Source organism: Panthera tigris, chromosome A3 (genome assembly GCF_018350195.1).
Source record: "Panthera tigris isolate Pti1 chromosome A3, P.tigris_Pti1_mat1.1, whole genome shotgun sequence".
NCBI lineage: Eukaryota > Metazoa > Chordata > Mammalia > Carnivora > Felidae > Panthera > Panthera tigris.
The window spans coordinates 47,780,325-47,923,537 of NC_056662.1; the positions used below are offsets into that span (position 1 = coordinate 47,780,325).

At 43.4% G+C, this 143,213-nt stretch overlaps 5 protein-coding genes and 1 long non-coding RNA gene across 15 annotated transcripts; 4 read left to right on the forward strand and 2 right to left on the reverse strand.

The window, feature by feature from the left end:
• The first annotated feature begins 22,098 nt into the window (after positions 1-22,098).
• On the forward strand, positions 22,099-25,430 carry NXT1 (nuclear transport factor 2 like export factor 1). Its single transcript, XM_042979748.1, has 2 exons — positions 22,099-22,494; positions 24,682-25,430. The coding sequence occupies exon 2, from the start codon at positions 24,741-24,743 to the stop codon at positions 25,161-25,163; it is 423 nt and encodes a 140-aa protein (XP_042835682.1). The 5' UTR covers positions 22,099-22,494; positions 24,682-24,740; the 3' UTR covers positions 25,164-25,430.
• A 20,951-nt stretch (positions 25,431-46,381) lies between these two features.
• On the forward strand, positions 46,382-57,083 carry GZF1 (GDNF inducible zinc finger protein 1). 3 transcript variants are annotated; one of them, XM_042981000.1, is made up of 6 exons: positions 46,382-46,441; positions 48,817-50,215; positions 51,617-51,711; positions 53,295-53,462; positions 54,216-54,373; positions 54,929-57,083. In XM_042981000.1, exons 2-6 carry the CDS (start codon positions 48,840-48,842, stop codon positions 55,277-55,279), a joined length of 2,148 nt encoding a protein of 715 aa, XP_042836934.1. In that variant the 5' UTR covers positions 46,382-46,441; positions 48,817-48,839; the 3' UTR covers positions 55,280-57,083. The 3 variants fall into 3 exon arrangements, with proteins under 3 accessions (XP_042836934.1, XP_042836933.1, XP_007096632.2); XM_042980999.1 differs by lacking the exon at positions 46,382-46,441 and adding an exon at positions 46,897-47,066; XM_007096570.3 differs by lacking the exon at positions 46,382-46,441 and adding an exon at positions 46,897-47,066 and having other exon boundaries at positions 54,975-55,194.
• A 1,798-nt stretch (positions 57,084-58,881) lies between these two features.
• Positions 58,882-99,733, reverse strand: NAPB (NSF attachment protein beta). 4 transcript variants are annotated; one of them, XM_007096571.3, is made up of 11 exons: positions 99,548-99,733; positions 83,868-83,947; positions 81,089-81,205; positions 79,211-79,257; positions 78,985-79,062; positions 71,885-71,940; positions 71,628-71,712; positions 64,347-64,451; positions 63,300-63,368; positions 62,879-62,929; positions 58,882-61,883 (listed from the first exon to the last, which is right to left on the reverse strand). In XM_007096571.3, exons 1-11 carry the CDS (start codon positions 99,643-99,645, stop codon positions 61,773-61,775), a joined length of 897 nt encoding a protein of 298 aa, XP_007096633.1. In that variant the 5' UTR covers positions 99,646-99,733; the 3' UTR covers positions 58,882-61,772. The 4 variants fall into 4 exon arrangements, with proteins under 4 accessions (XP_007096633.1, XP_042836935.1, XP_042836937.1 ...); XM_042981001.1 differs by lacking the exon at positions 99,548-99,733 and adding an exon at positions 88,295-88,446; XM_042981003.1 differs by lacking the exon at positions 99,548-99,733 and adding an exon at positions 87,144-87,274.
• An 8,026-nt stretch (positions 99,734-107,759) lies between these two features.
• On the forward strand, positions 107,760-109,009 carry LOC122237275. The gene is made up of 3 exons (XR_006215624.1): positions 107,760-108,163; positions 108,254-108,368; positions 108,690-109,009. It is a non-coding gene; the product is annotated as an uncharacterized LOC122237275 (long non-coding RNA).
• A 5,602-nt stretch (positions 109,010-114,611) lies between these two features.
• CSTL1 (cystatin like 1) lies at positions 114,612-127,964 on the forward strand. Of its 5 annotated transcripts, XR_006215623.1 has the most exons (7): positions 114,612-114,709; positions 115,356-115,772; positions 118,828-118,941; positions 119,664-119,749; positions 120,450-120,554; positions 126,467-126,548; positions 126,775-127,964. XR_006215623.1 is itself a non-coding variant. In XM_007096572.2 (4 exons), exons 2-4 carry the CDS (start codon positions 115,554-115,556, stop codon positions 119,745-119,747), a joined length of 417 nt encoding a protein of 138 aa, XP_007096634.1. In that variant the 5' UTR covers positions 114,612-114,709; positions 115,356-115,553; the 3' UTR covers positions 119,748-119,781. The 5 variants fall into 5 exon arrangements, 3 of the variants coding, with proteins under 3 accessions (XP_007096634.1, XP_042836938.1, XP_042836939.1); XR_006215622.1 differs by having other exon boundaries at positions 126,467-127,964; XM_007096572.2 differs by lacking the exons at positions 120,450-120,554; positions 126,467-126,548; positions 126,775-127,964 and having other exon boundaries at positions 119,664-119,781.
• Positions 127,465-130,026, reverse strand: CST11 (cystatin 11). Its single transcript, XM_007096614.2, has 3 exons — positions 129,793-130,026; positions 129,062-129,166; positions 127,465-127,548 (listed from the first exon to the last, which is right to left on the reverse strand). Exons 1-3 carry the CDS (start codon positions 130,018-130,020, stop codon positions 127,465-127,467), a joined length of 417 nt encoding a protein of 138 aa, XP_007096676.1. The 5' UTR covers positions 130,021-130,026.
• Between the last annotated feature and the right edge of the window lie 13,187 nt (positions 130,027-143,213).

Sequence of the window (143,213 nt, forward strand, 5' to 3'; positions counted from 1 at the left end):
AAAAAGTGGGGGAGGCTTAGAACTTGGGAGCTGCTGTCAGTCATGACTCCTGACAGTGCATGATGATAAGTTTGCAATCATTTTATACAGCTCTTTAAAATGAAATACCATCTTATCTGATTTCCAAATTACAGGGTTCATTCCTAAGCAACAAGCACAGGCTTTAAGAAATACTGACAAGAATAGAGAGCTTTGCAAATGGGGGGAGGAGGGGTCTCAAATATGTCAGTAGGTGCCATGTTTGGTGAGGATAAGCTGGAGCTGGGTGTGTCTGCCTCCTTCAGCATTGTGTCTGCTCCCCAAGGGATACCTTCTCCTCTTCTTCAGGAAGGCAGACCCCCAGCTCTGATGGCCCCAACAGGAAAGTCATCCCATATCCCCAGTCACCTATGTACTTGGGGCCACTCTGAATGCCTGCCCCAGGCCCAGTGTGGCCCTCGAGATCCTAGCCATTGTTCCTGTTCCCAAACCACCAAGGTTTCAAACACCACACTTTTATTCTGGGCCAGAAATGTAGGCTCTGTAGCACCACCTCAGGATGGTTGGCCCCGGGTTTGCTGAGGCCTGGGTTCTGCACACTCATGGAGTGAGCTGCCCTCCCCCCATCCCTGCCCACTGGTCTCTTCCAGCAACAGACTTTTGTGCACTAAGACCCACAACCCCTCCCAAATTGAGCTTCCCTACAAGGCCTCCTGACTGTCGTGCATTACAGTCCCACCAAGGTACCCCCACCTTACCAATCACTACCTTAGGATCTCACCCCTTTACTGGGCCATGTGGGTGCCCCAGCAGGTTCCCACCCAGTCCTCACCCATGCCTTCTAAGTGAACAGAAATGAACAACGCTCACATCTTTTTTCTGTTTCTCAGCTGCTCCATAAAGCCATATCTGACCAGCTAAGACCCCTTTCCAGGGACACAATCAGAGCATCAAGTCACCCTTTTTGCCCAAAAGCCTCATCAAAAGCCATCATGGTAGGATTCTGATGAGTCCCTTGTTTCTTCCCATTATAAATCCTGAAGTACATAAGACTCAACCTGTTCATTTCCACACAGAAATTTCCAGATCTCCTATCTCACCTTCTTTGGATAAAGGTGATCTATTGGTTGACATTTACACAAACCATTGCTTAGCAGAAAATGTCTAAATAATTCCTAGAGAATCATTCAAATAAAATGCCAGACACTGGAAGAATCATTTCACCAGAGGTGGATCTCCTATTTTTCTACTAACATCAATAATGTCTCCCTCAACCACCCATGCACACACCGCCAGGCATCCCCTCTTCTGGTTCAGAACTGGTCAGGTGTGCAATATGGAAGCAGAAGGCCAGGTGTGGGCTCTGATCTGTCTCACTGGTGGAGCCATGATGGGCACAACATGGCATAACTGCTTGTAGAACTGGTTTCCACCCAGGTAATACATGATGTTTCACAGAATTAGGCTCTCCCTGGGAATTCCTCTTCTGGGTTGCCCATTTATAAAACATTATCCTCCTGTTTCAGTTGGTTTCCATTTGTCTGCAGGTGATGGTCAAAAAGAAGAGTATCAGGGATCCTGGGTGACTCAGTCTGTTAAGTGTCTGACTTCGGCTAAGGTCATGATCTCAAGGGTCAAGCCCCACATTAGGCTCTCTGCTGTCCACACAGAGCCTACTTCAGATCCTCTGTCCCCCTCTTTCTCTGCCCCTCCCCTGCTCTCTCTCTCTCTGTCTCTCTGAACAATAAACATTAAAAAAAAGAAGGGCATCAACTCTATCATCTAACTCATCCTTGAGGGTTTTCATTAACATTATTAATTACTACCCAATACTGTAAAATAACATCACCACTTCCTGAATAAATACTGCTTTTAGGACCCTTGGTTTCCATTTTATATTTTTTATTGTAAGTTCTTCAAGCCCTTCTTACATGGATTCAACTTGTAAGAGCTATAATCGATGAAGAGCAACCAAAACATATGAATAAAGAAAAACAAATCATTCAGAACACAGATGTCACTGCCTTTGCCTGTCTGATGCTTAGTCCCGTTTTTCTTGTTTTCATTCCTCTGCTAACTACGCTTCCTCAGCCTGTTGGAGTAGGTAAATAAAAACAGATAATCCAAGCCTCCCCAATCTTACTTCTCCTCCAGGGTGCCTTTGTATTCCATCCTAGATAAGTAATATTACCACCTTTTAAACACTGCTTCTTTACATTCTGCCCAGGGGGACAGGCTGCTGTACTCATCCCTTTGCCAAGGTGTTGGGGTCCCAGAAGTGACCATTTCCCTTTTCATTCATGCTTTCTTTATCTGTTACTTAATGAAAACTTTGGCTGAGAGGCCTGCACAGAAATGCTTTAGAAAAAGTGCTCGATGGATATCTATAAAGTGACTTGTAAGTCTCCAGGGTTGGGGGTTAAGGAGCTGCTCCCAGCCAGGGAAGCCCAGGCTGCCTGACCAGGCTCTTCTGGCCCCCACTCAGACCTGAGGCTGGACCTGTCACATGGGATCCGCACTCATTTTGTCTCTCCAGTGGCTTCAGGCTGCTTCCCTTTCCCAGAACTGCATTGAAGCCCCACCCCCTTAAATCCTTCCAAAGTTCCCCTAACTCTCCCCAGTGATTTTCCTCCATGAATCACCCATTTGCTTTGTTCTTCCAGGTAATTAAATCCCTGAAGCTTCCCCAGGTGATTGTCTAAGCTGATTCATTACACCCCTGCAATCTTTTCTGAGCTCACTTTACTCTGAAAGCAGCTCTATTTTCCTATCTGGTTTGCCATTTCCACTTTTCTCTCCCACTAGAAGTATAATAAATTCTAATATTCAATAGATAAAAAAGCACCTGTGTGTACAAAGGGTAAAATACAGCTAATTTGTTGGCTGATGCAATCAATACAAGAGACCTTTAGAAAAACATACAATGTTATATGATAATGATGACTGGCATTTACTGAGAGCCTCCTCTATGCCAGGAACACCGAAACTTGAGCTCCTTTCCTTCTCATTGTACACTCTGAACCAAGGTCAACCAGGTCAGCCGTGCCTATGCTTTGTCTTCCACTTGTCTTCAGTCACAAATCCACACCTTGAGCAGGAATCTCACCCGCAACTTACCCCAATGCAAGATGACCTCCCCACTGGGACACCCATACCCCCCTCAACACAGTATTCAAAAATTGCATTATTCTTCCCTACTTTATCCCCCATTTCATCTGGTGGCATCTCTACGCACGAAGTGTTCCAAGTAAGGACTCTGCACTCATTCTTCCCTCTCCCTACCACCTGCAATCAGCGTCCACGTCTTACAGATTTTCTCTCAGATTGTACTTCATCATATTTCATCATTCCCCACCCCCATTCAATGGAGCCCTTGCACTTGCCTCCAGCTTGTCCCCCAGCCTCCATACAGCACCCCCAAAGCTATCCTCCTGGTGTCAGGGCTAATCAGATCATGGAACTTCTACAAGGCTGTCCTTTCCAAAGATGGCCACTCAGTCTGTGTCCCATCCCACATGCAGCATGCAGAAGGGACAATGTCTGACCACCAATGCCAGGTCATAAAAAGGCCAACAGTATCCACCATCCATCCTTCACCTGCTCTCTCTTTCGCTTCCTCCTTTCTTTACCCTCTCTGCCCCCTCTATAGGTATAAATCTATATTGGGTTGGGGAATCCATCTGTAGGTCTGGGAGTCCATACTTACTTACTTAGATTTGTGCATCCAGTTCCTGGGTCAGGGGGCCTATTCTTAGGTCGGCGATGCATTGTTTGGTGGAGGCTTCTGTTCTTGGGTGGGGAGGCCCAACCTAGCAATGCAGTACCTGGCTGGAACATCAAGGTGGCCACTCAATAGCTGAGTGGTCTAGATCAGGTCAAGTTCTCTCCTAACCCTGATTATTCTCTCTACAGTGGAGATGCATGAGCGTCCCACAGTGTATACAGAGAGCTGAATGAATCAAGGTTCCTAGCTTGCTTAGCAGGGGCCTGACTGTTGTAGCCCTCTGTACTCAGTAGCTAAAGAAGTCCACGTCTTCACCCACCTTGCCTCTGGGTACACAGGGCGGGGGTCTGCCCTCTCTGAGTACCAGCACTTGTCCAGCACCCAGTGGAGGCCCACTAAATGTCTGGGTCACAAATCCTCCTTTCAAGAGGGCTAAGCTGGAAGCAGGCTGAAGTGCACTGAGAAAGCATCATGGGGAATCAGAACCTTAACTGGACCCCACAAGATAAATAAGACTTGGCCAGTGACCAATGAGAGAGCCTGACAACAAATGCTGGGGACCAACTCCCCAGGTGTTGGGGGAGGTCATTGAGAGGACATGATAGCCAGTTCCCCTGTGAGATGGACTCCAGCCATCAGATGCTCTCCATACCCTCCCCTGTCCTTGGAATATGCATCTGCTTGTCTTATGGGCTCCCATGGGCTGCCCAAGGACACAACCTTCAGATAGTGATGTGGTGCTGAGACCATCTGGATGGTTTATGTGACTGGACCCAGTTAAGGCCTTAATAAAAAACTTTTTACATTCTGTCAGGTGGGTGCAGAGGGTGTACAAGAGAGAATGGAGGTAAGCTGGGACTTAGCATTAAAGTGAACACAGGATTACTGCTCACAGGCCAAGAATGCTGGGCTACTTGGAACTCCCCACAACCATGGTATGCACCTACCTTCCCACGTGCCTGCCTCCTGTGGACCCAGATGGACCAGCCACTTATAGTGGCAACTCAATTAGGCTTTCACTGTGACCACATTTGTCACAGAGGGAAACTGGGAAGTGGTCAGGACCTCTGGGGCCATGTGACAATTCCACCCCAGGTGGGTTTATCCCCTTGGGCAAATCTCTTGCTTCTCAGAAACTGCTTCTTCAGCAGTCAGCAAGGGATCCCGAGAGGACCCATGTGTAGGGGGCGCTGAGCTGGGCTACCCTACCCCTTCTCCAGGACCAAGACACTCATTCCCCCACCTGAAGGGAACCACCTGGCCCAAAGGCCTGCATCCTCCCTGGTCTAATGACCCCTGTGGCAGGGGCACAGTCACCCTTGCCTTAATTTTAGATGTCTCTGCATATGTGCAAAGCTCCAGTAACCACCAGGGGCAGCAGAGGCCTCTGTTGCACTTGTATCAGGGCCCAGCTGCTCCCCCTGTCCCAGGTGTGGCTCCCAAGAGCACCCCCAGGGCCCCTACATACAAATCTCTACCTCAAAGCATGCTTCCAGGGAGCCCAACCTAAGACATAGCTCATAGCACTGTCATGATGATCAAAGATGGAATAACTGTAGCCAGCGAAGCCCTGAGAAATGCTCAAACATTCCTATCTTTGTCAGCATCTTCACTATCACCCTCGAAGTCTTATGCCCTGGACTCTAGCCCATATGCCTTAGCTCCCTCACTGCCTTCTGCAGTCCTCACTCCTCCATGCTCCTGATGGAGAAAATGGTCCCCAGTGGCCCAAACGCTGAATATAGGGATTTCAGTGTGGCTGGGGATTTCAGCTTGGCTCTGCAGCCACTTCTCTTTAACTCCCTGGGACAGACTCCTCCTGACTTTACATTTGTCTGATCTTTCTGTGCTGATGGCTCAGGACAAAATTCCCTCAGTAGTTGACCACAGAATAGCTGCTGGCCACCAGTGTGGCACAGGCCAGCAGAAGCCTATCCAGAGGGCTGTTGGTGACAGATGTTGAACTGGATGCTCCCCATCCATCAGTCTAGCCCAAGGCCAGGCAGGGTGTGGGCCACACTGCAAGGGCTCTTGGTTTCAGTGACCTCTGAACTGCAGAAAAAACTTTCCAATGCAAATGGAAGGGCTTTTCCAAGGGTAGCTCTGGCAGCATTTCTTGGAGACTTTTGTTCTCTGGGATCAATCTGCTGGTGAGCAGCCTCACACAGGAGTGCTCCAGACCATCAGATACTTCGCAGCTGCCTCAACACCCTCAGTCCTGCCACTGCCAAGGATGCCGGGGAGCTTCAAGGCAGGGTCCTTGTTGGACCCATGCTCTGCCTGCACCCCAGAGGGCAGTGGCCTGCATGGCAGCCTCTCCCCGGGAAGGCTTCTCAACTAGTTCTTATCACCCACACAAGGCTGCCTGCATGGCTGCCCCATAAAGCCACTGGCTGTGTGTTCCCTCCAAAGCCTCTGTTCTCCTGGGGAAGGAGACCCATGCAGGGAGGGGCACCAAGGGACCACATGACAAAGTGACACACCCTCAGGGTCTTTGCTTTGCCTCGCTTGGTGGTTCTTCCAGCATATTTTTGTTCTCAGTGCCACCCAATCAAATTACTCTGTGCTTTGTCACAGCTAAGAGTCTGTGAAACTTCCTCTGACTGTGTAACAAATCAGCCCTAAACTTAGTGGCATGGAACAACCATTTACTACACTCAGGATTTCTGTAAATCAGGAATTTCAATAGGGTACAATGGGATGGCTGGTTCCTGTTTCATGCTATCTGGGACCTCAGCTGGAAAACTCAGAGGCACAAGGTTTATTCACTACATGTCTGACTGTCAGTGTTGTCTGTCACCTGGTCCTGGGCTCCTCCTCACAAGGGCCTCCTCCAAGTCCTTTTTCAGGCTGGCCCCATTCAGGCTTTCTCACAGCATGGTAGCTGAGTTCAAGGACAAGTGTCCTGAGAGAGAGAGACAAGAAGAGAGGAGGTGGGGCCAGGTGGAAACCATCTCACATTTTATGATGAGGCTGTGAACTTACTTCCGCCCAGATCCCAGTGGGGAGGAGAACACAGATGTCACCTCTCTCCGGAAGAGCATATGCTATGTAAAAGCAGGTGGTATGGGAGATCTACAACACTTCATGGCCACCTAAGACAACGCAATCTGCACAGCACTTGTCAGAGACTCGACAGGTGGCAATAATGAAAGGTGTCCTATTGCCTTCCCCCATGTTACAGTTGATGAACTTGAGGCACTGGGGGGTTAGTTAACTTTTCTAAGACCATGAAGCTCTAAGCAGAACCAGAATTCGAACACAGGCTGCCCAGATGTTTCCATGGACTTAACCATAGTCTCAGGAAATCTGAGAAGCTATTGTAAGCAATGCATTAAAAACAAAGAAGAAGGAGGAGGAGGAAGAGTGGGGGGGGGGGAGAAAAAGAAAACAAAAAGTAGGATACAACAGAATGTTAGGAAAAAAGGCCAGAGAATATGAGTTCATGAAAAAAAGCTTAGAAAATAAAGATGTAATTGGCAAAATAAGACAAATAATAAACCAATAGAAAGGATAAAAGATTAAGTTTTTTTTTTAATTCATAGATTTATTAATCAGGGATATCCAGAGAACCAGGCCTAAGAGGATATATAGAGACACAGAAAGAACAAGGGATGGGGAGAGAGAGAGAGAAGAGAGATATTTATACTAGCAATTGGCTCATGTAATTATGGAGAGCAAGAAGTTCCGTGATCTGCAGTCTGCAACCTGGAGAACCAGCAAAACAATGATACATCATTGCTGGGAACAAAGACCACTGATACCTGAGGGCAGAAGAAGATGAGTGAGTGTCTCAGCTCAAGGAAGAAGAACAAAACTTCCCTTCCTGTCTTTTTGTTCTATTCAGGCCTTCCATGGATTGGCTCAAGCACACTTGCATTGGTGAGGGCAATCTGCTTTTCTCCTACAGTTCACCAATTCAAATGCTAGTCTCTTTCAGAAACACCCTCACAGACATACCCAGAAATAGTATTTTACCAGGTATCTGGGCATCCCTTAGCCCAGTCAAGGTAAAATTAATCATCATATCAGGTCATAGGCAAGAGGGAGAGAGGGGGAGAGAGAGATGCCCAAATTACGAGACAAAAGAAAAGGTAGAGAAAGTAGAGAGGAGAAATTCATGCAGGAAAAAAATGGGATAACATTTCACAAGTTGAAGAAAACCCATCTGAATTGGAAAGATTCAAAGGTCCATAAGGAATGGCTTTACTAGTAAAGGGTATTTAGTCAACAAACTATATTCTTGAAAGGCTGGTAGACTGTAGAGGGTGATTAAGGCACATTATTATTTTGTCAACAACAAAGACAACAAAGATAAAAACAATTAGAAATTCTAAGAAAAAGGGGCGCCTGGCTGGCTCAGTCAGAAGAGCATGCAACTCTTGATCTCAGGGTCATGACTTCAAGCTCCATGTTGGGTGTAGAGATTACTAAAAATAAATAACTCCCCCCCCAAAAAAAAAAAAAAAGAAATTCCAAGGAAAACAAAATGCTGCACCATAAAGACATGATCCAAATAGGAAACAAAGGAAAGTGAACATGATTTAAGACGTGTAGGACAAGAGAACAAATGGAAGTTTTGATCCGAGAACATCATCCTTGGGGTGGTACAGATGTTGGGAGAGAGAGAAAAGAGCAAATCCTCACATACTGTGTGGATCTGTAGTGATCCATAGTTACACAAACATAGTAATGTAAACTCTGTTTATTCATTTTCAATATTTAAATTCCACTAGACAAAGAATAAGAGATATAATCATTGTTTTAGAATGGGAGGTGAATATACTCAAGCTTGACACTGTAAATGCAAAGATATTCTCAATTAAATTAGTTAGGATTAGATTTTATAGCATCTAACAAATGAGCCCCAAATAATGTAAACAAAATAGATTTGTATTTCTCAGTCACTTACAAGAAGCTTGCACATAAGCAGTCCAGAGCTCTTATGGCAGCTTCATGAAATTACAAGGGAGCCAAGTCCTTCCATCTCCACACTACCATCCCTAGGATATAGCCCACATCTGCCTGGCCTAAAAGGGCAGCCAGAGCATGAGCCATCACATCTGAATTTCAGGTAGTAGAATGGAGAAAAGAGGGAAATGGCCCAAGGCCCAACCTCCTTACTTTTGGGGAGTCCCACACAATACTTCAAGTTATGTCTCATTAACCAGAAGAGTCATATGTCACAGCTAACTGTGAGAAACTAAGAAGCACAGTCTTAAAAATGAACTATTGGGACCTCATCAAGATAAAAAGCTTCTGCATAGCAAAGGAAACAATCAACAAAACTAAAAGGCAGCCAACAGAATGGGAGAAGATTTGCAAATGACATATCAGATAAAGCGTTAGTATGCAAAATCTATAAAGAACTTACTAAACTCAACACCCAAAAAAACAAATAATCCAGTGAAGAAGTGGGCAGAAGACACGAATAGACACTTTTCCAAAGAAGACATCCAAATGGCTAACAGACACATGAAAAGATGCTCTAGGGAAATACAAATCAAAACCACAATGAGATACCACCTCACACCTGTCAGAATGGCTTAAATTATCAACTCAGGAAACAATAGATGTTGGTGAGGATGCAGAGAAAGAGAATCTCTTTTGCACTGCTTGTGGGAATGCAAACTGGTGCAGCCCATCTGGAAACAGTATGGCGGTTCCTCAAAAAATTAAAAATACAACTACCCTACAACCCAGCAATTGCACTAGTAGGTATTTATCTAAAGGATACAAAAATGTTGATTCGAAATGGTACATGCACCCCAATATTTATAGCAGCACTGTCAACAATAGCCAAATTATGGAAAGAGCCCAAATATCCATCAACTGATGAATAGATAAAAAAAAAATATGTGAAATATATATAATGGAATAATACTTGGTGATGTTAAAGAATGGAATCTTGCCATTTGCAACAATGTGGATGGAACCAAAGGGTATTACACTAAGCAAAATAAGTCAGTCAAAGAAAGACATCATATGATTTCATTCATATGTGGAATTTGAGAAACACAACAGATGAACATAGGGGAAAGGAAGGAAAATTAAGATAAAAACAGAGAGGGAGAAAAACTACAAGAGACTCTTAAATACAGAGAACAAACTGAGGGTTGCTGGAAGGGGGGTAGGGGTGGGTTAAATGGATGATGGGCATTAAGGAGGGCCCTTGTTGGGATGAGCACTTGTTGGGTATCATATGTAAGAGATGAATCACTGGGTTCTACTCCTGAAACCAAGACTTCACTGTATGTTAACTAACTTGACTTGAAATTAAAAAAAAAAAAATGGGGCGGGGGGGGAAGCAGCACAGTCTTTAAGCTGGATAGCCATGTGTGACAGCAACTCACTGACTATGTACAAAGGTGGGACTTCAGAAGAGATGGTTGAGAAAACCACTAATTTCCTCTGAGAGCACAGAGAGCCAATATTCTCTACCATAGGTGGAGTAAGAAGCATAGAGGTGGTCATTTATTTAAAGCTACAAAAGTTAACAAAAGGCCCCGAATAGCCAAAGTAATTTTGAAGAAGAAGACCAAAGCAGGAGGCATCACAATCCCAGACTTTAGCCTCTACTACAAAGCTGTCATCATCAAGACAGTATGGTATTGGCACAAAAACAGACACATAGACCAATGGAATAGAATAGAAACCCCAGAACTAAGCCCACAAACGTATGGCCAACTAACCTTTGACAAAGCAGGAAAGAACATCCAATGGAAAAAAGACAGTCTCTTTAACAAATGGTGCTGGGAGAACTGGACAGCAACATGCAGAAGGTTGAAACTAGACCCCTTTCTCACACCATTCACAAAAAGAAACTCAAAATGGATAAAGGACCTGAATGTGAGACAGGAAACCATCAAAACCCTAGAGGAGAAAGCAGGAAAAAACCTCTCTGACCTCAGCCGTAGCAATCTCTTACTCGACACATCCCCAAAGGCAAGGGAACTAAAAGCAAAAATGAATTACTGGGACCTTATGAAGATAAAAAGCTTCTGCACAGCAAAGGAAACAACCAACAAAACTAAAAGGCAGCCAACGGAATGGGAAAAGATATTTGCAAATGACATATCAGACAAAGGGCTAGTATCCAAAATCTATAAAGAGCTCACCAAACTCCACACCCAAAAAACAAATAACCCAGTGAAGAAATGGGCAGAAACATGAATAGACACTTCTCTAAAGAAGACATCCGGATGGCCAACAGGCACATGAAAAGATGCTCAACTTCGCTCCTCATCAGGGAAATACAAATCAAAACCACACTCAGATATCACCTCACGCCAGTCAGAGGCCAAAATGAACAAATCAGGAGACTATAGATGCTGGAGAGGATGTGGAGAAACGGGAACCCTCTTGCACTGTTGGTGGGAATGCAAATTGGTGCAGCCACTCTGGAAAACAGTGTGGAGGTTCCTCAGAAAATTAAAAATAGACCTACCCTATGACCCAGCAATAGCACTGCTAGGAATTTACCCAAGGGATACAGGAGTACTGATGCATAGGGGCACTTGTACCCCAATGGCAATGAGAAAGAACGAAATATGGCCCTTTGTAGCAACATGGATGGAACTGGAGAGTGTTATGCTAAGTGAAATAAGCCATACAGAGAAAGACAGATACCATATGTTTTCACTCTTATGTGGATCCTGAGAAACTTAACAGAAACCCATGGGTAGGGGAAGAAAAAAAAAAAAAAGAGGTTAGAGTGGGAGAGAGCCAAAGCATAAGAGACTCTTAAAAACTGAGAACAAACTGAGGGTTGATGGGGGGTGGGAAGGAGGGGAGGGTGGGTGATGGGTATTGAGGAGGGCACCTTTTGGGATGAGCACTGGGTGTTGTATGGAACCCAATTTGACAATAAATTTCATATATTGAAAAAAAAATAAAGCTACAAAGGTTACCACAGCAAGAACTAAACATGATGAAATTTGCTAAGAATCTACCTTGTAACTAAGCTATTATTGTAATGGGATCATTGGAGATTATCTAAACTTGATAAATCAAGCAATTGAATTACAAGCTTATTGTTTCAATTTATAGAGATAACAAAGAGACAAAAAACTAGAAACAGTTGCAAGTGTTTGCCCCAGGGATGTGGATTGGGAGGAAAAGAGGGCAGTACAAGAGACACTAACTATGCTTTATAAACTCTTCCGTATGCTTTGATAATTCTATTATGTGCCAGAGGTTTGACTTCAGTTTTTAAATTAAATTCAAGGCAGCCTCTGCTTCCACTCAGGATGGAGGATCAGCACTTACTAGAAAGTGGATAGAGCCATGTGGCCATTTGCTGGCAGCTGCCCTCTGCACCCCAGGAAGCCAGGACATCCAAGGACTGTGGAGGGCATGGCTGGGAGGCTTGAGGCATGGGCAGTTCTCCTGCTCAGGGCCCCCCAGGGCTCCCCAGCAGAGACAGGATCCCTCACTGCCCTGAGCACCTCTAGGCACCACAGAGTAGGAGGACCACATTGCAAGTGTTGGCCTGTGTTGACCATCTGATGATCCCCTGGGGAGAAGCCAAGGAGCCTATATGGGGGCCAGGGTCATAGCACTGCCTCCCCAATGTGGTTGGGACCTGGTGGACAAGAGTTGGCTGACTGAGGGACCTGAGCTGATTCTTCCACCCACTCACCCTTTTAGTCATTTTGTCCCATTGTACACTGTTCATTCATTGCCTTGAAACCACCGCAGGATAGAAGTTCAAAATGCCAAACATTTGACTAAAAACACTAACAAAGAGGCATTCTGAGACAGCACCTCAGAGACCCTAAATGACAGCACCAGATAATGCAAGGTCTTCTGCTTTGGGAAGGTAAAGGGACATCCACTCTTCCAAAAGACTTCTAAAACTTCCTCTTGGGGAAAGAAAAAACAAGACAAAACAAAACAAAAAAGTCCCTCTGCACAGCTACCTGTCAAGTCAAATGAGGTGTCCTGGGACTTTGCAACATTTTTAAATGTTTGATCCAGGAATGGAGAGATTTTGTTCATGATAAGAACAGCCTCACAGTCCCTGAGCCATCCATCCACTTGGGAGGCTGGCTCAGAATCCAAGAACAGCTCTCTCCAAAGTGTAGACTGCACTCCTGTGGCCGCTGCTGTGAATAGCAACCCAGAATGAAGGGCTGGAGGAGTCCAGACAGCTTCCAAGGTAGGAAAAGTATTCTCCACAGGCAGGTCTGAACTAATTGTCAGGAGAGTGGAAAATATGCTTGAATTTTTAATATTTTAACATTATTAAAGACATTAAATTATAATTCCAGGCATGAATGGGGGGTGGTCATTTTTATCAGCAGAAACTAGAAAATTTCTGCCTCAGTGAGCATTTCCCACCAGCCCTGACCCTGGAGCACCTCTGAGCCCTGGTCCTCATGTGCTTTGTCCTCTATCTGAGAGCAGAGATTCTCAAAGTGTGGTCTAGCAGTTCCAGCGTGCCCTGGAAATTGCAAATCTTGTCCTCACTCTGTCCTGTGGCAGAAACTCCAAGGTTAGGCTCAAGCATCTGTAAGCTAAAACACCCTCCAGAGGGTTCTGATGCTCCCTCAAGTTTAGGAACCTCTGCTTACAGTTTGTTAACATTAGATGTGGTTGGGCTTATTACTGCTTATCACAGAAACAGACCTGATAACTGAAATACTGACCCTTCAGGGGACCAGGGGAACCCCTTTGGAGATTCCCTAGGAGTTTTAATGATGAGAGAGAGTCTTGTCTTATCATTCAAGGCATTGACTGGTTTCCCTCAGCATTGAACCCTGAGACCAATCACTCAAGTGCAAACAGCATATTAGGGAGGTGGTCACAGAATGCATCTGTTGGGTTGTAGGAAGAAGCCAGTATAGGGTGTGTCTCTGGGGAGGCTCGCACTGTCAGTGACTGGGGCTAGTCCCTGGGGAGCTCTTAGGGACAGTATAAGGCATATCTCACACAGGGGTCACGGAAGCAGGGATACTTCTCTTCCATCACCTTTCTGTCATTGTTGAGGGAGGCTCTTGGGTATAGCCCCCAACCCTGGGGGCTTCCTGCCCTGCCCTGGGGGAGGCCCAGGTCTGTGGCCAGAGGACCCTCATCCAGGAAGGAGGAAACAGAAGGCACCCCATCACCTGCTCCAGGCAGCTTTCTTAGGCTGATGGCAAAAAGGAAAATTCTTGTAACTCATGTCTGAGCTCCGAGCCTCTGGTTCCTTATTAGAATCTTCCTCACCATCAAGGCACAAAGTCCATGAAGTCCAAAATAATTTTCTTTTTCTTTTTCTTCTTCTTCCCCTTCTCCTACTCCTTCCTCTTTCTCTTCTTCCTCTCCTCCTCTGTCTTCATTGCAGACACCCAAATCTCTTTCACTGAGGGGTATGGGGCCCTGGAAGGTGGGCCTGAGTCCCCCTCACTGCATTGCTTCCTGAGTCTTGTGACTACATCACATTGTGCAGCTCAGGCAGGTTGCTGTCTTCCCCAGACACCTCCATATCTCCTGGTTGAGAGCTGCCTCCCGGAAAACTAGGATCAGCCTGAGATCAATTCACCATTCAAACATCTCTGCTCACTCTGGGCAAAGCAGGGTCAAGACAGCCTGCTGTGCCCAATCCTCAGGTGGGAGAGAGCCTTTCCACAGATGACTGAGATAGATCAGACAGCAAAGAACAAGAGCTGTAAATGGGGCACAGGAACTGTTCAGACAGGGGATAGACAGTTCAGGAAAGAGGAGAAGGTTGGGAGGAGAGGGGTACCTGGACCTGACCTTGAAACTGGAGGGAACCTGTGCAGATGTGGGGAATTCCAGGAGCACAGGTGTGGGGGGGGGGAGTAGCCTGAGGCCTGGGGAAGCCATGAAGGACCCACTGTGGCTGGAGCTTGGTATGGGGGAGAGGAAGAGCAGGAGCCCATGTTGCATGATGAGAGCCCTGCCCTGGGCAAATCTTTTTGAAGAGCATGCTTGGGTTCCTGATCAGAAAAGCCAATATCCCTGTAAGGAAAGGAAGGGAAGATGGGAACAGATGTTGGGGTGCTGTCATGACAATCTGTGCCCCTGTGAGTCAGGCATCGCCTGTCTATCCACGTGTCAGCATTAGAGTTTGGTGCCCCAATTTTACAGGTGAGGAAACTGAGCCCCCAAAGGGTTTGGTCATTCAGGTCTATCTGGCCCCAGGTTCCCATGATCTTTCTGCTCTATCCACCTGCATTGTTTTAATGGCTCCTGAGAAAGACAGTGGAGCCTGAACTCCAGGATCCACATAGGAGCTGCAGGGGCATGAGTGATGGTGAGACCAGAGTAAAGTGCTGGAGGAAGGTGCCAGTGTTTTAGTCCAGAGGGACAGGCTAACTGACACACAGGGAGACAGAGCCTCATGAAGCAAGAGGAGCTTAATGCTCTGTAGACATCACAAGTCACTCCAAAGTGAAACCCCTCACCCATAGGCCATTTCTCTCCCTTCCTCCCTGCCTGCTGGCACACACCAATCTGTATTCTCTCTCTGGATTTATCTAGTCTAGATATTTCATATAAATGGACTCAAACAACATGTGACCTTTTGTGTCTAGCTTCTTTCACTCAGCATAATATTTTGAGGGTTCATCCACATTGTAGCATGTGTCAGTATTTCACTTATTTTGATGACTGCGTAATATTTTGTTGTATGGCTAACCCACAATTTGTTTATCCACTCATCCATAGATGGCTGTTTCCACCTTTTGGCTATTCATGTCCATACACTTGTTTGAGTACCTGTCATTAATTCTTTTGAGTGTATGCTTGAAAGTAAAACTGTGGGGTCACATGGAAACTCCATGTTTAGCTTTTTGAGAAACAACCAGACTGTTTCCACGGTTGCTGCACCATTTTACATTCCCTCCAGCAATGTATGAGGATTCTGATTTCTCTACATCCTTGCCAACCTTGTTATTTTCTGCTTTTTGATTATAGCCATTGTAGAGGATACAAAGGGGAACCTCACTGAGGTTTTGATTTGCATTTCCATTTGCATTTTATTCGACATTTTACAGGGTCATCAACCATTCCCCAAAGCTCCCATGTTGCTCGTTTTCATCCCCTCAGCTCACTGAAGGCAGGGATCTGGAAACATTTTATTCTTCCCCATATGGCCAGCTCGGAGAACCATGGTACACAGAGATGCTGGTGCCCCACCCCCAGATCTGCAGTCAGTCCACATGGTTGAGTGTCTGGGGGTGATAACGCTGGCACCAGCCATCTCACAGGCCACACCCACTAGTGATGTCTATGAAGGACACTGAGTATGCCAAGTCATTCGGGTGTTCTGTGCACTACCACTTACAATGTCTGCTGCAGTGAATACATTGTGCCCACCATGGGCCTGGTACCTCCCATTTCAGTGGTGTCAAATAACAAAAAATCAACTGAGTAAATTTGAAGATCTAATTGGCTTTATTCAACAATTCATGAATTGGCAGCATCCCATCTAGCAAGTAGAAAGGAGCTCCCCTGAGGTGTAGAAAAGGAAAGGTTTTTAAAGGCAGAAAGGGGGCAGAAAAGGAAATTATTAGCAAAGAATGCATTGTTTTAGGTCAAGTTGCCTTCCTAAGGGGAATGGAAGGGTCTTTAGGGTGCATTATTTCACTAGTTTTAACTAGGTCATTCCATGGTGACTGGTTAAAAGGTTACATGCTGGAGGGTGGGAGGGGGGCACTGAAACTTCAGTTAGGTTAGGTATTAAGTTTTGTTTGCTGGTGGGAGGTTTAGCACAAGTGATCTCATTTTGGGCCTGCTGTATCCTTTTTAACAGTGGGCTAGGGCTGATTTCCAAATGCCTAAGGGCTTTCTCCAGATGTGGAAGGGAAACCTCTGGGCCCCTCTTGCCAGCAAGGCCAGAAGTGCCAGGGAAATGACACCCTCCCAGGCAGCCCTCAACTCTCAGGAGTTGGCGTGTGAATACCATAGCTCCCTCCTCTTCCAGCCCTTCAGGTGGGCTCATTCTGAAGCCTGTGTTCTGTGCTACTCTATGCTGAGTTCTGCATCATGGTTAGGCTCCATTGGCCATGGTGGGAACTGACTAAGTAATCTACTAATATTCTGATTGGGACCACCAATTCCAATGTGTGGGTTTTGTCCCCTGCAAGAAACAATTCTCCAACATCAGTTGGATGTCCTACAATTCACTCCATGCTGACACTATCTACCTGGAGAGAACATCAGATCCCACAGATAAAGGACTAAGTCCTACAAGATTGCCCCACACACACTTCTAATGTCATTTGCAAGTCCAGGTTGTTACCTGTGTTTCTGATTTACTGGCTAGGACCCCCTCCTTGGGTTTAATTCATTTTCTAGAATGAGTCACAGAACTGGGAGAAACATTTTACTTACTAGATGACTGGTTTGTTATAAAAGGATATAACTCAGGGACAGTCAAGGTATAGCACAAGGTGTGGAGAAAGGATGCAGAGCTACCCTGCCCTCTCCAGGCATGCCACTCTCCCCAAATCTCCCTGTTATCACCAACCCCCAAGTTCTCTGCTCCCTGGCCTTTTGGGTTGCTAGGGCTTTATTTCATAAGCACAATTGATTACATTATTGGTAGTGGTAATTAAAATTCAATCTTCAGACCCTCTGCCCTCCGCAGTGGTTCACTGTGGGACTGAAAGTTCCAACACTCTAATCACAGGGTTGGTTCCCATGGCAACCAGGCAAGGTCCTCAGAGATCTAAGGGCTTTCCCCCAAATTACCTCATTAACATAACAAAAGCCTTTAATTAACACATTTATGGCTCTCAACACTTAGGAAATTTTGAGAGCTTTAGGAGCTCTGTGCTAGGAACAGATGATCAAATATATATTTCCCATCATAAATCGCAATATCACATCTACGCTATCCCTCAATTCTCCACTCCCCTACTGGTGCTTCTGCACCTCCCAAAATCTGTGACTTCCACCTCTTGGACAATTAGTGCAAACCAAGACATCTACACACCAGCCACTTCATATACATTAATTCACGAAACATGCTTAGAAACAGAAAACAAAGACCATCCCCTGAGGGTTAAAAGTGAGGGGGGTGGACATTGACTGGAGCAGACAGATGCAATGTCATATTTAAGAGAAAGGAGGCTTCCAGCCCCTAAGGCTATGATGTCAGTGAACAGATTGAGGTATTTGCCAGCAAAGTACAGAAACTCACAAGAAAAGGGGTAAACGTGGGTGGTGCTGGTAGGAAGGAGCTCTGCTCACTGAACTCGGTATCTGGTCCCCCCTTCTATCTGAGCACTTCCCTTCCTTGGAACACAAGTCCTTCAGCCCTCTCAACTCTATAGCCCTTTGGCTGCAGGGATCACACATATCATCGCCTCTCCTTGTTCTGACATGTGCTCACCAGGCCTTCTGCCCATGCTGCTGAGGCTCCCCCTCCCCTGCTCACAGAGAATATGCTTGTCTCCCAAAGAAGCATGTGCGAAGCTGGGAAACTGGTTCTGGCTGTAGATGAACAGCTGACACCTTCTCCAGAGTGCAATCTGGACTAATGCTCAGTGATCAGGAGGGAGCCAGCCTCAGGACCTTGGTGAGTTCTTTGAGGTGCTATCACCTTGCAAGGCCTCTTGGAACGCCATTTCAAGGTTCCTTTGGCAGCAGGTGGCAAACCTGATTCATACAGATGTAAATTTAAAAGAGAGGTATTGTCACTTGAGACTTTCTCTTGATACCTCAGGGCAGGGCTTCAGCAAGACTCTGGGATGATGGTGAGGAAGAGTCCTGACTGTCCCTGTGTAGCAGACCAACATGAACCCTACTGGCTTAATTGGACAATAATCATTTATTTTGCTCACAAATCTGCAATTTGGCTAGGCTAGGAGGCCTCGTTTCTGCTCTATGCCACACCAGCCCTGGGAAGCCCACCCATGACTAGAGGGTTCATTTCCAAAGCTGTCTACTCAAGGACTGCTGGCTTCCAGGGTGGCCTGGGCTACTGACAGCACACAAGAACCGAAAAAGCCTGGCAGAGGCTGTATCTCACAAGTTATACGTTCACATAGGTCTGCCTAAGCTCATCAAGGGGGCCTAAGGCCATCTCCTAATGGGGTGAGGGGAGTGTGGCAAGATTCTGGACAGGCACATGGGACTGAAATATTTTTGTGGTCATTTTTGGAAAATATAATCTGTCACAATAAGGATGAAAAACTACTAGGAATCAAGGTAGCCACGCTCCATAGCTTGTGAGTGTGTATGTGTAAGTGTGAGGTGTGTGTGTGTATATGTGTGTATAATCTAGCTCACCCTCTTTCCCTGCTTCTGGTGGCATAGCTCTTCACCTCTTCTTCATTCACTCTCTGTGCTTCTCAAGACCACACTCAGCTTGTAGGCCTCAATTTTTCCTGCCTTCCCCAAAAATCAAGTCCTCAAGGGACAAAGAAATGTAGCCCCAGTTCACTCTGGTCCAGCAGCAACTCATTTGACTCTGCTAAGACAGGGGGGAAAAAACAAAAAAACAATACACATTTGGTTTTGGTGACAATGCATTGGGGGCACACCTGCCCAGCCACTGCTGTAGATTGCCTACCTCCAAGTGATGCAGCCTCTCGTGGCAAGCAAACGTGTTAGATCCTGCACCAGAGAACTACATTGACAATGGGGGAGAACTCAACCCTGTGTTTACAGACTGAAACATTCTTAAGTCAGGACTGTCTTCAGAGCTGCTGGAGGCACAGCATATGTGACCAGAAGTGCCCTTCCTCCATGAATGGACTCCATACAGCAAATGGGGCCACTGGCTCCACTGCTGCTTAAACCAGGCTCATCTTCCAGAAGGCCCACATGTGATTGGTGACAAATCCTACCAATCTGTCACTACACTTGTTCCAAGTTTAAAAGCCAGTTGTTGGAGGAATTGTTGGTGAATAAGCAAGTTGCTATTAATGCAAAATGTCAAAGCGTACTAATGTTTTCTGGATCCTTACTTTGTGCTTGGCCTGTGTTAAGCACTTACCATCCATTATTTCATTTGCTCCTCACATCAACCTAAGGAGATGGATATCATTACTGTTCCCCTTCTACTGATGAGGCAGCTGAGCCTCTGGGAGGTTAACTCACTGGCCTCCATCACTCTGCTAGTGCACCAAGCCACACTATTAAGTTATAAATACCTTGATGCTGACACCCAACTTTAAACAGTATTAAAAAATAAAGCAAATTCACTGGAAGTCCAAACTTCAGGTCTGATTTGGTTCCCAACACAGTCACTAAAGGCCTGAATTCTTCCCCTGTTCCCTGTCTCTCTGTCCAGGGGCTCCCCCTATGGGTGGCAAGATGGCTGTAGCTGCACCATCCATGTTCCACATGTTTGGGAGGAGAAAGAAAAAGCATGTTTCCCCCAGTCCTCTAGCAAATACTTTCTCCAAGCTCAGTGACCTTAATTGGGCCACCCCAGAACTGTGTTCAGTGCAACTGTCATTTCTCTTAAGGCCAAAAGTATCTCTAACCTCCCAAATTTAAGGACTGCAGGGAGGGAGTAAAAAACAGGCTTGTTTCCAAGAGTAGCAGAGTGGCTGTTAGAGAGGAGTCATCACAACTAGAATGTTGTGGAGCAGTGACTTGAACCCAGGCCTGCTTATTCAAACAGTACTGACTGAGCCTTTGCCATGGGTCAGGCACAATTGTAGATGCTGAGACACAAACCTGAAAAGTTCTTGCTCTCCTAGCATCCTGTTGCTGGCTCTGCTGCCTCCTATGGATAAAGCCCTGTGCTCTTACAAGGATGTGAAGCTGGACTTATGTTCTCCTAACCAGCTTTTCTAGTTTTGAAGCAGTTTTGCAACACTTAATTTCTGCCTCTCAGCCTCCTCATCTCTAAAATCAAGAATAACAATAACTCCCCCAAAGTTACAAGAATGAAATGGAGAAGGCTTACATGGGAAACATGATGAAACTTAAAGCAGGACGACATCCAACCTAACCGGCACACAGTAAGTCAACCCTCATTCCATTGATGCTGTGATTTGGATTTTTGTACATGTTCCTAATTTCACTGCCCTGGACTTTATAAAGACAACGTCTGTATGAATACTGCTCCACAGATGCTATTTCACCCTCTCTACTCAGCCCCACCTTATTTCTTATAATCCAAATTCTTCACCTACTTGATAAGTGGAGGAGAGGGTTTGCCTGTATTAAATAGCCCATCCAGTTTCTAAATTTATCATGAAGCCTGACAGGAAGGGTTCTCTCAGGAATGCAACCAAAGGTACACCAAAGCCAAGAAGGTATGGGTTAAATGCACCACACTCTAAAGACATGACAACATCAGTAAACTTCACAGTGCCCAGAGGGTTCCCAGTTTTGCAACGAATTAATTCAGTCTCTCAGACCAGTAGATGGAGTTGAGGACCTGGTGTCTAAAGAAACCTTTTTTGTTTGTTTGGTTTTTTTCCTGTAAACTATGTTTCTCAAGTCCCACATGAACTGTTTCCATCCGGGTGAGACTGTTGTTTTAAACAAAAGTTCAGTAAAAATTCAGCCCAACTTCCAGATTGGCTGAAATGAGCTAGTTCCAGGGCTGGAGAACAGGAACATAATACCAACCGGGCTATAGGCCATAGCTGGAATCAGGCAGTTTTCCTTGGAGCTTCTCAATTACCAGGACATGAGAGGAAATTGCCTTCGTTTCCCTTTCTGGCACACTTTTGTTACTTCCCAGACTAAGACTTTCTTTCCACTCTCCGCTTAAATCTTCACACGCGTTTAGTTGAATTTCCCACTTAACTAAAGTGGCTTTCCCTGTGTCATTAGGACTCCTAGAGCCCTTAGGTGCTTAAACTATAAAGGAGAGTAACCAGCTGACACACTTCATCAGGCAGAGTTCAACAGGGGCTTTGCGGGCTTCACTAGCTCAGTAGAATTAATATTTCTGTGTCACCCCAGGACATCCTGGTGCCGCACTTGCTATGCCTGTTTTAAAGCCTTAGTTGGGTCACAGTCGGCTGCTGGTGGTGATTTCCCGCGATTGCATCAAGTCGTCTTTTAACTAGAATTTTGACTAGAATTACCCCAACTGCAGGTGAATGGAAGTCGTAGGGCAAGGAACTAAGCGCGCCTCACACATTTTCCCCGTCTCTTGTCATGCGGCCTCCAAGCTGCGGAGAGAGACCTTAACCACCTCTAGCTCCGGAGGCGGGACCTGGGACATTTTATCCAATCAACAATCCCACCTAACCAGTTGGACCGGTTTCTGTGACTAGTTGGACCAATGAAAACTCGAGCGCGGATTTTCTGCGGGAGTCTAGAAAAAACGAGCTTCTCCCGGAAGCCAACACCTTCTTTGAGCCACACCAAGGCGGAGCTAGTCTTCCTGCCTTAAGTACCATTGGCTGACATAGCTGCCCGTCACGGGGAGGCGGGAGCGGGCGGACCCGTGGGAGCTGGAGTCTGCGCAGCACACCGCGGGCCGCGCGCGGGAACCCGTGGTCGGCGGCGAAGAGTCCTCGGGTTTCGGGAACCCGGCGACCTAGGCGGATCCAGGAGGAAGGGTGGGAGAAGAGCGGCTCTTCCGGCTCTTCCTGAGGCGAGCGGCGGAGGAGTGCAGAGCAGCGACAGCCCTGCCCTGCGACCTTCAGGGGTCGGCCCTCAGTGGAACTGGGGGCCGAACGGGTGCGCCCGATTGGGGCGCCGCCGCCCACGCTGAGTGGGGGACGCCCGCGCTGGCCGAGGTCCCCGCCCCGCTGACCAGGGACGCCCGCGTAGATTCGGGCCGCTCACTTGACCGAGGTCGCCAACCCCGGCCTACCGGGGACACCGCTCTCCGCCGACCCCGGACGTCACCAGCTACGCAAGTAGGTGTCCCTCACGGTTCCCCGCGCTTGGCAATCTGAAGACCCCAAGGCTCCCAGGGTCTCCCGAGATCTCTGCCACGTGCATTCCCCACGCCCTCCCCCCCCCCCCCATTGTCAGGAAGCAGCCAGGTTTTGTTCTTTCCCTGGTAGTGTAGCTGCTGTGCTGCTTCAGGTGTTTGCCGGTGCGAAGTGCTGGGCAGTGAATCCGCTTTGCGGTGACCAGTCCGTGCACTGGAGCAGGTCTCCGGCCAGAGATGGTTAGCGTGGGCGGGCCTTATGTGTTTGATGAAAAGCGACTCACCGCCAGGAATAAGGCCTGTTGCATCCTCTCTGGTCCAGCGCCAAAGAACTTGACGGTGTGGCCTCCGAGAGAAGGCGGCATCTTCACAGCCTCTTATCTGACTTTTCAAGATTCTTTTCCCTGATATGAGAGAAAAGGGCAAGGCGCCAGCTCTGTAGGTAGCAGAATCATGAGAAAGGGAGGTGGTTATCCTACTGGTATGGGGTCGGGACAGGTTGCTAAGCTGTGTTTGGAAAGTGGCTTTGGCAGAACTGAGCAAGGGTGGAGGAGGGGACGTCTTTGAGAATTGAGAATGAGTTGAAATGGTGGAGGGTCTGGAGCACGTCAGGGTGAGGAGTACTACGGATGTCAGGGGGTTGGGAATTCCAGCAAGATAGAAAGTGAAGACTGTGAAAGGACGGTTTCAAACCAGCAGGCCTGGAATTGTGCTTTTAGAGCCTTGATTTCCTAAGCAGAGGACTTACAGAATAAGCAAGTAAAAGGACAGCATAGCTTTGACAACATTTTCAGAGGCCACACGCGTTCTTATAAATGATAAATCAGAGTGTACTTACTGTCAGGACCTTAATCCATCCCCTGGGTTTCTCCCTTCTCATTTGTGAGATTCTTTCATCGTTTCATGGTGAGCAGTAAATGAGATGATGCATGTAAATAAAGTGCACAGCAGATTCCCAGCTGGGGTCTGTCTGTTGAGGCTTGACTTTAAGCTGGTGGAGGGAGTGGGAAGAGCTCTAACTGTGCCTGGTCCTGTCCTTGCTGGTCTCCAGGACCAAGCTCCTTGACTGCTTTTCACAGTTCTTGACACAGAGGCCTCCACCTTTCTCAGCCCTAAAAGTAAGGGACTCTTTCCCAACTCTATGTGAAATCTTGTATCTTTTTTTCATAACCTGATATTTTTAAAAAAGATTTTTGAAATAAAAAAATGTTTTAAGTTTGTATATCCAAACATATCCATTATTTTAGTAATGTTCTCTCATTAATTTTTTCTAGTGAAATCTTTTAATGACACAAAAAGGAACAGGGAACTGTGACAGTTGTACCATACTCTGAGACAAGCAAATAATATTTCTTTATGCTTTTGCATTTTTTTTTTAAGAACTGTGACATTTCAGCTACAGTTGAGATTCTTTTTTGATGCCACCATCCCCCACCCTCCATCCCATAGAACTTGCTTGATTCTAACCTGTCTTTCCATTGTGGCTCACAGGACTTGCCTGGTAGGTATTAGTGTTCACAGAAGCCAGGTGTCTTCCCTTCTCATTCCCATTCAGCTACTGGTTTGCTTGTCATGAGCGTCGTGACCACCATTTTGGTACTGTCCTAGTGACATTTGTTCTCTTATTCTCTTAAGAAAATTGCCTTCTTTTTACTCTCCCAGTATCTGTTGGGTGAGTTCATGATAGGCGTTCTCAGACTGTCCCCAGCTGAGGAGCATATGCCATCTGATTGATCTTTATTGGGCCACTGTTTCCTTCCACTATCTTTATCCAGGATCTGCTGCTTCTCCACTGCCCTACGGGCAGTCACACCTGGTCCACACTTCCAGGAAAAAGTGACCTTCCATAGTCAAATGTACTACCTTTTATAAAATGAGATTTTTAAAATTCACAGTAATAGCTACGATGTTTTGATCATGTAATGTCAGGCTTTTTAAGCACTCGGTATACAACATCTTATTTGATTCTCATGTTACAACTTTCATTTTAAAATGAGCAAACTGAGGTTTAGTAAAATTAGATGTTGGCAAAATTTGAGCCTGGAGTCGTTTCTCTATGGTATGTAATTGAAAAGGAAGAATTGTAATAAAAAAGGAGAATTGTTCCATTGTTGGGGCAAAATGAACTTGGGCATTCACATGGGTTCTCTTCAACCTTCCTGCCCCACAGCCCCGGCTCCCTCGGGCGCAGGAGCACCTGGGCAGAGGCTTCCTTCAGCAGGGCCGGAGATGGCATCGGTGGACTTCAAGACCTACGTGGATCAGGCGTGCAGAGCTGCTGAAGAGTTCGTCAACGTGTACTATACCACCATGGATAAGCGGCGGCGCTTGTTGTCCCGCCTGTACATGGGCACAGCCACCCTGGTGTGGAATGGAAATGCTGTTTCAGGACAAGAGTCCTTGAGTGAGTTTTTTGAAATGTTACCTTCTAGTGAGTTCCAAATCAACGTGGTAGACTGCCAGCCTGTCCACGATGAAGCCACCCCGAGCCAGACTACAGTCCTCGTTGTGATCTGTGGGACAGTGAAGTTTGAGGGCAACAAGCAACGGGACTTTAACCAGAACTTCATCCTGACCGCCCAGGCCTCACCCAGCAACACAGTGTGGAAAATAGCAAGTGACTGCTTCCGGTTCCAGGACTGGGCCAGCTAGTGGAGGCAAGAAAGGTCTCTGTTTCAGTCCCAGCTCTGTAGGGAAACATAGATCTCAAAATGTGGAGACACAAGTTCCTTTCTGTTACTCCAGGCCACACCACCCCATCTTAACTTTGCATTTTCTGGAGTCCCATGAGCCCCTTTCTGAGCATATTCTTGTTTGTCATAGATGCCTTTTCAAAGTAGTAAACTTTTCTATTTTTCTACTTGTTCAGTAGATATCCTGGTTCTGGAAATTCTGACAAATAAAACAATACAAATGTTGCCTCTTTTCCCTTGCTCAATGTGTTTGTCCAGATTTTGAGGCAGGAGGAATCAAAGGAGGATTAGAGGCAGGAAGCTTAGTACAAAGTACCTGCAAAGGTGTGAGGTCCAGGACAGAGCACTTACCTGGCTCAGGTGTGCTGGAGTTGGGGCTCTACCCAGATCTCAGGATAGGCTGGGAATGGTGTTTTATTCCCAAGTACCTGGGTGTTTTAACCTGTAGTTCACTTTTAGAGTACATCAGAATTGCCTAACAGATGGCTGGGTCCTACCTCAGAACCTGAGCTGAGTTGAATGAATACCAACAGGTGAAATACTAAGGAGTTAGTTAATAACTACTTATAAATGAAGCAGCTGTACTAACTACTCTTATAAAGAGGGGTGAACTGCTTTTAAGAGGGAGACATACTGAGGTGGGGGGAATAGGCATCAGTATTAGAAGCTAGTTTTATTGACCCTGAAGGTCAACTCTAATTGCATTTTCCCAATGTAAAAAAAGAATAGAGAACTAGAAGGTTCCATCATCCTGTGACTAATAAAGGAGATCTCATGGCCATGTAGCTTCCCAGTTAAATTTTCTTTGACAAGAGTGTGCTAGTTTTGGGAGAGGTTTGTGGGCTAGAATATTGGAATGGGAACTTTTGAGAAGGAGAATACTGATGTGTGTGGTGGCACAGATGGCAGTTTCCTCCCCACACCCTTCCCCTTCTGTAGTTTCTGAAGCCTGACAATGAGAAGGACAAAGTAACCACCAAAAAGAGGGTTTGATGTATCACTTAAGTTCTGGCTAGTGATGGGAAAGCAGAGGGGGCTTGTGGGAGGAGTTTGCCTTCATAGACCCTTCCTTCCTCCTCGCATTTCCTGGAACGCAGTTAAGGTGGCCTGACCACTGGCTCTGGCTCATTCTGAGCCATGGAGACAGCTTTACCCTAGAGATAGGATTGTGTTAAACTGGAAGGAGCCTGAATCCTTGATGATATGTGGGACCATTCAAATGGCCCTAATTTACCTACACTAATTCTTCTTTTTAAATGAGAAATTTTATCTAGAAGACCTTATTGGTTTGGGGTGGGTTTCAGCTACCACAGCAAAACCTAATCTCAAAGGAGAGCGCAGAATCCTAACCACTAGACCACCAGGGAAACCTAATCCCAAATGAGGACAAAGATTTGCAACAGGGGCAGACAGTGTGTTATATGGGAATGGCTCTGCTGTGGTACCCTGGGGAACCAAAGTAGACCCAGGTGCCCTCAGGAATTCACAGTCTAATCAGGAGGCAAGACATCAAAATAGTAAAAAAAAAAAAAAAAAAAAAAAGTCAGTTTCAAAACCACATATAACGAGTGGTCAAATCAGTCCTATAGCTGCATGGCATAGCAAGCCATGCAGAAAACAGTTCAGCTGAGACGGGGTAAAATACACGTGAGGTTGGAAGTAAGGTCCCAAACCACGAGGTTCCAGTGTGGGGTTTTTGGACTCAAGCTCTGTTCCATAGGGAGGAGAGTAGAATGGGCTAGGAGGATTAGTGCAGAGACTGATGTGGAGATGGGCTTCAAATCTGAAAGCCCTTGTCCTTAAGGGGTGAGGTAGGATGCCACCTGCTTCACCTCAGCCCTGGATAGAGGGTGTGAGTCCCATCAGGCCATCAGAGAGCTTGATGTGAAATCTCTGGAGTCTGAGAATCATGTTGGCCGGAAAAGCTTCGAGACAGCAGCTGTGGGTGTTCCTGTGGGACAACAGGTTTGGGAAATTAAAAGTAAAGATGGCATTCTGAAGGGCACTAGGACAGACCTCTTAGTGGCCTCCGAATATCCATTTTCCCTTCTTTCAGGAACAATAGAAAGTGGATTCAGTTGAGGAAGGCACTCAAATGAAAGACCAGCCTTCCCTAGACCTCATAGTGTGCCCTGAGACCCGATGGGGTCAGTGAGAGATATGAGGAAGACACATCAGAGAAATCTCCTTGAAAGATTGGGGCAGCCAATCTTTCTTTTCTCCCACCAAACCTTCCTTTACCCTGCCATTTGGAAAGCAGGTGTAAGAATTGATATTCTAAAAACTATTGGGCCATGAGGCTTATTTGGCCACATGCAAGGGGTGGAGGAATGGAAAGCAGGCCCTGGGGTGCCTGTCAATCTTATGAAGCCCCTCATCAGCCTTGGATGACCACCTTTGGTTTCTCAGGGGAAACAAGAAATACACTTCCATCTTCTTGAAGCCACTGTTGTTTGGGGGCCATTTTACATGCAGTCAAACGTATTCATCAGTAACAAACTAGAGAAAAGTATGTACAACAAAGGAAAGGCATAGTATTTCCTTATTATCTAAAGAACCCTTAAATCAGTAAGGAAAAAAAAAATAAGAGAAAAAATAGCACAAGAAAGAACAGGCAAATCACAAAAGTATATATGGAAGGGTGGAAGAGAGGGAGGGAGAAAGGAAGGAAGAGATGGAGGGATGAAGGAAGATGAATAAACTAACAATTTCCATCCCCTCCCCATTGTATATCAACCACCTAAGTGATGGCAGGAGCTACCACCTCCCATCCAATCAGACTGGCAACAGCCAGGAGACCTCAGGCCCCCATGTCTGCCAAATGGGGCCATCAGGGTGCGAGTGTTGATTGCTTCATAAGTTAGGAGAGAGAGGGTGAAGAGAGTGGGAGAGCTGAATGTTTTGGGGGAGAGATTTCCTGAGAGAAAGCTGCCCCCCACAGCTCCAAGGCCCCTCAACAGGGAAGTGTGGTGAGGTGCCACCTCCCTTACCCCTAGCCCAGAGAAAAGGAGCTTCAACGGGGTCTGCCTAGCTTGACATAGATGGTCTGGGGTCTACAAGTCCCCACTGAATGCAGCCTGAAAGGACCTAGAGTCCAGGCTGTGGCCCCGATCTGGGATACCTGGGTTAGGGAGGACACTGCTGCCATGTTAGGAATGGTCTCCCTTCCCTCTGACATGGAGCAAAGGGGTCTGAACCATGGGAACTAGATGGACAGCCAGTGAGACTGAGGGGACAGGGTAGGAGGATGGGCAGTGACTGCTGCACTGAGGTGAGCCTGTACTCAGAAGGAAGTCCGAGTCAGTTTCCCAGGCTGACACGGGACTGAGCAGGGAGCCCAGCCTGGAGGGCATCTCCAGAGCTGGGTGATTGGAAGGGCCAACAGGAATGTGGAGATGGTCCTCAGGGTTCCTGAGTTCCTAGGGGAGCAAGAGCCCCCCAGAAAAAGAGGTCTGTTCTCCAAGGGCAGAACACCTCAGCGATGTGAAAGCCCTCAAAACCCACTCACAGGAGAGGAAAAAATCACTAGTTCAGAGAAAGCAAACTCCCCCTACAAGAACATTCACCTCCAAAAGCTCAGGGTTGAGAAACTCAGAGGTGACAGTGGTGGGTTCAGGAGGTCAGAGGGGCGCCTCTGCCTCCTCCAAGATGGTGGTTGACCCGGCTGAGGGAAGGGGCAATGCACAGAGCCTTCTACTCATGCTTGAGGCTTTGGGGAGGGAAGTAGAATTAAGGTGAATGCAGGACTGTTTCATCTAGAAGTGAGCATAAGGTGTCATTAGGGTGCTGGTGAAAGTGTCTCCACTGAAGGAACCATGTGTGGCAGCATGAGCTGCCCTCTGGCCCCATCCCAGGAACATCCCCATCAGACATTATTTGCTCTGTGGGTCTCAGTCTGGTAGACTGACCATCCCAGTTTGCCCAGGACCGAGGGGGTTCCTGGATGTGGGCTTTCAGTGCTACAATAAATAAAATCCTGCAAACACTAGTTGGTTACCCTGCTCTCAGCCCAATTTATGCTGCAGTTCAGTAAACCCCACTGCTTTGTGGTCTCTGGAAATGGGGGAGGAGGGGAGTGGTAGGGGCTGTGGCCCGCAGTGCTGAGAACAGGAGGGCATCAGTCTTTGCAGAGGAGCCCTTGTAGGCAGACATGTCCCACCAGCCACCTGCAACTCCTGAGCACTTTATACTCATACTCATACTCATGTGGCTGAGGAGCTGCATTTCCATTTCACTTTAATTACTTTAAATCTGAATAGCCACATGCGGTTGGTTCCTGCTGTGTTGGATGGCATAGGGAAAGCAGAATGGCTGGTCTCAAGACATTCCCAGATAGCTGGGAAACCCAGAGATGAGGAAACAGTGTTACCACCACTGTGGCCTGAGTCTCCAGAGGGGATAGGGAGCTCCTTAGCTGGCATATGTCTCAGAACCCCACAGGTTTCTACAGTCCTCGTAGGGCAGAGGACAGAAAATGCAGAAACCCTCCATGTCCTAAGGAGGGAATTTCTCCTGCCCATCAAGGCTCCATTGAGGCAAAGCTGGAAAGACCTTGTTCCTTGACTTCTCAAGAACATCGGGAAACTTAATCTGCTTCCTCCTTAAAATGAGGCTTCCTCCTTAAATGGGCTTGAAACTGTTCTGGGGAAAACCAATAAATGGAAAGGTAGATGTGACCTAAAGTCAATGCAGACAGGAAGACGTCCCCTGGCTGAGCCACCCTCAGGTAAAGTGAAGGCCCCGCTCCCTGCCTGTGCTCTGCAGGCACTGTTTAGTTGTCACCTGCTAGGTGGGAGAGGGAGGTGAGTCAGGTGGCCAGTTGGCTTATTTTCACTGACTAGCACAATTCCCAGAATATTCTTTCTCCTGCCAGGGTCACGTGGGAGTGGAAAGGCAAAGGTATTTGCCTGAATCTTCTGCTCTAGCCTGAAGATGAGCTTTTTCACTAAGGAATGCTGTGCACATGTGTGCATGTGTGTGCATGTGTCTGAACTGTGTGTGGGGCCTGGCCAAGGCCACGGGGCCCCTCCCATTTTGCCATAGGTGTCTTACTTCCCCCCAAGCACTCCTCCAACCCACCCTCTCCAATGCCAACCACACAAAATTGGCAACATTTCCATTGCATCTTTATTTTTCAGGATTTCAGGACTAGGTCCTTTTATAGGGCAAGGGGAAAAATAGCTTGTTAAAAGGGAATCCTAGCAAACTGCAAATTACTCAGCAGATAGGCAGCTAATACTCAAGGTCTGAACTTCAGACACCACAGAGCTGCAGCAGCCCTGTCCACCACCAGGAAAGTGGGGCCTCCACTTTAGAGACCATGTGGAGGGTGTTCTCAAGTCCCTCTCCACCTGGAGCAACGGCTGTGAGACCTATCTGCATGTGGTGGCCAGGGGAGTGCTTTTGAGATGAAGGTCTGGTGGGAGTTGCATTGTGGGCAGCCCTCAAACTTCATTATCCCATAGGTCACAACAAGGATGCTCATCTGGCCATCCATTTCTAGGTGCTTCCTGGGCTGGTGGTGGACTGTGCTGACACAGAATAGGCAGGAGAGCAGAGAGCTGAGTAACTCGCCCAGGGCCTTCTGCCTAGAGATGGGACTTCCATCACACATCAGTGTGGCATTCTCCACATACAGCAGGGACAGCTGGTCCCTCTTTTCATCCACACTGGTGTAGGAAACATTGACAAGCTTGGTGGTGGCTGTTCATGCTAGCTTATGGCATTTTTTGAAATACAAAGAAGAGATCATAATCTTAGACGCTGGACAAGTGTTTCCATTTCGGGACATCAGGAGCTGTAAGCCTGGGAAGCAGCATGAGAATGACAGTATTCAAAGACTGATCCCTATTTCCACATGCATTCTAGAACACTTCAAGAGCAGTAGTTCTCTGGACCATCACCTGGGCACTTGCTAAGGGTATAGATTCTCAGGCCCCACCAGAGACCAAACAAGCTGTCCATGACAATTCCGATATTCACTAAGGCTGGAAGACCACTGGCTTAGTGTAATATCTCACCTTTTCTCTTGCTGGGAGACTATGATCTGTCAGAGGAATATGAAGTTCAAAAAATGGGCATTGCAGACCCATGAACTGGACTCACATTTGGGCTGCTGCTCAGCATCTCCAAGCCTCAGTTTCTTCGTTTGTATGATGGGGTAAGTGTGTGAAGTCTTCTTAGGTCAGAGCCTGCTACATGGATCATGAACAACAAGAGTAAACGGGACTGGTGTGTACCTATTGCTCTGAGCACATTCAGAAGCTTCTTGATTTCCTGACATTCACTGAATATCCAATCTGAGTTACCATGGTTCCTCAGGACTCCCTCAGCTTTGCTCACTGACCATTTCACACGCATACTATTTCTCTTCTGCCAGAATGTTCCAAGTCACTCTCCCTTCACCTCCTCCTCCTGCCCCCACCCCTGCTCCTGTCCCTCTGCCTGTCAGGGCCCCACTACTTCTCCCTCAGACCAATGGACCACTTCCTTATTCTGGTATAGTGCCCTTCCACCAGCCTATTTCTGGTACCATCTCTGCTTTGTGAAGAGCAAACAGAAAATTACAGAAGGTTCCTTTGTCCTTTAGACAGGGCTGGGTCTGGGTAAGTGAGGTGCCTAGGGGACAAAATTTAAGGAGGTACCACTCTCAGAGCCTAAAGGATGCCGGTGAATCGGGGTAAATATTTGCTACACAGGACAATGGTATTTTATTAACAATTTAAAGTTAATTTCTTGGGGCACCTGGGCCCCACTGGCTCAGTAGGTTAAGCGACTGACTTCGGCTCAGGTATTGATCTCAAGGTTCATGGGTTTGAGCCCCCCATCAGGCTCTCTGCTGTCAGCATGGAGCCCTCTTGGGATCTCTGTCCCTGTCTCTGCCCTTCCCCTGCTTGTACTTTCTCTCTCTGTTTCTCTCAAAACTAAATAAACTTAAAAAAAATGAAAACAATTTCTTACCATTTACCAATTCCTTTACCATGATTCCTACAAATCAGTAAAAGGCATGATTTCTACAAATCAGTAAAAGGCTTAGCAAATGCAAAACTTGGAAAAAGATTAATGCATGCATATCATAGAAATACAGATGGCCTCTTAAGATCAGACAAAACACTCACTGCACCCTCATTTTTAAAATGCATGTTGCAGAGGACTGTAGTGGATGTTGTGGCCATGTCCCTGGAATCCCCTTTGTAACAGATTTTCAAGGGATTGACCTCTGCTCATCTCTGGGTTAACTTCCTAATTGGTCTCAGGCAGTCAGAATAATCCTGCTTCCATTTCCAGAAGTAACAGGTTCATGGACCTGGGCCCAGCAAACATTTGAAGAGCAGAGGAAAAAAGAAATTGGGTGCATCAGAGCTTTGATGCACTATGGAACTAATCCAACCACAAAACCCATGTGCACCAGCTCCAGGTCTTTTGGGAGTCAATTAATCTTTTTTAACATGCAAGACAGCTTGATGGGCCTTTCAGCAACTTTCAATAAAGTTGTCCAATCAACATGAATCACTATTACTTTTCATTCATCATAGTGATAATGGACCAAAACATTTTGTTGTACTCCATGTTGGCCAGAGTCCAGGGAAAAGAGCATTCCTGCTCAGTTGTTTGGGGTGTTGATTAGTCCAGTCTCTTCTGAGGTCAAGTGACATTTAAAATCCACCTCTCTTATCTTTGTAGTTCCATTTCTATGTACAGGTGACCCTTGAACAACATGAGTTTGAACTACATGGGCCCACTTATATGTGGATTTTTTACATTACAGTAAATGCATTCTTTTTTAATTTTTTTTTAACGTTTATTTATTTTTGAGACAGAGGGAGACAGAGCATGAATGGGGGAGGGTCAGAGAGAGGGAGACACAGAATCTGAAGCAGGCTCCAGGCTCCGAGCTGTCAGCACAGAGACCGACGCGGGGCTGAACTCACGGACTGCGTGAGATTATGACCTGAGCCGAAGTCGGCCGCTCAACCGACTGAGCCACCCAGGCGCCCCATTAAGCATATAGTATATAACACATGTAACATAAAAATATGTATTAATTGACTGTTTATATTATCTGGTCAGCAGTAGGCTACTAGTAGTTAGGTTTTGGGGGAGTCAAAAGTTGCATGTGGAGTTTTAACTGCACAGGAGTCACTGCCGCTAACCCCTGTGTTGTTCAAGGATCAACTGTATGCATGTTTTGCAGATCCGATTGGCCATATACACACACATCTTCATACAAGATAATTCATCATGGCAGTCTTTGTGTTAACAGTAAAACATCTCAAATATGAAAACACGAAGAGATTAAGGAAATTATAATATTCCCACAGAATGGATTATTGTGCAGCCTTGAAAACAAGTGGCAGACCTGTACATGATATGAATGGCATGAAATAATCTTTGAGATTCATAATAGAGAAGTTCAAACTCTTTGTAGAACATTAACAATAGTAATCACAGTCAGTGAAATCAGTATCCCAAGAAGTTTTCAAGGTGTTTTGCATTATTTCCAACTTCATTTTATAGATGAGAAAATTGATTCGTGTTTTTTAAACAAATGGGATTCCATATAGGCTTACTCTGTAAGCATGGACCTTCTTGAAGGATTGGCAAAAACTTCACGATGGCTGTCCTTAGGGCTTGGATTCTAGGGTTTTAATGTGGGGACAAGGCATTTGCTGTTAAATGTTCTTAGACTCTCCATTGTTTACAGTGTGAGTGTCTTGCTTTTCAGTTCAAATTTCATTTAAGAATGAGGAATACGTTTTCGCAGGCAGAAGTAAAGGACATTCAAGTTGCAGGCATCCACAAGGAGAGGCCTCACTTCTCCCCACAGAACAGCCAACCTGAGCCTCACCTGGAGCAATGAAGTCTCCAGGTAGATGTTTCACTGAGATACATTGGGATCTCGCCAAAAAAATCCACATTTAAAAATCACCAATTAACCTTGTGAGAACTAATTTGAAGTTCTAACCTGCCCAAATTTAAGGCGGGTGTTAAAACTCAAACTCTTGATTGACCCCCAAGTTGTGTAAATATGTTTAATTTGCTCTCCTGGAACCTAACCTACTACTTTGTAGCATTTTGGAGCCCGGGCACCCAACCATTAGGAAAATCATCCACTAGGCGGCGCCGTTGGTACTCCAAGAGAGCCCAGACCCCGAAGGGCTGGGGCCCAGACCACAGGTCGCAGCGGCCTCCGGCCCTGAGGGGCCTGCTCTCCCCTCGCAGGTGCGCGTAGGCCGCCCGCAAACCCGATGCCCCGCCGAAGCTCTGGGCTTTTCCGTTCAGCTGACTGACCGTAGTGCTTCACGAGAGAGAGGGAATATAAGGCGATTGAGGGCAGCTATGCAGGGGAGAGGTGGAGACCACAAGCCCAGGCCTCGCTAGCCAGCAGCGAATGTCCAGACGCCTAAGCTTCTTTCGCCCATGCTTTAGCGGGACTTCCCGGGTCTCACGGATGGTGGCTAACGTCATCATCTGGCGACCACCCAGAGCGAATTGTAACACTGCCTGACCGCAGAGACTCACAACGGCGCGTCCCACGTGACCCAGCGCCCCAGCTTCGCTTCAAGCCCTCGGAGGAGCCCTGAAAAGGAGAGAACCTGGTCCCGGCGGGGTGGGGCGGGGCCGGCGTCCCAATAGCCAATGGGCGGTGAGTACCGCGGGTTTGAACCGCCCCTCCCCGGCGCTCCCCGAGAGCCGGTTGAGAGCTCCGGGAGAGCGGATCTGGCGGCACAAGTTGAATGGCTGGGCCCGGGGCGGTAGGCGGGGCTGGCGCCAGGTGGGCGGGGCGGGAAGTCAGGGGCGTGTCTCCGCTCCTCTCACTATGGTGTAGAGCTGGGGGTGTAATTCTTTATAGTTCTTTACAGTCTAGTTTTATAGATTTGTGCTGTTTTTTAATGTTTGTTTTTTATATTTAGAGAGATATAGCAGGAGAAGGGGAGGGGCAGAGAGAGAGAAGGAGGGAGAAAATCCCAAGCAGGTTCTGCACTGTTAGCAGAGCCCCACATGGATCTTGACCTCACCAACTGTGAGATTATGACCTGAGCCAAAATCAAGAGCGGGTGGCTTAACCCACTGAGCCTCCCAGGAGCCCCTTTAGATTTGGTTTTAAATCAGATAATTTATGAGAATAGTGTAATCTTCTTTACTCATTATGATATAGGGAGCATTTCTCCAAGCCATTACAAGTTTTTCGGTTTTATTGAAAATAAATGACAAAACTGTATTTAAAGTGTACACTGTGATTTGATAAATGCATACATTGTAAAATGATTACCACTAGTTCCAGTAAATAATTGTAAACGTTACTTTAATGACCACATAATAAGCCAATGCATGGCTATATTGCAAATTATTCAGTCATCTTACGGGTGAGTAGGTTTTTTATAAAGTTTTAGTAATATAAGTGCACTCCAGTGAACGCCTTTACGTGAAAATTGTTCACTCCCTTTTACTTCTTCAGGATGGCTAAAGGGTGAGGACAGTTCCATGGATAAACATACAGATAGTACATAGATAGATTTTTTTTTTTCCCTAACTGCTCCTGAGATTGCATTTCCCATGCATACTTGTGCTGAGTCAGAGGCTATGTTTAACTGTAGATCAATTTGTCCAGACATTGGTTTGTCATTGTTTTTATAGTATTCCATTTGTCAGTGAAATCTCTGCCATTTGTACTCCTGTGTGTGAATTGCCTATTTGTGTTCTTTGCTAATTCTGTATTAGGTTGTTGGTGGGTTTTTTTCCTTATTGATTTTCAAAGTTCTTTTAAAAAGCTTGATGTAATTTCCATCTGGGAACCTGATTATGTAGCATTTCTAAAGGGAATTGAATATAAAGTTTATGATAATCATGTCTGGTTTCTTCACTTGGTCAGGCACTAATGCTGTTATGACACCCATCTGTGCTTCAGCGGTGAACCAGTGAATGCTAACTAACTGGGGCAGAACAGGGATCCTAGCTGCTCTTGTCCACATATGTTGTTTTGTGTCTACTTAGAATTCTGAAACATTCTGAATACTTCATGTACTGTTTTAAACACTTACATGGGATTCTTCATAGTGATAAAGTAAGATTGCAGTAGTATTACAAGGTTTTATTTTAAATTGTTCTGTAAAAAGTGGTGCAATGCCCATTTTGACATTCTGTGTTTAAGCAAAGTTGATTTAAAAGCCGGATTAAATTTATCTAAATGTAATGGCTGGATTAAATTTATCTGACTGTGTTGTGCCTGATGAGAGGAGATATGCATTTTTAACTCTTCCTGGAATCTGAGCTCTTTTCAAAATCAAGTGCCATTTGTTACTGTGTTTCTCCTCTCCCATCATGAGTTATCATTTAGACTTTTCCTGGAGACATTTATATTTGGGGTCAATCCTGAGCCCTATCCTGACAACTATTGTTTTTAACTATGGAGAGTATTGAGAGCTTTGATAAAACTATTGAGAACACCATGCTGAAAAGATTATATATGTGTAAAAATCCCTTGCTTAAAAATGCTTCAATCCATTGGTGAGAATAGAAAAATTAGAAACATAGAATTACCACATGATCCAGCAATTCTGCTTCTAAATATATACCTGAAAGAACTGAAAGCAGGGACTCAGAACTTGCACACCAATATTTATAGCAGCATTATTCACAAAAGCAAAAAGATGGAAACAACCCAAATATCTATCAACAGATAAATAAACAAGAGTGGTATATACATACCATGGAATATTATTCATACTTAAAAGATAATGAGGTTTTGACACGTTTTGACATGGATCAACTTATGCTAAATGAAATAAGCCAGACCCAAAGGCCACAGTTTGTATACTTCCATGTACATGAGGTCTCTAGAGGAGTCAAATTCATACAGACAGAAAGTAGAGTGGTTGTCGCCAGTGCCTGGCGAAAGGACAGAATGGGAAGTTATTGTTAATGGATACAGAGTTTCTGTTTGGAATGATGAAAAAGTTCTGGAGATGCACAGTGGTGATGGTTGTAGTATTGTTAATGTACTTAATGCCACCCAAGTATACACTTAAAAATGGTTCGACTGGTGAATTTTACATTACATATATTTCATCACAATTAAAAAAAAAAAAAAAAAAGGATTCAATCCAGAACCACGGTGAAATGATTTACAAATTCTCGAAGGAGCAGTGCCTGCAATTTAAAAACACTTCTTAAAAAGCAAATGACCTTTTTCCAGCTCCTTCACCTTTACTGTTTAGACTGTTGCCAATTTTTCTTAATACCTATAGTGACCTGGAAGTCATGCCGCTGTTGCTGCTAAAACTGAGACTATGTGGCCGATACCTTGCCATTTCTGGCAGGCATGGCAGAATCTCATGATCCTGTGCCACGTGAGCTTAGGCCAATTGAAACCAACAACCTCCATTGCTCTGTTTCCAGTCAAAGCCATCAAGCACATCAAACCAAAAACTTTCAACAAACCACATCTCAGAGATCTTTATGAAGCCTTGTGCAGAAACCATGTCCCTCTGTCAGCTCAGCTTTGCCACCAGCTAGTGTGTTCTGACAGAATATGTCAGTTGTCCCCACCCCGGAGTCCAGCAGAGATGAGGTCTGGTGTGAATGAACATTGGTGCAAGCTGGGAGGATGCAAGGACGTTTGGAAGTGAGCAGAGGTTAACCTTAAGGAAAAGTGAAACTTTGGCCTAGACATATAATTTTCTTAATGTTTAAACACTTAAAAAATAAGTCACAAATTAATATCTGCTGATATGAGATAGCCTGAGGCCCTGGTCATTCTTTCCCTTTAACAGATGGGCCTGTGGAGGCCTGTGAATACTTTGAAATGATGTGCAGATTTACCTCTGGTTGTATGGTTGCTTTTTTTTTTTAATGTCTATTTTTGAAAGAAAGAGAATGCACATGCGCACAAACCAGGGAGGGGCAGAGAGGGGTCAGGAGAGAGAATCCAAAGCAGGCTCCAGGCTCCTGAATTCAGACAGGAGAAGCAACAAATAGTCATTTGAAATCGTGTAGTTGTCTCCAGTTTGGCTTCTTCAGGGCATATGACAATGCCCATATCCCAAATCACCATGTCCAGGACAGCACAGAGAGTCAAAAGTCTGTCAACCAGACATACTAACCATCAAGCAAAAGAGTGAGGAGGCTACAGAAAACAGGAAAGGCTAGGAAGCTGCATGACACCCGCTATGAAATTTCCAGGGAGCTGATTACACCAGAGGCAGTTGACAGCATAGCAGCCTGGCAGACCCTGTGCAAGAGATAATGAGTGGCCATTCCTTGATTTATTCACTCTCATTCCTTTATTTAGGAAGGACTTATGTGAGCTAGCTGCTGGATTCACCATTCTGTGCTCATAAACCTCACAGTCTAGTGGGGGGGGGGGAGAAAGATTTTTAAGCCAACAGTCACCAAATAAGTATAAAATCATGCTTGTCATTTGTGTGATTATTGAGTGGTACCTGGTATTCTGTGAGCTTATGGGACGGGGCTCTGTCACAGTCAGGGCACTGGGGTTGGCTTTCCTGTAGAGGAGACAACTGAATTGAAGCTGAAGCGATATGTAGGAACTAAATGGGGGAAGAGGGAAGATCAGACCAGGATGCGCAAATGGCCTGTGCTGAGGGGATGTGTGGCCATTTCCAGACTTGAACCCTGGCCTGGGTGGCCAGGAGTATAGACGTGCAATGGCAGCGATGTGGTCAGGCAGAGAAGGGCCAGATCCCTGACCTCTTGCATGAACTTCTGAGTGTTCACTTTTGGAATCATGCAAACCAAAGATGTGGGACATTTAGGATGTTATTTAATCACACCCTCTCCAGTCCCCTTTTGATTTTTACCTGAGCTGGGAGGCTTTATGGTCTGGTCAGAGCTCGCACTCTAGAGCTTCAAATCCTGGCTCTTTGTTGGCTCTCTGTGTGATCTTGGGTAAGTTCCTTACCCTCTCTGTTCCTTTGTACTTTTGTGAGAAGAAATGAGTAATGCCAGCAACGTGCTTGGCATGGTGGCTCACTCACTGTAAGCATGGAACACATTTTGTTCTTATTTTCTTATAACCCGAAACGGGACCAGTTTGGGGGAGGTTGTGTTTGCAGGAGGAAGGCCACGCAGCTTCTAGGCTCACTGACTCCATGCCCTTCCACCACGTCACATTGTTTTCACAAAGGGCGAGTCCTTTTCATGCTGTAATTCTGTCCCTGAGCAAAAAAAAATTAAATGATGGTCCTTAAAATTATATTCAATTGATCCGGTTCTGCTTATTCCTTTTTTCCTCCTTCCCTGACCAAATGGAGAAGAAGAAACAGCTCTTGAGGCATGAAGTTGCTGCCTGGAGCCTCTGAATATCTTGCACGCCCCTACAGGCTGGGCCCATAGTGGGTGGCGATGCAGCACCTGGCTCCTTGGGGACCCTGGAAGCCCTTCTGGTCCACAAAGCATCTTAGCTGCTTCAAGGTCTATCTCAGACATCAGGAGAGAGATTGCTTTGATGACACAGAGGAATGTGCCTCATTTCTAGAATTTGTTTACAGTGCACAAACTGTACCAGAAAATTTGCACCATATAAGAGAGGTATCCGAGAGACCTGAGTGCTGGATATTTGTGAAGAAATGAGGGCAAACGGAAGGCTTGGAGGAACATTTCAGAGCACTGGCTGTGTGAGTGGCCGGGGATGGGAAAAGTAGACTAGGGTGTCTCCCTGACTGTGGCGTCTCCTGCCAGGAGAAAACTGTAGCATGTGTGTGCACAGAGCCTCGCCAGCAGGTGGGCAGCTAGAGTGCCCTGATGCAAAGGGCCAGGTGGGGCAAGACTGGAAACTAGAAATGCCTTGGATAGATGGAAGGGAGCGGAGCAGGTGGGGGCCACTACCGAGACAGTGAGGAAGCTGCCAGCCTTGCTGGGGAGGCCCATTTAGGCATGGCTACATTCTTCTTGGACCCCAGAGCCTGGAGAACCACAGGCAGTCCAGAATGATGGAATCCTTGCAGGTGGGATCGATGACCTCCAACTGCTCTACTGCTCGAAGAACAGCACCCCTCCCAGTGCCCTCTGACAACAGGATAGAGTGGCTTGTCCTCTGGGGGTATGAAAGGAGGAGAAGCTCCAGGCTTGTCCCATCTGTCACCAAGTGCAGTGTACCAGGCACACGGGAACCCACACTACCAAGAAGGCCCTTAAATGTGGATGCTGCGGGGAGCCACCTGAAACACACACATTAGGGACTCGTGTGTGTGTTGGGGGGGAATATGTGTGCACAATAAATTATGGCAGGTTTTGTCGGTGTTTTGTCAGAGTTTACACTTCTAATCACTTGGAGTGACTGTTGGAATTGCTTAGTGAAGAACTGGCAAAAGAGATAAGACATTCAAATGGCAGAAATACTTGTTTAATCGCCAGAGAGCTAAGATTTATAATTTGATTTTAGAGTCTGTGTGCTGGACTCTTTCGTTTTGAACATTACAGTAGGCCAGGGAATCATCATCTAATGTCATATTTATTTCTACGAAGTTGAACTTTGCACCAGACATTCCCTTGAAAATAATAGTAAAATATAAAATCCAATTTTAATAAAAACTCTATCAGAATTTTTACATTGTAGTGGTGTAGATTCATTAAAAAGGGACCCTCTTTCAAGTATAAGGAAATTTGAATGCAGCATAATGGACTCATATGAGAAAATTTGACACATATTTCAAGAAATATTGGTTTGAGGACTTTGGAGAAGAATTAATTGAGGCCATGATTTAATAGGTTTTCTGTCCTGAGGGTATATCCTTATGCCAAGGATTTTCAGATAGGATCAGAAAGTGACAGAGTTAAAGTGAGGGGCGGGCAGGGGGGAATAGCTCAAGGTCAAGGTGACTACAGGATATGGAATGATAGACTTTGTCCTGGTGTATTAGTCCAGGATTTTCAGAGAAACAGAAGTAGGATAGAGAGATAAATAAGAGGAGATTCATGATAGGAACTGGGTCATGTGGCTCTGGAGGCCAAGAAGCCCCACAGTCTACTGGCTGAAGATGGGAACCAGGCATGCCAGTGGTATCCTTCAGTCTGAAGTCAGAGGCCATTGGTGTACATGGCCAGAGTCCCAAACTTCAAGCTCCAAGAGCAGGAGAAGATGGATGTCCTGGCTCAAGAAGAGAGAGAATTTGCCCCCTCTTTGCCTTTTTGTTCCAGGTGGGCCCCCAATGGATTGGATGCTGCTGCCCACATTGGTGAGGGTGGATCTTCTTTACTCAGTCTACTCAATCAAATGCTAATGTCTCCCATAAACAACCCCACAGACACACGCAGAAATACTGCTTCACCAGCTGTCAGGGTCTCCCTTGGGCCAGTGAAGTTGGAACAAAATTAACAGTCACACCTGGGATAAGACCTGAGGCTTGAAAAATCGAGGGGAAGAAAAATCTCAGTTCTTGAATGGGGAATTTTGTTCTTCTGTGCATTTCATCCTTTATTCTCTCCATAAGGAAGGCTGCCACTTGGTCAGCAGCATTTCTGCTGCTGAATTTATGGGTGCCTGTCTCCTTCCCTTGACCTGGAGGCCCTCCACACAAATCTTGTGTACAGATCACATGCTTCCTTTTATGCTGTTGGAGAATTTTAATCAGTTCTGTCTGGTCTGTCTCTGGATATTTGTAAGATCTCTTTGGTTCTGTTGTTCTGCAGTTTCATTACATTGTATCTAGGTATGAATTTATTTTTATCCATCCTTCCCAAACGTGAGAGTTTCTGTATTTAGTTCTGGAAAATTATCAGTCAATATAGATGCTGGCAAGGATGTGGAAAAATGGGAACCCTCTTGCACTGTTGGTGGGAATGCAAACTGGTGCAGCCGCTCTGGAAAACAGTGTGGAGGTTCCTCAAAAAATTAAAAATAGATCTACCCTATGACCCAGCAATAGCACTGCTAGGAATTTACCCAAGGGATACAGGAATGCTGATGCATAGGGGCACGTGTACCCCAATGTTTATAGCAGCACTTTCAACAATAGCCAAATTATGGAAAGAGCCTAAATGTCCATCAACTGATGAATGATAAAGAAGATGTGGTTTATATATACAATGGAATACTACTTGGCAATGAGAAAGAATGAAATATGGCCTTTTGTAGCAACGTGGATGGAACTGGAGAGTGTTATGCTAAGTGAAATAAGTCATACAGAGAAAGACAGATACCACATGTTTTCACTCTTATGTGGAGCCTGAGAAACTTACCAGAAGACCATGGGGGAGGGGAAGAGGAAAAAAAAAAGTCACAGAGAGGGAGGGAGGCAAACCATAAGAGACCCTTAAATACTGAGAACAAACTGAGGGTTGAAGGGGGTGTGCGAGGGGGGAAAGTGGGTGATGGACATTGAGGAGGGCACTTGTTGTGAGCACTCGGTGTTGTATGGAAACCAATTTGACAATAAATCATATTTAAAAATTATCAGTCAATATCTTCAAATATTGCCTCTCAGTCTCTATTTTGTTTTTTCTTCTTGAAGTCCTATTATGAGTATATTAGACTTTAGTATTCTCTCCTCCCCTTCTCTCTCTTTCTCTTTGAAACATAAATAGACATTTAAAAAAATTAAGAGACATATGTCTCTGAAGGAACACAGGGGCAGCATCAGACCCTGGATCCTCAGTGGGAGCCAATCACAGGTAATTTGCTGGCTGTGAAAGAGGAGGCAGCAAATTCATCTAATGCGAACTTGAAGAAGAGGAAAAAGATGAAAATCATGATGGAGAAGAGCACAGAGGTCAGTTCATCTTAAGAATGCTCTTTAGGACATATATTGCCTACAATGTATATAAAACTTCCTCTGAGCAAACTAAATTTGCTTTGTAGACAAAGATTTACAGGTCTTTTTCTCTTTGGCCATCAGGAATCTCAGAGCCAAATCTGAAGTCTGTTCTGGACACTCAAGGCATCATCTCTGCACCTCCTTTCTTCCTATTCTCTCTGCTTTATATTTAGAAGTGTTTCCTGAGCTTACAATCAGCAGAAGAAACCCAAAAGCCAGGACTGGCTGATCAGCAAAAAATTTAAAACCTCTCCATGAAAAGGAAAAACATACACAATAATGGAGATAGTTTGGTACTGACATTAGGATAGTCCCGAGGATCAACTGACAAAGTCCAGAAGTAAATGGTGGCCTTTACAGTCAAATGATTTTTGACAAGGAGATCAGGCAGTTTAATGGGGAAAGGAATAGTCTTTCTAACAAATGTTGGGACAACTGGATAATCACGTGCAAAAGAATTAAGTAGGACCCCTATCTCATACTGTATACAAAAATTAACTCAAAATGGATCAAAGACTTAAATGTAAGAGCTGAAACTACAAAACTTTTAGAAGAAAACAGGTATGAATCATCATGACCTTGGATTAGGCGACAGGTTCCAAAAGCAACAAAAGAAAAAAATAGATTGGAGTCTTTCAAAATTTAAAAGTCCCATGCTTCAAAAGACACCATCCAGAAAGTGAAAAGACAACCCACAAGATGGGAGAAATATCTGCAAATTGTATTATCTGATGAGGGACTTTTATTTAAATATAAAAAGAACTCTTATAACTCAATAATAAAATGACTAATAACTAAAAAAATAGACAAAGGATTAGAATACAAATTTCTCCAAAGGAGATACAGAAATGGCCAGTAAGCACTGAAGATTTAAGTGAGGAAGCAATCACCTTTTCGTAATGCAAAACAAAATCATAAATTAAAAAATCATTCTGGACTGGGGCACTGGGTGGCTCAGCTGGTTAAGCGTCTGACTTCGGCTCAGGTCATGATCTCATGGTTCATGGGTTCGAGCCCCGCATCGGACTCTGTGCTGACTGTGCAGAGCTTACAGCCTGCTTTGGATTCTGTGTCTCCCTCTCTCTCTGTCTCTCTCTCAAAAAAAATAAACATTAATAAAAAAATTTTTTTTAAATCATTCTGGACCTTCTGGGGTCCAAGTGAAAACTTTGGTCATTCCAGTTTCCTGGAAGCATGGAGTGCAAATATAGTGTGCTTAAGCAAAGCCACCTCTCACTAATTCTTCAAATACTGAGTACCTGCTCTACTATGTGTGGTAAGCTGGCTCCTGTTAAAATTAAAAAGAAAATCTTCTCCCAACCCAGAAATCTTCTCCATAAAGGTAGTACACACTTTTATTATCAAATAAGCATTAAACAAGAGTGTGATGTGCATCACAGGCAATTGACAGACAGAAACCTCACCCCTTCATGTTAGCTGTTACATACATATTTTCTGGTGTGATCTGTTTCATATATATTCTCAACATAAACAGTAATAACTAGTCCCCCAGTAAAAGGACTAGACAGTGTAAGGGTTAAATTGTAGTGTAGGGCTAATGCTTAGCTTGAAAAATAACAGCTTTGTGTTGACACTGAAGGTTAAGAGATAACAGCCTTGCTTTGCTCTGGTAAACTACGCCTCATACCCTTGTAAATTAGGCTTCACCAATTAAGGAAACAAAAGTTCAAAGAAAAGAGCATCAGAGGCAGGGTCAAGGAGATCCACTGGTTGCAACTTAGAGGCAGAAAGTCTAAAGTAAACACCTCATTAGGCAACTGTTAACTCATCTGGAACCTGTTTCTTTGTTTTGTTCCCAGGTGATGATAAAACGATGTGATTGGTTATAAAAACTCTGTCCCCCGGCTGTTCGGGGCGCACTCTTATCAAGAGTGTTGGTCCCAATCGGTCGGCCTTGCCTCTCATTGTAATAAACTTTGTTGTGACTGTCACTGGTGCCCGTAGCATTCTGTTTCAGGAGTCGTGTGGATGCAACAACAGCACTACTGATCACATGTAGTTCACCCTCTCTACCTGGTAACTGGGATGACCATCTAGGTTGGCTATTTAGTTTATCCAGAGGAAAAAACACGCTACTCATGATAGGAGTTAGTTGTGCAACTTGGAGCAAGGCGCTCACTAAAGTTAGTGTCCTAGGAAACTGGGAGACTGGGTGCTCTCTCTCTGGATGTTTACACTGCAAACAGCTGGCTCCAGGGCCCTGGAGCAAGACTCTTCTAGGTTCTAGGTCTTAAAGCTGACCCAAGGCCTAGGTAGTCTTCAAAAGGACTTAGGTACATTTCAAAGAATACTTACAATGATCCCTTTTCTAAACTAAATGTTGAAAGAAAAAGGAGAGATAAATATTTTCAAAAGGAAGAATTAAGCATCTTATTTTTTAAATGTCTGCTTTACAGTCCCACACATCACCAACACATCCTGTAGGTAAGACGACGCCCAGTGCATGGTTGGCCACAGAAAGCGGGAACAGGACCTCAAAAATCTTTAGCGGTGACTCGAAGAGGGAAGCCAGGGTCTGGATTGAGAATTTTAAGTTTAGTTTAAGACAAGTCTTCCAAAGCAGGATTTTGATTAAGACTGCACAAGGATGCGTGGCAGCAGCAAGGTTTTGGGCTTAAGTGTTCGAAGACGGAGCATGAATTCTTTCCACCCAAGGGCGGCAGGGTCTTGGGAAGCTCTGTAATGACCACGTGCGAGGCTGCAGACTTCAGGGATACTACACTGCACGCTGTAGTAAGGTGTGTGGTGTGCTCTCGGCTCTCGTGAGCTAGGGGGAACCCTGGGCAGGGGCCGTGAGGAAAGAATGCCTGCCGATCACCCCGCCCCCTCGCCAACCCCGTCCAGTCGCACGTGGAAGTCCTTTGTCCGCCGCCCACCAGTCCCAGGACGCGCGCGGGACGCCTGCCCCTTCCCGGTGCCGGGCAGGCGTTGCAGACAGTCCCCTACTCCGCATGGCTGACCCCACCCGGGACTGTGCGCAGCACAAGGGTAGTTGGCGCCGCGGGCTAGCGACCCGAGACGAACCTGAACGTGACCACGCCCCCGCCCCCACGCTCACGTGACCTTCTGGGGCTGGCCCAGCCCCGCCCCCGCCGCGCCGTGAACACCCTCTGAGACGCCTTCGCGGTCTTCTACGCAGGCGCAGATTTTGGCTCGCGGCGGGTGACGCAATCCCGCGCGGACAGAGAGACTCAGGCCCTAAGCGTACGTCGAATCACGTAACTTTCCCTGAACGGCCTCCGCAGTCGGACGTGCGCGCGCAGCCCCTCCCCCAGCCGCGGGAGGGGGCGGGGATGTCTGGGGTGGGGCGGGGCCTGCGGCGACCAATCGGCAGCGTCCGCGCTGGTGCCGCGCCCCGCCCAGCCGGCCGTCGGTCCCCCGGGGCCTGGTCCGGCCGACGCGCGGTGGCTGCAGCGGCGGCGGCGGCGGCGCCGGCTGGGAGGTGAGTGTGCGGCCCGCAGGCCCTGCGGGCTCCTCGCCCCAGCTGCTGCCTCCCGACTTGTCCGCATGCGGGGAGCGGGCCGGCCGCGCGTGCCCTCCGGGAGGAGCCGCGGGCCTCGGGAGCGCAGGAGCCAGGGACTGCCGGGAGTCGGAGGTCCAGGCCCGGTCACGCGGGCGCCGTGGACGCCCGCGGCCCAGCAACCACCGAGTCCATTTGCAGCGGGGGCGTGTGTCCCTCCCTCGGAAGTGTGCTGGTCTGAGGGGCGGAGGAGGCGGGGGCGTCCTCCGTTGGAGCGCGACGCCCACCCGGACGCGGCTGGGCGGGAGCGCCGCACCCTCCCCAGTGCGGAGGGGCCTCGGAGAGCCGCCGGCTGGAGCGCGATGCTCGAGACGGAGGTGCGACCGGGTGCCATCCAATTACAGTGGGAGATGCAGCTGTCACCCAGGCCGGAGGATTCCTGTCGCCATGATCACTGCCTTTCCTTCCTGTGCTCAGACAGGATGGGAAATCTTGCTCAGAAATCATTTTGTTGATAGACTCAGAAATTACTATCAGGCCGCCTCTATATTCACACGTCTGCCCGAGGTGCCGTTTGGCAGAGGTTTGGGAAAGTGGAGGGCTGCTGGTGAGTATGGGCATCATGCTGAGCAAGCCCTCTGCAGCCATTTCTCCCAGGCTGGGGCTGGAATGCATGACAGTCCTTGGCCTATTGTTCCCCCCCCCCTTCCCCCCAACACCATAACTCTTTACCTAGGCTTATCGGTGTTTTCAGGTGAGTGCTCAGGCTTCATGGATGTTCTTGTTACAGTTGAACTCTCAGAGGGCAGTCTTTTTTCATGTTTGTGGGGGGCTGGTGTTTGTAGGGAGCAAATTGTAGTGCCAGGTACTGGAAACAGTATCACTGGTGGGAATAGAGAAGTGGAAAGAGGTCAGGCTGGTTTTCCAGGGAAAATGAAGACAAGTTCTGCTCTAGACATGCTGAGTCTGAGATGACATCTAAGATCTGGCTGAAGGAGGACAGGTACTTTGGATGGGTGCTGGAGATTTAGGAACTAAAACATACTGGGAAGAGGAAGGGAGATTCAGGAGCATAAGCTTTCTATGAGAAGAAAGCACATAGTCAGAGAGTGTGAGGCGAGAGTAGTGCCAGTCAAGCAGAAGTGACCCATGATGGTGTGGGGTGCCATGGAAACCAAGGAGAGAAGACCTCTGGGTGGGGGTGAAATCTGCAGCATCCACAGCTGTGGAAAAACCTAGGGAGGAAAAGCAGCTCTTTGCATTTGGCATGGCTGAAGTGAGGGGCCTGCTGAGCAGTTTCAGTGCAAGTCAGTTCCACCAGGCCAAGCCTCAAACCTCAGTCTCAAGGTTTACCTTGTTCCTCTTCTGTGAAATGGGGATAACAGTAACACCCAGGCCTAGGAAGCCAGTAGCAAGTAGCTTACAAGTCTCAGGTACGCTTGTAAGCACTTGACATGCTTGTACTCACTGAAGCCTCGCATGGCCTGGCAATCTTGTACAAAAGAGCAGACTGTATGTAGTTTAGAGAAATTAAGTTACTTGGTCACTAGCACAGCTCCTGAAAGTATTCTCATAAAGTGATAGGAATTCAAATTATGAGGTGTTTAGGGGTGCTGGAAATGGCCATGGATTATGGACTGCTTTTCCATGAAGTTTTCCTCATGGAAAGTAGTTATTTAGTTGGTTGTTTTCAAAGGCAGACATGATTCTCTAAGATTTGTTCTCAGTGGCAGCCATGTGCTTTGTTTTAATTATTTGGTTTCCTAGTCAAAGAGCTAGACATTATTGTTGCAGTAAATTCTATTACAGTTTTGAGGTCTGGGTCTATAAGGAAGGTAGAAAATGTTCTAGGTATGCAAGTTCCTGCCAGAATATATTTCATTAGGCCTCACTTTCGTCATTTATGGTTATCCCTGGGAGAAATCTTAGTATTATTTCTTTCATTAAATATTATGAGGGTACATCAAAACTTCACTTTAGAAAACCGCTAAGAAGTGGTATGATTTGGGGTCACCTGGGTGGCTGAGTCGGTTAAGCGTCCAACTCTTGATTTCGGCTCAGGTCATGATTTCATGGTTCGTGAGTTTGAGCCCTGCGTTGGGCTCTGCGCTGACAGTGTGGAGCCTGCTTGGAATTCTCTCTCTCTCCCTTTCTCTCTTTCCCTAGCCTGCTCATGCTCTCTCTCTCAAAAATAAATAAGCTTTTAAAAAAAACGTGATTTATATCTTTATGTGAGGAAAGTTGGGTTTTGGTTGTTAATCAGCTCCTATCCTCTAGAGAACTGAAATAATTCTAATTTTTAATCCTTTTGCTTTAGTGGTTGCTCATGCATGAATAATTCTTGCTTCTGTTTTCAGAGCTGTTTTTGGAAAGAAGAAACATGGAAAGTGGTGCAGTTCTGCTGGAATCCAAATCCTCACCATTCAACCTTCTGCATGAAATGCATCAGCTGCGCCTTCTTGGTCACCTGTGTGATGTGACTGTCAGCGTGGAGTACCAGGGTGTCCGTGAAGAGTTCATGGCTCATAAGGCTGTGCTGGCAGCCACCAGCAAGTTCTTTAAAGAAATGTTTCTTAACGAGAAGACTGTGGATGGTACGAGGACTAATGTCTACCTAAATGAAGTGCAAGTTGTTGACTTTGCTTCATTTCTTGAGTTTGTCTACACTGCGAAGGTACAGGTAGAGGAAGATCGGGTGCAGCGAATGCTGGAAATGGCCGAGAAACTGAAATGTCTGGACTTATCGGAAACTTGTTTTCAGTTGAAGAAGCAGATGTTAGAGTCGGTACTTCTGGAGTTGCAGAACTTCTCCGAGTCACAGGAGGCAGAAGGGAGTAGTGGCTCCCAAGCCACCATTGCCCCTGACCCCAGGGCAAGTCCCACCATGGACAGTCCTCTTGCTAACGGCCTCGGGGATTCCTCAGATCCCCCAGCAGAGACAATCAGCAATGGTGTGTTGCCAGATATGCCCCCCAGGAAGTCCAAGGAGAAACCAGACAAGAAAAAAGATGCAGTCAAGCCTCCCTACCCAAAAATCAGAAGGGCCAGTGGAAGGCTGGCTGGAAGAAAGGTGTTTGTGGAAATCCCTAAAAAGAAATACACAAGAAGGCTCCGGGAGCAGCAGAGAAGTGCCGAGGACAACATGGGGGACTACTGCAGCCCCCAGGACCCTAGCCCGGATGCCATGGGTGCAGAAATGGAGCCCGTCACAAAACATGAAGAATGTGGCACGGCAGTGGAAGCAGTGCAGGTGCTGCCAAAAGTGGGTGGCCGGGAGGACGCAGGCCGTCGGGAGGAGGACGAGGACGAGGATGAGGAGGGTGAGAAGAGGAAGAGCAACTTCAAATGCACTATCTGCGAGAAAGCCTTTCTTTATGAGAAGAGCTTCCTGAAGCACATCCGGCACCATCACGGAGTGGCCACCGAGGTGGTTCACCGCTGCGATACGTGCGGCCAGACCTTTGCCAACCGCTGCAACCTCAAGAGCCACCAGCGCCACGTGCACAGCAGCGAGCGCCACTTCCCATGTGAGCTATGTGGCAAGAAGTTCAAGAGGAAGAAGGACGTCAAGCGGCACGTGGTGCAGGTGCACGAGGGTGGCGGCGAGCGACACCAGTGCCAGCAGTGCGGCAAGGGCCTGAGCTCTAAGACGGCACTGCGGCTGCATGAGCGGACGCACACGGGCCACAAGCCGTATGGCTGCACCGAGTGTGAGGCCAAGTTCTCTCAGCCCTCGGCGCTGAAGACCCACATGAGGTAGGGCCATGGCCACCAGCTGAAGCCGCTGCAAGGGTGCTTTTTACCTGGGATGCAGCCTCTTGATGTTCTGGAGACAGGTGTCGAGAGATCGAGGTAGTTCCAGGGTTTGACCAGTGTGGCCACATCCAGAACATTCTGTATCTTAATCTGTGCCCTCTAGAAGTTGGGGGGCTGCTTTCGGACCTCTGTGAATTCTCTTCCTGAGTACAGGTGTCTTTTCATTCAGCCTTCTTACAGGTCCCAGGCTGATGGCTGTCCCCCTCGCCCTGTGCCCAGTGCCAGCACAGAAGCCTGGATACCGAGCCCTGGCCCACCCAGGCAGAGGCCACTGGGAACACCAGGTCTACCAGTCTGGTTCTGCAGCCATGCAGGCCAGGCTATCCTGATCTCAGAGTAGCCTCTGGAACTTACAGTGCCACCATGCTTGAAGGGCAGTTGAGCTCATCACCTTCATTGCTCTTTTCCTGACTGTTTATTTAGAACTTGGGCCTGTGACCAGCTGGGTCCCATGGTCCCACTAACGACCTCAGTGAGAGGCCATTTAGGGCTTTAAGACATTCCTCTGGTCTTAGGTGTTTGTTCTCTGGGCTTGGAAAGTGTGCTGTTGGTTAGCCCAACCTCCAGAATCAGGACAGTGTTTTCTGTTCATAATTTCTAAAGTGTAGGTGGGGTACACCGGTTTTTAAGTAGGTGTCCTTCCAGGCTTCACTGTTTATGCTTGAAATCCAGACAAGCAGTTTCTCCTGTAGTACAGACCTGCCGTCAGGCCGGGGCCAGTCTTTGGGACGGTCACATGGCATTCATTGTCTTTTTACTCTATGTGAGAAGTTTAAAAACTTGGCTTAGGAAGTGCTTAGAGAGTTGTGGTCGATGGCTACTACATACTAGTTGGGAAACTAAAATGCTGAGGTGTCCTCCTCGGAAACCAGGCTTCTTCAGCATTTTGAGAACCGTTCTTTCTGGCCCGGTTATTTTTGTATATGTGCTGCCGAAGCGAGCACTGGCCCGGTCATTTTTGATCATGTGGTGCTTTGTCAGCCGTGGTCCCCAAGGTGTCTGTGGTTGATCACTCTCACGAGGAAGCTTTATACAAATGTGGCCCAGCACCATTCAGTAGTTAAGAAAGCGTGCAGAGGTGCGTGTCTGCCAGCCATGCAGTGTAAACCAGAGGGCGGTGAGGGGCTGTTCCACGCCCCTCCCCCCGGGGAAGTGTGGCAGCCTGCTGGCCCCTGCTGGAAATGAATCTGGGGACAGAGGTCACGGGCCTGTGTCTTTCCACTTAGGCCATTCTCATTCGGTCTCTTGGAATAACCACCTTTGCAGGCTACAGTGGAAATTGTATTGCAAAGTCGGCTTTGAGATACATCCTAAGTTATCATCTGAATGTTGTACTTTCAGAATTCATACAGGGGAAAAACCTTTTGTCTGTGATGAATGTGGTGCAAGATTCACTCAGAACCACATGCTGATTTATCATAAAAGGTGTCACACAGGTAAATACTCAATGCTGTTGTGATTGAATGTCTTTGTAGCTGTAGAAGAAACTGCCATTTAATTTAGAAGTTGGCATCTCCCAAAGTGGTGCAGGCTAAGGCCATGATATAGCTTTTCCATCTCATAAGTGAGCAAAAACGAGTAAATAAAATACGCCTCTGCCCCTGGTGCTGGCGTGCTTGAGGTAGCAGCCTGTGCACACTGGGAAGTGGAAGGTGGCAAGGGAGTCTTACATATGATGAGGTATGAAACAGTTCCTAGTGTTTTAGCCCAAAATTCCATTTCTAGGAATCTGTCCTGAAGAAATTGTTCAAAATATGGGAAAAAACTATATGCTGTCACCCACCTACTTGCTCTTTGTAATAACAGAGCATTGGAAACAACCTGATTGTCCATCCACAAGGAAGTGGTCCAGTAAACTGGTAAATCCATCTCCTGCCGGCTCCTGATGGGGCGGCTCTCAGGGCTCTGAACGTTATGAAAAACGCCTGTGCCCAGATGTGGACTGGAAAACGCACAATTATGCATACAGCTAATCCCAGCTACATTGAAAACCTGCACATAAGAGACTAGATGAAAACAAATTTCTATGATGTATTAGGTAGTGGGATTATCTCATTTCTATTTTCTAAATTTTTGTGATGTGATTTTATTATGTGATGCAGAAAATGTAAGTTGGCTTTATTCAAATTCAGCACAGTAATGCTGAGGTTCAGAACCTTGCTGTATACAATACAGAATCTAACTATTGTATGCTGCTGTTACCATACTAACCCAGTTCTTTCTTACTTGCTTGCATTTTAAAATGTTTATCTCTAAACACTGCCATATGAGCCTCAAGTTCAAATGCAGGTGAAGCAGAGCCAAGGCATTTAATGATGTGAATTACTGAGACTGTGAAATGAGAATCAGTGCCTCATGGAAGATTGGGGGTGGAGGTGAGGTCAGGCTATACTGAATCATTAAATAAGCACTGGTCATTTGATGAAAATAGTAATGTACTTGGGTTCTGTTAAAGGCAGTATTTTTATTTTGTTTGTGAAATCAGGGGCACATCTAGTAATCAGATGCGTTTGATTTGTGGGATTAAAAGACTCAAATTATACAACATGAAGTGGGAACATTTTTCTCCTGTTATGTACTCTAGTCCAGGTTGATGGGAGTTGCTGCCTGAGAGCAGCTGTGCATATGTAGCCATGTAAACTTCCTATCCTCCCAAGGGGGACTTTTGCCCTGATAAAGTGCCAGAGGAGTGCTGCTTTGCAAAATCCAACAGTTCCCCCAAACAAGTTGTAAAATTTGTTTGGAATGACTGAATTTCCAAAATGTGGGCTGACTGAATGATCTAATTCTAGGCTAGTGGAATCCTTCTTGGGATTTCCAAGTGTATTTTACGTGAACTTTCAGCAGATAGCAGACATCTTACACAAATAGGTGTTTTATGACAGTTTTAACTAGAAGATGTAACGTGCTGCCCAGCACGGTGCTTTCGAGTTCATAGGTGATCTAGAGTGTGGGCCAACTCTTAGAGTGTTCTGGTGCCTGTATCATTTCTAACTTTCTGTTTTATCTTTTCATGTAGGTGAAAGACCTTTTATGTGTGAAACATGTGGCAAGAGTTTTGCTTCTAAGGAGTATTTAAAACATCACAACAGAATCCATACTGGATCCAAACCCTTTAAATGTGAAGTTTGTTTCAGGACTTTTGCCCAACGGAATTCGCTCTACCAGCATATTAAAGTCCATACAGGTATGGCTGGAATGTAGCCAGGGAAGGAAGTTCAGTGTGGCAAGAATAATATCCCAAAGGTTTTAGATTCACTAGAAAATCATTTGGAGTTGAGCATTATTTTGTGTGTTGTGATAGCATTTTTAAATTTCTGAGTTTCTAGTTTCTGCCTCTGACAAACTGAAAAGGTATGAATGTTTGAATGTGTATGTGGATATGTGGACATTTGAACTTGGGGTAATGATCTACATGTTAGTGTATACACACACGCACAAATTCAGTTTCAGTGGGACTTGGAATTTCATATTCCGTTACTGTGGAAAACAGGTGAATTTCTGTAGATGTAATACCAGCTTTTGGCTTTGGCTCTCTTTGGGTGTAGGCCATAAACTCCTGTTATTCGAGGGATAGATTTGTACTTGTCAGTCGACTCTCCGGTCGTTCCCAGCGCAGCCTTCCTTCTGATGCTTTCTTTTTTTCTTTTTCTTTTTTTTTAAAGTTTATTTATTTTGAGATAGGGCGAGCAGGGGAGGGGCAGAGAGAGAAAGAATCCCATGCAGGCTCCATGCTGCCAGCGCAGACCCCAATGCAGGGGTTGATCCCAGGAACTGTGAGATCATGACCTGAGCCAATATCAGCTGGACGCTTAACTGACTGAACCACCCAGGCACCCCTCTGCTGATACCTTCTAGTGGGCATGATTCCAGAGTGTATCAGAATTCAGTACAGTAGGCTGGAGAGATGAACCAGTGGTTTTCTTCTCTTCTGTCTCAGGGGAACGTCCTTACTGCTGTGACCAGTGTGGCAAGCAGTTTACCCAGCTCAACGCTCTCCAGCGTCACCATCGCATCCACACAGGGGAGAAGCCGTTCATGTGTAACGCGTGCGGGCGGACGTTTACTGACAAGTCCACTCTGCGGCGGCACACCTCGGTAAGCAGTACTGTAGCTTCGGAATGACAAATCTCTGGGCCCCACATACCCTTAACTCTAGACAGTCAGAAATGCTGGTCATCATTCCATAAGGTGGTTATAGAAGACAACAGGTCTCTCCTTTTCAGGTTTTCTCTTCAGGGTGTACATTCCCAGTGTGAATGAAGAACTGAGTTTCAGGACTCTAAAGGCACAATCTATGATAAGTACTTCCTAACAGTAACAGTGGTGGTAGAAAATGTTTGGCCATTAGTGAAAGGGTATTTTGTTGTGGTAGAAGCAAAATTAAGTTGAAAAGAGACCACTGTTTTAAAAGATGTACTTGTTCTTGGGGCACCTGGGTGGCTCAGTCAGTTAAGTGTCTGACTTCCACTCAAGTCATGATCTCACGGTTCGTGGTTTGAACCCCGCATCGGGTTCTAGGCTGAATGCCTGGAAGCTGCTTCAGATTCTGTGCCTCTCTCTCTCAAAAATAAATAAACATTAAAAAAAAAATGTAAAAGATGTACTTGTTCAGAGACACGTTGTGATTTTTGTTTTGTGTTTGATTCGTAGATACATGATAAGAATACTCCATGGAAGTCTTTCCTTGTTATTGTAGATGGCTCACCCAAGAATGATGACACACACAAGACTGAACAGCCGGACGAAGAATACACACCATCCAAACTTTCAGATAAATTGCTGTCTTTTGCAGAAAATGGCCATTTTCACAACCTAGCCACAGTCCAAGCTAGTGTACCTGCCGTGCACGAGAACAGTTCTGCAGACACGGCTTGCAAGTCAGATGATTCTGTGGTGTCTCAGGACGCTCTGCTGGCCACCACCATCAGTGAGCTTAGTGAGCTGACTCCACAGACAGACCCGATGCCCACACAGCTTCACTCTCTGACCAACATGGAATGAAAGCTTGGAGTCACCTGCCAAGCACATCCTACGCTGCGTCTCTGTGTGAGTGATCACTGTACACAAGTTAGCATCGGGGGCCAAGACCAAGAACTGTGTGGGCAAAATGGGCAAGAATAGCTTCACATTTTCCTGAATCTCTGCTAACTTGCACGTCTTTATCAAAGCATTTTTAGAGCTTTCCCTTAAAAATCCCAGTCTGCATGACCTCAGCTACACTTGATCAAGAAACAAGGCAGTTAACATGACCTCACTTAATCCTGGTGCAGGTTGTATGCATAACCGTTCTATTGCTTGTCTTGATGTGTATGAAGTTTGGACAACTACATAACTATAGATCCAGAGCCCTGGCCCAGCTCATAAAGTTAGTGTTGGTGGTCTCCCTCGTCTCTCAGCCTGCCTTACACTTCAGTGTGGGTTTATTACTCTGATACCTTTAGGCTATTAAGCTGAAATAAAACTGGGACCATGTTTTCAACTCTTTCCTATTGAACTGAAGCAAGTCTGATTTGCTCTGGGGACCCTTGAATGGGACTGAAGAAATGGACAGTTGCATCCATTCCCTTCCACCTCTTGTTTTGTAGGCACTGAAGAAGAAATGACAAATTGAACGCTTGCAGAATGGCTTAGTATACTCTCTACTCACAGCACATATGCAGCTAGGAAATTGGTCCTGGAATAACTGCTAAAATGAAATGTGGCTGGTGGGTTTCATTCCTAAAATCTGATTAGGTAAAAGCTGTCCTACCAAAGATTCTAGCAGCAAATGGTATAGTTGTTTTGCAGAGGTGTAAAAGATTAAGCAAGAGGATTTAGAACACTTGAAACATCATGTAGTCCTTTTATTCACAAGTAGCAATGAGGTGGTCTGGCACATCTTAGAACACAGAGTGTTAGTATTTTTTGCTAGGTATTCTTGACTGACTCCGTGATGTTCAGAAACCCAGAATTTCTCATTCATGTATCAAGCGCTTGCCACAGGAAAGTAATTCCCAGAGTTTCCTTGGGAGCACGTGAGCATGTAGCAGAAGGGACCAAAGGTTTGGAACTCATCTTTGATTATGCCTTAAGAGTGGATTGTGAAGAACCAGTAACTTTGTCTTATGTGCTTCTGAGGCTGACTCGTGCTGGCCTTTTGCTCAAAATGAATTTGCAATGAAGATAATAACTCTGCTGTATTTGCTAAGCCTGATCCTTGGTTCCAGTGGCTTGGGTATGTTGCCACATGCTAAGTGCTTTGATTCACGTGTAACCCTAAACATGCTAATTTAAAAAGAGAATCCTGAAGAATTCTTTTATTAGTTGCTATTTTTCCTACATTTTAATTTATTAAACTTGCTGTGAAAACATACACACTTTCTAAGAGAAAGGCAGTTTATCCTGAGTTCCAGAATGAAGTCACACCTGCACTATGCCAGAGACTAATGCAGGAAGACATTCTCCCTAAATGCTTACTTTGTTCTAACTTGTGACATGTTAAACACGAAAGCCACTCTGAGATGTTTTAGGTGCTGATAAAATGTTTCACACTTGCTCTTGAAAATCACAGTACTGAATTTTCAATGATAACGTGGTTGTGTTTATAGAATAAAAGTGATGTCACACAACCAATTTTGTTCTCGGTAAGAGAATGAGCCTGTCCAGCTGATGTACTGTTTCATGGGATAAAGTCATCTTAATGAGAAGGAATTTAAATAATAGATTATTTTGTTACCTACTGGAAGAAATTTTGTCTTGAATTTGTTTCTTTAGAAATTCTACAAAAAGTCATTTACTGTGTTAATAAATGTTTGCTTTGTAAAAAGTTTTGCAAATCTGAAGTTTATTTCCGCTGTTAGAATTTAGGCTCTGTAGAAATAAGATACTTAATTGAAACAAATATTTTCTCCATTTCATGGGTAATGAAATTCAGAATCAGGGCCTGTAGTCCTAGGATTCGTCTCCGTAACTATCTGCACTGCATATGCACTCTCCACGTGAACACCTGGCTGTGAGGGACGCTGGCCTTGGCATGCAGGGGTGGTAGCTCGAGCAGCCAGGACTCTGGCGTCTGCACAGAGGCCTCTTCAGTGTGATGTTACAGTTCCCATCACAGATGTGTCTCCAACTAGACCTGTTTGTCTTCCCAGGATGGTAAGGCTGCCTGGGAGAGCAGAAAAATGAAAAAACCTTGTAGAAGATCCAGCACAGCGGGATTTGTGGGGTGTTGCAATTTCTTAACCCAAGTACAGTCTTGCTGGGAAAAAGCAAGGCTACCCTCTGAGTATGTCAGTCCCAAATGCGTGATTAGGAAAGTGTCTTGGGTGCTGGTGCTGCTTGTCCCAGAGCATCATGAAAGGTGACCAAGGGGATGATTTATTGCCTTCCCAACATTTGTGGGAAATACTCTCAGTGCAAACTCCCAAGCACTCTGTTGCCTTTGCTTTTACCAAAATTTGCTGTACAGAATTTGAAAAAGAAAGCCATGTGGTGGTGGTGGTGGGTGGGGAAGACCTTTACACTAAAGTTGACTTTAACAGAAATGTGGTTTTGCTATATGTGATAATCCAACAGATTTGAGTGTAAATTATAATTTAGTTCTAACCTATTAAAATCTTAAACCTTGCCACACCACGGACATTTTCTGAGACCAAATGAGTGCTTGTTCCCGAACTTGATGGTGTTCATGTTACTTGGAAGTTAACAGTATTATTTTCATGGGGAATACAGGGCCTGGGCACTCACACAAAGGGCCATTTGTACACCTGTACCAAGGTGGGCGTACAGAACTGGGCAGGCTACAAGCGGCTCCAAGGGCCACCTGGCAGATCATCCTAGCAGAACCCCAGAAACCACCCACATACCTCTGCCTGTCTACACAGGGACCCTTACCACAGCAGCTCCCGTTAGGAAAGGGTCCTGGGGAGAGACACCTGAATGAGAACTAAACTAGAATGATCAACAACTAAGAATGCCTAGGCTGGACAGCCTATTCCGCCATTCATTTTTAAAAATTTGCTTTGAATTCTCTTTAAATTGTTGTGAATATTCTTATGGACCTGACCACTCTTCTCGGAGGGGAGGAGCCGGTCTGCAAGAGGCCTCGTCCCCAAGGGCATCCTCTTACTCCCCAGAACTTGAGGCCCGAGTGGCCCATGGGCTTGCTCCTCCCCAGGGGCACGTGTTGTCCCTGTATAGACATTTGCAGAGTGACATGAACACCCACACTGCACAGAGGTGAGGGGCTTCAGAGTTCCTCACCTCCCCCCACAACAGTCTTCTAGGAACCTGCTCTCCCTGCACTTGGCAAGTGACTGTGGCCTAAAGGGATGCCGGCAGGAGTCCTTCCCCTGGCAGCCAGAGGGATGGTACCATGCAAATCCAGGGACTGCATCTACAGGCTGAAACCAGGGCTGCCGCCAAAGCCTCTGCTGGCAGAGATGCCCCAGGGCAGCAGACCTCCACCAAGTGAGGGAGGTTGGGCAGAGCCCAACTCGTGTTTGGATGGAAATTCAAAGAGCTTAGAGAATATTAATGCCCATTACCTTAACCTTAATGGGAACAACTTCAAGGAAATGAAGTTTGATTTGTTTAAATTTATCTAGAAAAGACCCATCAAAGTATTCATAATTTCCACTTTATTTTCTGTACAGGGTGATGTAAAACATACACACTCTTTCTGCTAAGGTAGAGTGATGGTCACACGGTTAGTTTTCATAATATAATCCTCCACCCGAGAGGTCAAGGGAGGAGACCCCGCGATGGCCGGCTCAGCACGTGGCGGCGGGAGCCTGCTCTGGTCCACAGCTCACACTGCGGGCAGGCGGGTCGCGGGTGGCATGCCGTGCTGCCGGGTCCTCCGACGGAAGCCACAAAGGTTTGCATTTGGACATTTTAAATGCACAGTATCAGAGGATACAATAAATGCACACACTTTGGTTACAGGGATGTCATCACGCACGGTCACAACTGTGCAAAAATACTGTTTTCAAATCATTAAATAAAAAAAGGAGGAACTCACATAAGCTACATAAAAATGTTGCCACAAAAAGCAAAGCTTTCCTGTAAGAAATTGTGACTGACTCGGACTATGAACTAACCCCCAATCTGCTAAAATACAAGAGCTGGAACATAAATACTCATTATATTTTGTTCATAAAGAATATTCTGTAACCCCTGAAAACTAACTCGGGCCTCAGTCATGGTACTACCCAACGTTGATGGGACATTTCAAAAGAAGGAAGTTTGGGTAATGTTAACAGGACTGTTCTCATTTTCCTTTTATTTTCTGGCAGTTCTGTTCTAGCCATTACAATTATTTTAACTCTTTTCATGTAAATATTAAACACAGAAAATTATTAACTCAGCCACTGATCCCTGTTTACTTGTTTACTTCAATACAAACAAGCAACTCTCCAACTGTTTTCACAAACCACCACTTCCTCAGACAGGGCTTGTAGGGGCCACGAGCGCAGGGAAAGGAATTGCCTTAAGAGAAATCATCTTGTTCTTACTTCAAGTGGTCAGGCCAGAAAGTCCTTTTAACAAGTGAAACAAACCTTCACACTAGTGATTAAACAAGCACCTGGCAGGTAGGATTTAAATGCTCTCCAGGTGGGAAAGACTCACAGCCTGAGGACACAGGCTAGGAAAGCACTCACCACGCCTCACTTTCACACAAGTGCATTCAGCTGGCTGTGGAACAGACTGAGCATAGGAAACCACCCTGTGCAAATCATTTCTTCATAAGAGATTCCAATAGGAAGTGAAGAAAGTAGCAAATGGGCCATGTTCTCAATTGTACCATAAGTGATAGCCCTCTTTCTTGTAAGAATCCCAGACCTTTGGAGGAAGGAAGGAACACTCATCAGATTTCAGGGCCAAAGGCAAGAGTGTACCATGGCTTCTGACCTTCCTCTCTAGCCATCACTGACCTTCCTCCCCACCAGGCTACCTTGCACAGGTGACCCCACAACTGCAGCCAGGAAATCCTCAGCCACTTGAAGGACAGCCTCCACCACCAGGACTCAGCTGGCCCTTTCCGACTTCCTTTCTTGCTATGTTCTCCTTCATCCCAGCCCAACCTGCTTACCACCCCCATGCCTTCCTTCTCTCTCAGCCCCTGGACTGGCCACACCCTCTACTTCTGCCCAGCCAAAGCCTACCAATCCCAGCTGAGGGACATCTAAAAATGAAAACACCCTTCAAATTCCAGTTACTATCTGACCTAACATGGGGAATTTCATTATCTGTATTTAATGACAGCAGCATAATTTAGAAAGACCCCTAAACTAGTCTAGGAACAAATGCATATCAAACTTAAGTCATTTAAACATAAGAATACACACAGAGAAGATTCAGGAAATAAGAGCATGTCTAAAGCCACAGAATGTAAGCTTATAAGTCAATAGAGCACATATTATGTAAACCAAAATGATACAACTAAATTAAAATATACAAGCTCAAACAATTCCATCAGCCAAGAGGCAAATCGATCCTCCTCAGAAGCTGGTTGGCCTTCTTCCCTAACTGGACACACAGTAAACCCCTGTACCTGTACTTACCCCACCTAACCCAACACATTCAACAAATGGGTAAAATAATGACTGTTCTCTCAAGCTCTGACCTAGATAAACCCCAGCTCTGATGAGGAATCACATGGTGGGGGCACAGCAGGCACCGTCTCAACATGGGCAAGTATCTGAACATGAAAATAAAAGGGACATGCCAATTGAATCACATTTATGTGAATATAAAGAAAGGATTCCACCCCAACAAAAAGTGGAAACAAATTCCAGGAAAAGGAAAAATTGTTTCTTATAGATCTTACATGTGTGAGTGAGTACAAATTGGTCAAACTCACCCTGACATCCACCCATACATGTAAGCAAGCCCTGCCAGGAAGCTCCCTTTTCTCACAACGTAAGTCAGCGCTGCTGACAGACCCTGGATGTTCTGAATTTCCGCATGCACATCAGCAAATACAACAATATAAAAAGCAAACACACTGGTCACTAGCACCATCATAAGAATCACAACAAATAAACAATTTCTAATAAGCGAAGTCATAAAACTCATTCCTAACAGCCATCCTGAACTAAACATGTACATTTAGAGAATACATCCAGGTACGAATTTATAGAAAACAGGCAAAGCATCTATTACCATGATTAGGTTTGGTACTCCAGTCCAAGAAAATGACATAAAAATACGTGGCAAAGTTAAACATGGGCTCTGCAAATATCAAAATGATAGGAATAAGATTGTGAAGTGGTTCTCAAAAAACCATGGGGGCTCCAGTGAGCATGGAATAGCCTATCACACCTACAATATGCACAGGACCTTCCCAGCTGTCTGCTTCACAAAGACACAAACACAGGGAGCTTACACACATACACACACGGTTTGGCTCATATGCAAAGAATTAAGCCATTAAATGGGCATCCCATAAAGATCATGTGGCCCTAACATGAAACTAAAGAGGAGACAGCTGCATGCCACAAAGACATAATGTTCACTTTAGGTCCCCGTCTCCTTCTCCATCCCCTTGGATGGACTTTTTGATACGAAGCAACATGGTCGTAAGCCACTGATCCAAGCGAGATATTGAGTCAAATTCCTTCACCTAGTTTAAAGAAAGAGGAACAGGAATTATTCCATAGAAATACAACCAAACACACAAAAAAATAATGCCCCAGGCTGTTTAAATATTTCCAGTGATAATCCTCCCACTTTTTTTCATTTAAACCTTTCATTCCAGTTTATAACTTTCATCTTTAAAAATAATATGTTTTTTCATTATCCTGGGACTATTTTGGTGGAGCTAGCGACAAATTCCTGTGCTTTTTATACTGCTCTGTATGCTAACATGCTAAACTCCTAACCACCTTTATAATTGGAAGAGCATACTTCATGTGACAAAGGAAATGAGACTGTGTATAAGAAGAAAATGTGGAAAATTACTGGTGTTGCATGCATGAACGTGCTTGCAGACACAGAACATGTGAAAGCAGAATCCCTTTAACTCATTTCAACGCATTACCAAAGAGTGCTATCTTAACAGGATGTGATGGTTTGGTAGCAAAAGTTAAATGGGAAAATATTCCTTTCTACTATCACTTCAAAGCCATGATGAATAAATTAATGGAGGATACTGAGAAATCTGCTGGATTCTAAACACAAGATGGCAAAAGATGGGAAAATAGAAAACTAATGAGCACAAAAAAAAGTCTTCCATTTTTTTTATTCCAAGAATATAGCAATCTCTCACTGCTTTGTTTTTATATTTTAAGCTATATTTAACTGATTTTACTTTAGTTATTTATAGATCAGGTATTTTCAAAGGAAAACATTAAAATAGCAAAGTGTAACACTTTATGATACTCTCTCTTAAATTTGTCTCCCAGCTAAACTCAGCATGGCTAATAGAACTGTCTAATTGTAAAGGTTTGTGGGATATATAAAACATGACCTTTGGAAAATATAACTTGGGTATATTGGATAAATGTTCAAACAAATGTTCCCCAATCCCCATTCCAAAACATTTATACAGGAGAAGGAAAAGAAGTTTCTGTAATTTAAACTTCAAAGAATGTACTGCATCCCAAACACATAACTTACTGCTTCAGTGTAAGCTTCACTGTTCTGTTCTTCATGAGCTTCTAGAAGTTTCTGGTAGCGTAAGTATGGAAAGGTTAGTTTGATAGGCTAAACAGTCCCACCCATGGATAGATACTTCAAATATAGAAATAGCCTTAGTATCACATTAACTGATGTTGCCGAACACCTTACAGAATTGAGGAAATACTCAAATGTAAGCCAAGAGCTACCCTAAGGCAGGGACCCAGTTTTTGGGCTAACATTTCCGAGCTGCCTGGGTTAGAACACAATATTTCCATCCTTGACTCTGGTGGCATTTGAGACCCACTCTGCAAAGGCAGGAGAATGCCAGCGCTCCTCACAGAATTAGAACTTCACTTCAGATCCAATCCCACCTGACAGCAAAGACTGTTTTTCTTCTTCAAATTGTGATGTTACTTACTTTCAATAACTTACATTCTCTTGAATCAGTAAAGGCTGGAAACATTTCCTCATACTTCTCAAGAGCAAGCTAAAAGAGAAAAAACACTTGTTAATGTGTGACTTGCTGAATCAGGAAATAAAGCACTTTCTGTCTGAACATCCTAGTCCTTCAGTAAGATCTACCTGAAGCCTACTTAGATGTATAACAAGTATGCTGTTACACTATCAGCACAGGAAACCTATTCAATCTGAATTACCAACTTCAATTATGAATACATTTCTAAACTAATTTTTCTGTATTAGGTTGCTGTAGAGATGACAATGTGGACCAAATCTAATTCTTTTTATTAGTTTATTTTTGAGAGGCAGAGAGAGAGAGACAGAGTGTGAGTGGGGGAGGGGATAGATAGAGAGGGAGACACAGAATCCGAAGCAGGCTCCAGGCTCTGAGCTGTCAGCACAGAGCCCGACGCGGGGCCCGAACTCACAAACCGTGAGATCCTGACCTGAGCTGAAGCCGGGCACTCAACTGACTGAGCCACCCAGGCACCCCACCAAATCTAATTCTTAAAAACAAACAGACAAGGTGTCCATTTCCATCCACTACACTGTTCAGATTGCAAATAAATCCCAGTGAGACCTTGGCTGGAGGCTGGAAGGAAGGACGCCTCCCCTTCAGTGGCTTCACTTCCGCCCTCCCACCTCCAGAAGGACACAGCAAGGATGCCCAAATCTCTGCCTCCTGTCTCCCCAATCCCCATTCCAAATTGATTTTGGAGTTTGAAAGAAAGGATGTTATTCTACTTTTACTTTTTCCCCCTTAACCCCCTAATTTCTTTAAAGTAAAACTACTGAAGGGAATGTGACTACCAGTTTGGCAGCTGTAACAAGATTACAACTGGGATGCACAGCACAGTATTAGCATTATTATTATTATATTAATGAGGGCAGCTTGGTCTTGTTACAACCACTATCACCCAGTGAAGCACACCACGAATGACAGGGGGCCTGAGGCTTGTTCTCATGGGTCAAGTGCAGCAGAAACTGGCACTGCGGGCCTCCTTACCTTGGCATTCAGCTCATCTACTATGAAGTGACAGAGGGCCGCTTTAAAGAAGTAGTCCTTTGCACTGTACTTCAACAAAGGATTATCCATAGTGTTTGCCCCAACCTAGGCACAGAAAGCAGAATTAGATTTCAAAGGTTTACCTTCCTATTAGGCAAACTGATCCTCACCTACCCTTTAGAAGACACTTGTTTTATCTTACTTACATCAGTTTAGCTATAGATACATCCTTTTAACCCAGTATCACACACTAGGAAATTCTACTAGACAAGAAATGGAATTTAATACATAACGTGCTAACCTGTTAAAAATGACCCAGAAGACTATTACTTTCAGGAAGACGGAATAGACATTATTTTTCTCCATCCCTCCTGCTAAGTGCAACTAAAAGCCCCATTTTATATAAAACCAACATAAGGAGACTGAAAGGAGGAGACAAGTGGAAAACACAGCACAGGTTCCCTGCGTTTTCTTTTTCTTTCATATATCCTGGACTTGGAACAAAAAGTTAGCAACCCATAAATGCCACACTAGATGCAGCAAAAAGAGAGAGAGAGAGAGAGAGAGAGAGAGAGAGAGAGAGAATATACAGAAGTTTGCTTTGTCTAGCTGAAAGACCAAGAAAGGGGGAGCCTAGCAAGACAGAAAAGTTTAGGAAGTTACTGCTCTACTCCAAATACCACAGAAAACTGTGGCTCCACCCCCACTCACTTCAGCAAAGACCCCAGACATAGCTAAGATGTCCATCCTTCTGAGACTGCAAGGGAGATCCCCAAAGCCCTGCCCCCTGCCTAGGTGGCTTCACAAAGGCCCAGTAGGGAACCAAGCCTTTATCCCCACCAGCTAGTAGTGGCCCACCCTTCACCCCTGCTTCAAGGCAGTGGAGACCTGGAGACCTCCTGGGGAGCCTGGGCCTCACTTCTACCCAGGAGGAAGGAGGGAGGGGTCATCCCCCATCTCCCAGCAGGTGAGATGTCAGAAGAGGCCTATAGAGGCTTACAACTTCCACCACCACCTGGCAGAGCAACCCCAATATAGTATTGGTGGCCGCCTCCACCCAGCAACAGTAGTGAGGGCCCAGACGCTAATGGAGGCCGAGTGGGGGCTGAGCTTCAAGCTCCAGCTGGCGGCAGTGAAGTGACAGGCCCCTACTGCAGCCAGAGCAGGGTCACAGGACACTAGCTGAGAGGAAAGGTTTAAATAGGTTCCAGTCCAGTTGTCAACAGTAACTCACTCACAACACCAAAAAAGGAGATCTTAACCTGAATGGAAAACAACAACCAAAAGATGACAGCTTTGAGGGGATAGAATTGTTAGAATTACACAACGATTTAAAAGGAGCCCTAATAAAAATGCTTCAAGCAGCAATTACAAAATAATGCTTAAAACTAAAGATAAAACAGAAAGCATCAACAAAGAAAAAGAAATTTCTAGCAGAAAAAAAAATCCATAAGATATAAAAAAAAAAAAAGTAGAAATTTCAGAACTGAAAAACACAATAACCAGTATAAAAAATGGATAGGCTCAACAGCAGAATACATGGAAAAGAAGAATCAGTGAACTAATGACAGAAATTAGTAATTAGAAATTACTCAGTTTCAACAACAGAGAGCAGACAGATTGAAAAAAAACAAAAAACAAAAAACAAAAAAAACAAATGAACAGAGTATCCGGGACTATCAGACTATAAAACAAAGTCTAATACTCAAGTTGTCCAAGTCCTGGGAGAAGAGAACAGAGAGAGGGGCTGAAAAAGTACTTGAAGAAATAATGGCTGAAACTTCCTAAATGTGGCAAGAAACATAAACTTACAGACTCAAGACGGTTAGTGAAACCCAAACAGGATGAAAGCAAAAATACCCGGGCCAAACTGCATAAAATTCTGAAAAACTGAAGCCAAGGACAAAATGTTAAAAGCAGCCAGAAAAAAATGATACCTTACCTACAGGAGAAAAACAACTTGAATGACAGCAGACTTCTCAGAAGTCGTAAGTGGCACATTTTTCAGGTACTAAAGAAATCAATTGTCAACCCAGAGCTGTATACCCTGGGAAAAGATGCTTCAAGAATGAAGGGGAAATGAAAACATTCGCAGACGAAGGAACACTAAGAGAATTTGTCACCAGTAAACCTGACCTAAAGAAAATGGCAAAAGGATATCTGTTCCTTAAATGCAAAGGAAAAAATGAAAGAAGTAATCTTAGAACATCAGAAGAAAGAACATAGTAAGCAAAATATGGGTAATACAATGGGCTTTTCATGTCTTCTTGGGTTTTTTAAATTATGTTGGACAGTTTAGGTAAAAATTGTATCATTGACTGAGGTAGTTCTCAAAGTATGGAGAGAAAATTATACATTGAATGAAGAGGAGAAAGGGACAGAAAAGAAGGTTTCTATATTTCACTGGAAATAATAAAAATGATGATACCATTAGCTTGTGATAAATTCTGTACATGGTATACCTAGAACAATCACTAAAAACAGCTACTCAAAGACATTTACTTGAAAACACTATAGTCAAGCAACCCACTGTAAGTTATGGCAGGACAAAGAAAACAAAAAAACAAAAAACAGAGCATAAATAGAAAGTAATAAATAAAATGGCAGACTTAAGTCCTGATACATCAAAAATTACATTAAATGTGAATGCTCCAGGTAAACCAATTAAAAGACAGACATTAGTAGAGTAGATTAAAAAGCATGGCATAACTACATGCTGTCCACAAGAAACTCACTCGATCAATTACGGTAATATAGGCAGGCTGAATGAAAAAGACGGGAAAAGCTATCTCATACAGACATTAACCAAAAGCAAGCTGGAGGCTATATTAATATTAGGTAAAGTAGCCTTCAGAGCAAAGAAAATTAACAGAAACAAAGGAAGACATTATAAAATGATAAGAGTATCAACATACCAAAAAAACATGGCAATCCCACGTATGCAGCAAACAGAGCTGCAAAATATGCGAAGCAAAGACTGACAGAAATGAAAGAAGAGAGACAAATCCACAATCACAGTTGGAGACTCCAATACTACACTCTCAACAATGGACAGAAATAGAGTATACAGAAAAACTCAACAACGTCATCAACCAGGAAAATCTAATCAACATTACAGAACATGCCACCAAGCAACAGCAGAACCACAGAACAAATGCCAAGTTAGACCATGTTCTGAGCCATAAAACAACTTTAACAAATTGGTAAGAATTGAAATCACACAGAGTGTGTTCTCCAGCTACAATGGAATCAAACTAGAAATCAACAGAAAGATAAACAGGAAAATCTCCAAACACTTGGTAATTAACCAAAACATTTCTACATAATCCACGGAAATCAATAAATACAATGAAATAAATAAAACAATTTAACAGAATTGTGAGACACAAAGCATTGTTTAGAGGGGAACTGATAGCACTCAACATGTGTACACAACAAAGAGGAAAATCAGTAAGCTCAGCTCCCACCTCAACTCTCTAAAAAAGGAAGAACAAAATAACTCTAAAGACAGTAGGAGGATGAAATAATAGCATTAGAAATCAAAGAAACTGAAAACAGAAAAACAGAGAAAATCACTGAATTCTACCAAATGTTTAAAGAGAGGACATCAATCCCTCACAAATTCTTCCAGAGACGGGAAAATATTTCCCAACTCATTCCATGAGGCCATTACTTTCCTGCCAAAATCAAAGATCTCACAAGAAAATTAAAGAATACAGATTGAAAATGCTCCACAAAATACTAGCAAACTAACTCTGAAAACTTTCAAAAAGGCTTACACATTATGACTATACAGTAAAAAATTAATTTTGTCCAAAGTGAGGTCTTGCTTTTGTCTGTGGCTCCTGGGAAGTCATCTCTAAGCCCTTGCTTGGAATGTCCTACCTGAAGAGTATTTTTGTTTACCTGAGTGTCTCTGACAACGTGGTTCAGCTCAACATATGGAGGGACTGGAGAATAAGATCAGCCATGTCTATGAGCCACAATAAAAATTCTAGATGCCAAGCGCAGGTGAACTTCTTCCCCTGTTGGTAATACTCCATGCATATTTTCACACATTGTTGCTCGGGGAAGTACTCCACTGGGGAAGGACAATAGGAAGTTCCACACTTGCAACTCTCCTGGACCCTGCTCCTAAGCACCTCTTTCTTTCACTGATTTTAATCTGTATCCTTCTGGTATAATAAACCATAACTGTGGCATAATAGCTTTCACTGAGTCCTATGGGTCCTTCTAGAGAATTATCAAACCTGAAGGTGCCCTTGAAGACCCCCAAACTTTGCAATAATCAAGCAGGATTTATCCCAGGAATGTAAGGTTGGTTCAAAACATGAAAATCCACTAATAAAATACACCATACTAATAAAGAACAAAAACCATATGATCATTTCAACAGAAACAGAAAAAAAGCACTTGACAAAACCCAATATGCTTTGAGGATAAAAACACTCAACAAACTAGGAAGAGAAGGGAACTTCCTCAAACTAATAGAGGGTATCTGCAGAAGACTTACAGCTAACATATTATTTAATGATGAAAGACGAAAAGCTTTCTGTCTAAAATGGGAATAAGACAAGGATGTGTGCTCTTGCTACTTATTTACCATTGTTCAGGAGGGTCTAGCCAGGGTAACTACCAAGAAAATTAAGTAAAAGGCATCCAGATTTGAAAACAGGTAAAACTATAGCTATCTGCAGATGACATGAATACATGATTTTCTAAAAAGAAATCAAAACAAACAAATAAACAAAAACCCCAAACCCACTAGAGTTAATAAACTAGTTCAGTAAGGTTGCAGTATATAAAACTAGCAAATAAATAAATAAAAATAAAACTAGCAATTAACAACCTGAAAAGGAAACAGAGAAAACAATTCCATTTACAAAAGCATCAAAAAGAATAATATACTTAGCAGTATATGTAACTAAAGAAGTGCAAGGCTTGCGCACTTTTTAAAAACTATAAAATATTATTGAACAAAATTAAAGAAGATCTAAACACATGAAAAGGCACCCTGTATTCAGAGTTTGGAAGATTTAATGATGTTAAGATGTCAATACTTTCCAAATTGGTCTATAGATTCAATGCAATCCCCATCAAATTCCAGCTGGCTTTTTAGCACAGATAAGTTGATCCTAAAATTCATATGGAAATGCTAGGGTCCCTGAATAGCTAAAACAATCTTGAAAAAAAGCAAGAAAAAAAGCTGGAGGACTCACAGTTCCTGATTTCAAAACTACATAATCAAAACAGTGTGGTGATACTGGCAGAAAGACAGACATATAAGGCCAATGGGATAGAAGAGATGGTCAAATAGAATATCCGTTAAATAATTTCCAGTGAGGGGCCCAAGACTATATTCAATGGCAAAAGGACAGTATATTCAACAAACACTGCTGGGAAAACTGAATATCCACAAGCAAAAGAATGAAGGTGGACCCTTACCTAACAGTATACACAAAACACTATACACTCACAATGAATCAAAGACCTAAACAGAAGACCTCCAATTATAAAACTCTTACAACAAAACAGGGGAGAAGCTTTCAGGACCCTGGGTTTGGCAATGACTTCTTGAATATGATGTGAAAAACACAGGTAACAACAAAAACACAGAGAAACTGGATTTCATCAAAGTTAAAAACTACATATCAGAGGACACCAACAACAGAGTAAAAAAAGCAACCCACAGAATGGGAGAAAATATATAAAGAATTTCTAAAATGTAATACAACCCAACTCAAAATCAGGTAAAGGAACTGAACCAACATTTCTCCAATGAAGATAGACAAATGGCCAACAAGCTGGAGTGCCTGGGTGGCTCAGTTGGCTAAGCATCTGACTTCAGCTCAGGTCATGATCTCACGGCTTGTGGGTTCGAGTCCTGCACTGAGCTCTGTGCTGACAGCTCAGAGCCTGGAGCCTGCTTCGGATTCTGTGTCTCTCTCTCTCTGTTCCTCCCCCACTCATGCTCTCAGCCTGTCTCTCAAAATAAATAAATAAACATTAAAAAAAAATGGCCAACAAGCACATGAAAAGGGTCTCAACATCACTAACCATCAGGGTAATGGAAACCAAAACCACAATGAAGTGTGACTTCATGCTCATTAGGGTAGCTGTTATCAAAAACCCAGAAAACAGAAGGTATTGGTGAGGATGCAGAGCAACTGGAACCCGTGGACATTGCTGGTGGGAACGTAAACTGGTGCAGTCACTGTGGAAAAGTTTGGCAGTTCCTCAAAAAGTTAAAAACAGGGGCACCTGGGTGGCTCAGTTGGTTAAGTGTCTGACTCTTGGTTTTGGCCCAGGTCATGATCTCACAATTTGTGAGATGGAGCCCTGCATCGGGCTCTGTGCTGATAGCATGGAACCTGTTTGGCATTCTGTCTCCCCATCTCTCTCTGCCCCTCTCCCACTTGCACGCTCTCTCCCCAAAAAAAGGTAGAAACAGACTTGCTTCATAAACCAGCAATCCCAATCCTAGGTATATATACAACCAAGGGAACGGCAAACATACCGCCCCAAAAACATGAACACAAGTTTTCAGAGCAGAATTATTCATAATAGTTCAAGTGAAAAAAGCTCAAATGTTCATTAAGTGATAAACAGGTAAACTAACCACGGAATATTACTCAGCTATGAAAAGTATCATTACATGCTAAAACAAACGTGTTTCAAGGTTTTAAGAAGAACCTTGAAAAAACTATGCTAAGCAAAAGAAGCCAGTCACAAAAGGCCACATTTCCTAGAAGGCCTAGAATAAACAAGTCCACTGAGACAGAAAGTAGAGAGTGGTTTCAGAGACCAAGAGAAGGGGAGATAGGAATGTCTTCTGGGGGATGATGAAAATGATTTGGAATTAGGTACTGGTGATGGTTACACAACTTTGTGAATATACTAAAACCTACTGACTTGTATTCTTTACCAGGATGAATTATATGATGTGTGAATTATATCTTTTTTTTTTAATTTTTTTTAACATTTATTCATTTTTGAGACAGAGAGAGACAGAGCATGAACGGGGGAAGGTCAGAGAGAGAGGGAGACACAGAATCTGAAGCAGGCTGCAGGCTCTGAGCTGTCAGCACAGAGTCCAATGCGGGGCTCGAACTCACAGACCACAAGATCATGACCTGAGCCAAAGTCGGACGCCCAACCGACTGAGCCACCCAGGCGCCCCAAATTATATCTTGATAAAAAGGAAAATTAAACAAAGTTTAATTAAAAAAAAAGACTCAGAGTGACTTCCACTGTAAGTCGGCAAGACTGCGGCAGCCTCACCTGCTCGTAGATCTCGATGGCTTTCTGGTACTGCTCCAGCTGGGCGGCATACGCTGCCACTTTCAGCAGACACTTGTTAGCTGAACTGCAATCAAGAACCAGAGCAGAGCAAGTAACAATCCAATGGAAAAATGGAAACGTATTCCAGTACACCCTCATTTGGTACAGCCCGATATGCTCACAGAGTATGGTGAAGGTTTTTCTTTTACCACACATAACAAAACCCATTTAATTATATTAAGAAAAACGACACTTGCCTGTTGGATTCTTCCCCTTTGTAATAATCAGCTGATTGTTCATAATGTGCGATAGCCTGAAAAACACAAATGTATTTTACCCAAATTACTTGTCTGAAGAACTACGTTTAAGAATTACAACTGCATAGGTATTATTCCTATAGCTAAACCTATTTCAACAGCACACCTTTCATAACTTGGTCTCCTTTACTTGAGGAATAGAATATAGCATGCATATCCGGAATACTCACTGTCCACCAAATTTTCTTCTTCCCTTCCTCCAAGGCAAATGCCCAGCTACACTATTTCTCCAGCCCCTACTTGCAGTTCCGGGCAGCTGTGACCTGCTGTTTCCAACAGAATGTAAAGAGACATGCTGTGGGACTCTACAAGGCTTGCCTTATCCACTTGAACGTGTATTCTTCTTCAGGCCTCATCCCTTTCAATGAGCTAGAATGGCAATGACCAAGTTTGGAGTGACAGTGGAAGCCACAAATCGAAGATGGCAGAACTGTCCACCTTGTTCCAAAATAACTACAAAGGGCAGAATGTACCTCAATCACCATGTACCCACTGCTGCCAAAACCAGAACAGCTACGCTGGATGGTTATTTTAGAGACACACAAAGCCCTATTACATTTTAGGTCTACAGCTTGCCTCAGCAGCATAGACTTTCCTCATCAATACCTTAAGTGGCATCTAGAATAATAGTGTTGCCTTCAATCTAAAATGTGTGGTGATGAATTAACAGTCAAGTGGAGAAGAAACAGAGGTTTTAAGCTGGAAAGCTAGAAGCCCTTGTCACGCTGTGGCATAACAGTTAGTGAAATCAAGCATATGACAGCTCAGAAGGCAGAACACATCCCTACTGGATCCAGAAACTCTACAGGAAGAAGCTGTATGGAAAGAGACAGATAATAGTGTATATTGCTGTTTTCAGCAAAGCTTTGTAAGAGAGAACTCTGGAAAGAATTAGCTTGTTTTGTAGGCAATTATGAAAGAAAACAGACAAAGTCCAGTGATAGGGCCTCATACAACTGGAAAGGCCAATGGCTTCTATACCCCAAATGGCAAAAGATAAGTCTGAACATTTTAAACTAGGGGCCTGGCAACCTTTTCTGTAACAGCCCGGGTTATAAATATTTTAGGCTTTGTGAGTCATATGATGTGTTGCAACAACTTAGTTCTCCTGCGGTACCACAAAAGCAGCCACAAACAGTAAACAAATGAGTGGGTCTATGTTCCAAAAGCTTTATTTATGGACAATTTTAATTTCACATGGTTTTTACATGTTGTGAAGTGCTGTTTTCTGACTAATGATTAAAAAACATGAAAACTATTCTTAACTTGGGTATACACAAACAGGTGGTGGGTTTGTGGACCTCTGCCTTAAATTTCAAGGTTTTCCCAGTAAGCCATAAAGAGGAAGATGGCTGGTATCAGACTACAGGTGCTCCCTTCCCACTAAGCCCATAGCTTCAAGGAAGTCCTACCCAATGACTGAACAGAGAGGCACAAAGACAAGAAAACAAACAGGCTAGGGAACTATGTTAAAGATCACTCTAGCCGTGGCTCCTGGGAGCTGACTGGAAGCAGAAAGACCTGGCCATAAAGCCTCAGCCCCCACCTTCTTGCAGGTACTAGTGTAATGATCAAGACCAACACTGACTTGGTTTACAAAATTTGTTTACCTCTGAGGCCAACATTAGCCATGTCTGGACTGCAGAGCATCATGGATGGTTTGTGAAAAACTGACACTTCTGGGCTTGAATAATTATGTTTTGGGTCCATTTGGTCAGCCTACCCTAACTAATATACTCCCCAAACAAATCTTCTGAGTATTATTTATAACAGGGGCAAAACTGGAAACAATGTAAATGGTTAAATATAATAAACTACTATGCTAAGATTAAGAATAATGACAGAAAGTATCAATACGGAAAGTTCTCCATGAAATATTAAATTAACAAACAGCCATGAAAGAACAGATACATTGCAGTCCTCTTTTCACACATACATAGACACATAGGGAAACCATCTGGAATAGATTCCCTGCACACTTATCAGAGCTGTCACATACACAAATGTGTGGGATGATGTGATGAATATATATGTTCTCCCACTAAAATGTAAGCTCTGTAAGGGCAGGTGTCACCATTATGTCGCTGAACCTAGCAGAGCGTTGATCATATAGTAGGTGCTCAATAAACAGATGCTAAGTGAGTAAAGGCAGACTGCATTTCAAGTGATAGCCCCCTACTAAACTACTGCCAATATCTTAATGTGGAATGCCCAGAAAGTGTTTCAGTCAATTCCTAATTAATCAAAAGTAATCTTCTTTGAACTGTTCCCATGCTCTCTAAAGTATTTAACACAGTTTTCCATTGTAACAGATGGGGTAAAGTATGAGAAATGTGACTGAATCTTTACTAAAGAGTGTCAGATGATATAACCTCAAGGAGTGGGGCCAGGGGGTGGGGGTGGGGACTCTCACTACTTATTTTTCTAGTTCTCACAACACCAGAACTCAATGAACAGTATTGGGTTAACTGTATGTAACTGCGGTTTTGAGGTAAAAATAAGTGGCCAAATAGGGACAATTTGGTTTAACCTAATACTTATTAAGTAATGATACTGGTTCATCAAAATGTAACTGTAAACTCCAGCTAGATTCATCACAGTAAAAAGAAATTTAAAGCTTAGTTTTTAATAGTGCTAATTAAGCCAATAATGAAACTAATACTTCCAAGTTTTGACAGAGGTTATAGTTGAAATCAAATCTTATCTAGTGGCTTAACAAAGAAGTTTCAGAGAAAAGAGGTTGGCACAGGTTATCATTGGATGTTCACACCTAGTTTGGAGTTTTAACATGCAGTGAAATTTACCAGCCACAAGTAGACCCTCGCACCTTACAAAATTACCCACTGTTTTTTACAATTTAACAGACCATGATAAATATCGAAAGTAGAAGACAGCCACCAATAATAACTGCACACATGACTATAAACCCAGACACAAAATCATCCGTTATCCTGTTATTTAAGTAGCCCACCAAAGGAACTACATTCATATTCTTTTTTGGGGAATCTGGTGAAGGTCACAATGCTGGAAAATACATGAATCCTGAAATGAGAGACAACACTCTTTAGGACTGCAGTCCTCATCAGTCTTAAAGCAAATGCAATTTCCACATCTCAAGCTTAAGAGTCCACTTTATAGGTCAACTTAACCTTCAGATGGGATCAACTCTTTTAGAATATATACCTCCAGACAGGACATGAACTTGCCATAGGCACATCCTACATGGTAACCAATAGTATTAAATCATGTTCTCCAGGGGCTGAAACAGAAATGGTCACAATTCCTCTGGGTCATTTAAAAGCCCATTTAAAAAGGACCCATTTATTAGTTTGTTTAATGTTTTATTTCATGAAATCAAAGGAATAATGTGAGCCTTTGAAACTTCACACACTTCATTGGTCACTAGCTAAAGTCTGTGCACGACTTATAGAACATACAGTGGCTTATATTAACAGAGAATAAATTCATTTGTAATAAATCAAATGTAAGGTACCTTAATAGAACTGATTTTCAAACTTAAACTTCAAGCACTACTGACCATAATCTGGTGAGTCCAACCAAGGAAGCAAGGGTAATGATTTCTAAACACAGGAAACCAAACATCAGGGAATACTGCAAGGTAACCCTCTGTGTGCTGAGTAATATTCTTTTTTTTTTTTTAAATGTTTATTTTTGAGAGAGACAGAGCATGAGTAGGGGAGGGGCAGAGAGACAGGGAGACACAGAATCCAAAACAGGCTCCAGGCTTTGAGCGGTCAGCACAGAGCCCAATGCAGGGCTTGAATTCACAAGCCATGAGATCATGACCTGAGTTGAAGTTGGACACTTAACCCACTGAGTCACCCAAGTGCCCCATGCTGAGTAGGGTTCTTAAACTGCTTTTAAAAGGGCATGTCACATTAGTGTAGGGAGATGCCACCTGCTGGCCAACTTACAGAATGGCAGGAACACCATGAGTTCTGGGGGGATTCAGAAGCTGACAAAACACATTTTTTTTTAAAAGAAGGAAAACAAGAGAACACTACAGATCATTTTATCCACCCTGAATTTCACAAACGGAGACCCATGTGTGAAGTGGTTGCTCAAGAGCATGCCCTGGCAACAGAGATGGCACAGTGCTGCAGGCTCCTGGCTCCAGTGTACTCTCCTGACCACCCTGGGAGAAGCCAACGAAGGAGCCTCCACTGGAAAGATGGTCTGCATGAGTGCTTGTCCCCCTAAGATGATTCAACCTTGGTGAAGATACTGTGCCCACCCGAGACACCCTGAAAAATAAATATCCCAGCCACACCAGACCCATCTCCTTTCTGTTCCATCACCAATTCTGCAGCAGGGAGCACAGAAGGGCTCAGGTCTGGGTCTCCCCATCCTTTCCAGGGTCTGCAGATAACCTCTCTGATGAGAAGGGCCACATGCAATGCAGTCAGTGGCTCTGATTTAGTCAAGATTGGAGCACCCTTAGAAAACCATGGCATATATGACAAAATGGCCAAATCATGAATTCTATTAAATAAGTCATAGTGAGTTTTGTGCTACATAACCACAAGGTGGTGATTAGCATGAAGTCAGAGGGTGAAGGTTAATTCCAGTCGAACTTTAGTAGTCAGAGACACCTCCCCAAACAAAGATTCTATGTGCTTTGGCAGGTACATTGCTATGGCAGAGATAGGGGTGTCAGAGTCTACTAAGTACATAGAGTTCTGGGTTTTTGGAATTCATCAGTAAACAAGAGGCAAAGCTCCGTGCTGACATGGGGTGCCCACTCTAGTGCAGGGAAAGACGATGAATAACAGGAATGATGAGTAAGCATTTGTAGCGTATGACATAAGGTGACATGTGCACTGCAATAAAAAGAAAAAGCCGAGTTGGGGGAGGTGTTTGGGTATGTATTCGTGACAAGATGGGGTTCCAATTTTAACTAAGTGGTCATGATAGGTCTCATAGAAAAGGCAACAAATTAAGCAAAAATTTGAAGGACAAAGGGGAGTAAGCCATGTGGGCATCTGTGGAAGAGCCCCAAGGACAGAGGAAACACAGTGCAAAAGTCTTGAGGCAGGAGCTCATCTGGCATGTGTGAGGATCAGCAAAGAGGTCATGGAGGCCACAGCATGGTATACAGCACGGGGGAAGAAGGTGGGGAAGAGCAAGAAGAGAGTTCAGAGAGGCACAAGGGTGGGGGATGAATCAGTGGAGCCTCGGAGGCCATCTGAAGGCTCTGGCTATTCCTCTGAGTGAAGATAGGGTAACATCAGGTTGTAAGCAGTGAAGACACAATCTGATCTACTTTACCTAAGGATTTCTCTGGCTGTTCTGTTACACTGGAGGGAGGGGGGACATTACTATTGACAAAAACCAGTGTAATATATATGAAATTATCATTTCACACCAGGAGAAAAGTTCTCATATGTTGGCAACAGTACCTGTCTTGCTAACTTCCAAGTGGCTGCCATACTACACCTAACTCCTTGATGCTCCATTAGGATTTTAGTCAACATTGCTATTCTTAGTATAAAGCCCCCCTTTCCCTGAGAAAATGCACAAAAGCAGAGAAGAGAGTGAATCCAAAAGGAAAGGGTGATGGGGACCTTATGCCCAGGGCTCAGAACTCAAGCAGGAGCAAAAACAGGAAGGCCAATTTAGAGGCTCCTGCAGTGACCCAGTGAAAGCTGGGGGCACAAGGAGGTAGTGAGGGGGCGGGGACTTGGGAGCTTAGAGGACAACACTGTAGAAATCGCCCACAGACTGGATGTGGAGAAAAAGAGGATGCCTGTGGTTCGGAGGGGGAATATCACAGTGGAGGGGGGGGATCGGAATCCTGTCTCAGACACACTGGACTGGCAGTGATGGTTGGCAGACAGGAGGATACAGGGATCTGAGGTGTGGAGGGAGGTCTGGGCTGCAGATAGACTTGTGAGCCACTGGCAGACAGTCTGTAAAGCAGTGACGATGAGTGCAGAGAGAGCACCAAGAGAGCAATGTGGAGTGAGAGAAGACAAGGAGTTAGCCCCAGGGTGCCCCACACCAGAGTATGGGGAGAAGAGGAGGCACCATCAGTTACCTGTTCCAGAAGCAGAGAGACGGCATGAAATAAAAGAGGAAGAGGGATGCCTGTCTGATGCTGCATGGGGCTCAGCGAGTGCCCTGACCATTCAGATAGGACAGAACTGTAACCCCAAGAGCATGCCAGGTGCTCATCAGCCTGACAGGAACCATTGGCCTCCACTGCCGCTTTTCTTTCTCACTCACACCTCTGGTTTCCCACAGTACTCAGGACGGTGTTACATAAACATGTGTCTCTAGTCTGAGCTGACGGAGTCTCCGGATCTGACAAATGTCTTCCTCTTGCCAAGGTGCCCTGAGCCCTGCAGGTGATCCTGTAACTGAGAAGACAGGGTGATAAAGGATGAAGCCCTGTGCTGGGGCCGGCTTTGCATCAGCTCTGCTGGATCCAATCTGAATGGTTCCAGGCAGCTCAGTCCTTTCGAGCCCTAACTTCCACATCCATAAAGGGGCCTCTGTGCTATAAGAGCTAAAAAGTGGTAAAATTTCACAGCATGCAAGCAACGACAGAGCCTGGGAAAGAGTGGTGCTCAGTGTTTCCTCTTCTCTTCTTTTGCTGCTATAAACCACAGCTCAGAAAACCAGCCCCATGTGAAACAGAGGTATGGCTAGGCCAGTGTTCAGTTCCCTTCTTCCTCCAGGTCAGGGCCTAAATTATAAAGGTGAGCACATCCCTGCAGTCCCAAAGCTTCCTTCCTGAAGCCCAAAGGAAGACTTCTGGAAACACCACCATCCTGACACAAATCACCCAGAGCAGAGAGAGCGGGCAGGCTTGGTAAATGTTACCCAGCTCTCAGGTGTCAGGCACTTCCCTGAAGAGAAGCCTATCCAGACCTTAGCCCGCCAGGTCCCCCATCTCTACAATGAAGCAATCTCAGTAGTTCTGCACCACTCAGCTCCACTGGAAGGGGGAGGGCTCCCTGAGTCATGTTGTCTACCTGCCTCACACCCACCTGTGGAGGAACACTGCCCTAGCTCACCTTCTCGATGTCCACGAGTTCAGTCTCATAGATCTCTGCAATGGTGATGTGGTGCTTGGCTGCAATCGTAAACCTTCCCTGCGGGAAAAACAAAAAACAGTCCCATTCTGCTTTCACCTTTTTGAAAGCCAAACACTTTGGGAAGCAAAAAACAACAACAAAAGTACAACTGTAAGCCATCTCCAGGACTCCACCCCACAGCCGCTCACGCAAGGCAGGGTCTTACCATGTCTGTGTAAATGTCGATGGCTGCATTTAAGCAGTTGATAGCCTCTGAAGCGAAGGCATTTAAGAAAAACAATGAAAAATCCATTCAGTCAAAGAGGGTTCTGGGGAGCCTATCTTCTTGGCTGTTACTAGAATGTTAAGGCGGTTGCACTTGGGGTGGAGGGTACGCAGGTGAGTTAGTGAAAAGCAAGCAGAAATCACACAAGGCCAGACCCCACAGTATGCTCAGTCCCCAGCAGGTTCAGTGCCAAGTAGGGAACTGTAGCTGGGGGGGTGGACTGGCTCAGTTGTCTCAGCCAGACAGTGAGGACCCAGCCAGGGTGAAGCCCACATTAAAGAGCAGACAAAGCCATGGGGGCTGTCATCAACACTGATCAGCTCTAGCTGCTAAAACATAAGTGTAAATGCATTCTTCACTGATATCATGTATATATATGAATTCTGGAAGACAGTCCTTCACAAGGAAGATCACTTCAATAGACTCAACTCTTCATGCAGCCAATATCAAAAGCACTTTGAAAATACCTGTTCACACAACTCTTAAGTGAAGTCAGCATTTTGTACAATGTTAAAAGATGCTAACTTTTGGGGTATGAAAAAGAAACCTAGTAAGTGATACTGCTAATAAGTTCTATTAATTTTCTAAAACACTGAGCCAACAAATTTCCTGTCACAAAATGGTGGTGTTTATAATGCTAGCATACAGATGACAGCTCCAAGTTTATTGTTCTTGCTTTAAAGGAGGTAAGCAAAGAGAAAAGGCCTGACTGAAAAGTAGAAAGGTAACACAGAGTAACAAAATTAAAAGCAATTTCTTCCCAAGCTATGTAAGAAATGTGAATTGTTACACCTTTAAAAATATAGAAAAGTAAGCTACCCACAGTGCCACTCAAACCCACTGCTGGTATTTTGATGTACTTTTCCTTCCAGTGTTTTCTGGATGCATTTCCATGTGCACAAATTTTTTAATAAATTTGAGACCTCAATTCTTGTGTGGTTCTTTGGTTACCATGTGGACATTTACCAGGTCATTGGAGATGCTCTGAATCCAGGGACTTTAATGCCTGCATCATATTCTGGAATACTGATGCATTATAATTTTATTATTCCACCCTTGTTGTTCATTTAGGCTGTGTCCAGTTTTTCACGTTCAGAAACAGAATGCAATTAATCTTTATACAAAAGCCTTTGAAGTATCTTAGTTCTCAATGATACATTCATAAAACCTGAGATTTCTGTGCTAAAGTGCACTGCTAAAAGAAAAATACGGAGGCTCCACAGCCACCAGTGCATGTGCCACAGGGAAGATGTTAATGCTTTTAATTGCTAAGTGTATACTCTTAACTAAAAAAGAAATAACATTTGTAAACTTTTGCCATTTTAAATACCCAAGTTCATTATTTCTTCAAAACCAGTACTTGAAAAACCAGTACTTTTAAAAAAGTCAGATGAATACAGTGTGAATAAGTTGTTTTTAACTATCAGATATTACAATCTCCCATTAACTGGATCTTAAAATGTACCAGGTATTTAGGAGTGAGGGACCATTACTTTTATTTAATGAGTAATATATATTCATAAATTAAGATAATAATAAGATGTAGATAAAATTAAAGCTAATTTCCAAAACATTCTCCAAAATGCACTGTGAATGGAGTTTAAGAAAATAGGTATTATGACAAATTGAACATAATTTCTCCTTGTAAAAGCTCAAAGTGATTATAGAAAAAACCCTGAAGGTACTAAAATCTCTATTATCCCAAAGCACAAACATTTCTTTTTTACAGGACTCAAAGGTCCAGCAGCGTAACCTGAGAGGAAGCCCCCAACATTGATCCGATGGCCCTGGGTACGCAGAGGTGGAGGCATGTCTTACCTTGAGGGTCTGCCTTTTTGTAAGCATTCCCAGCATCCACAAAGCTGGTGGCAGAATCATGCTTGCTCTGAAGCTGCATGTGGAGCTTGGCTGCCTGACAAAATGCATTTCCTGCAGCTGAGGAAGACAAGTCACTACAATTAATCACAGAGGAGCAAGTGTCCCCAGAGTGGCCCATGCTCTAAGTGCTGCACCTACTCCTAGAAAAGTTCCATGTCACTGAAAAGAAGCGTTGCAGTCAGAAGGATGTGTAAATGTGATCAAGTGCCTCTCAGGTGTGTATAAAAAAACAGAAACAAGTTCAACCGGTGACAAAAGCCTCTCTCAGCCCCAGAAGACCTCCCAAGTGGCACCTGGGTGATGGGCCTCCATTTAGTACCAAAGCCAGTCATGTTCAACTCTGTCCCCCAGCATATACTAAACAGTGACTGGGGCTTCAAGCCACACATGTTTAAAGAAAGCTAAAACACTGAGGTCAAGGACACTTATTTGCTCATCTTTCTATCTCATGGTGTCCACTGGCCTTGGCTGTCATCACTGAAGAAACTGCTAATGGAAGCTCCTTGAACAAAGTAAGTATCTCAAGAGTGAATGTTAGGTCCACAATTTCGAAACTCAAAGTTTCTTCTTAAATTATAACAAAATCTGACTGAACTTTATATGAGGTTTAACCTGACTTTAACTCCCACTTAGGGTGGACAACTTGCACATTCCCTGCAGGTTTGGTTACACAGTGGGATTGGTTACAAGGTGCTGCTGAGGTTTCTGTTGGGACGAGGTACAGTGTAAAGGTTTATGCACTTAAATTTTTCAGAAAAGGTTTTGATCAGGGACTGTAGACTCTAGAGGGGCAGAAAAGAATGAGGGAAGGAATCCACAGCAGAGCAGTCATGTGAACAAGGAACAAATGTTTGAAGGCAAGAAAAGGCTGGGAACAGAGGCTGGTGACAAGTCCATGCTGCCTGCAGGAGGGATAAATTGTAGTGGGCAGGAGAGATGAAGGCTGAAGATGCCATTGGGCCAGTTCTGGGAGGCTTTAAATGTCAGCATGAGGAACTTGGACAAGGATAAACCCCCACTGTCATGAGGTTCTTGGCTCAGAGAGAACTACCACAGACTGGAAAACATGAGGCCCGTGGAGAACACAGCTCAGTAAGGTGTGGAATAGGGAAGTCAGCACTAATAGGAATGGAGGGGAAAGAATTCCCTCTACAAGGAAAAACATGATGAAGAACATCATGAGACCTTTTAGTACTTAAAAAAATATATTTTTTGTAGCCATTTCAAAAACATTCAGAGAAGTACAGAAAATTGTGGGAGACACCAAAATACCCACTGCTGGTACTAAGAAATAAAGCATTCAATTCAACTAAAGCTTTGGCTGTCATCCCTTGTCCTGACCCCTCTTCCAGAGGTAACCACACAATTCCTACTCAGGTTTCTGCACTTCCACCAGAGGGAAAAGTAGCAGTACATACTCCTGATCTAGCCTGCCCAGGTTCAATTCTGGCTCTGTGTAAGACAAAAAGAGTGCCCAGGCAGTTTTGAAAATACTCAGCCATTACATGGCACAGGGGCTGAGCAATTAGGATGCTGGCCCCCAGCTGGAGCTGGGACTGGAGAGCCCCCACCTACCAGGCTTTAACTCTTACACTGTGGATTATGGGGTCGGGGGTCCCGGAGAAGGGGTCAAGGCTGATGCTGCCAGGGGAGTGCCTCAGTAGCGGCTAACTGAATGGCAGCCTTGATGGGCTCTGCCTCAGGAGAGTACAGTTACAACATGGACCTCCCAATTACAGTGTTTCACTGTACTGGCTGGCTCCAGTTTTTCACATGCTGGCCACTCTCATTAGTACATGCAAATCTATCCTTAGACCACACCCTTACACCATGCAAGAGATACAAATACTGAGACAATACTCCTTTCTCCTCCACTGTTTTTAATACATTATAATTCAGGTGTAATGCATTTTGGAAATATATCCTTTTAACCTAAAACTAAACCTATAAAAGAACTGTACAGTCAGAAAGGGCTTTCACATTCATATATTTCTACAGCAATTTCTTCATTAAAATGCTTTTAAAGTGTCAGCCTTAATGGGTTGATTTGAACACACTGTACATACACCCTAACCTTAGACAATGTTCTATGTCAGTTATATCTCAATAAAGCTAGGGAAAAAGCAGATGGGGAAATGGACTTGCAGAGTGTAAGGGTCCTACTTTAGATCAAGCAGCAGCTACAGGCCAGGGCTAGACAACAATGTCCCTGCTCCAGGTGAAGGTTGTCTCCATTTTCACTAAAGAAATACCCTATCACAGAGACAACAAGCCCTCTTTGTGCACAAGGGTAGGGGATGAATTTGTTTCCCAAATCAGTGTATAGAGGGTTATCCCCTCTCAGACCGATAAAATAATTCCACTGATTGTTATGTGTAATTTCACTGGATAGAAAGCATTATGTTAAAAAGTGATAGTAAATCTGTTGGGGTTTATAAAAATAACACCTTGGCTGTCACATTTCTCAATGGAACCTCAATCAGCTACCACAGAGCTGTTCTCACAGTAAGAAATTCTCAACCAATGTGTAAGTAAAGAAAAATAGGCTTTGTTCACTTAGATCAAAGTTCTTTTCTCCCACACCATGGTGGCCACACCAGTTATTCAGCACACACACGTCTCAGCCAACAGTAGGAAATGCAGACAGTTATTTCCTCCTTCAAGATGATTTTAAAGTTATTTGCCTGAAAAGCGAAATAAACAAAAACTTTATACATACCACTCCAATTTTTTGCCATCTTGAACATATTTGCAGCTCTGGTATACATTTCACAAGCCTCTTCTATTTTTGTGTTTCCTCTGAGAAAAATTTAAAAATGAGGTTAAGTTTTACTGTAGCAACCATCCACATCTCCAATTCACCCTCCCTTAAATAATAAGCATTTAATGAATGCTTACTATGTGCCAGCCAAGTATTCTAGAATTTTAACAGGTGCTCAAATGGTACGCTCTTATTATCCCTATTTCCCAAATCAGGAAACAGAGCCACAAAAGTAAATAACCCAAGGTCACACAACAAGAATGTCACAGAACTGAGACTCAAATACATATCTGGCTGATCTCAGAGCCTACAACCTTAACCAGAGTCCTTTTCATGCATGGAAATTGTAGTTTTGGATGAAGTGGAGAAATAAGAAGTATATTATTCAAATGGGATTAAATTTGAAGGATACATTTTTTACCCTGTTAATTTGGAAGACTTTAGCACTATGCTTATTCAAAAACAAACAAGCAAACAAAACAACAACAACAACAACAAGTTGAAGCCAGAGCATAAAAGAAAGTGCCATGTTGTTTGACTGCTTTATTATCAGCTCTGGCAGGGAATGTTCCTTTCTCCAACATAGAAGGGGCCTCAGGGTCCAGCTGCTCACCCCATGTGTAAATGTATTTTACAACATCCTGAGAGGAAGAAACTCTATTGCTACTGGAATACATACTGTTCTGGAAAGTTCTTCAGTAGACAGCTGATTCCACTCAGGGAAAGCTCTAGCTGCTCAGACATTTCTTCTCACATAAAGGCAAAACTAATCCTCTGTAACTTGCACCAGGGTTTTCTAATTCAACCTTGTTCTTAGCTAAACTAAGGACCCTCTCTACCTCGTCTATCTACATTGAAAACATAAATAACCAGAGAATGAAGACAAAGCACTCTGTGCGAGTGGTTTAGGACATAAGGACTAGGAGAAAGGGGAGGTCAAGGCTGACCCTTAGAGAGTGGCACAATCTAAACAAGAGTGAGCACATACGCATATGCCAGAAACTTGAACAGGCTCTGTGCTCCCACAGAAGGACACAGACAGCTCTGTGTCAATACGTGTCCCAGAGCAGTACACTAAGGCCCAAGTGTGACTCACACCTTAGGCAGTAACTACTAACTGTCTTACCCCAGTTTAGTTCTTTAACTTCTTTGGGCCTCCATTGTTGCATGTGTAAACAGTGGATAATATGATCTATACTTGTGGATTATTATCTTTTTTTAATTTTTAATGTTTATTTTTGAGGGACAGAGAGAGAGAACAAGCATGAGTGGCAGAGAGAGGTAGGGAGACACAGAATCTGAAGCAGGCTCCAGGCTCTGAGCTGTAAGCACAGAGCCTGATGGGGGGCTTGAACCCATGAGCCGTGAGATCATGACCTGAGCCGAAGTTGGACGCTTAAACGACTGAGCCACCCAGACGCTATAATACTTGTGGGTTATTATATAGATCAAAAGAAAAAATCCATATATAGTTGCCCTTGCAGGGTCTGACCCAGAGTAGGTACTCAATCAGGATGATTATTGTAACTAGATTGATGTACTGAAGGCATAAAAACTTTTGGGAATATTTGTACAAATAAGGGATCTGTCTTGATAAGGGACTTGTATCTGAAATATGTAAACAACACAACTCGAAAATAAAAAAGACTAGTAACTCAATTAAAAAATAGGTGAAGAATCTATTAGACATTTCTTCAAAGACGACACACAAATAGCCAATAAGCACATGAAAAGATGCTCAACATCATTAGCCATCAAGGAAATGCAAGTCAAAACCACAAATGAGATCCCACTTCACACCCACTAGGATGGCTAGAATCAAAAGACAGATAAGAATAAATGTTAGGGAGGATGTGTAGAAACTGGACCCTCCTATACAGCTGGTACAAATATAACATGGCACAGCCACTGTTAACTTGGCAGTTTCTCGAAAGGTTAAACATAGTTACTGTATGAGCCAGCAACTCTGCTCCTTGGTATACACCCAAGAGAAATAAAAACACTATGTCCACACAAAAACTTGTATACAAACATTCACGTTCAAGGCAGCATTATTCGTAACTGCCAAACAGTGGAAACAACATAAATGTCCATCTACTGAAGAAAAGATAAATAAAATGTGGTCTATACATGGAATGGATATTGGACAATAAAAAGGAATGAAGTACTGATATATCAATGAACCTTGAAAACATCACGCTAAGTGAGAGAAGCCAGTCACGCATGAGCATATTGTAGGATATCTAGGATATGCAAATCTATAGAGACAGTAAACAGGTTGCCTACAGTGTTGGAGAAAAAGGAGGAGGGGCAAGGAGGATAGAGTTTTTTTTTGTGGCGGTGATGATATTCTAAAATGTACTGTTAGGATAGTTACACAGCTATCTGGACATTTTAAATGAGTGAATCATGGGGCGCCTGGGTGGCTCGGTCGGTTAAGCGTCCGACTTCGGCTCAGGTCATGATCTCACAGTCCGTGGGTTCAAGCCCCGCATCGGGCTCTGTGCTGACAGCTCAGAGCCTGAAGCCTGTTTCAGATTCTGTGTCTCCTTCTTTCTGTGACCCTCCCCCGTTCATGCTCTGTCTCTCTCTGTCTCAAAAATAAATAAACGTTAAAAAAAAAAATTAAAAAAAATAAATAAAAAAAAAAATGGGTGAATCACATGGTATGTGAATTATATTTAAAGTTGCACCACTCCCTTCCCCCAACAAAAAAAGGAAAAAACAAACAAACAAACAAAACTTTGGCAGCTATGTCACACAGCAAATGACACGATGGTGAAAAGCCACACCAAAAATGTGGTGTCAGAATAAGCAAAGCTTTCCTTTAATCACACCCTCATGTTCCTTTTTCTCAACTTCAAATCTGCATATTAAAAAAAAACAATTAGCTAATTATCCTAATGGAAAATTCCTAAGTTTTCAATCTTTAGCCATAGCTCCTTGGAGTTAACAAAGACTTACCACTTTCTTGTCTTACTTTTCTAAAGCATACCAGGAATCTTGCACTGTAATTATAGTTCAATCATTCTTATTAAAGGTTTTCAAATAAAACCAGCTTAATTAAAATGTACTTTATCCTATTATTTTCAGAGACAGATTCAGCTAGGAATAATAGAACGCCTACATTATGCTAGGGTTTATGCTGGATATTTCCACATATGTTATGTCATTTTCTTTATTACAACCACCATTAAAGATGCTAACTACATTTGACAGAAGAGAAAATTGTACCTGGAAGTCAATGGCTGGCCCAAGGTCATCCAGCTAAAGTCAGTGGTGGAGCTGACACCTGATGTCAAATTCAGTGATCATTATATAAATAATGAATGTATTTTTTTATGAAGACTTAAGACCCTCACCTCTCCTAAAACAGAATCACAAGAAGTATACTCATTTTCAAAGCACCAGAGAAACTCACTTGTCATAAACACAACATAACTTTAAGAATTCATGAAAAATGTACTTCTGAAATCACTCCAAATGCCTACTGTGTTCTATGCATGTGAAAGTTAAATTTTATAAGTTTTAAGGACAAACATTCAGAATTCACATTCAAATAATTCAAATGATTGTTATCCTAGGCCTCTATAAATGAGGTATAAGATCCTTGAAAAGAGAAACAAGTTTCTATGAGAGGATCTACATTATGAAGTGATAGAATTTAAGTACATGGCACTGAACTGACAAGAAGAAAAGCTAACTTGAGACAAACTTAACTATTTTTGGAGATTATCCTATCCTGAATTTGAAGAAGAAAATGCTTTCTCCACCATGAAAGAAAACAGTGACTAGCCTGCATAAGAACCACTACCACCACTACCATTCCCTCCACCACTATCATCTATCACCTTCACCACCTCCACCACTATCATCACTATTACCAACACCTCCACTACCATCACCACCACCATTACCACCTCCACCACCATCAATCACCTTCACCACCTCCACCACCATCATCACCATTACCAACACCTCCACTACCATCACCACCACCATTACCAACACCTCCATCACCACCACCACCACTACCTACACCATCATCAATCACCTTCACCACCTCTACCTTCACCACTACCATTACCGACACCTCTACCACCACCACCTTCATCATCATCACCACCACCACCACTTCTACCACCACCACCATCACCTGCATCCTCTCCACCATGCAGCCCCAGCTGACCCCACCACCCCTCAATTCTATGAGCAAGGCTGACTCCCTCCTCTTCTTGATTATGCTTATTCAGGAGACATTCACTGAGATCAGTAAATGTCAGAAAGGCTAAGAAAAGAATGTTCTTGCCCAAGAGGAGATCAGAATGCTGAGGAAAAAATATTTAACTTCAGGGCTGGAAAAGATCTGAGAGTACTCATCCCACCTTTCATGTTCCACTGAAGAGATGTGGTCAGAGCCATGACATGTCCCACTGGTGAACTGCAGAGCTGCAATCCCATCCTGTCTGTTCCCATTCAGATGCTGGGGAGGTGGGGGGAGAGGGAGAAGAAGCCAGACTGGGAAATTACATCCCATTATTTCAAGGAGCTCCAATAATATTTACATGCAGACAAATCACTGATCTTTTAAAAACCAATTAATCCTCGAATAATCTAAAGTCTTGATTTTTCCTCATCCTGAGTAAGAACTATTTCAGAGCACTACAAAACACTGGCAACTATAGTACATCCTCTTCTAAGACTGTGGGTGGGAAGAGGGGGACGTTAAAGTAGAATCATGAGGACTAATGGCACACACATCCTGAGACCTACCCAAAAGCAAAGGAGGCAACTGCTGAGGTACAAATAAAGCTGCTTCTAAAATCACAAAATACCTGAGTAAAAGTATAAAAGGTGATAACTGACAGTGCTGTGATAATGTGAAAGCAGAATTAGAGACAAAATCTAACCCTATCATCAGAGTATGCTGAAGGGATGTCAAACTACACCAAAGGACTACAAACAGGGAGAAGCCCCACAAACAGGACAGCTCCTTATGTTCACTATGAGCAACATTACTTTAGCCTATAGGCTGACTGAGGACAGACACTACCACAGGGTTTGGCACACAGGCCTCAATAATAATGCTGACTTCTCAGAGTCTGGATGGAAGAAACTATCCATAGTACAGTTTTTTGATAGTGTTCCCATATATCATTCGAAACAATAAGCAAATACAGAAAGCATCCAGAAAAGGAGAGGAAAATTAGGAATCTGTTTAAAATATCTCTACCATTAATAGAAACACTGTTTCTCTACTCACAACACTTCTGACATCAAACCTGCAGCATTTTCCACACCAAGCAATTTTCTAGTTCTCTGCAGCCACCAGCTGGGTGTCCTACAATTCAATTCAATTGTGACACTACCCAGTCAGTGCAGACCTCACAGGTTAAGGGCCTAGTCCCACAAGACTGCCCCCACTTCAGACACCAATCTCAAGCAGTGAGTCCTCAAAGTACTCATATCTCTAACTTGGCTACAAATCAGGGGTTCCCACAACCCCCTCTTCAATCTGATTAATTTGGTAGAACTCACAGAACTGAGGGAAACTATTTATGATCACAAATGATGTAACTCAGAAGCAGCTAAATGGAAGAGATGTATCCAGGGAGGTATATAGGCAGGGAGTGCAAGGGGCATCCACACCAGCTCCAGGGGTGCCACATGCTCACCACCTCCACATGCTCACCACCTCAGAAGTTTTCCAAACCCATCATTTAGAGTTGTTAAGGTTCCATACACAGGCATGACTGATCACTGGCCACTGGTGATTAACTCAGTCCCCAACCCCTCTCCCCTCCTGGGAGGCTTAGGGGTGAGGCCGAAATTTCTAACCCTCTAATCATATGGTTGGCTCCTCTGACAACCAGCCCCCATCCTGAAGCCAACTGGGAACCCACCAACAGTCACCTCATTAGCATACACTACAGTATGGTTGAAAGGGGCTTATTATGATACAGGAAATGCTTCTCTCACCCTCACCACTCAGGATCCCACAAGGTCTTTACTGTGTCAGGAACCAGGGATGAAGAACAAATATATACTTCCCATTATATCACAACATCACAGCCACATAGAACTATTTATTCTATTTTTTACCTTCCATAAGCAACTTATTTTCATCTGCACTTCATTTCTATAATCTCTAGATTCTAAAAACTTGTTTTCCTAGATAAACACAACCCTTTCAAGATTAATTAACTGCTAAGTTTAATATATTTCTAAACAGTCCAACTTCTTTCATGCGATGCAGAGAGTAGAGGTCTGCAGCAGGGAGAAGCTCTTCATCAAGCTACCTTGAACTCTTATACCAAAAATGTCTATAAAACCATTAGATCAAGGTCATTTGTTTTTTCACAAACAGTAATAGGAGGAGTAGTGACAAGGACACAGTTTTGGACAAAGTCAGACTATAGGAATACTGTCATTTATTACATAGGTCCTGCCAGCACAGAGCAGGCAGCCCCTCCAGGGCCTCAGAGAAATTCCACCAGAGCAGCCAGCAGAAGCTGGGCATGAGGACCACACCATCAACACTGATGCAGCCTCAGTGCCCTGTCTTGGCCTCTGGATTCCATTTTCTGAGAACTTTTCACTTTAAAAATAATCATAGATTCTTAGACACAGGAAACAATCTGAGACATTTAAGGAATGTCTGACAAAAGTGTCATTTCCTGAAATGAAGTTTGCGAGAACATGTAGAGCAAAGAAAGTTGGTTTTGATTTTGGTAACAGTCCCAGTGCCTGGACTTGGTATGGAGAGTCACCTTTCTTACAGAGGAGAGAATGTATATTTGGACCTATTAATAAAACAAATCAAGATACTTAAATATACAAGAAAACGAACAACAGTAATTATTGGATAAACTCAGAAATGACATGCACAACATGACTTGTCATGAGAAGTTTTTACATTTAATCTCAATCTTTATAAAAATTCAATCTTCAAACTGAATCTCAATCTGGAAGAAACACTGATGAGACCTGTAAATTCTACAGGATCGTGGTTAGTGACTAAATACCAACTTGTCCTAACATCCTCCAAACCCAGACACATCAACAAGAAGCAGATACAACCACCTGTAATCCGTGCCAACAGCAAAATTAGGAGAGAGAATTCAACAAGATGAAGAAATAATAGACTGGAGAAATAAAACCCCCCAACTAGCAGAGCCAGTGACACTGCTCCTGCTGGACGACAGGAGGAAATGCATGGACATGAGGGGATGAGGCAGGGTCCAGCAGCAAGGAAGGGCTGCACAAGAGTGAGGGAACATGGAAGCCAGGTGGAGACCTAGAGGGCTGGAGCACTGGGCCTGGGGAACTAGAGGGGAACTTGGCTAGAGGTGGCCCTGCTTCTGGGGGAGGCAGGGGCAGATCTATGGAAGCTTAGTCGTGAAGGGAAAGACAGCAAGTGGTGGAAGCTAAGAGTCTTAGAAAACAAAGGGGTGTCGCAGCACTGGGAGTCACACCAAGCCCCTACTCACCCCTCCCTTATACTTGTCATCAAAAAAAGTCCTTAATGGTATCAATAGAAGAGAGTGTTCAAATTAAGAAACCCGTGAAACCACCCAAACCCCTCATCTTTCATCACAGAAACACATTTTGTTATGAGACCAAGAAACTCCAACACTCTCTAAACAGAAAAAGGTAAGCAGCATCCATACAAAGCTACAATGTTCCAAGAATAAAAACTCTGCAGCTGACAAAAATGTTCCCCCCAAACTATCCCAAGGCAAACAATCCCATATAACTTAAATATTATTAAACAATCATTTATAGATATGAAACTATACCACAGTTCAGAAATTCAAAATTCAGAATGCAAGAGCATTCAGGGGAACAGAATATTCCACCTCAAAATAAACTACTTTGGCATAAGGAAAATGAGAATGGAGGAAAATGAGAATAGCAGATACAGAAAGACCCTTTCTCAGAGCTTCCCCTATTTGAATAAATGCCGAAACTTCTAAGAAATGGGGACTGCCATAAATCCCCTCTCCTGGAAAAGTTTTATGGTCGTGAAGCAGATGGAAAGTTGATACAGAGATGGGCTTGCACAAACAAACCTCACTCCTTTGTTCTCCAGTCTGCTGCTTCTTGGAAGCCTAAAACCTTTTGTCTTGACACTTCTCTACAAATGCACTGTTCTTTAAGATGCTATAAGCCCAAGTTCCAATCACCCCTTTGAGTTACCCATCACTGTACATGTTCAATACACTATTTATTCTTGTTAGTCTATATTCTGTCTAATTTGTAGAGCCCCAGCTGGAGAACCCAGGGGAGTAGAGAAAAAAGGTGAAGTTCTTCCTTCTTTACATGCACAAAAAATAAGACTATGAACTCGTTTCAAATTCTAGAAATTCTAGAAGGAAAGAAAGAAAAAGACCAAATAATCTCAGAAATAAAATCTTGGCTAGAACACACCTACAGGGAGAACAGATTCTACTGACACTGAGGAGAAAAATAAAAACACCCACGAGAATGGAAATGAAACAAGGGAGGGAAAAGGATCTAAGAAAAAGTGATAGAGAGGATAAGCAAAGAGCCAATATCCATGTAACTGGAGTCCCTGAAAAGGGAAGTAAAATATATCAAAACATTGAAACAATACTTAAAACTACACTTTCAGAAAATTTTATGGAAACAAAAGAAGAACTGAATCAAAATACCAAAAGGGCCTACCACGTACTGGGAAAACGGACTCAGAATGGTCTACTGTAAAACACATATAATAAAACTATTATATTTTATAAAGAAAAGCTCCAGGCTTCCAGGCAAAGTCACTTACAAAATTAAGAAAATCAGGTTAACTTCAACCAGACGTCAACAGCAACATACAAAGCAAGACAACATACAAAGCAAAACAATAGGAAACATTTCTAAGCAAGCTCAAGGGAATAACAGTGCGAGCCAAATATTATACAACCAGCCAAGCCAACCATTAAATACCAGCGATAGAAGCAAGAACTTAAGGAATATCGCACTGGCTTCCATCTATGAGATAACTAGGGAACATAAGTAAAAATGCTGATGGTGGTGGCACGGAATATGTTTTATTATAGATCTAAGACAAAAAACAAACAAAAAGAGACAGAATCTGTTCCCAAAACAGATCTTCCCAACATCTGTTCCCAAAAAGTACAAATAACTGAACCCTGTCCTCCCACACACATATCACTGGACAAAGGGGAAAATTTAGAACAGGCTCAGTGATTGGCACATAGGTAATGGGTGTCTTTCACAGCAAACAAATTCTAGATGCTTACTGGAGCTAAGGGTACTAAAAAAGGTTACCAGTAGAACAAAAATACAAAATTTCCTAAATAAAAACCAAAGAAAAGAGATCACATGAAGACTGCAAATAAAACATTACACGTAATAAATAGAACAAAGCAGGATGACAGAATTAAAAACCAATCATATACCAGTCGTACCAATAATATAAATGGACTGAAGATTTTTAGATTTTCTCAGAAAACAAAAGCCAATACAATATTGTGTGCTCAATACAAGAAATACAACTAAAATAAAGCTATTCTGAAAGGTTTAAGAATAAAGACATGGTCAAAAGGATACCACATACATCAACCAACTTTTATTTGATTTGTTCCAACAACAAATAACCGCCCAATCTCCACAAGCTTCTTTCTCACTCACTTTACCTGTCATTGCAGACTGATGGTGCTGGTTCTTTCTCCATGTGTCATGTCTCTCTATTCTGAATGCAGCCCTCTCTCTAGTGTACTCTTATGACAGAGAAAAACCACAGCAGAAGCAAGGGATAGCCCCTGCAGCTTCCGCTTGGGTAGAGTGCACACCCCCTTGCACTTGCTCCCCCAGTCAAAGTCAGCCAAGGGCCAGGACAGACTCAATGGGGAGGGGAAGTGCACTTTGCCCAGAGCCCAGCAGCACAGGTCCCACGGCAGCAGGCAGAATGTACAATCCTCTTACATAATACAGTCCTAAAAGCAGGCAAACGCAAATAAGAAAGCAAGGACTGCTACTCCAGTATCAAACAAGGCAGAATTTGAGCTCAAAAACATCAAAAGAAAGAAAGAAATTCACTTCTTAATGCTAAAGATACAATTCATAATGAAATTATAGTAGTTGTGAACATCTATATACCAAAACATAGTAGACACCTTTATAAAGCAGAAACTACAAGACAAGAGATGCAAGAAGACAGAAACACACTTATAAGAGGAGACATGACTATACCCATTAGTCCAAAGCAAGTCAAGGGGACAAAAAATAAACACAAATGTGAAAGGCCTTGACAACATAATCAAGGCCTAGATTTTCAGGATCTCTATCAAGTCATACACTCCGAGGAGAACATCCACCTTCTTTGCAAGTGTGCACGGGCCATTCATGAACACCAATCATATATCAGGTGGGAAAGAAAACCTCAGTAAGTTCTCTGATTATAATGAAATAAAACCAGAAATAAAAAATCAGGCTGCCTGGGTGGCTCAGTCAGTTGAGTGTCTAACTTCGGCTCAGGTCATGATTTCATGGTTCCTGAGTTCGAGTCCCACCCACATTGGGCTAGCTGCTGTCAGTGTAAAGCTTGCTTCGGATCCTCTGTTCCCCTTTTTCTCTGCCCCTCCCCAGTTTGTGCTCCCTCTCTCAAAATTAATAAACATTAAAAAAATAAAAAAATAAAAATCACATACAAGAAAAAAGCACCTTCATCTGGAACACAACCTGCAAACAACTCTTGGGACAAAGGGGAAACGAATTACAATAAAAAACACTATATACCAGGATCTGGGGGATACAATTAAAACATTAACACAATTTTAAAGGAAAACTCATACATCAATATTTGGATCCACATAACTAAAATAACGGAAATACTGAAATATTCCATCTTCCATTTTCCCCAAAGGAGCCAGAGGGCAAAAGAAAAGGAGCAACAGAGGTAAATAAAGCAGTAAACAGGAAACTAATAATACCTCTCAGTCAAACTATTAGCTGTTAGGAGAAAAAGGATCAAAAGAATCAAGAGAGAAGGGGAAACACACAAACACAAAAGTGACAGAGGAAAACAACTACTGAAATAAAGAACATTAAAAAAAGTCCAGATTTCACTAGAAAAGGGTTCCAACCTGAACCTTCAAAGACCAGAGCACCGGGTGAAAGGAAAATGTCTGTATTCTCATGAGGCACTTGTCACATCAATACTTCAACTTGATGGACCATCCACAAATGAATTGCAAAGACAGTAATTCAAAAGAAAATATTTAAAAACAGAATCTAATAGCACATTAAAAAACAATACATTATAATCCATAGGAATTCAAGGAACGCCCCAACAGTTCAATATGAGGCTATCCAATCATTAACATATTAGTAACTAAGGAGAAAAATCATGTTTGTCTCCACAGATATTAAAGAGACATTCAAAATATAACTCTTCTGGGGTGCTGGGTCCCCTTCTACCTCTTCTAAACAAACACACCTCACAGGGCTCATGAGAATGAGAGAATATACGGTGAGCACTGCAAAAACTGCAAAAATGCAAACAGAATAAGGCCAATCTAGAAAGAGTTTGCCATTTGATACATAAACTGTAACTTGGCACTAATATTAGAAAACCAAATGTTCATAAGTTAACAGTAATATAGCTCCATGAAGCTTAATAAGCATTCTAATACCTCAGTCAATCCTTACAATTCCGAAAAGCAGATTCTTTCCCTTTGCCCACTTGAAAGCTGAGAAAAACAAACTCCAAGAATGATTTACTGGGCTAGGGGTCACCACACTAATAGAGAGAGACTGAACCTAGGTTTGGTCTTCCTATATGTAATAATATAGGATACATTATTATAGCTTGTATATATGTTATAATTACCCAATATGTAGGTCTATTTTTTATATTCTAACATAATAAATTTATAAGAAATGTACATATATATTTCATATACTATACTACTTGTCTCTAAATAAATCTGAGCTTAATGATTTTTCTTTTTTTAACGTTCAATCTGCACTTGAGTATCTATTGTAACTGAGGGGGTCCTAAATGCTTTACAAATGCTATCATATGTCCTCACCATATTTTGGCAAAACTTAAACACAATCTCTGTAGAAATAAAGCTGAGTGAAGAATACTGAAAATTTATGGCCTACAATGTTTAAGAAATATTCCCAATTTTCAAAATCAGCTAGGAAATTATAGACTCATAATTGTTTCAAGATAACCCAGTAGGATCTTTCATTAAATTTACTTTGACACTGCCAAATTTATGGCTCTTTACAAGCTTTATGACTGGACAGCATTCAAAAGCAGAAGGCAGTATTAACCATGCAGAACATCTTCTGACTGTCATTCTCAAGCAGCCATTCCCTTTCATGTGTACTGTGCTGGCTAGCCCCCATCTGGCCTCCTACAACAAGATGGAGAAGACAGCAAGAGATGCCTTAGCAACTCCAAACTTTACTTTACTGTCATACTCAGGCCAGTTTAAGATCTCACTTGCAGCTCTTTAAGATTTTACATTTGAATTTGAAATTAACTACAAAATTTAATAGCTCACTGCTGGGAACAAACGAATTGAAAACGCTACTCTTTTGGTGGTAGTTTTGCTATACTGTGCTAAGCCCTTCAGAAAGAGTAAGTTTTAATTCAATTCCACAACTACAAAAACACACTACTGTCTAAATGGCAGTCAAGAAGAAAAGGAGAACACCAATATGGGGTATTTTGTGATGGTTGCACCCCTTAGTGGCTTAGGAACATCTTGCAGACTAGCATGGGACTTGTGCCTTGTACACAGAATACATGACTGACCTTTTCTCGGGAACATACAATGTATATTTTCATGTAATCTTACTGAAAGCAACAAAAAAGGAAGAGCTATAGTATAGTAGTGACAATACAGTATTGCCACAAAACCAGTGTGGGTGCTGGATAAACATGGAGTGAAGGAGATGAGCTCCTAATACATTTTAATCTGCAGTTAGGATAATGAGAATGAGTCCATGTAAAATATGCTGCAATAGGCTGAGCACCTTCTAATTCTAATGGCTGCCATGTCATCAAAACAGCATCATCTGTCGCCTTTAAAGCACGAACTGGTCGGCTCTTAAATACATGGCTCAAATGATACTGACACTGATGATACATCGGTATGTGAGTTTTGTTAACTCAGGAGTCTGACATGGAAGTGGACTACACTGTGGTTTCAAGAAAGAATAACAAGTAGATGGGAAAATTCTGTATCAAAAGAAGGGTGACAGGGTAGACTACCAGGTAACCCAGTCTAGAAGGATGAGGACAGGTACAGATGATGCCAGACATAATAGAAGATTCTAAACATCTAAAATTGACACAGAATCGGTCTTCCCACAGTAACTGACAGAGAAACTAGGGCTGGTTTTTAGCTTCAAGTAATTATATACTATTAAAACTCAGAGAACTGAGTACTCTTCTTCCCCAAGATTTCCTGGAACCAAGTATCACTGAAAATAACACAATTACTCCCCATAGGATAAATAACACATGGTACAAAGCCCTTTCAAATCTTTCATTAAAGGACCAAAGATCCAGTCCTAAAGGTCTTTGGCTCTGAAATCCTGTCAAAGTCACTTAATCTGTCTGGCCCTCTACTTCCTTGGTAAATATCAGCTGACAATTTTGGCAAGTATGCTAATTAATATCATAGTCACCTTCTCCAATGGTTCTAAATGTTTTACATGCATAAACTCACTGAACCCTCACTATTAGATGTACTATTATTACCCCTTTTTACAGCAGACGAAACTGGGGCACGGAGAGGCTAAGTAACTTGCCCCCCATCCAAAAGCCTGCCATATCCAGGCCAGACCTGGGACGCAATGACTTTTATGCAGGTTAAAGACAACAGTTTTCCTATAAGGCCTGTCAATGAAATAGGTGATCAACAATCAAGGAGAGAAAAGATGTTTGTTTACAAACAAAAGCCTTTTCAAAATCCTTTTAGGATTATTGGCTCAAGACTTGGCCAAGCTTCATCAAAACAATAACGCAACACCACTTCACAAAAAGGAGGGTTCCCTTGAGTCAAGTATCAAGTGCTGTAATGTTCTCCTCTGCCAATTATAGATTCTCTTCCAGGGAAACACATCCTGACTTGAAATATGCTGTGACATTAAGATCACCTCCAGGCAGGAGGTGCTAGGACATTAAATTCTATTCAAATATATTTTAAATGCTTTATGAATCACAGAAAGGCACTATTGTTTGGTGTTAGCATCAAGCATGAGAGAATGCTCCTTATAAATCATCATAACTTTTAAAGGGGAACAAAGTTATAATTCACTGCTATGTTCCAAACTACACATCACAGGAGAATTTAGAAACCAGCTAGGATAAATGCCCTTCCCAAGGTTCTTGAGGTTAGGAACCTTTACTTTTATGCATCTTTGCTTCCTGTACTACCGTGCACTGCATGAAACCTGCATCTAAGCATCTCCTGGAGATGTATCCACAATGGTAAAGTATTATATTATAATCAAGAGAATGAAGATGGCAAAACAAGCAGATTCCAAACTGAATTTAGTACATAAAATAAAATTGTTGAATAATGTAACAATTAAGTATTGGTCCTTCTCAAAAATAAAAATATGTTCTTGCTGTCGGCAAAGGATCTTCACTTTCAAAAAGAAAAACACCACCACCACCACCACCACCACCACCAGGAAATTTCAGCCTCTCTAATCCTAAACAGCTGAATCATTCACATATTCAACCACCCAGAACGGTCAGTACAGGCTCTGCTTTTTGGGAAGTCCGAATTTAAAACCTTACCCCAGGAGAACAGAAAATTACAGAAAATTAACGGGATTCCCAAAAGACGCCTACTTAGGAGCTGCGTTTATCCTTAATCAAACAGGAGGCCCTGGCAAACCGATCAATCTCTGGTGAAGTAAAAATACTATACTGAGAAAACGTATTCCTTCTCCAACGAACGTTTATTAAATGCCTACTTGGCGCAAGGCAAAGGAGCACCCCATCTCTGGAACGGGGGCGCCGCGCCAGTCTGCTCTTGCTCGGGGCCCACCGCCCAGCCAGATGCCCCCAGATGCGCGGGCCAGGCGCCGGGGCAGGGGTCCCCGGACCCGCCCCTCCGGCTCCTCCTGGGTTCGCCTCTGGCCAACACAAGTCTCTGAGAGATGCGGGTTCAGCCGTGGGGAAAAGAACAAACTGTCCTGCCGCGGCGGTGACGGCCCTCCTCCAAAAGAGGCCACGGGACCCCCGCAACAACGCAGGGACAGCGCCGGGCCGGAGGGGGCGTGGAGGGGTGGGGGGGCCCTCTGGGGACCCCAGGGGATATCTGGAGGGTGCGCTGCGGCTGACGGACCGCGAGAGACTGTAGAGGTTCTGGGGAGCGTGTGAGGGAGAGGTCTGGGGGCTTTAGGGGATGGGGGGCACGCAGGGGTGCTGAGATCCCCTGGGGCGTTCTTGGGAGAGGGGTCCCTGGGAGGCTCTAAGACTTAGGAGCTCTCTGGAGGATGTATGGGAAATGAGGGCCGCTGGGCGTTCCAGAGGTGGAGGGGGGATTCAACAGGGCGCGCATGGGGGTCGGGCAGCTAGGGAGAGGGCCTGGGAGGAGACCCCTTCAGGGCACGCGCGGTCTAGCGCTCACCCAAACAGCCCTCGGAGGAAGGAGTGGGAGGCCTTGACTCTCTTCTCCGCCTCCGCCATCAGCTGCACCGCCTCACGCTCCTTCCCCGCGCTGTCCATGTCGCCTGCTTTCGCCGCCACAACCTCCTAACCTGGCTCGGATGCGCCTTCCGCGCTTTCACCCTCCTCTCGCAGCAGCCGGTCGCGCAGGCATGGCGCGCAAGGCCTACCGGGACTTGTAGTCCAAGGCTGGTCACTGGCGGCGGAGATGCGCGAGGCCTCAACTACAATTCCCAGAAGGCCGCTGAGCCGGGCCGGGTGGAGATCTGAGCTAGCGGACTAGCCGCGCCCGGGATTTCGAGATGGGGGGCGTGACTCTCTGTATGGGTCTTAGTCCAAGGTGAACTTTAATCTTTCAAGTATACGGGGAAATGGAAAATGCCCCGTGGCTTTCCAGTAAGGATAACCTCAAACATGCAGCCTCACGTTGGTTCAGGAATCCCTGCTCACCACGACTGATAACCTGGCAATGGGATGGTTGAGCAAACGGAGGATAACAGATTGGAACGTTCAACCTACGCCCCAATTTTGCAAAAGGGAATGTAACGCAGCCACCAAAAGCAATTTCATTAACCATGTGATGCCTATCCACCCACCCACCCGCCAGCAACAGCTGGCAGAGAGAGCCATTTTTATCTCCAGAGCAAGGCGTTTAAGAATGTAATTATTTTCCCCAATATAAATTCAGAGTTATTTTTCAGTCCCCCCATATTTCAGCCTTATGTTGGCCCTCTCCTCCTTGGTTATAAATGAGTTGCATTTATGCTATATATGCGTAATCCACTCTTTTAATTGACTGAATTATTTTCTATGGATGGGAGGCTTTGAACTCTCATATCCTTTACGTGGTGCTGGCCATAGGGGGTGAGTCTTCTGGAGCACAATTCTGCCTGCCAGGAAGACTATCCATAGATAGATGCTATCGTGTGCCAACAATTTCCAGGCCTGTCCGGGAAGGAGGTGTTTTTTTGTTTGTTTTGTTTTGTTTTTTGCTTTTGTTTTTGTTTTTTTAAATACAAAGTCTAGACCATTTATTTGGCAATGCTAAAGCAGAGGTGGTGAAGCAAATATGAAAATCACTGCCAAATGAGAACTTGTGACAACATTAAACTATTAATAAATACACTGTGGGCACTGGAACACAATATATATCTAAGAAAATGAAGTCTATCTTTAGAGAGAAAGACAACAAGGGTGAAACTCCTTGAAAGGTAACTAAAGCATAGATCGCAGAGTTCATACATTAAAGGTGCTCTAGAATCACTCTATCAGATCTTCAAGCAGGGTTTACTTACTATTACTACATGCAATACTCTAACTTCGAAATCCCAATTTGTGTGCTTTTGAAGCAGTATTGGAGAAGAAGGAGGCAGGAAATTAGAGGTGGCAGTAAATGCAGGAGTAATGAGAAAAACTGCAAAACTGGAAATAAGCACTTGCAAAGCAGAGCAGTCCACAGGGATTTTCACAGAGTGAGGCCAACTCAAAAGCTCTTAAGTGCGGCATCATTATGTTGAATAAAGCAGCTCCCAAAGCTGGCCCAATGCAGAAACTCCAAAGGATGTTCAAGAAATACTGATTCCTAACCCACTGGCTTTTTCTGTTAGGATCTCCTGAAGTTGAGATCTAGGAAATGTACATTTTAAAAGGAACTCTCTGCTGCTATTGTCAAGCACACAGTTCTAGATTTTCAAATCTGTGGTCAGCTCAAAAGGAGATGGAATGGACTGCCTCCTCCAAACCAGAACATGCAGTTAAGAGTGGCAGGGCACATAGTGACATTTTTTATGTTTGGGTATTTCCTTCATTCTCTTCTTTCTGTCAGGCACATCCTTCCCCAGTCCACACCCAAGTGGCATAAAAACTTCAAGCTGTAATTGTTGTGTAGAACACATGTTTCTTCTCCCAGAGGCTAGATTAGGGGATGTGGCAGGGCAGCGAGGCAAACCTCACAGAGTGAGGATGGCTGAGAGACAGATAAGGAATCCACCAAGCAGGAGGGAAATGGAGACCTGCTCTCATGTGGGCCAGGGAGGGCGTGAGGCCCTCAAGTAGGAGCCGTCCTAGAGTAGGTCCAAAGGATCTACACCTGTGCTGACCAGGATGCTGGCCACTCACCACAAGTGGCCATTTAAATGTAAATCAAATAATATGAAATCAAATGTAAAATTTCATTCATCAGTCACACTAGCCACATTTCAACTGCTCAATGGCCACATGTAGCTAGTCAGCGACCATATTGGACTATACAGATACAGAACATTTCTATTTAAAGCATAACCTAGTGGACAACGCTGACTTAGATATACTTTGCCTTTCAGCAACTCTGGGCATTTAGAAGAAAAGATTTCAGACTGTTTCTGAGAAGATGGAGCAGGAAAGGAGAAGCTTGCACCCTGAACCAGGCAGAACCAAGCAGGATCTGTAGGTCTTCCCCTATGATCAGGGTAGACATACAGACATTTAGACTGAATGAACACACAGGAGGTTAAATTGGAATGTCAAGTATCCCTCTATTCACCCTGAGAGGTGGTCTGCAAAGGCAAGGCTGAAGCCATCTGAGAATAGCCAGCTCTAAGAGAGGCAGAGTCAGAAAATTATCTGCGTGAAAAACAAGATGTGGCCATCTGCACGTGTTCACAGTAGGGGGTGCAGCATGGCTAGAGTCCTGAGTGGAGACTAGCACCAAGGGAAGGTGCAGAAGGCACAAATGCATTGTACTTCCAGGATTGCATGGGCTGGTGTCTTCAGTGACCAGTGCAGGTGCCCAGTGCCCTGGGTGAGTATCTCCCTAGAGCTGAGTGTAGCTGGCTCCTGCTACTACTGCCCTACCCACAGCTGAACAGCAGGTACCAGTTACTAAGTGGTACCAGTTCATTTAGTGTCACCCACCTCCCTTCCCTCTGATTCTAAAGTCTGTAGGAAACTTCTGGCCGTGACTAGCATTGGGTGTTCCCATGCCTGTGGGTCCCAACTGCCAGCACCTGGAGTTCTCCTAAGTGTTCTCTTTGGCCTTCCAGCCTGATCTGCTTGAATGCTGGAGAAGTGGGGAGGATTAATTAACTACGCTAATAGGGGAATTAATGCCTCTTGGCCTTCCACGAGCAGCCCTCAATCAATGAGTGTTGGAAAATTCGAAGATAATTTTCTGGCGGGACATCTCTGAGCAATGTTTCACACTGTCTTGTGTAGTTTCCCAGTGGTAATGAGCCCCACTCATTACATACAGTAGTGCTCACAGGAGAAGGTTGCTAGTTCTGTACTCTTTATTGACTTTCTTCCCTTGCCTCTCCCCATACTCCTACCAGTGCTGCCTTCTGGTGTCACCTTCCAGGAAATTGCTTCCACTGGAATCCTTGTCTCAAGGTCTACTTCTGGGAGAACATAAACTAAGACAGGGAGTGTATGCAGTGACGACCAATAGGCATAGTCTGGTGCCCATGCACAGTCGTGGTGTTCATTACAAATTCATAAATCAGCATTGTCATCTGTGGATAACTGTATACTTGGGGTTCTGGTTGCCACTTCAAACTTAGTGGTGTCAAACTACAATGATCATTTATTAGTATCACCACTTGTGGTTCTGGGTGCTGACTGGGCTCAGATGGGTGGCATCTGAGACCCCATTAAGTTGGGGGTCTCTCTTTCAGGTAGTAGCTGGAGCTGGGGTCACCTCAGGGCTTTCTGCTAATGCTTGCTGCCTGGGATAGGAAGACATGAAAGACCAGAGCAGCTGAGGCTCCTGGTATTTCTCTCTGAACATTTACATGGTGTTCAGGGCTCCAAAAGTGATGGGGGGAGGGGAGCAAGGCAGCTGCTGGATTACCTTTATGACTTAATCTCTGAAGTTCCAAGGCATCATTTCTGTTTCCCTAAAGCAAATAGCTCAGGCTCACCCATATTCAAGGGGAGTGTCTCTAAGGATTTGCAGATGTGGTAAACCCCCCAGAGTTACATTCAAGGGAGCCAGTCCCCACCCTGGTTGCATTGACAAAACTGTGAAGCTACAGCCCCGGGCTGGGGAGCAGCCCCTCACCTCCAAGGGCCTTCGAATCCCTAGGGGGTCTGCCCCATCTTCAGCTGCCTCCTCCAGTGCTATCTCAGCTTCACTTCTGTCTGTAACCTAAGAGTGGCTCAGAGGCATTGGAAGGGACAAGGCCAGGGCTCCTCTAGTGTTGTCCCCTTTAGAAGACAGGTAAGAAAATAATTCATTCCAGAAAGCTCTTCATCCAAAAGCATCCAAGTAATTAATTAATGAAAATAAATGTTCCCTATTCATGTTGATGAGGTTGGGCTTCTGTACTTTGTGCAGCTTTGAGGATAGAATTTAATTACTCTATTTACAGTGATTCTTTTCATTTTCCTCGTGGACTCGCAAAACCTGAGAGCAATGAATGGGAAACTTCAGGGGGATAATTTGATAAGTGTTTTTTATTATATATTTTTTAAACTTTCAAACAAACAGTAGTTAGTGTATGTATGTGTGTGTGTTTGAGACATTTCATGCTGTGTTGAAATTGCTACAAATATTCCTTTGTTGATATTATTTACCATTTTCTTGAGAAATTATTCCGTAAAATTTAGACCAAAGAATTAGAAAAGGCAAAATTAAATATACAAAGTATCTGTTAGAGGAAACATAGAAGATAGTAAATTAAGTTCAAGTAAATACTTCTGAAAAAAAAACATTATGTCATTAATTAATGTTATTCTTTTCATTAACTGATTTGAAATTCCAGAACACATTTTGAAATTAACTGGATGTTTTTAAAAGTGGCAAATGGTACCTGGGTGGCTCAGTAGGTTAAGTGTCTGACTCTTGATCTCTGTTCAGGTCATGATCTCAGGGTTTGTGAGATCTAGCCCTGAGTTGGGCTCTGTGCTGATAGCACAGAGCCTGCTTGGGATTCTCTCTTCCTCTCTGCCCCTCCCCTGCTCGTGTGCTTCTCTCTCTAAATAAATAAATAAACTTTAAAAATGGCAAATGGATGTAAAACAAAGATGCCCCAACTTTTTTTATATGATAAATTCTAAGACCTTTCTCCTATAGGCTCAATATGTTTCTTCCCAGAGTTATGGTTCTGAGCTGTAGGCACAATGGCTTACAGAGAAAAATGGTTTATTTCCTGGACCATTTTGATTTCCTTTCACATTATTATTTTAATTTAATTGATTTAAACTTCTTTAATTAAAATAAATTTTAGGAGAATTCTTTTCTATTAATTTCTATTCATTTTTATGTATATGTTTCCTATCAAATCTTTATTAAACCTATAAATATGCAGATATTATCACAGTGTATATTTGTATTTTGTCTGTTTAGGAAACATAAGCATTTTCAAGATTGCTACCAGTCTTTGCAATGAATTGTTGATGGATAATAGTTCTTTGCACAAATTTTATATAACCCTTTCCTATTATGACACATTGGGGGTTCATCCTATTTGCCTATTACCAAAATAGTTGGGTTTGTCCCAAAATGAAGAAGGCGTTTCCTATCAGTGGTCACACGGTCACAAGCTTATTTAGGGTGTGGTGCTAACATCTCTTCATACTCAGTCTGAAAGAACTGAGCCTTCATAAGCCCACTCTGCACTGTTGTAAATACAATACAAATGCTCTGCGTTTGAAAATACAGTTAATGCTCAGCATTCATGGATTCTATATTTGTTTTTAAATTTTAATGTTTATTTACTTACTTTTGAGAGAGAGAGAGAGAGAGGCTGAACAGGGGAGGGGCAGAGAGAGGGAGACACAGAATCCAAAGCAGACTTCATTGCAGAGAAGACTAGCAACTCTTCTAGAGGATTAAGATCATCTTGCAACCCTGTCAGCACAGAGCCTGATGCACGCCTCAAACCCATGAACTGTGAGATCATGACCTAAGCTGAAGTCAGATGCTTAACCAACTGAGCCACCTACACGTCCCATATGGATTCTATACTTGTGAATTTGCCTATTCGCTAAAGTTTATTTGCAATCCCCAAATGAATACTATGGCATTTCTACAGTCATTTATGGACATATGCAGAGCGGTGAAAAATTGGAGTGACCTGATATACATCTTTTCAGCTTAGGCTGGACAAGGCAACATTGTCTTTTTTGTGTTTGTTTGTTTGTTTGGTTTGTTTTTGTTTTTGTTTTTGTTTTTATTTTTGGCTTTCATAGTGTAATAAGTATTTTTCTCATGGTCTATTTAGTGCCATGGTTTCCATTTTTTTGTACTTTTTTGGTGATTTCACTATTTTAAGTGACTTCCAAAGAATGTGCTGGAATGTGTCTTCCTCAGCACAAGAAAGCTATGCTGTGCCTTCAAGAGAAAATACATATGTTAGATAAGCTTTGTTTAGACACAAGTTATAGTGCTGTTGGCTATGAGTTCAATGTTAACTAGTCAAGATGTAGGTCAAATAAAGTGTCTTTAAATAGAAATACATATAAAACAAGGTTATGTGTTAATGGGTTGGCAAAAATGTGACCAGAGACTCAAAGGAGCCAAACTTGTGCTCTCCTTAGATGCAATAGTTCAGTATTTGTTAACTCAGTGTTTATGGCGACTTTATAGACCATATTTATTTTGATTGATGAAAATTAGCTGTATACTGGGAGGCTTTCTCAATAAAGAAAATGAAATGAAGCCAGATATAGAATCTCTCTTTCCCAATCCCTAAAAGGAATAGACAAAAAAAGTAAAAGACTAGCAACTCTTCTATAGGATTAAGATCATCTTGCAACCCCTCTTCTCCAACCCAGTCACTATCCTGCTTTATACTGTTCTCTGCCCCAGCATGCTGACCTACAGGGGCTCCATCAATAGGGTCCTGTGTCTTCTGGCATCTTGTTGCATTAGGCCAGTGAGATGCCCAGCATACGATGGAGGGCAGCAGGTGAGTGAGATCATGGCATTTGTTTCCCATTCCTTCTGCAGGGTGGTCAGCTGAGGCTCTCTGATGTCTAGATAGCTCCCCTCATCTTCCAGCAAATGACAACCATGTGCCCTGGATTCCCTTGCACCTGCAGCACTGTAAGTACCTCCAATAAATAAACCTTCCTATAGTGAGTGTACCTCTGTTTATTGTGGAGACCCTGATTGACACGCTCCCCAGCTTGTTGTATGGGGTGTAACCTTGAAACTCAAACTATAAAAGTCTCATATGAGAAAGGAAAATCTTGGGCCAGTCTTAGTCATGAACATGGATAAAAGAATTCTGAACAAGATATTAGCAAACACACCATGCACAAAAAATATTAATGGTTATGGACATAAGTGTGAAATGCTTAACTTTAAAACTTTTAGAAGTTATTTTTTGCTTTTTTAAAATTGAAGTATAGTTGACAATGTCACATGAGTTTCAGGTGAAAACTTTTAGAAGTTTTAAATGAAAATACAGGAAAGTAGCTTCATGACCTTGATTTCCTAAATGAGACATCAAAATTGCAAACCATAAGAGAAAAAAATCAATACATCCACTCCATTAAGATTAAGGATTTCTTTTCACTAACATAGCATAACTGAAATGAAAAGACAAAACCACAACCCAGAAAAAGATATTTACAGTAAATAAACCCCAAAATAATTATTACTAAGGATAAATAAATCCTACAAATCAATGGAAGGCAAACAACCAAATAGAAAAGATGAGCAAAGGACTTGAACTTGAAGACTTGAAGGTTACAACAGAGTTTTGGCCTGCTTCATCATTGGCCGCTTGTTGTGTCAGAAGATGGAGGAGTGCTCATGGAAAACAGCAGTAGAGCAGGAGACCAGAAGCTGGAGCACAACAGTCTGCAGAGCTGCATGCCTTTTATTTGCTTTTGAAATGAGACGTGATGGTTACTTAAATGGCATAGCCTGCTAAGGAGCTGGTAAACTAATGCTGCACAAGTGAAAACAGCTGCAGAAAGGACAACAAAAGTAGGGCTCCTAGGTGGCTCAGCCAGTTAAGTGTCTGACTCTTGATCTCGGCTCAGGTCATGATCTCACAGTTCTGAGTTCAGGCCCCGTGTCAGGCTCTGCGCTGACAGTGCAGAGCCTGCTTGAGATTCTGTCTCTCCCTCTCTCTCCCTGGCCGTCCCCTGCCCATGCTCTCTCTCTCCAAATAAATAAATAAACTTAAAAATCAAAAAAAAAAAAAAAAAAAAAGAAAGAAAAAGAAAAAGAAATGAGACCAAAGGCTGCATGAAGGATGATGGCCTGCCAACAAACCATGCCACCCTGGGTCCCCAGATGGAGATCCTACAGAGACAGTGAGAATGTTCTGTCTCTTGTGACATCTCTGACATTCTGAGCCTCATGGTTTCTCAGGTTTCCTTGTCTGGAAAGAGAAAATGTACACTGAGCCTTTTGGGGCGATGCCAGCTCTGAGCCATCTGTAGCACTACCTTGTCATTGTTGGCATTCTGTGCCTGCTGCTGGCCTGCTCCCCAGGACCAGCGGGCATCTCCAGCCAATGTCAGCCACGTCCTTCTGCTGCAGCCCCAGGATGAGGGCTCAGGGGCTGAGGGCTGCAGTGGGGGCTGCTGCTGGTAGCCTGGGCAATGCTTCCTTGCAGCTTCCCTTGGGAGAGTACTCAAACAGGTACCCAGACGGCAGATTGCTCCTTGCTGGGATGGCTTTGAAGGGTTTCTGGTGACAGGGCGGGTCTCAAATAGATTTTCTTCTTGCCAGGGTAATATCCAGGTCAGCAGCTGGTTGAGAGCAGGACAAAGAAGAGTTTATCAAACAGTGCTTGAATGAAAGAAAGAAAGAAAGAAAGAAAGAAAGAAAGAAAGAAAGAAAGAAGGTGGGAGAAGAACCCAAATGAGATCAACCCTGCTATTTACAAGGGCATATTTGTTCTCTGAGAGTTGTCACATCATCTTCTCTCAGCCCCTATGATGTCAATGGTGACAGGGATAGAGAGAGGGCAGGAGGGGGGAGATCACAGAAAATAGCCTGGAGCCCCAGGGAAGTTCTACCTGCTGCACCTCCATGGCTTCTTGGAGGAGGTTTCCCCTTCTTGAAATAGTCAACATGATTGAGCCCTGTGTGTCAGGCACTATGCCAGGCACTTCTGCACCTTTTACAATAATCTGATGTATTTACTATTATATAAATTTTACAGATGAGGAAACAGACTCAGAAGGTAAAGCAGCTGCCAAGCAACAGTGGAAGGGCTGCCTCACATCTGACTCTGCTCTGCATCTCTCTGACCCCTCATAGCAGCTCCAGACTCCACAGTGAGAACAGAACTGACCAGCCTGGATGTCTGGACTCAGCCTGGCTGGGTAGGGGATGGTCTACTTGGCTATCTGTCCTGGAACATGCCTGGCATCCTAGGGCATGAATTCTCACCTGCTAGATGACCTCCAGGTCCCTTCCTGCTTTGGGGAGCAGTGGCACTACACTTCAGGTTTCCAATCAGAAGCATATCATGATGAACAATGTTTTGACCAGGCTGATGAGTGGTCTATGCCAGCCCAAGGGAGTTGGGATCAAGGAGGAGCCTAAGAAGTTCATCTGGGGTGGAGGGTCAGGAATGATAAGATGTGGTTTTAAAAACCACAGCCAGGAAACTCCCCATTTCCAAACTCCTCAGCCCACACAAGCAGAACCTTACTGTCTGCAGTGATAAGACATATTCTCCCTCTATTTCCTGCTAATTTTTCCCTGGGAGCAGCCTGACAAAGAATTTCCAAGCCTGGTTGGCAATAGACAAAACCAGGAAGTTGTGCAGCTCACAGATAGCTCCCCATACATTCCCACCATGTCACCCACAAACCATACAGCTGTAGGCTGATGGAAGACAAATTCCATGCACTTGCCACTATGACTGCTCCAGCAGTGGCACTGCTACCAGGTTCATCCTGTGACTCAGAAGGCCAGGTGTTCTGGGTTCTTGGAAAGATGCTTATTCTTTCTTAAGCACCAACTACTAACAAGGTTGACTGTTTTCCTCTGGATCGTGCAGCAGCAAATGAGAAGGTGGCCTAGGCCCAGGAAGGTGGGAGGGGCTGAGGTTCAGGCCTCAATCTTCTCATACTTGCCCCCCTGTGGCTCTGGATAAGGCCAGTCTTTTCTTTGCTTTTTATATTTAATATTTTTTTAAAAGTTTATTTGTTTATTTTGAGAGATACAGAGACAGAGTGAGGGAGGGAAGGGCAGAGAGTGAGGGAAAGAGAGAGGATCTCAAGCAGGCTCTGTGCTGCCAGCACAGAACCCAATGTGGGGCTCAAACTCACGTCCCTGAGATCAAGGCCTGAGCTGAGATCAAGAGTCAGGTGCTTAACTGACTGAGCCACTCAGGTGCCCCTAATGTAACTTTATTCCATGGAAAAAAATCAGGGTCCCTAGTTCCTCTTCTCCCACAGCTGTAACCAGGCAACACAATTTCCTATTATTTGATGAAAGTAAATAGATTCTCTATTGTCTCCTTGTTTGGTGGACATGACCAGGCATATATAGAGCCAGGACCTCTACCTCCCCGTTATTCATGGACATAATCAAGTTTCCTGTTTAATAGTAAATAGAAAATATATATATTGGTGTCTGCCTCTGGTTCTGGCACAGAACTGAAACTCTTGTAATTTCCTAAGTAGTAAGAGAACTAAGTGCATCTTTTGTTCTAATATTTGGTCTTTAACCCTGGTTCCTGGCATAGAACTCCTGAAATTTTTGTATTTCCTAGGTGATAGGAGTGCCTTTTGTTCTAATGAGGTGACTTTAGATGGGTTCCTGGATGGAGGCTGGCCATCATACAGAACAACCCATGTTTAGAAACTTGGAATTTTTAGCCCTGTCCCTCACTCTCTTGAGAAGGGAGAAGGGCGTGATAGATCATGCCTACATGATTAGGCCTCCATAAAATCCCTAAAATATAGGGTGTGGAGAGCTTCCAGGTTGGTCATCATGTGAAGGTACCAGGAGAGTTGCCCTCAAAGATAGGGCATGGAAGCCTTCCCAAATACCTTGCCTTATACCTTCCTTCCATCTGGATGTTCATCTATATCCTTTGTCATATCCTTTTATAAGGTAACTGGTAAAAGTGTTTCCCTGAGTTCTATGAACCAGACTAGGAAATTAATTGAACCCAAAAGTGGGCCATGGGAACGTCAGGTTTATAGGAAGTTGGTCAGAAGCATAGCTGACAACCTGGAATTGCACCTGGCATCTGAAGGTGGTGGTGATGGTGGGGCAATCTTGTAAGACTGATCCCTTCACCTGTTTACAGGCAGAGTGAACTTGTAGGACACCCAGCTAGTGTTGGAGAGAATTGCTTGTTGTGGGGAAAACCCCCACATATTTGGCAGCCAGAAATGTCAGAAAGTATATTTTGCAAGATGGAAAATGATACTTATGGGAGAAAAAGACCATAGGGAAGAGCTGGCGTTTTCCCTACCCAGGTGGGAAGCTGAGTTTTTCCTTGTTACCTACTTTCCCTTTTTCATGGAAATATCTAGAAACCTCCTTTTCTCTAATTCCTTGGACATGACCAGGCTCCCTGTGTCCCCCTATTAAATATATATAATCATTCTCTGTCATTTCTTCCTTATAGACTTTCATAGACTTAACCAGGTCACATGTTTTCCCCTTATTCCATGGACATGGCCATCTTTCCAATTTTCTTCTCATTCCTGGACATCTAGGGCTTCTATTTTCCCTTTATTCCGTGGGAAAGAGTGAGACCCCCATGCCTTTCCCTGTTTCACAGACACTATTAGGCTTCCTATTTTCCTCTTCATGCATGGACATGCCAGGTTCCCTGTTTCCCTTCTTTTGCATACTCACATTCCATGGACATGGCCAGGGTCCCTATATTCCCCTCACTACATAGACATAGTCATTATCTCTATTTTTTTCTTTTTATATGGACACGATGGGGCTGCCTATTTTCCTTTCATTCCATAGATATGACCAAGGCACTCTGCTTTTCCCCTATTCTATTGATATAACGAGGTCCCCTACTTTCCCATGTTACAGGGACATGCTCAGCACTGTATTTTCTCCTCATTGCATGGATATAATAAAGCCTAATGGTTTCCTTTTCCATGGATTTATCAGGCTCAGTGTTTTTATCTTAATTCATGAACATTTTCGGGCCCCTTATTTTCACCATATTCCATGGACATGACTAGGGTCCTCCATTTCCCCCTCACTTTATGGGCAATATACTGCTGTCTTTTCTTGCGGTCTATTCTGGATATAGCCAGGCAATTTATTTACTCTTTATTCTGTGATTTTAACCAAATCTCCTGCTTATCCCTTACACCACAAGCATTATTGGAATCCTATTTTCTCTTCATTCCATGGACATAACCAAAACCACCATTTCCCCCTCAATCTATGGAAATCATTTGTCCTCCTGTATTTTTCCTCTGATCCATCGATATAATGCTGGTCCCCTATCTTCATCTTATCCCATGAGTATTATCAGATCCCCTATTTTTACTTACTCCATGGACATTAAGCATAGAATTGATGAGGCCTCCTATTTCCCTCCATTTCCATGGATGTGTTTATTTTCATTTTTCCCTTCTCCAGGGGCATCACCAGGGCCACTGTTCTCCCTCCTTCCAGGGAAATAATCACCCCTCCTATTTTCCCTGAATCCATGATGTGGAGAGATGAATAATAACCCACTGTAAGATGTCCACATCCTAACTCCTGGAGCTTGTGAGCATTGTCTTACGTGGTAAAGAAGGACTTTACAGATGTGATTGAGTTCAAGATCTTATAACAGATCATTCGGGATTTTTCAGGTGGGTCTTAAATGCCATCCATATTTCCTTATAAAAGGGAGGCAGACAGAAGAGAAGGAGGTCATATGCCCACAGAAGTAGAGACTGGGGTGATGTGGCCATAAGCCAAGGAAGAGTAGCATCCAGTGGATTTTCCCCCAGAGCCTCTGGAGGGAGTTCAACCCAGTCAACACCTTGATTTTGGTCTAGTGAAAATGACTTCAGATTTCTGGCCTCCAGAATGGTAAGATAATATATTTCTGTGGTTTTAAACCACCAATATCGAGGTAATTTGTTACAAAACCATGGGAAACTAATACACATGGACATGTCCATACTCCCAAATTTCTCTTATTTGGTGGACATTTTAGTGGGGTGAACTGTGGTCCCCAAAAATATATGTGCAAATCCTAGCCCCTACTACTCATGAATGTGAACTTATTTGGATATAGAATCTTTGCAGGCCTAATTAAGGACCTTAAGATGAGATCATATTGGATTTAGGGTAGGTCCCAAATCCAATGACTGGTATTCTTAAGGGAAAGAAGAGAGAAATCTGAGACAAAGAGACAGAAAAGAAGGCCATGTGGAGACTGGTGGAGATTGGATTTATGCTGCTATAAGTCAAAGAACTCCAGAAATGACAGAAAAGATCCCTGTTTTCTGTTTTATTCTATGGATATCACCAGGGTCTATATATTTTTTTCTTATTCCATGGAAATTACTGGGGACTCATTTTTCTCTTACTTTATGGACGTGACCAAGGTGCATATTTCTATAAGTAGATCATTTTTTTAATGTATTTAGCCCCATCTTCTTATATTTTCTAATATAGCCCAATGAATGTTACTTTTCCTTCCTCAGGTCCATGGTCTGATGGGCATATCTCAGGTTTCCAGGACAGGCTGCCCTTGTCCAGGTCTGAATACTCACACATATTACTCAGAATCCTTATGTATCTATTTGACAATGACACTCTTGCAGCTCTGGGTCAGAGTGTTCCAAAGCAGACACCTCCATCAGCTGGGCAAGTCCTACAAGGCAGCCTCTGAGGGTCAGGGGAGGATGTCATAACATGTCTAGTAGGATTTTCACTAGGTGGTCTGTGTTCCAGGGCAGTTGGCATGCGAATCACTATGGGCTTCAGCGTTTGGGTTCAGAGTCATGAAAGAATCACCCAGAGGATGTTTCTGAGTACTGACTGATGCCTGACCTGGGAACAGGTTGTTTGCTACATGGATTTAGTCTCCACCACAAACCAAGATTAGTAGTTTTCCCCATTCTCATATTATAGATGAAGAAACTGAGACTCAGAGATTAACTGCCTCTCCTAGAGTCACCTAGCAAGGGATCTGAACCCAGGAGAGTTGGACTGCTAGGTGGTGCTGCTTCTCAAAGACAGGTCCTATTTATTTCTGAACATTTTAACCTTTATTTGAAATAATTCCAGACTTAGAAAAAGGCAACAAAAGTTGTGTGAATTTTGTTATATACACTTCATCCCACTTTCCCAAATGTTAGCATCTTTTGTAACTACAGTGAAATGGTAAAAACTAGAAAGTTAACATTGGCGCAATGCTATGAACTGATCTACAGACTTTCTTCACATTTCATCAATTGTCCCACTATTTTTTTTTCTTCAGGATCCCATTTAGGGTCCCACCTTAACAAAAGTTTTTAGAATAGGAAGCTATTACAGCCTTCTGAGTGCAGGTGATGGGGTTCAGGACATACTATGCCAAAATATGGCACCTTGGCGCATTGAAGATTTTAAGACAAAGGAGTTTTAGGAAACGGTGAAGCAGGAAGGATACTCTGACCCCCTCCGTAGCCCTCCTTCCTTGAAAATAGGAGACAAACCTCTCATGTGAAAGACACCCTCCTGGTACATGGACATGGAGGACATCCTTATCTCTGGAGACACGGAATTCAGGGTCAAGAAGCCTATATAAACAAGCCTTACAACTTCTTCACCATTTATTACCCCTAGTCTCAACTTCATTGTCTTGTTAATTCTTCACACATTTATTATTTCCTTGTCTACAGGGTATGCAAGCTTCTTGTTCTGGCCACTTCACATCCTCATTCTCTTGTGAAGTTTCCCATGTATATATAAAAGGTCAATTAAGCCATGTTTTTCTCCTGCTAGTTAATTCTAAGGCCCAGCCAGAGACCCAAAGAGGGTAGAGGAGAATTTTTCTTGCCTGACATAAGTAGCACCTAACCTTCAGGGGGCCACATGATTAATCTGTGAATAAGGATCAGGGTTTATTCCTCCCTCACAGGGAGGCCAAGATTACCTCACAAAGCTCTGTTGGAGTCACACCAATATAGCAAGAGCTGGTGCCAGGGCCTGCAGGCACAGTGGGATCCAGCAGCCAGAAATCTGTGGTGAGAAAGGTGGCAGGTTAGTAAAGAGAACCTGTCCCTAAAGGAGGCACGGGGAATAGTTGATGGCCAGGTTAGACAGGTAGAGCCCACAGAATGTAAATAGAATGTATCATGCCCTGTCCCATGTCCCTGATTCCTCATATCCCAGTTCAAATATTACCTTCTCTGTAAGCCTTCCCCAATTTCCACAACTGGAACTTCTCTGTCCAATATGCTTCTTACTGCATAGCACTGTAAGGCTCTGTTTTGGGGGCTTTATTCCTCAATAGATGTGAGGGTAGGGAGAGGGTCTTGCCCATTTTGGCAGGTGTTTAGAAATTATGCTTGTCTGAATAACTAAGGGAACCAAGCTGGTGTCATAAATATGTGGACAATGTATGGACCTGAGAGTGAATTGGGCAACCACCCAGGGAGATTTCATGGGTTGGTCCTTTTGTTTTTCCTTTAATGTTTGTTTATTGACAGAGAGAGAGAGAGAGAGAGAGAGAGAGAGAGAGAGAGAGAGAACACATGCATGCATGCAAGCAGGGGAGGGGCAGAGAGAGGGGGAGAATCCCAAGCATGTTTCACACCGTCAGCACAGAGCCTGTCATGGGCTCGATCTCATGAATTGAGAGATTATGACCTGAGCCAAAATCAAGAGTCTAATGCTCAACCAACAGAGCCACCCAGGAGCACCACGGTTTGGTCCTTTGGTCAGATTATGGTAGAGCCTTGAAAGACGAGGTTGGGTTCTCAATCTCCATTTAACCTGGGAAAGCCCACTTGGCAAAGACTGCTGTAGGAGGGTGAGCGAGTTACAGCCTGGCCCCAGCCCGCCCTGGCAGGTGCAGCGGATAGGAGATTTCTGAGGCTGTGAGATGGGAGTTGGATGCTGGAGGAATCCTCTGTTGCTGTTGGCTGCTCTCGTCCTGGCAGCCAGGCTGGGTCACTTTCAAAGGTGGGAAGGCTTCCAGGAGAAGTCCACGAGCATGAAAAACATGAATTCAACCCTCAAGTTCTTCATTGAAACCTACAACAATGCTAGCAATGACACCTACTTATTTCAAGTTGACAAGCTACTTCGAAGTCAGATGCAGGTTTGTGCCTCGGTTTCTCTGGATATGGGCAGTGCCCATTTGGATATGCGGGGACATGGTATGGCTCCCAGAGAGAACCAAGTGATTGTTTCACCAAGGCAGGGGGAGGCTTCACTTAGGATGAGCATGCTTTGCAGTTGTTTGGACCCCAGAACTGCCTTAGCAATGCTTTTGAAATGCCAGCCTGAGGACTGGAATGAAACTCTGTCACTCTTGGTCTAAAGTAAAGATGGCCCCTGAGGTTCTCAACTATTCTTCCTTGGGAAGAATTGCCTTTTTAATTCTGAAATTAGTCCTGCCAGAGTGACAGCAAATGAGGATGATTTTGTTTCTTTTAATGTTATGCTTTGTTAAAATATAAATATTCTCTATAGGTTCCCCCTCAACAATAGTTTTTCAATGTTCAGGGCTGTAGAGTTTGGATTTTCTAGCTGTATTCTACAGAAATCCGAAATTGTACAGAGGGTTTTTTTGGGTGGAGGCAAGAGGAGGAGTGAGAGATAGGCTTCAACCAGATCATTTCTCTTTTTATGTGTTTTGAATACAAAGCTTCTCTGAGATATGTTAATCGGGAATAAGAGAGACAAAAAGTTATTTGAAAACCACTTTTGTGGGTCCAACTGTCCCTCAAATTTACATGGTAAACTATATGTAAGTGAGGGCAGAGACAATAGCACATTTTAGTTCAATTAATACAATTTGGAAAAAAAGATTGACAGGAGAAAAGGTCTCTGGCCAGAGAGAGGGGCAGTGGGAACAGGAGGAACCAGCAAGGGCGGGGAACAGAGAGGGTTGGGCAGTGTTAGTGTGACACAAAGCATGCCTGACATCATAGTGTGTGGACATCAGCCTGTCCCTGTTTCAGTCACATACTTTTGCCCCAAGGTGGTGCTTATCAGGACCAAGAACACTGAAGTGACTTGGCCACAAGGTGGTGGCTGTTGACCAAAAATCTTGCCAAATTGGGAATCCCAGAAGGCCTGTCTTGTGGAGTCAGCCCATTATTATTAACAGTTAACTCTAAAAGAATAGTTTATGAGCAAACTTTCGATGTCATTCAAATGGATGAAAGAACAGCATGTGTGTGCCCCTTGGTGGCAGTGACCTGGTTAAGGGTCCTTTTACCACATGATTACCTCTGTCCTAATACCTCACAGAGGGGTATAGGAGGTGGGCCTGGTGGGCTGCCTGCACCCAGGCTCTAGGTCCTCCTAATTGTGGGATCTTGGTCAAATGCCACCAATACTCTCCAGGCCTCAGTTTCCTCACCTGCAAGTGGGAAGAATGAGTGAAGCAGCACTCATGAAAATAATTGTCTTACTTGATGATTCTTCTTATTATCTAGCAGTGCAGTCTAATAATAAATAAGAAAACATTTTGCACACTGAAATGTTAAATTTTTTTTAACATTTTTTTTTTGAGAGACAGAGAGAGACTGAGCATGAGCAGGAGATGGGCAGAGAGAGAGGGAGACACAGAATCTGAAGCAGGCTCCAGGCTCTGAGCTGTCAGCACAGAGCCTGACTTGGGGATCAAACTCACAAACCATGAGATCCTGACTTGAGCTGACACTTAACCGACTGAGCCACCCAGGCACCCTGCACACTGCAATGTTAGTAAAATTCATGGCCAGTGTTTTAGATTTTTCATACATACAGAGCATGATGAAGGTCCATGTGAAAGCCCTGCAGGATGCCAATGCCTGGATGGAACTGTCCTTTGATGAAGAGCTTGGAGCCCTGCATCTGGAAGTTCTTCCAGTAGCAGATGGTGGAACCAGGATGCCAACACTACCCTCGGGCCTCCTTCCCCTGCAACCACCCTGCGCTTTTCTGAGGACACTTTCCTCCAGGGGCAGTGTGGGCACACTCTCCTTCTACTTCCATCCACCTGGGAGAGTGCCAAGACTTCTCCTTTGGTTTGACACAACACTGGGACAAGGAAGCAGGGAACTTCCAGGAGTTTCTCCCCTCCCCCAGGCAGAGCTCTCTATCCTGTACATTGACTTGAGGGATCCAGCTATTTCCAACAGAGAACATGACTCACCAAAGCATTGATTAGAGTTTCATTTCAGGTTGTGGGTCCTCCCGGCCACAAAGGGCTTTCCCAGCCTCCCTGCCTGACACTTGACTCCACTTTTCCCAGACTACCTGTCTGTGTCCTCACAGCCTGACACTTGAACATGAGCACAAGAAGACAGATCCCAACAGCTGGGAATAGCCCTGGTGTGTGTTCTCCATGGTTTACACATTCACTCTTCTCCCCATTCTCTAGATGAGAAAACTGAGTCAGGGAGGTGGCAGGGGTTAAAGCCAGAACTGTAGCACAATTCTGCTGTGTTCTGTTGCTTTCCCCAACTCCATTGCTGCTTCAGAGCAATGTTCCCCACACTTTGCTAAAATATTTAATAATTCATAATAAGTTATTTTAAAATTTTCTTTGTGCATTCAGCGAGAAGCATGCTTCTCTTTAGCCTAGGCAACAACTCCTTGAGCAGTCACAATTATCTGGACTCTGTAGTTGAAGAATTGGAGGCTGCTGGGCATTTGCTCAAAGGCAAAGTGTTAGTAGGTGGGGAATGAAGGCCCCAAATCAGTTCAGTTCCTAAGCCTGTGTTTTTCAGCTCTGTTGTTAAACTTCCATTCAGGTTGGTTGGGAAGGAGAGTAGGGAGGAAGAACATGGATGAAGCTGAGACAAGATGCACCCGTAGGTATTCTGAGGATCACGTGTACAGATGTGGCGGGTATTCTGGGACTGCTGGCAGCCAAGCTCCATGTCTTGCCTCCCTCATCCTGGGGATGCAAGGGAGAGAGGTGAGAAGCCATCTGTGGCTGTAGCAGTGAAGCTGGTCCAGAGCAAGGGGCAGGGCTCTGCACATGCTGGGGACTGGCAGGGGCCATGCTTGACTTGAAGAGGGAGCCATGCTTTTGGTGGATGACCTCTGGGAAGAGGGGTTGTGGTTCCTGGGGCTTTATCTCATCCTAGCTTTACTTGGAGAGGTCCAGCAACTGGATGCTTGGAGTCAATACTAATAGTGGCACTATTTCTTGGTAGCTGACGACTGGAGTGGAGTATATGGTCACTGTGAAGATTAGCCGGACCAAATGTGAGAGGAATGGCACAAGGAACCATTCATGCCCCATTCAAAACAAAAAAAAACTGAAAAAGGTGTGTGGTGGCAGGGCCTTCTGATCAAAGGGGGAAAAGTAATAATCTTAAAAATAGACCAGAATTGGACATTGACAGCTTTTCCAGCTATGTGGATATGGGCAGGGTGAGGGATAGCCTGAGGGTCTCCTGATGCCACTGGAGATGCTCAGAGGTGGGAGGAAGTCTTTCCACCTGCAGCTCGTACAGCTTTGGCCACAGGCCTTCTGTCTCCTCTCCTAGTCCCATCCTGGCCCTCACAAGTGGAAGTGGTTTACTTTCCCTGGCGATTTACTCTGTCTTGGCTCACACTCCCCAGGTCCCTGAGGATTGTCTAGTTTCCGTCTCATCTTCCAACCTCTGCCCATCTTTTCCACCTTTTCCCAGTTCCTCCTGGTGATACCACCTGCATGCTGGCAGACATGAGGAACCCTCTGTGCCTGAATGCAGGTGCAGGAGGACTGATGTCCTGCACAGACCTCATCCCCATGTCCTGCTGGGCTGCAAGTGCCAGGCACACCTGTTCCAGGTCCCAAGTAACTGGGCAAGGGGCACCCATGGTGACATCCCTGTTCAGGCTGGCCCCACTCCGCCCCACAACATGACTGTGAGCAGATACCCCCACCCACGTGGCCAGTGTGCAGATAAAAGTGACTGGTCCAGACTCCCCAGACAAGGGCTTGGGGCGAGGGCAAAAGTTTTTTGTTTACCTTCAAAAAGTGGTTTTCTTTCTCCTTCCGCAGAGTTTCATTTGTGATTTTTTGGTGTACACTGTGCCCTGGATGAACTACTACCAACTCTGGAACAACTCCTGTCTCGAGGCTTGAATGTATCGGTGCAAAGATCTTTGATGAAAACTTAGATGGCCACTCTGTGCACTTTCTATTAGACTTCTGAAAGGCCTCATTCCTTCTCAGCAGGGTCTCCACACACCCACTCACACTTGCACCACAGTCACATACATGCATGTGTACTCACAATGGATGCATACACAGGCACACTTACACATATGCAGTCTCACACACCCACACTCATGCACACACTCATATGCTTACACACTCACACTCACTCATGCACATGTTCAGTGGCCTTTAGGGGGCTGATACAATTTGAACAGAAGGCTGTTAACTCTTTGGAAGAAACACATAGTTTTTCTACTTTGGCACATATCTCTGAGAGTTGTGATTCTGGCACATCCCGACCTCTGGTCTGAGCTTGCAGGATCTCTGTTTCTTCCCCACACTCTCTGTGACTTGCACATCTTTGTGAGTGTGGCTGAGGTCCCCAAGTTCACTAGTCCAGTAACTCAGTAGGAGGACCCCAAGGACACAGCATACAGTTGTACTCATAGCTATGGCTTATTACAGTGAAAGGATACAAGACAAAACCAGCAGAGAGAAAAGGCTGACGGGAAGAAGTTTTGGGGAACTAGATGCAGGTTTCCAGAGTCCTCTCCTGATGAAATCACATGAATGCACTTAATTCTCCAGCAGTGAGTTGTGATAACATGTGTAAAATGTGTTTCCCAGGGAAGCTCAGCAGAGACTGAGTGCCACAGATTTTCCCTGGAGTGCACACATGGGGAGCCTCTGCTTAGCATGTGTCCAAACTTCAGACTTCCAGAAGAAAAGCAGGTGTGTGGCATAAATCACATTGTACAAACAGTGTAGACACATGAGGTCCTCTCATTACTTGGGGAAAGTTTTGTATCAGTGTAGGGAACTGTTTACCATCCAGGTTCTGACACTCCAATCAAGGCCAACTTTACAAGTGGGCCTTTCCAAGGACAGCAGTCTTGACTGGCTGTGTGAACTCTTTCCTTCACAGAGAGTTCCTGAGCCTCCCATGTGCTCAATGCTGGTGGAATGAGACTTATGGGGTCTTCCCTCATGTGACTCAGTTGAACAGAATAGCTGTACACTGGATCAGAAATGGGGAGCAGATGTGGGCTGAGAGCTTCCTCAGGGACCATGCCCATCAGCACACTCATAATAGCAACTTGAGAGAATATGTCCAAAGGGGAAGAGTGAACACACAAACTAGAAATTCAAATTCACCTGAGAGGCTTCAGGGAGAAGGGAGAGTAGAGTTGCAGTGTTAAAGGTGGGGAAATTCTCATGCAAGAGAGAATCCCAGAGCATCCAGCTCTGCAAATCTAATGTCATTAAGGGCTGAGTGAGTGCCTGGCATGGGCCTCATCTCCTCACTTTCTCATTTGGTCATCACGACAATCCTATGAAATGGCAACTCTCACCTCCATCTTACAGGTGAGTAGCCTCTCTCCAGATCCTGCCATCCTAGCTGAATTTGGCCTGTTTGTAGAACTTTTACAAATGGAATCATACAGTATATATTCTTTTGTTTTGGATTTTTTTCACTCAACATATTTCTGAATTCATTCACATTGTGTGTAATTGTAGTTCACTTTAAAATTGGGTAGAATACTATTGTGTGAATATACCTAACTGTATTTATCAATTCTACTGATAATGAACTTTATGGTAGTTTCTAACTTCTAAGAATAATAGCTATTAAGAATGAACAAGCATGCTCCTGTCTAATGGTGGACATATGCATGTGTTTCTGTTGGGTACACACCTAAGGGTGGAATTGGGGGACAATAGCAGAAGTGTGCATCCAAACATTAGCTAATTTATTCAAGAGTTTTAAAAACATTTGTGATTTTTTTTTACTTAATTTACCTCTCTAATGTTACTTAATTATTGATTTAAACCTTGTTCAAGTTCTAAGTTCTTACTTTTTAAAATACATTTTAGTTATATGGCTTTTTTAGTTAATTTGTATCTTTATTTTATGTAATTTCAAATATCACTTTATTCTTTTGATAATATGCTACCAAGCTTTATGGCTAATTTTTAGAGTGAACTTTTTAAAGTGAACTCTCCCTGCTCCACCCATCTGCCTTGCTTTTTTATAAATGGCAGCTACGAAGGACAGGCACAAGTTATGCCTCTGTAATAGGAGTCGGAGTCTAAGTCCTGATGTCTAAGAGACCCAAGAGAGGTTTCCTTATAATAGAGAAGCAGAGAAAGATTTAGCAGAGACACATGGAGGAGAACGTGTGTGAAGACAGAGGCAGAGGGTAGTGATGTGGGCGCAGCCCAGGAAAGCCAGCAGCCACCAGAGGCTGGAAGAAGCAAGGAACAGATTCTCTCCTACAGCCTCTGGAGGAAGCACAGTCCTGCCAACACCTTTGACTTCAGACTTTGTGGCTCCAGAACTATGTAAGAAAAAGTTTCTACAGTTTGAAGTCACCAAGTTTGTGGAAATTTGTTACAGCAGCTAGAGGAGGATAATACACTGGGTTTCCTTTTTGCTTCATATCTCAGACTTAGAGATGAAGAAGCTGAAAACCTGGAAATGACAACATGTGAAGATAAAATTCCTCAGCAAAAGCTTTCTCTCTCTAGCCAAAGGGCCAATGTGGGGCAGCCCATCAGGAAAGAGAGCATTTAGTCATAAGTGCTTTACTCCAGACAAACACCACAGTAAAAAAATGAGGCTCCCCGAATCTTCTCATTCCCAGCAAAGGCTGAGTAGGGAACATAGGTTTTCACCCTCTTGAGACTTTAATGAGGATCCCAATACTCATGTTGAAATGGAGTCAGAGAAAGCCAAGTAAGGTGCCAGGAATTTCACCCCATTGAGTATCAACAAGCCCCACACATCCTGTGGTGATACTGGAGGCCACGTGGAGAGCCTAGACTTCTGTTTCTCCCCACTGAGCTAGTGTGAGAAGAGACATGTGGGGAGTAGTGATGAGACACCCTTGCCCTTTCCAGTGAGAGTCAGAGTCACCCCAACAGAGGTCAGGGTGCATGGAGGCTGAACTCCTACACATCCAGCTGTGATGAGGGTTCCCCACACCTGTTTCAACCTGACCTTCAGTCCCCACCTAGCAGTGGTGAGGTGTTGTCTCTTTTTCCTTCAGAGCACTGTCAAGGTTTGCTAAGAGAGGTATAAGTGAGATCCAGAGGTACAGTATGAAAACACCCAGGTTTTAATAGAAAATCACTTGTCCTACTAAGAATGAGGGAAATGTCAACTTAAATGAGAAAAAGCAATGAACAGATGGCAACATAGAGATGACACAGATCTTAAAATCATCTGGTAAGGATTTTAAAGCAGTCATCATCAAAGTGCTTCAATAACCAATTATCAATATGCTTCAAATAAATGAACAAATGGGAAGTCCCAGCAAAGATATAGACAATCTCTTCACAGAGACAGAAGATGTAAAGAAAAAACAATTGGAAACATTAGAATTGAAAACTAAAATAACTGAAATACAAAATTAAATGGGTGGGCTCACCAGTGGAATGGAAGGAATAGAGGAAAAATAAGTGAACTGGAAGCGAGAATAGTGGAAACGACCCAATCTGAACAGTGAGAAAGTTGACCAAATAGAAGTTGACCTCAGAAATTGGTATGAATATTACAAAATATCTAACACATTGGAATCCCAGAAAAAGAAGAGAGGTGGGGATAAAAAATGATTTGAGGAAATCATGATTAGGAACTTCCTAAATTTGGCAAAACATCTAAACCTGTAGATTTAAGAAAGTGAGTGAATCCTAAATAGGATAATCCCCCCAAAATCCACACTAAAACATGGCAGAGTTAAGCGTCTGACATTTAAAGACTGAGAAAAAAAATCTTGAAAACAGGAGAGAAAAGCCACCTTCTCTTTAGGGGAAAAACCCAATTTGAATGACAACAGATTTCTCATAATAAACCATGGACACCAGATGTGCTGCAATGTTTTTCAGGGGCTAAAAGAGAAAACTGTCAATCTAGAATCCTATATCCATCAGAAATATCCCTCAAGAATAAAAGGGGAAATCAAGCCATTCCCACATGGAGGGAAACTCAAGAATGTGCACCAGAAGACCTACATTAAAATAATAGCTAAAATAAGTTATCTAAATAGAAAGGAAATGCAGTATAAGAGAAGGACTCTTGGAGCATCAGAAAAGAACATAAAAAGTAAAACTATGGGTAAATACAATAAGTTTTCTTTCTCTTGAGTTTTCTAAAATATGTTTGATGGTTAAAACAAAAATTATGTCATTGTCTGATGTGGTTCCCAATGTATGTAGAAGAAATATTTAGGACATTTGTAAATGAGGAATGATAAAGATATAAAAGGGAGGTAAACTTTCTATACTTCATTTAAAGCGGTAAAATATCAACACCAGTAGACTGACAAGTTACGTATACATAATATCATATCTAGATCAACCACTAAGAAAGCTATGCAGAGAGATATACTGAAAAATAGTATAGATACATAAAAATGGAATTCCTTTAAAAAATGTTCATGTAACTCACAGGAGGGAAGAATAAAGAAAATAGAGACAAAACAGAGAAGAAAAAACAAAAGTAAATACTTAAGCTCTAAGTATCAGTAATTATACTAAATAGTATATGCAAACTACATGTAAATGGTTTAAATAAGCCTATTAAAAGACAGATATTGGTAGAGTGGGTTAAATAAAACATGACCCAACCTATACACTGTCTACAAGAAACTAAATTCAAAAAAATTGATATGAGAAGGTTGAAAGTGAAAGGATGAACAAGTTATATTATGCAAACATAATAAGAGAAGCTATATTAATATCAGATAAAGTAGACTTCAGAGTAAAGAAAATTACCAGTGATATAGAGGGACAGTGTATAGTGCTACATCTTTTGGAAAATAGTTTGGCAGTTTATTTTTTCACAAAAAAGAATACCTTAAAATATACTTTACCATATGATGCAGGAATTGCACTCCTCAGCATTTAACCTGGAGAAATGAAAACTTATGTCCACACAAAAACCTGTAAATGATTGTTCACAGAAGCTCTACTTGTGATAGCTCCAAACTTGAAAACAACAAACACATCCTAAAATAGTTAAACTGTGGCTTTGGAGTATACCATTAGTTTACTAGTATTTCATGATAACATAGAACACATTGGATGGATCCCAAGGGCATTGTCACCAATCTCAAAAGTTCACATACTGTATTGATTCCATTTATATAACATTCTAAAACTGGCACAACTAAGGAGATGGAGAATAAGCTAGTGGTTGCCAGGAGTTTCAGATGGTGGGGAAAGGGAGATGTGACCCTAAAGGGTTAGTAAGAGTATCTTTGTGGTGATGAAATAGTTCTATATCTTGATTATGGTGATAGTCACACAAATGTACACATATGACAAAATAACACACATGCAAATTATATCAGTGTCAATCTCCTGCTTGTTATATTTTTTTATTTTTTTATATTTATTTATTTTGAGAGAGAGAGAGAGAGAGAATGAGAGAAAGAATATTAAGCAGACCCCATGCTCAGCGTGGAGCCTGATGCAGGCTCAATCTCATGAGTGTGAGATCACAACCTGAGCTGGTATCAAGAGTCAGATGCTTAACCAACTGAGCCACCCAGGAACCCTGCTTATGGTATTTTTCTATAAGTACAAAAGATATGCAAGGAAAACCATGCAAGGAAACTAGATTAAGGGTACAAGAGACCTCTCTGTGCTATCCTGTAACTTTCTTCTTCTTATTGTTTCAAAAATAAAAAAAAAAACAACAACAACAACACTGTGTGCTGAGAAATCTGAGAAATCCAAAAGATCAATGGGCACAAATGTTCTACCTTTCCTTCATTATACCCCAGGTTAATAACCACTGCCTTCAGACAAAGTAGTTAAAATGCCAGAAGACAGTTGAATGACTGATTAATATTAAATTACTATGCCAATATTCTTACTAATCATTAACATTTGTTTAAATATTTGCTTTGTGTTAGGCAATGTGTTAAGCAATTACATGCACTATCATCATTAATATTTATAACTATACCCCAAAATAGGTACTGTTATTCTCAGTTAAAGATGAGTAAATTGTAGGTTAGCATTTTTCTGGATAGTTGGTGGAGGGCAATCTTACCTGGGCCTCACCTGAAACAAGGTCCTCAGCACTCCAGAACTTTGGTAGGGAGCATAAAAGGCAAACATATTATTCTTTCAAAACTCCCAGCTATCTCCAACTGGTAGAGAATTGGTGTGTCTACTTTGCATCCCAGTGCACAATCCACATGTGGAAAGAGTATCCTGTTGGCACCCTACTTTTATCCTCTCACATCTTGTCTTTCTATGCACACCAGCTCCAAAGCTCCAATTGCCCCATCTATGCCCCTTTATCTCTGGCTGCCTGCTTTGCCCTCAAGCCACCCCACGCCCAGGGTTCCAGGGAATTAATGCCTCCTAGGAGATTTTCTGCACCCAATAATTGACTGGGGCTGTTCAATAAATACCCTAACTCTCACTCCCTTCAGGTAGACACATGCTGTGATGCTCTGTGTGTGTGTGTGCGCGCGCACGTGCATGTGCACATGTGTGTGAAAAAGAGAGGTGTGAGTGTGAGTGTGTGTGTTTATGTATCCTATAATGTCCCTAGAGTTCCCCAGTGGTATTAAACCACATAGCTTTTGTCTCAGCTCTTCGGGATGAGATCTTTTTCTCCCCTACAGGATGAGGACAGATGTGACACAGTGAGCTGCTGGCAGCGCCCTTGAGACTACATGAAGGAAGTGGAGTGAAGAGATGAAATTGGTGATATTGTTCAAAATCCTGAATCAAACTGTTGGCTGGGTGGAGGGGAGAGTTGCTTATTCCCCACTGCTGATATGGCACCCATGAAAAAGGATCCCCTTTAACATGGCATTCCTGGTTTCTCTCTATCCTTAGTCATATCTCTCCTGGAGGAATTATTCTGATTGTTCTATCTGGGAAGAATAATGTAGGCATGGTAGTCTCCTTCCTCCTCCTTCCCACACAGGCAGTTTCCTTGGTAACTCTAGAAGAGGAAGTTTTCTCTGAAGAAACCTGCTCTGGTCCAATTTTGCTGATGCTGGGGGTGTAAGTCTAACGTTAGAGTTTCGTATTAGAAAGTGCACTTTCTTGCAGAAATAATGCATATCTCCCGACTTAATCCTTGTCAGTGACAAAGACGCTCATCTTAAAAAAAATACGTGTATTATTTCTCCTTATTCAACACATTATGCAAGAAAAGAGGTAGTCCTCATTGGGCCCCTAAGAGATGGCATTGTAGGCCATACTTACAAACATGTCTTGTTTGATCAGGTAAATAACTTAGAACTTCTTCCCTCCTTCTCTTCCTCCTCCTCCTCCTCCTCCTCCTCCTCCTCCTCTCCTCATTTTTTACTTACTGTAAAGTCTGAAGACTCCTACTTGATATGAGGATGGGGTTGAAGTTCTCCTATCACGCAGGTATAGGCTATAAGGCCAGGAATTATCTATGTCACTTCATTAGAATCCTAAAACTATCCTAGCTCAGAATACCTTCAGATTACATTATTATGAGCTGAAGAGTTTAGGGGAAAAGTGGACTAATAAACATTAAGAGTGTTGAGATAATAGTTTGACAAACATTTATTTTCTATATTGAGACTTACTGCTTATTGCATGATATTTTAATGTATGATTGCTGATATGTGCTTCAGGACACCTAGCCATCGGTGCAGTTTTTGTTCAGAATTTTGTACTTTTCAAACCAGGGAACAACAAACACTGAGTAGAAGCACTCAATTTGCTAAAAAAAAAAACAATATTTAAAAAAGGTCAACATGCAAAGTGAAAATTTTAAAAGAGACATTTTAAAAGTCTAAAATTGGAGACTAGAAAAGGGTCCCTCCTGCCATAGTCACAATAACTAATGATTATTTTTTCCTCTTTATTTTTAGTTATTGTGTTATTTACTTCACACTTTCCCTTTTTTGGCCTCTTCTGGCTCCATCCATCCATCCATCCATCCATCCATCCATCCACTTACCCACCCATTGCCATCCATATTTCCTTCCTTGTACCTTTCTTCATTTGTCTGTCCAGCCATTCACCCATCATACCCTCTCTCTCCTTACCGTGTCCCTATTCTCTCCCAAGATTTTTCTTTTTCACTTCCTTTTTGTCCCATAATGAAAAATCAATAAACATAACTTCTTAGTATAATTTTGTTTTCTTGTTCTTCATTTGAAAGCCAAGGGGATGGGAGGCTTAAACACTTATATTTCTCCTAAAATGGAAATCATAATACCAACTCCACCAGTTGAATCACTCACATAAAGGAGATCCTCTAACTCTACTGTTCTATCCAGTTATTCTTTTCATAGGTTTCATGATCTTCTCCAGGGAAGAACCAAGAAAGTCTGCTTTGCTAGATTTTGAAAAATTTCTATGTGGAAGGTGATAAAGGGATGGACATATTTCTGTGTTGATAACATCCAGATCACTATAACCAGGGTGACCACAGAATTTACGAACCGGATCAGGACACATTGTAAGCCTTCAGAGCTCCTATAAATGATTACAAGAAGCTAGGCATAAATCAGAACTATTTCAGGCAAGGTGGGACATATGATCATCCTCATAGTGATTTTCAGGGCTTATAGGACTTGAGACTTTTAAGGTCCTTGTGCAAGTGGGCCCATCCCAACTGTGCACATTGCAGTGGTGATGGTCAGGTCAGCATCCCTCATATGTGACCACACTTGGTGGGAATGAAGTGCTTAGGGAAGTAAGCCATTGTTGGGGGAGGTGGCTTCTCAGTAGATAACACACATGCAGGTTTGTAACCACCTCTGTCTTCCTCACCACCTACCCCCTGTTGAAATATTTCTGAACCCATTTTCTTGTCTCCTCCTATTTGCCCAAACACTGCTTGATGAAAGGAAGAGGCTTGTAGCCCAGTAACTGTGTGCTCCCATCAGGCTATTGTTCAGGTATTTAGCTGGGTGCAACAATAAGGTCCCACTGGCTGCTAAAATATTACTTTTCTCAGCCGCCAATTGCCCCCCTCAGCTCAGCCACCCGCATCTGTCTTTCCCCATCTGGACCCCTTCCACCTCCCATAATGCTTCCAACAAAGGAGCAGTGCCTGCCAGGCAGGATCTTGATCACTCTTACCTTCACTTTTCCTCTTTGAGCAAGCCTATGTTTTCTTCTCAAGTAAGCTTCAATATATCCCCAATAATTCTACCCCACCTCATCCTAAAAGCACAGAAAATCCCAGTGACTTCTTTCTGAGTTAATGTGCATTCACCCAGTACCTTATAAAGTTCCCCTTCTTGAAACATGCAGTTAGTAGTCTCCAGCTTTTGACGGGTGGTCCGCCGCATCTCCATGTTCACATGATACTCCATGTGGTCAGTAACCTGTGGGGAGCAAGTGGAAAGAAGATAAAAGGACTTCTTGTCCTTTATTTTTAGATTCTGGTGGCAAGAACTCCTTTGCAAGGTGCCTAAGGTTAAGGATCTCATCCTGGACAAGTTGGTGGGCTTCTCTCTCCCCTTCCTATCTGACACCAATGCCTCCATTTGCCATGCAAGGAGATTCTCCAGAAACCAATCTCTGAGCAAAGACACGCTTTAGACAACTAAAATGATGCTGTTTGAGTAAGAGTCTGTAAACTTTGTCTGGAAGAGGCTAGATAGTTAAGATTTTAAGCTTCGCAGGCCATGGGGTCTCAGTTGCAAGTATTCCACTCTGCTGCAGCAGCTCGAAAGCAGTCCTGGATGATATGTGCATGCATGGTGTGGCTGGGAACCAATAAAACTGCTTACAAAAATGGGCAGCAGGTTTACTTGGCTATTGGGGTATAATCTGTCAATCCCTAGTCTTAGGTATCATTTAAGTGACTTCATCCATTCCAGTGAATTTATGTTTTTCTTAAAATGCCCACGTGAAACTAACTAACCAAGGCTGAATTTCACTTGTGTGGGTGTCCCCTTTGGAGAGTCCCCTTGGAGGAGCATGACTAGGAGAGGGGGGCTGTGCTGACCTGCTTCCGGACCTTCAGGACCCGCACAATCCGGAAATTGTACTTGTCATCACTCTTCTTGTTGAAGTCGTTGATCACAAACTGCAAGGTGGCTATCACATGGGGCTCTGACACAGGCACTTCTTCGACACTCATAAAGGTTTTCCTTCTTTCTTGGTGGGTGAGGGCCACCAGGGCCACCAGGATGGCCAGCAGGAGTTGTGGGGTCTGCCAGGGTCTGGCCATCATCCCTCAGCTGGGGAAGAACAGGAAGAGCCCCTCTTCACCCTCCAGGGCCCGGCAGGATCCCACTGATCCTCTGTGGCTGGCTGGATTTAAATGGTCAGGGGACACCCACAGTCCTCCTCCTCCATCTCCATCTGCAGCTGGACCTGGCAGAGGAGCAAGAACACCCTGCCATGGTTGGCAAGCTTGCTCCCACTTCTTCTCCTTCTTTTTGCATAATGTTTGTGTCACACACACACACACACACACACACACATACACACTCATGCAAACACTCATCTCTTCTTTTTGGGGAGCTTCTGTCTTAGCAACACATACTCCCCTGATGCCCCAGCAGGTGGAAGTCAGGCCAGGGGCTTCTGTCTACTGAACCCATCTCAGCAGAGCTGTGGGCAGTATGGAGTGACAGGAAGCAACGGAGACACGGGGGCTGCTGGATCACAGGGCACCGGAGCAAGAGCAGCCAGCCAAGTGAACACCACATCCTCCCTGTCCTTTGACTTTCCCTTGTATTCTTGTCACCCTCTCCCCCTTCTCTGGCTGACCAGGATACCAGCTCTCCCTCAGACCCAAACCTTGGTCTCTTTCTCTGTGTTAATAATTCTTTTTTTAAAGAATTTTTTTGTGGTTTTATTGTACCATCAGGCATTGAAACATCTGAACAAATCAATATCTGGATGGTGAGACAGCTGCTTTCTCCTTCACTTCTTTGAGTTACTAGGGCAATTTGTCAGGAGATTAACAATAAATAAATAAATAAATAAATAAATAACAACCCTTTGAATTACTTAAGTATTTCTGATGAAATTTTGGGGGTGATGGTAGGGTGGTCTGGAGCCGACAGCCAAGAAAGAATTCTTGAAGATGTCTTTGGTGCAAAAAGGTGATTTTATTAAAGCACGGGGACAGGACCCATGGGCAGAAAGAACTGCACTGGGGTCTCAATGGGTAACTCAGTAACTTTCTCAGGTTGAGAAGGGGTCAGGGATAGAGTAAGTTTCTAAGGTATTTTGGAAGCAAGGTTTCCAGGACCTTGAGGCGCTAGCTGTTGTTAGGGAAATGCTATTTATTACTATTTAGTAAAACCGCAGTCATGAGACCCTTCAGATGTAAATCAGGGGGCCATAAACTTGGAGTATGATTGCCGGCATATATCTTGGGGGGTTGAGATAAAGGAAGTAGACTTACAGGATCCTCGAGGTTGGGATAATGTTAAGGTAAGGTTCTCTTTTGGCCCTACCAAAGTGTCATCATCGAGGCAGCTGAGCTCCTAGAGGGAGGTCACTCTGCCAATTTCAAGGACATGTCAATAGGAATTTAATTTTTAATTTATCTTAGTTTTCCCCATTGGCAAGCACTTAAACCCCTTTCCGGGGACATGACAAGTAAAAAGTTGCTGTGGCCAGTGTCAAAGAGTTGCTGCCTGTTTTCTCCTCTGGATTTTGATGGCTTCCTGTCTTACATTTAGGTCTTTCATCCATTTTGAGTTTACTTTTGTGTATGGTATAAGAAAGTGGTCCAGGTTCATTCTTCTGCATGTTGCTGTCCAGTTTTCCCCCCAATACCATTTGCTGAAGAGACTGTCTTTTTTTTCCACTGGATATTCTTTCCTGATTTGTGAAAGAGTAGTTGGTTATATGTTTGTTGGTCCATTGCTGGGTTCTCTATTCTAGTCCATTGATCTATGTGTCTGTTTTTGTGCCAATGCCATGCTGTCTTGATAATTATAGCATTGTAATAAAGCTTAAAGTTCAGAATTGTGATGCCTTTAGCTTTGTTTTTCTTTTTCATGATTGCTTTGGGTATTTGGGATCTTTTCTGGTTCCATACAAATTGTAGAATTGTTTGCTTTATCTCTGTGATGAATTCTGATGTTATTTTGATAGGGATCACATTGAAAATATTGCTTTCAGTAGTAGAGACATTTAAACAATATTTGTTCTTCCAATCCATAAGCATGGAATGCTTTTCCATTTTTTGTGTGTCTTTTTCAATTTCTTTCTTAAGCTTTCTATAGTTTTCATGTACATATTTTTCATCTCTTTTGTTAGGTTTATTTTTAGGTATTTTATGGTTCTTGGTGCAATTATAAATGGGAGAGAGTCCTTGATTTCCCTTTCTGCTGCTTCATCATTGGCATATAGAAATGCAACCAATTTATGTACATTGATTTTATATCCTGTGACGTTGCTGAGCTTATATATCAGTCCTAGCAGTTGTTTCATGGAGTCTTTTGGGTTTTCCACATAAGAGTATCATGTCATCTGCAAAGAGTGAAAGTTTGACTTTCTTTCTCATTGCTAATTTGGATGCCTTTCATTTCTTTGTGTTGTCTGATTCCTGAGACTTCCAACACTATGCTGAATAACAGTGGTGAGAGTGGACATCTTTGTCATGTTCCTCACTTTAGAGGGAAAGCTCTCAGTTTTTCTCCATTGAGGATTATATTAGCAGTGGGTCTTTCATATATGGACCTTATGATCTTGAGGTATGATCCTTCTATCCCTAGTTTCTTGAAAGTTTTTATCAATAAAGGATGTTGTATTTTGTCAAATGCTTTTTCTGCATCTGTTGAGAGAATCATGTGATTCTTATCCTTTCTTTTATTAATGTGATGTATCATATTGATTAATTTGTGACTATTGAGCCAGCCCTGCATCCCAGGAATAAATCCTACTTGATAGTGGTGAATAATCCATTTAATGTATTGTTGGATCTGGTTTAATGTATTGTTGAATCTGGTTGTATCTTGTTGAGAATTTTTGCATCCATTATCATCGAGGAAATTAGTCTGTAGTTCTTTTCAGTGGGGTCTTTATTTGGTTTTGTAATCAAGGTAATGCTTGCCTCATAGAATGAGTTTGGAAGTTTTCTTTCCATTTCTATTTTTTGGAACTGCTTCAAAAGAATAGGTGTTAACTCTTCTTTATATGTTTTGTAGAATTCCCCTGGAAAGCCATCTGGCCCTGGATTCCTGTTTGTTGGGAGATTTTTGATTCTTGATTCAATTTCTTTACTGGTTATGGGTCTGATCAAATTTTATATTTCTTTCTGTTTCAGTTTTGGTACTTTATATGTTTCTAGGAATTTATCCATTTATTCCAGATTGCCCAGTTTTCTGGCATATATTTTTTCATAATATTCTCTTATAACTGTATTTCTGAGGTGTTGGTTGGGATCTTTTCCCTTTCATTTGTGATTTTATTTATTTAGGCCCTTTGTCTTTTCTTTTTGATAAGTTTGATTAGTTTTCTTGATATGTTTTACTGATTTTTATGTTTGTTTGTTTCTATATTATTTATGCTCTAGCCTTTATTATTTCCCTTCTTCTGCTAGCTTTAGGCTTTATTTGCTGTTACTGTTCTAGCTCCTTTAGGTTAGTTTTGTATTTGAGATCTTTCTTGCTTCTTGAGGTAGACCTGTATTGCAATATACTTTTCTCTTAGTACTGATTTTGCTGCATCCCAAAGGTTTCAGACTGTCATGTATTTACTTTCATTAGCTTTCCTGTTCTATTTTATTTCCTTTTTAATTTCCTGGTTAACCAACTCATTCTTTAGTAGTATGTCCTTTAACCTCCATATATGTGAGAGATTTCCAAATTTTTTCTTGTGGTTGACTTCTAATTTCATAGCATTGTGTTCTGAAAATATGATCTCAATATTTTTGTACTAGTTGAGGGCTGATTTGTGATCCAGTTGTAATCTCTTCTGGAGAATGTTCTATGTGTACTTGGAAAGAATGTGTATTCCACTCTTTTAGAATGAAAGGTTTTATTTTATTTATTTATTTTTTAAAGATAGAATGAAAGGTTTTAAATATATCTGTTAAGTTCATCTGGTCCAGTGTATTATTCAAAGCCATTTTTTTCCTTGTTGATTTTCTGATTAGAAAATCAGATTGATTTCTGATTAGATAATCTGTCTATTGCTGTAAGTGGGGTGTTGAAATCCCCTCCTATTATAGTATTATTATTAATGAGTTTCTTTCTGTTTGTGATTAATTGATTTATATATTTGGGGGCATAAACATTTACAATTGTTAGATCTTCATGGTGGATATACCCCTGAATTATGATATAATGCCATTCTTCATCGTTTGTTACAGTCTTTATTTTAAAATCTAGTTTGTCTGACGTAAGTATGGCTACTCTGGCTTTCTTTTGATGACCATCAGCATGATAGGTGGTTCTCCATCTCCTCACTTTCAACCTGCAGGTGTCTTTGTGTCTAAAATGAGCTTCCTGTAAGCAGCATATAGATGGGTCTTGTTTTCTTATCCATTCTGATACCCTGTGTCTTTTGATTGGAGTGTTTAGTCCATTGACATTTAGAGTGAGTACTGAAAGACATGAATTTAGTGCTATTGTGTTGCCTGTAGAGTTGGTGTTTCTGGTGATGTCTTTGCTCTTTTCTAGTCTTTGTTGCTTTTGGTCTTTTTTGTTTTGTTTTGTCTTTTCTGTGCTCAAAGAGTCCCTCTTAAAATTTCTCGCAGGGCTGGTTTAATGGTCATGAACTCCTTTAGTTTTTGTTTGTCTGGGAAACTCTTTATCTCTCCTTCTATTTTGAATGAAACCATGCTGGATGAAGAATTCTTGGCTGTTACATCCACATTGTTACAAAAAGCCATATTTCATTCTTTCTCATTGCCAAGTAGTATTCCATTGTATATATAAACCACAACTTCTTTATCCATTCATCAGTTGATGGACATTTAGGCTCTTTCCATAATTTGGAGAGTGTTATGATAAGTGAAATAAGTCATACAGAGAAAGACAGTTATCATATGTTCTCACTCTTATGTGGATCCTGAGAAACTTAACAGAAGACCATGGTGGAGGGAAGGGAAAAAATAAGTTAGAGAGGGAGGGAGGAAAACCATAAGAGACTCTTAAAAACTGAGAATAAACTGAGGGTTGAGGGGGGTGGGAGGGAGGGGAAAGTGGGTGATGGGCACTGAGGAGGGCACCTGTTGGGATGAGCACTGGGTGTTGTATGGAAACCAATTTTTGTTGATTTATTCATATTAAAAAAATAAGTGAATAAACTTTTAAAAAGACAAGATGCTTAATACTTGATTAAATAAAATTAATCTTCATTAAAATATTCCTTTACTTAAAAAATAAAAAAAAAATAAAACTAAAAAATTAAAAACAAAACAAAAATAAAATAAAGAAAGCTAGAACCTAGGTGTGTTTGGTTCTGCTTTTTGAAAGAAGCTTGATATAATAGAGAAAAAAGTAAATAAAAGGGAAAAAAGATAAGAAAAATTTTAAAAATTAAAAAAAATTATAGAATAAAATAGAATAAATTGAAATAAAGAAAATTAAATAGAATAAAGAATTTAAAGAAATAAAAAAAGAAAGTAAAGAAAGAAAATAAAAATAAAATTTTCTCTTTCTGTATCCAAGAAAAAGGAGGAAAAGAAAAAAAAAATCAAACAACTTAAGCAAAAACAAAAGCAAAGAAAATGAACAAATAAATGAACCAGCAAACAGAATGAAACCCGAATGAAGTTACATCCAGTTTCCACTAGAACTGAAACTATGAAGCCTCTATAGCCCATGTACTAAGTGAGTGGAGTGACTTGTGCTGATCTTCTAGGGGATGTGCTTGGGGGCGCAGTTGGGCAGGGCTTGGTGTAAGGGTTCTGTTCTCTACTAGGTTGTGCTGCTTAGCTTACTGGGGTGGATCAGGGTGCACACACGTGTGTGTGCATGCCTGTGCCTGGGAGAGGTGAAAATGGCTTCACCCAACTCCCTAGTCTCTGACACAGGAACTTCATGGTCTCACCAACCCACAATCAAGTACCCCTCCTTTGTCTCAAGCCTCTGTCCACTCCCTGCCTCTACTCTGTTTGTGTCCAAGCTGTCTGCCTACCAGGCAGCACCTCTCTTCACAGTTTAATCTCAGATGGGTTTGTGTTTCAAAACCTCAAACTTCGGAGACCCCTGTGGTTTGGACCTGCACTGACTCTCTTGGGGATGATCTCACTGAGCAATGGCTGAGAGCCAGTTTGCCCCAGAAAACGTTCACACAATTGTTCAGTGGCAGAGGTTCAGAGATTATGGCAAATCACAACACACAGCTGGTGCCAGGTTTCACTGCATTCGGGCGTCTTTGTCCCAATACCAGCAAACGTGGCTGCTCTATAGGGTCTCCTGGGACCTTTGCCTGTGAGGAGGCTGTATGGCCTCTACCAAATGCACTCCAAGCAGGGGAACTGCTTCTCCACCTGTGGTACAGAGACCCCTCAGGCCCTGCTACCTGCTCCTGGGGATTCATCCTACTTCCTCACTAGAGCACTGCCAGGCACTGAGCTCTGGAACTTCAGATTCTGTGCTCCACTATTTATAGAATTCTAATGGTATTGCAACCCTCTCCTTTTCTCCCATAAAGGTTTTGGGGAACAGATTTCTTGTTCAGTCCCCTGTGAGTGTCTTCACTTTTTCTCTCTCTTTCTCTCCAGCTACTTTTGGGGGAGTGCTTTTCTTGAACAATCCTGATGCACCTCACTTTCCCTCTTTCTCTGTCCTCTCTCTGTAAAAATATCTCCCTAGCCTCCCCGGCTTTTCTGTCCCCCAGTTCACCTCTTCTCACTACATACCCGCTGAATTCTGTAGCCCAAGTTGTGCAGATTGTTGTGCAGATCAACTTCCTAGGTGTTCAAAAATGGTTTGGTGCTGATCTAGCTGCGTTTTAGGGATGAGACAAGCTCAGGGTCTCCATGCTGCTCCACCATCTTAACTCCTTCCTTCTTTTTCTTAAAAGCAGGAGATGAAATTCCTATGTGAAAAATGTCCTCCCTTTTCAAGATAATTTTTATCTTTTCTGTTCCTGCTTGTAATGCAGGCTGCAATGAGTGGTATGTGGAAGAGAGCACCCCCTTCTGGGCTTCCTGACTCCATTTCAAATGAGGTGTCCTTTGAGTGTCTGAGAGGCTCAATTGGTTAAGTGTCTGACTCTTGATCTTGGCTCAGGTCATGATCTCATGGTTTGTGGGTTTGAGCCCCACATCAGGTTCTGCCCTGACAGTGCAGAGCCTGCTTGGGATTCTGTCTTTCCCTCTCTCTGCCTCTCCCCCACTCATTCTTTCTCTGTCTCTCTCAAAATAAATAAATAAACTTAAAAAAATAAATGAGGTGTCCTTTGTGCCTTTTCGCATTTACCCCTTTTGGTCAAGATCTTCCCTTGAAAGCAGTGCCAATTACAAATCAGGTTTTTCCCATTTAATGGTTTTGTTCCTTATTGTCAGAAAGGTCCTGTCCTGGCTGTCATGTCCATGCTGGAGGGAAAGTGCACCAATTGGAAACCACTGAGACCGCATGTGAATAACTAGGAAGGGTAAGAGGGATAACTCTCAGGCCTCTTCCACCTACAGTCTATATCTTATCAAGGTCATAATGTTGGAGATCAACTCCAAGCATTGAAACAGCATCGCCCTGTTTGGTGCATTGTTTCTGCAGACATTTGACAGGCAACAGGTACAAGGTTTAGAAATAATTATGCAAAGCAGAATTAGAAGTAATATGACAAATCCAGTTTGTATGATGACTCTAAACCAGGAGCTCAAACCTGAAGGTAGCCAGCTAAACAGATCAAAAGACCATGGGGAAATTGCTTGTAACCTGTGTGCTTGTTCTCTAATCTTGTGTGATTGAATTTCTACTTCTTTAGAGGCATTTATCCATGTACAACAAGTGGAATTCACTATTGCACAAATGTCTCCTTCTTCATTAAGTAAATAATCAAGGGCCATGTGACTGTCCATAACTACTTTAGCCAAGGAGTCAAGTGATCATTGTTGGGCTGCTACTGCTTTGGCTGTGGGACTGGCTAGCTTTCCTAATGTTAGGGAGAGATTTCTGGTCATGTATTTATTGGCAAGGGAAAAAGGTTCTCCTATGGAAGCAAATATTGAGTCATGTACCCCTCCTGCAAGTTTTCGTTGAGAGTGGTCATGGAGGCTCAATGGCAGGACCAAAGGGAAACTTCTGATCTGTTATAGATGCTAACTGGGACAGTTTAGTGTTCTTGTAAGCATTGAGTCCTGATTCACTAGCTGTCTAAACATTAAGACCTCTGGGAAATGCTGTCCACTGCAAACAAAAATGAAACCAGGTGAGGCATGCAAGACTCCAGCTTTGGTTACTGATAGATCCATTAACTTGAATTTCCTAACTGGCCCTTTCAAACCGTGGGTTGGAGGAGTTTGGGATAGCATTCTGTGAGAAGCCATACCTTCTAAAAGAGTCTTTTCTAAAAACCTTGCAAAGAGGTGTAAACAACTTCTAAACTTTTGGCAGAATTACAAATATCTGGGATGGTGTTACCAGAATTCCTAGCCTTGTAAGTAGTTACAACATATGCAGGATGTTCTTTTTTTAAAAGTTCTTTTAAATAAGGATCACTCCCTGATTACAAATATGAAAACACAAGGCAACAAAGTATGAGCCTATCAAAGAGTGATTATAGGCTGGCCTTGAGGAGTTAAGATGGTGTGTGTACAGAATGGAAAGGGTGGTTGTTCTTGTACTGGCCTTTTCAGTTGGCTACACAGCTTCTTTCATTGCTCAATGTACTGGGATATAAGAACAGTGGATTTCAAACATGTTGGATCATTCCACAGTAAGAAATATAGTGTATTTTATGGTCCAGCTCATACCTAAATATATAAGACCATATAAGTAACTGAAATAAAAGTTTAATGAACTAATGTATATTTCCTGTTTTCAGTATATGCCATGCATGCACTCTATTTTGTACTTTATTAAATTATTTTTAAGCTAATGTAGATAATAAATAAATCTATATTATCTATAAATTATAGATAAAACTGAAGATTATCTATTTATCTATATAGATATAAATAACATGCATATTTTCTATTTAAATAAATGTCAATCATAACTCAGCAATGGTCTGTGACTACAGTTTGAACAACAAGAAGTCACAGTAAAGCCTTCTATGGTAGGAGAAGGCTCTCATGAAAGTTCCGTAGCTTCTCACCTTCCAAAGGGGCTTCTGCTGCTTTGCCCACATTCTTTCAGCTTCAATGCACACAGTCTGTGCAGAGTTAATTTATATTTAGTATTCTAAGAGTTCTGACTTTTTCCTTGGGTTTATTTTGTGTTCTCAGCTCCTCTTCCAACTTTTTTTTTTTTTTTTTTTACAATAATCTTTGCTGTGCTTTCCTTGGCTGAATTCTTTCATGTGTCGGGGTCCTCAGCTGGGTCCACTTGGTTCTGTTCTACATGGTCTTTCATGTTACAACAAGGTAACCAAGGCCTGTGCTCACAATGGTGAGAGGATGTGCTCTAGGTCCTTGGGGCTTAGGCTTGGAATTGGCCCATAGACACTTCTACATTCCATGGAATGGGAGAGTGGACTCCATCTCTCAGAGAGGGGAACTGCAAAGTCATCTTTGCAAAGTGTGTGGACAGAGGGAGGTTTAAAGAACCGTAACCATTTTGTCAGTCTAGCCCAGTATTAATTCCAAATAAACCTATATTTTCCTATTTTTAAAAAGATAATCATGCCTACTGTTCAAGACTATTATCTGTTCACTCCTTCCCTCCCAAAAAATGAACTCTTTAGACTTGTTTTGTTTTTCTGTGCTTCTGATCCCCCTAGGATGAGCATGGTAGGATGACTTTATTTCTTCCTTCCCTATATTTATTCCTTGAGTTTGAGGTTCATTTATTGCATAAAGGAGCTTGATTATTCCAACACAATTTGTTGAAAAGAGTGTTTTTCTACATTGAATTGACTTTAAATCAAAGTAAAAAATCAGTAGGCTATCAAGGGTTATGTTTCTTGACTATTCTGTTCCAAGTATCTATATACAACTTTGCAAGAACCATACGCTAGCTTAATAGGATTTGGGGGTAGGTTCCTTGGGATTTTCACAACACAATGCATATAATCATACAATGTTTCTAGGTATACATATAATCATGCTGTATATGAGTAAGGAGAACATATAGTTGGGTCATATTTTTATTCATTTTGAAAATTTCTTTTAATTTAGATCACTTACATCTAACGTAATTATTGATGTGTTTGGATTTAATTTAGTATTTTAGTATTTGCTTTTGTTTGCTACCTCTTTTTTTGATTTTCTCATTTTGCTAATATTTCCTACCTTTCCATTCATTTTAAAAGTGCTTATCCTTACTTCTTGGAACGTTTGGTAATAGTCAATATCTGAGTTATGTCAGCATTGGCGTCTGTTTTTTTTTTTTTTAAGTTGAACTATAGTTGACACACAATGTTACATTAGTTTCAAGGGTACAAAGAGTGATTCAATAACTCTATATGTTATGCTATGCTCCCCACAGGTGTAGCTACCCTCTGTCACCATACAATGCCATTGCAATACCATTGACTATATTCTCTATACTATGTCTTCCACCCCCTTGACTTACTCATTCCATTACTAGAAGCCTGTACTTCCCGCTCCCTTCACCCATTTTTGTCCCTCCTTCTATCCTTGCCCCCCATGGCAACCATTAGTTTGTTCTCTGTATTTGTGGGTCTATTTCTGGTTTTTGTTTGCTTGTTTTATTTTTCAGATTATACATATAAGTAAAATTATATGATATTTGTGTTTCTCTGTCTGACTTGTTTCACCTAGCATAATACCCTCTAGGTCCATCTGTGTTGTTGTAAATGGCAAGATCTCATTCCTTTTTATGGCTGAGTAATAATCCATTATATTATCTATCTATCTATCTATCTATCTGTCTTACATCGTCTTTATCCATTCATCTATTGATGGACACTTGGGTTGCTTTCATATCTTGGCTATTGTAAAAAATGCTGCAATAAACATAAGGATGTGTGTATTTTTTGAATTAGTGTTTTTGTTTTCTTTGGATAAACATGCAGTAGTGGAATTACTGGATCATATGGTATTCCTAATTTTTTGAAGAACCTCCATACTATATCCAAAAGTGGCTGTACCTATTTACATTCCCACTAACAGTGCACGAGGTTTCTTTTTTCTCCACATCCTCACCATCACTTGTTATTTCTTATCTTCTTAATTCTAACCTTGGTGTTTGTTAATTGTTTTTTTTTTCCATGGGAGCTGAAATTTTCTTGGTTCTTCATATGCTGAGTAGTTTCAGATTGCATCCTGGCCATTTTGAAAGTTATGTAATGAGACTCTGTATCTTGTTTAAATCCTCTGGGGAATATTGGTATTTCTTTTCTCAACAGGCAGTTAACCCATTGGGCTCAGGTTCCAAGTTCTGACCAGCCTTCTGTTGGTTGTGGTCTCAATGTCAGCTTCGTGTCAAAGCAAGACTTTGCTGTGCTGCTTGTATCTGTGTTGAGTGTGGGTCTTCAAGTGGCCAGTCTGGCTGGGTTGTGCTAGATCCCTTCATTCAGTTCTACAAGTCTTTGGTGTGCAGTGTAGGATTAGACCTGCACTTATGCAAATTAGGGTTTGTGTTTCTGATATCCTCACTCCCCACAATCTCTCTAGTACTGTCTGGTTCCCTGAGCCTCCCATACCCTGCTCTGCTGGGCAGGTCCATATCTACACCCAGTTCTGGGGCCACAGAACAGGACAGATATAGGAAAAAAAGCAACAAGGGTTTGCTTCTTGGTGTCTCCCCTCCTGAAACACTGATGTGCTCTCTGCTGCCACCACTGGATTGCCCCAGGGGCCAGGGCATCAGGAGCAGAGAAAAGAAAACATGAGGGTCACTCCTACTGTCTGTCTCATGAGTTCCTTGACTGCTTCTTGAGAAGGAATAGAAGACTTCTCCCAGAGCTCTCTCCACACCGTGGTGCCCACTTCTAGGTTCTTGGCTTCTTGAGGGCCAGACAGGGGGACACAAGAAGAAAAGCAATGGTAAACCTTCCTGGTTCTTTGGTATTTAAAATTCGAATCTTCTTTTGTCTGTCTGCTGCTATGTATGTTTTAGAGTGTCTGGGTGGCTGCTCCATGCATTCTGTCCAGGTTTTGATGTTTATTCTTTGGTAGAGCCAGGGTGTCATGTGTTAACTCTGTCTTACCTGGAACTGGAACATTTCATCCCAATATTTTAAAAGCCACTTTTCCATGAAACACTCTACATCCATGAAGCCTGTATTCTGGGGTTTCAGGGTTGTCTTCCTTCCTCTAGTAACTGACTTCCCTGAAGGAGTATAGAGGGCCCTTCTCTTTCCTTCCCTTTGGGAATGCCTTTGGGGAAAAGACAGAATTCTGACTTCCCTTGGGACCCACACTTTCCCTTGTCTCTAGCCATGTTTGTAAGAAGAACTGAACCCACCCCTATCAGGGATGGTCTCTGATGGAACCAGGCCGATCAGTGCAGACCATAGCCTTACCCACAAATAGGTAGAGACGGGCACATTTTCTCCAACCCCAGTCAATGGTGGAGCATCAGTTGTGTGCTGACCCTCCCAGAATAATGAGCCATTTCCCTCTTTCACAGGAACTTCCAGAAAGCCCATAGTCTCTCTCTGCACTGGATGGAGCAGGGATATGGGGCTGGATTGGTGCAGCCAGCCTGCTCCAAGGCATTGCCAGCCATAGAACAGGACCAATCCCTGGGGGAATAGAACAGAGAAGACTTTGGGCATATTTTCCACGGAAATAGACCAGACTCAATCCTCTCTTATTCACACTCCTCATTTAGAGGAGGACTCAGTGCATGCTCCATGGTTTTGTCTGAAGTTTTCTCTGGGTACATGACACATTTGCCCATTGTGGAATAGGCCAAAAGTGGCAGACAATGTATGCACTTTGGAGCAGCCACTATACATGTCAGGCAGGAGCTGAGGACTCAATATTCTAGTTTGTGACTCAGATGGACAAACATACTTTTGTATGTCCATATGTCCATACATATGCTCCAGTTTGTCTCCCAGACATCCTCATGGAACACAGCCCCACCTGCCCACAGCAGTCAACTACTCATCAGCAATCTGGAACTGGCTTCCTTCCTTGCCTCTCTCATTGTGCTTCCTGGTACCAATAGAACCTGCTATGCAGTTGTCCTACAGGCAGATGTGACAGACCATGGTGTCTTCACCTATCTGAAGAAGAACAGCTTTAAGCCAGAAATGACCAGTGGAGGAATGGCCTTTAGAAGCTTCCATTCATCTGTTCAGCCTCTCCTCTTTCTCATTTCCATAGAGGTGGCATTGGTCTATATTTAAGACCCTCCTGGCTGCAATAAT

Coding starts and splice junctions, on each gene's coding strand:
- GZF1 (XM_042980999.1), top strand. CDS start 46,907: ATGATCACTGCCTTTCCTTCCTGTGCTCAGACAGGATGGGAAATCTTG. Junction 47,067..48,816: donor GGGAAAGTGGAGGGCTGCTG/GTGAGTATGGGC, acceptor TTCTGTTTTCAG/AGCTGTTTTTGGAAAGAAGA. Junction 50,216..51,616: donor GCGCTGAAGACCCACATGAG/GTAGGGCCATGG, acceptor TTGTACTTTCAG/AATTCATACAGGGGAAAAAC.
- NAPB (XM_042981001.1), bottom strand. CDS start 88,446: ATGGGATGTAATTTCCCAGTCTGGCTTCTTCTCCCTCTCCCCCCACCT. Junction 79,063..79,210: donor TCGACATTTACACAGACATG/GTAAGACCCTGC, acceptor TTTTTCCCGCAG/GGAAGGTTTACGATTGCAGC. Junction 63,369..64,346: donor TAGATGAGCTGAATGCCAAG/GTAAGGAGGCCC, acceptor TTTCTCTTTTAG/CTTGCTCTTGAGAAGTATGA.
- CST11 (XM_007096614.2), bottom strand. CDS start 130,020: ATGATGGCCAGACCCTGGCAGACCCCACAACTCCTGCTGGCCATCCTG. Junction 129,167..129,792: donor TCCTGAAGGTCCGGAAGCAG/GTCAGCACAGCC, acceptor TGCTCCCCACAG/GTTACTGACCACATGGAGTA. Junction 127,549..129,061: donor AAGAAGGGGAACTTTATAAG/GTACTGGGTGAA, acceptor TTTTTTTTTTAG/CAAATTGAGTGCTTCTACTC.
- NXT1 (XM_042979748.1), top strand. CDS start 24,741: ATGGCATCGGTGGACTTCAAGACCTACGTGGATCAGGCGTGCAGAGCT.
- CSTL1 (XM_007096572.2), top strand. CDS start 115,554: ATGGGAGTTGGATGCTGGAGGAATCCTCTGTTGCTGTTGGCTGCTCTC. Junction 115,773..118,827: donor TACTTCGAAGTCAGATGCAG/GTTTGTGCCTCG, acceptor ATTTCTTGGTAG/CTGACGACTGGAGTGGAGTA. Junction 118,942..119,663: donor ACAAAAAAAAACTGAAAAAG/GTGTGTGGTGGC, acceptor CTCCTTCCGCAG/AGTTTCATTTGTGATTTTTT.